The sequence below is a fragment of the Prinia subflava genome, chromosome 14 (genome assembly GCF_021018805.1).
Source record: "Prinia subflava isolate CZ2003 ecotype Zambia chromosome 14, Cam_Psub_1.2, whole genome shotgun sequence".
NCBI classification, from domain to species: domain Eukaryota; kingdom Metazoa; phylum Chordata; class Aves; order Passeriformes; family Cisticolidae; genus Prinia; species Prinia subflava.
Genome location: NC_086260.1, coordinates 6,426,192 through 6,531,886, shown reverse-complemented (window position 1 = coordinate 6,531,886; position 105,695 = coordinate 6,426,192). Strand labels below are relative to the sequence as shown.

Sequence of the window (105,695 nt, the reverse complement as noted above, 5' to 3'; positions counted from 1 at the left end):
GGGTTTGTTGCGTTTGTTTGTTTGTACAAACATTGGAACAAACAAACAAAAGAAACCTCCCCAGGAAATCTAGTATAAAAGGCATTTGGGTGAGGTCAAAATACTATTTTTTTTCTCCCTTGAAATCTGTGCCTGATATTTGCTAATATTAAATAGCTGAAAAATTAAACCAACTTTGAAGGGGAAACTCAGACTCTTTTGTGAAGGCTGAAAATAACCTCTTAGCATTCTTCATCTCACTGTTGCAAAGAGAGGTCAGAAACTTGTCAACTAAATCTGCTTCTGGAAGGCTACAATTCCAATTGCCTGGATCACTTCAAGGCGAAAATACTTGGAAAATATTGGAGTGAGACTGACAGGCTCCACTTTCAGTCATCAGCTTCTTCCTCCTGCTCAACGTAAGTTGGAGAGCTGCCTCCAGGAATTTGTACCACAGAGGGACTCATCCCCTCCCTCTACGTGACCAGCACTACAAGGGTTGTGACTTCTGGATGAACTCAAACACGTCTCTTACAAGGACTGATTGAAAGAGTTCTCCATTTGAAGAGTTCAAGTGATGGGAGAACATGGGCTGAGCCACTTCAGCTGTTAATGACTCCTGGGTTGGGTTGAATTCCTGTGCCTTTGCCTGGTCATGGGAGGTGTCTCACCTCAGTGCTCTTCCCCTGACAGAAGGCTTTCTTCTGAGTCAGCCCTCAATCATCTCTTTGAAGAGTTGTGTTGGAAAGACACAGTAGAACAGGCCTCTCTGCAGTCTTCAATTTGATTTTCAAAGTGTGGCTATGAGGAAAGGAAGGAAAAGAATCAAATGTCCTGATTTAGGACTAATTCCTTGAGACATGCCTTTCCAACTGCCTTCAACAAAATGGTGGGGTTTTTTCTGTAGAAGAAAAATGCCCATCATTGGGGCAGAAGGCCAAAGTGATCAAGCAATCACCTCTGTCTCTGAAGCTGCACAAAGAGACCGAAGTAGAGTGCTGCAATTGTCATAGAACCTCAGCACTAAGCACTGAAAGTGTTAAAATCACCTTTCATTATATAGGGCTGGAAGGTTTAATACAGTTCAGGGTCTATGTATTAATTCCACAGCAGTTCACATTTAAAGTCTTTGTAATAATTTATTAAGGATAAATGATAGAAAAGACACTTTTATGAGATTGGTAATTTAAGAATTGAGCTTTTGGAACACTGCATGTGCTGTTTTCTGCATCTGACAGTGTTTCAGACAGCACAAGGGAGGAATCCTCTCTCCTTTGAAAACACAGAAGCTGGAAAAGGCTGGACCTGCCAGCACTAAGAGATCTGTAGCATTTTCTGAGACGAAGCATGAGGAAGATATAAGGAAAGACAGAAATGGCAACTTCACTCTTACCTGCAGTATCTGGGGCAGTGGTGATGTAAGACTGGTTGCACTTCAACACTTGATTGCCATCCTGAGAGGCAGTCCCTATATTTGCTTCCTTTTAAACCAAATTTCTCCTGCCTGCATTTTTCTTGTATATCTGATACTATCTTTTCCATTTTAGAAAAGTTGATTTTTTTTCACATTTCTTTCCATAACACTGTAAGTGGTGTGGACCAGGCCCATTATCCCAGCTCATCCTTCAAAGACATTTGCAAAATGAACTGCTTGTCTCCCTTATATGCCATGTCAAAGGATGTCTCTGGTCATTGAAGGCAGCACCAGCCAGTCACCAGACATGTCTGAACAACAATTGGGACATTTCTGAGATGTGCTTGTGTATATTATGCCCCTTGGAGCTGTCCTCTCTGGACAGAAATTTGGGAGCTTCAGTCTCTCCAACCAGCAGGACATGAGTGGGTGGTCATGGCCATTCTCCAAGGTGGTCCCTGGTCCACAGACTCCCACACAGGTTTGGGGCAGGGCTCCATATAAACAACATTCTTCCCATTCCTCACTCCTTTTGCATGGGACAATCAAACCCAAACCTTGGAAATAAACACCAGCACAGAAAGGAATGTTTACCATTCAATGTATTACTCCCTTGTGTACAAAGTATTTTGCCTCTATAGTAGCACACAGATATTGAAATACGATGGCAAATGCAGCAAGACCATACAGACATGTCATACAGGTATTCTCATTGCCTTCTGAGTATAAGCAGAAAGAAAAGAAACATTGTACAGGAAAGTGCTTGCAAAAAAATACCTCAGTTTGTAGAAAAATAATGGCATTGATATACAAAACCCAGAGTTCTTTCCTGAACAAGAAATGTCTATTGTCTCTGATCCTCAAAATCTGCTCTATTTAATGATGACCATTGAGGAGTCAGGATCAGTGCTCTGTAATTTTTTCCCTTATAGTTTATTTTCTATTTTTTTAGGTTCTGCTAGCTCTGTTAATAGCTGCTCTGAAACTATATGGTAGAAATGAATGTGTACAGGTCAAAATAGTATTTCTTTTTATAAATAGCCATTCATTTCACTTCCAGTGGTAAAGCACCACTATTTCATTCTAAAGTTCATAGTGCAATTTTCCCTTTTCCCCTACAGAATTTATACATAAGCAATTATCATTATAAAATCACTATTCCATTACTACTCCTTTCCCCTTTCCCTTTTTTCTCCTTCTCTTTCCCTTTTTCCTCTTTCCTTCACCATTCTCCAGCTGCCGGGCTGTACACAGCCCTGCTCGCCTGTGAGATGTCTCCCAGCAGACAGGAATGTGTCAATCCCTGATTGTCAGGCTGACAGGTTTCACTCCAAAGGCTGAACACAGCCCGGCACACACAGGTTATGAATCCAGGGATCAGATCATTTATCACCATTGGCTCTTTTGTAACACACTGATTACACATCCTTTGGGGAGCTCTGTAAAGACTCACGTAAGATCCTGAGGTTGCGTTTGGTAACTGCTTGCATCCAAAATGGAAAGAGTTATCTGGAGTAGCAGATAAGCCTCTTTGGTTTTCCAAACTGCTGGTAATTTTGTGCTGAAAAGCTTCCTTTCCTTGTACTTTGCGCTCCTGGCTGCCTCGACATGTAAGGTGAAAGGGCAGCATCTTCCTATCACTAAATAAAGTTGTGGAGGAAGAGATAAGGGACATAGTCATAGACTACAACAATAACCTGGTCACATCACCCCCATTCAATGTGCTACAAAGCTCTGTGAAAGCGTGGTGTGCCACAGGCAGAGGGCTATGTACAGGCAGGAGCCACCACTCCTAAGGGACACGGCTCCTCAGTTTGATTAAAAAAAGCCAACAGTGGATGTCTGGCTGTACATGGGAACGAGGAGAGGCAAGGAGCACAGATGCCTTACCAGGAAGATCTGAAGCAGCACAGGAGTAGGCGTAAAGCAGCTTGCTTTTGAAGGGGGGGCAGAATCATCTGTAGGTACAGAGTGATCTTGTTGAAAGGAGGCAGTGAAGCCTCCCTTTGCAGATGGTCTGGGAGTGAGTAGGAAGCTGGGGAAATGCTTCAAGTGCCTGCAGGGGAGTACCCTGGCCAAGAGAAGGGGTGGCTTGGCTGGGCGTGCTGTCCCCATCCCTGGGTGTGCTGTCCCCATCCCTGGGTGTGCTGTCCCCATCCCTGGGTGTGCTGTCCCCACGGTCCTCACCAGCCCCATGGGGAGGGAACATTACAGGGATGCTTTTGGATTCACGCTAGGATTTTGTAACAAAGTCTGTAAGAAACTACATCTCTTCTGAGCACACAGCCCAGGGAAACATATGGCCTGATCAGCCTGTCTGGGATGAGTTAATACCCTGCTTCCAGATGGAGTCAGGAAGCACAGTGGCACATGCAATTAGGAGACAAAGATACGTTTTTTTAAAAAGTGAGTTCACTTCAGAACCCTAAAAAAAAAGGGGCTTGAGCTGAAGATCCATCTGCAGGAATTTTCCTAAGCCTGGGGTAGACCTTGATTGATTTGAATTGCCTGACAATTCTTCTGCTTTATTCCCTTCTTCAATGATAAAGGCACTGGATTAACTGAAACTATACAGCATTAATAAATATCATGTTAGCACCAAACCAGTGCTTTCAGCACTGGCCACAGAGGTCATGTGAAATTCAAAACGTACCTAAAAGATAAAGATTGCTAATGCAACTAGCACAGTATTCATTGTCATGTTTTCCTTGAGTGCTGTCAGCCTAATCCCTAAAAATAAAAATTTAAGCACATCTTGTCTAATTTCCTTGCTTAAAGACAGATTGAAATGCCAAAAATACCCCTATGCAGATTGTGTAGCACCGTGGAGGGCCAAAGCAGCCCATAACTGAAGGAAAATTACTGACTGAAAGTAAACAACTGAATACAGTGACAATAAAGTATCACTTGTCATAATGCTACATATAATGTAGAGTATGCAAAATGCAGTGGTTTGACTGCAAGATTTAACAATAAAAAATAAAAATAGTAAAAGCAGCCTTAATATAATGATTTTACGTACAAAAATATTAAATCAAAATAAATAATCCCAGACTTAAATATTATACTTTACATTATACATACAGTACATTAGGAATATGCAATCTATACACACATATACACAGATATAAAAGTGGAAGGCAGAGGTATTGCATCACTATCCTTCATCCATCTCTCATCACCACTGGCTGCTCCCAGAGAACCTGGAAAACACAGGAAAGGTGCACATTTAGAGTCATCCTGACCTCTGGAACATGTCACCAGAGAAACTGGCACAAGAGCAGAGCAAAAGTGGTGCCAGTAAGGTGTGGAGATGTTTCCAGGTGACAATGCTGTATCCCCATGGGTTGCTGGGGGAGCAGGGGATCCCACCCGGATGCTCTGTGGGGTGGGGGGCTGTCACCAATGCCCTCGATGTCTTTTTGCAAGCATGGCCTGATCTGCTCCTTCAGGGCATTTTGGGGAAGGTTTTCCTTCATGCAGAGGCAGCTGAGCACTCACCACTGCTATAACACCTGAATGTCCAGGCCTGTTCCAGATGATGGAGTGCACTTCCCACAGTAACCACCACATCTTCCTACTACTTTGGTACCATCCTGCAGGCAAAATCAGAAATAACAGCTCAGTAAGAGCTCGGGAATTCCATGCTGTAGAAGGGCCAGATCTGGTTACTCAAGCCATGGTTTTTAGGGTGTATAAGAAAACAAATGTTGCTGAAATCAATCTTTGACATCATCGCTGTATTCAAATATACACAAATGTAATTCTCTTTAGTGCTAGCAGATCAGATGGTGGACACAAATAGCAAAGGGTAGTTTTGATTTATTAAATTGAAAGCTGCCCAAGGAGAAGGCCATTTGGAGGGTATCTCAAGGATATCTGCTTTCTCCAGTTTGCCCCACAGTGAATAACAGTAATAGGTAGAAAACTTGGCTTGTGCAAGACCAAAACCTCTCTGGGTCAGTAACAACTGCTCAGCTCTGCCTGAGCATGGGAAGGGCATGGAAAGGGTATTTGCAGGCAATACCAGGAAACATCCACTTGGAAGAGAAAGTCCTGGAGTGGCTCCAGAGACCAGAGAGGAGGGAAAGTGATGGGGTGAGGTGAGGTGCCGACCCTCCTCCCCTTCCCACGGGCAGAAGGGGTAAGTATGGAGTGGTCCTGAGGTTGACCTGGTCACCAGATGTGCCCAGCAAGCAGGGTGCAACTCTAGGCTCGAATCAGGAGATTAATACCTCCATCTGGCCCTCCTTATCTCACCTCTGCAGTCTTTCTCCTCTTGGTCATTACAGTGGACAGACAGTCCTTGAGGGGAATTCAACCCTCAATTACCAGAAAATTGGACTTAAGCACACAACAAGCTTGCACAAAGCATTTATTTTTAAACGAGCTCCACCCTGCCCTTGACATTATTGATCTGTGAATGCAGCAGGCTGCTATCATCTCTTCTCACTACACCGTTCTTTCTTCTGCTCTTGCAGGCAATTACACCCTTGGAACAGCACTTGACAGATGCCACCAGGTGATGGAGAATTTTTGAGAAGCCCTGTTCTTTAAAGTTTGTTTTAATTCTGCCAGCCATGATGTTTTCTGCAACTCCAAAATTGAGTTTTCTCCTTTTAGAAGGGGAGAATAGAAAAGCACCTGCTGGAACTGACATACAGGGCCTGTGCTGATCCTCTTCCACCTGTAGCATGGTCAGACCTGTAGCATTAATTTTACTCTAAGAGCACCAGCACAGAGGAGACTCTTGCTCCCCAGAGCCAGGGGGAAGACTAAAAGTAGTAGAGGAGAGGATATTTTGCAAATTGCTGTTTGTTAAATGATGGTGACCTCCTTTGAAGAGTTTTAACAGGGGCAATTGGGATGACTCACATGAAGTAACAGCCAAAAAAACAGTCCTGGGTTTCTACCAGTTCAGAATATGACACAGAAGCAACACAGTGAAGGCACACAGTGACTGCAGGAGGTGTTAACAGGCAGGCAAATTCAGCAGTACAAGTACAAATTTGGCTGTGAGCGATTGTGAAGAGCTGCCTGGCTCACCCTGAGACTCCAGCCAGCAGAGCCACAGGCAGTGACAGGGGATGGTGCCTCTGCAACACTCTGGTGACTCGAGACTTTCCCAAGGAGATAAACCCAGACCAGACCAGCAGGAATGTCCACATCCTCCACGCTTGATCAGCGATGTGTTGGGAACAATTCTTATTTAGGGCACTTGCCTGGCACCAGATCTTACCTGCAGGTCCAGCTCTGCAGCCCTGACCCTGTCTTGCTGCCCTGCCCTCTGATGCACACTCCATGCTGGACATCTCAGGATTAAGGATATGTCTGCCCCACAGCACTCAGCGCTTTCAGCTTCACAGTTAATCAGGCTCACTAATTAATTGCAATAACTCTGATCAAGTTAAAGCTGCGAGGCCCTCGCCCCACTATAATTACATGCAACACTTTAATGTTCATTTTTTGTTAGTCTCTATTGGAAGATGTTGCCATGAATGACAATGTGGTGATTAAAAACTTCTGATGAGTGGGTATAGCCATAATTGAAGTTACAACTTACTGGGGATTTCTGAATTTCCGACACGGCGTAATTCCCTTGTGAGAGCCACTTGGCTGTCCCCATTAGGGACAGGCCTGTCCCATACAGGTCAATGCTGAAGCGACCCTAAGAAACAAGAAGAGCCTGGTTATCCCTAAATGCCGTGCTCCACACTCCACAGTGTAGCTTTTCTAACAGGATCTTGACAGCAATGCTTTCCTTGTTTGCTCTGACCATGATCATTGTACAAATCACAGCATGGCTCACATTAGGAATTTCTTCTCCCTGGTGGCTGCAGAGGAGGAGGGGCTTCAGATTGCTTTTGAACTGCCTTTCCTCCCCAGGTTTTCGCTGCTTTACCCCGGTTTTGCACTGTTTTTCCCTGGTTTTGCACTGCTTCTTCTCTGCCGGCTGAGGGCATTGTTGGCTTTCCCATCACAAACTGCAGAGCCTGACGTGCTCCAGCAGCTGATGGGAAGGAACCTCAGGGATGTGCTGCAGCTGCTGTCACTGCTCCCTCCTCAACTGGAGAGGGCACACTTGTCCTTGTTTTCCTTAGTTTCCACTGTTTTGTTTTTTTTCCCCCAGTGAAAACAGTAGTGAAACAAAAACTCTCGAATTTGCTTATTTTTTTAAAACACTTAATTCCCTTTCTCAAAATGTAAAGGATGGATGGAGAATTAAGGACTATGCCAGCATCCAATGCTCAGCCGCCCAGCCCTCCCCTCACCCCCATGGCAGATTCCAGTCCTGCTGATTTCTGGACCCATGGAGGGATCCTTTGGACCCATCCCCAGGCTGCCCCACAGCCCAGCACGGCCGTGCAGGACCAGATGGTTGTTAGCTTTGCTCCTTGCACTTGCTGCCTTGGGAATGCTGATTTTCTGTGAGGAGCAAACTGTCTGGGTCAGGTGGATGGACATTAACATTTATGAGCATTCCTGAGGTAAGGAGTCAATCCCTAAGCTGCTGAGCTGTGCAGGAAAGTGTCAGCTCTGAAGGCAGGGAGGGAAGGAGATGGAGAGGTTTGCCCTCTGCCTTCTGCTGCTGTGACTCCCTGTTAATGTCCTTTATAATGCCCACCCAATACCCTGGGCTATCCAAACAGATCACTTACCATCCCCAGCCCCACAAAAAGTAGGTGTGCTGGGAACATGCAGCAAGGCATCCCTAACACATTGTTATTTGTCTCCTACAGACTTTCAAAAAGCATCTGTTCCCTACTGCTCTCTCTGCCCAGCATTTCCACCAAGTCCTGTCATGGACTGACCCCCCCATGTTCAGCTATGCAGGCAAAACTCAGTCCTCCCCCCACAGCCTCTTTCTTCTTCCTTTTCTCCTTTACTGGGGCCCTAGGGAAGGTCTCTTAGCCAGCCACTGGCCTGATAACATGGAAAATGGAAACTACTTTCTTCACGTTCACAAAGGGAACTTTCTCCATCACTTTCTCCATCTTCACAAAGGGAGAGTTTCAGATCACTGAGATAAGAATGTGCCACTCACTGAAGTTGGGCTGCTGTGATCAGCAGTAATTAATAGAGGGCCTGAACATAACAAATGGCACCAATTCCTGTTAAATGCTCTTGTCAAATACCTGCGGGCATTTGGCAGCACTGTAGCAGTCCCCAGCAGTGGCATAAGGAACAGGTCGTCCATCATGTGTCTGTGCAAACTGTAAATCAGTTGCTGTGGAGAAGAGTTGGTGAATAACATGGAAAGAAAGATGCAGGGACAGAGACAAAATAAATGTAAACGTACTCTTTGCTAATGTTTAAATTTACCAAAGCTGGCTTCCCACATTAATGTATGAAGTCAAGACTATTATATTTTGATGAAATCAAGAATACTATATTGTTAAATATTAAATCCCCCGATTCACCCCATATGTGATTCTCAGCACAAGAGCACTGAATTTAGCAGGACACTTACACTCACTATTTATAGCTCAGTTTAAATCTGTTGGTGATTTAGGAACAAGGTATAAATAACAACAAAACTCGAACTGGGTTTTTTTTGCTAATAAAAAACTCCCAGCTTTTAAGAACACTACAGCACCTTCTAAATCTCTCCTTTAAACAAAAGCAAACAACATCTCTGCTCTCCTGGCTGCCCCAGTGAAGGGGTCGGGTTTTCAAAGGGAATTGGAGTATTTTGCTCTGGAGGGATCTGAAGTAACTGAGACTCATTTAGATGGGGATGTGAGATAGCTCCTGCCTGACAGAGGTAGGTGCCCAGCTCCTTTTGAAATTCAAAGGGAGCTGGTATCAAATTCCCAGAGGGTGGTTCTTTTGAGATCTTTACCTAGGAGCTTTTACAGATTATTAGTTGCTTTTTACAGATTGATAGACTGGGAGGTCTTGAAAATTAAGTGATAAAACACACTTATCAGATAAAGAGTCATTTAACAGGGAAGGATTTTGATTTGCTAAAAAACCACTTAGCTATTTACTGAATGAACTCCCAACAAAATGTTGTATTTTTAAAACATTTGCTGGAAACTGATAGCAGTGGAGTCAGGGGGACTGAAACCATAACCCCATGGAATGCTACAGGGTCTCTGGTGGTGGGATGGGGCTCCCAGATCTCAGGAATGACAAAAGAGACAGTGTATTACTCATAGTGCACAGCTACACTCTCTTTCTCCACTGTAAATGTCCCCAGCCCTCAACACAAGTTATTTCCCTGTGGTCTGGCTCTGTCAAGAGACTTCTCTGCCCTGGCCACTGGGAATAGCATCCCCACCCCGGTGGAGACTCCTGCACTGGGATCTCCTGACATTTCTCTGAGTAAAGTGAGAGGGGTGGGGCAGCTCCTCCCTGGTTAGGCTTTGTGTCCGAGTCCAGTCTGAAAAGAGGGACTCTGAAATAAAATTAAATCCTTCTCAAAATACATTGGGCTGCTGGGAGCATGCACATACTCATTCTGCAGAGCAGATACACCAGCAATTGCATTTGTATTTTCCTGTTTTACAGAGAAATAACACGAGTATCTCTGATGTACTCAAGTTGCAGTCTCCAAGTGTAAAGTAGCAAACAAGTGACCAAATCTAAAAGCAGCTTTTAACAGTAATTCTCAAGAATATTGCTCACTAAAGTACTACTGCTTGCTTGTAGTTACAGCTATGTTTGTGTAAAATAAACATTGTTTTTTAATGGCAAGGCCCTGTTTTTACTCACTTATTATTTGCATAGTGTTCAGGTCCAGCCTTACTTTGCTGAAGGTGGAAAACCCAGCTGCTGTGTAATCTTTCCTACACTGGCAGTCTTCTCGTCTGCTCCCGTTATATGGACACTCGGTCGGGTTATGCAATCTAAATCAAAAGAAAACCCTTTCTACTCATGACCAGGAAATATTGCCATGGAAAACAAAAACACTGTGAGGTTCATGATTACAGGATTTCTTACCTGTATCCATACACCTCTGAAAAATTCTCTGCATCCCCGTTTACAAGGGTCACATACTCCTTTGGGCTGTCAGTCTGCATCCCAGAGCAATACACCTGAGAGAGAGAAGCCAGAATTGTGTCATGAGCAAAGGCATCACTGAGACAACCAAAGGCAGAAAATCCAAGAGTGGAAGTGAAAACCACATGCAAGGTCCTCTTGAATATTTAGAAAACCCATTAACTACCATTCTGTTGCTGAAATGCACCTTTAATGTCTTTCCTTTGACTTGCAGGAAATATTCACCATCTTCAGTGACACCTTCAAGATTTTTAACATCTTTGCAACTCCTTGGTAATTCACCTGAAACAAAACAGAAATACTTGTAGTCACTGAACAAGTATACATCAAAATTTCTTTTGGAACACTCTGAGGCTTCCAAAACATCAAACCATCTTTATTTTTAACAGGTTTCCCTGAAGTGTCTTAGTGTTTACTTGGATAGTTCCCAATGCTTGGAAACACTGCAGATCTCTAGTAGTTTGATGGGAAAAGATGCTGAAGGCATGAGAGAGGCAAAAGAAGGTGTAACTCTGCAGACTTACAGTCGTGGACATTGTGGCATGTCCTCCTCTCTTCAGGTTTCAGGTCCACATGGCACAAGCTGCTGACCTGGTCGTCGTTGGTCAAACACTGCACTGAGCGGTGCATGACCCCAACTCCACAGGTGACAGAGCACTGCGGGACACAAGACAGAGATCCCTGGTTTAGCTCAAGGCTTTATGGGCTCCAGGAGAAAGAACACAGACAGATGGTTTCCCTTGTATCAAGAGACAGCAGCAAAGACTCCAATCCTGTGAAGCGTTCAAACACAGACTTAATTTTAATCAAACGAGCAGTCCCTTTGGTAATTAATCCCTTCCTTATTATCATTGATTACTTCAAGACTACCATACTTTGCTCAGTGTTTGCACACTTTGCTGGATGAGGCAGCTGGTTAAAGCGAACCATGTGTTCAAGTGAAATTGCTTATTTCTCACATTAGGAAGATTGTTGTTTTCTATGCCAATTGCACAAAAACGCCCCCCCAAAACCTCAGAATCTTCTCTCCCCTCACCTGCTGGAAAAATGGCTACATCTGTGCAAACACCAAATCATTCTCAAACTACCCAGATCAAGGGCAATCTTAAGGCTGAAATTGCACAGGTTACTGGACCTACAAAGCAGCAGAGCATCCAGCTACTGAGTGTGGGCTAGAGGAGGTGGGAGCATCTTGGTCCCCATCCACAACTTGTTCTTTCAAGTACTTGAGAAATGAAAATCAGCTCTTTCTACAGCTACCAGATTAGGCTGGTAGAAAGAAAATTAAGCTGCTCATCCATTTAGAAATTATTATTCTAAAGGAATACACCATGAAGACAGTGGTCTTCAATAGCTCATGGTATTCACAGCTTGGGCATTTACTCTTTATCAAGTCCAGTTCCATAAAACTTAGCTAAAGCGCTGAGTAGGACTCTCTCTGTCCATCAAAGGTGATGGCATTTTACATTAAATCCCTTTCAAAATCACAGCTGAAAAGGGTCATGGCCCTTGGTGGTCACTGGGACACTCAGCAGCCCAAAGCGAGGAGAAAGGTCTTGCTCTCTGAAATGAGTGTTCTGCAGTGAAGCTGGATTAATGAGTTGGGTATTTTGCACTTAAATTCTGAGGGAAAATACCAATTAATTGAGGCTGAGCTCTTTGCTGTAACTCTTCTGTGCTGACTCACAGGGAGGATCTGAAGCTTCCTATGGGGCAGGAGGAACTTAGGTTTCCAATGGCTTTGCCAGTTACCATGACAATGTCTACCACGTTTTACTTGGCTTGACACTCATCGCCTTGTAAAGGTTTGACAAATTCCTACAAATGCCCGAGCTGGGTTAATAAATCAAGTTTATGGGAGAAACATCACATTTCAAAGAATGTCAGAAGCCCTAAGAAGTGAAATGTTATCACCTTAACTAAAATTTGATCTTGTAGTTCAAGTCCCAGAAGAGGCTCAACACAAATAACTTTAGCAGAAAGGCCAAGTTCTTTCCCCTGACCTGTCCCAGCATTTATGAGAAGGAGGAGAAGGAAAAAAGAAAAAAATCCTTTTAAGGCTCAAATGACCAGTGTTTCAGCCTCCCAATTCTGGCTCCCAAGTCTTTCTCATACACGAGGCCAAGTGGGATCAACTGCAGTTGCCAGTGACCCACCAATCCTTCTAGCACAAGGTTTTCAAACCCTTGTTTTCTGCAATGATTCCATTCTCTGACTAAGCATTCAGCATGGCCATCAACACGGCCATAAACGTTGGCCACATCCCAATTTTCATGAATGACTCTACTTGTAGCTGCTGGGACACCCCCATACGAAGGGGTTCAGTCTGAAGTATGGAGCCCTACACTCACCAGGGCTGCTGCTGCACCAGAGTATTCATTGCATTAATTTAAACAGCTCTAAAACATTCCCCTGCCAAACCCCAGCCTGTTCCTATCTTTTTTGGCCAAAAAGGAAGCTTGCCCAACTTACGCTCCCCCAGTTGCCGACGCGCCAGGAGGCGGAGATGGGGCACTCTCCGAGGTAGCAGGGCTGGATGTTGGGGGGCTGTGTGCCAGGACAGTTGACCATGTTCTGGTACCCGTACTCGTAGTGGTCCTTCCCGGTGTAGATCTCACTGCAGGACACGAGGCGCTGCCTGTAGCCCTTCCCACACGTGACGGAGCACTGCGGGCAGAGGAAAGACTGGTGAGCTCTGCGTGCTTCAGGAAGGCTGCCCAAAATGGGAGGGCAGGAAACCAGACCTGTCAGCTTTTAACACAGGGAACTGCTTCAAGGGGTCACTGGAATCTATTTAAGTCAGTCATGGATACTGTAAGTGGCTACTACAAATGGGCTGGTGCCTGACACTGTCTTTGAGCACCCAGTTCCTCTCTGGGCTGGATCTGCAGCTGCTTCAGGACTCCCTACTCCAGGCTGGCTCCTGGGCAAATATTATTTCTTCCCAAGCACAAAGAAAGGAGAAGAAGATCCTCAGGAATTTGAAAATGCCTCTATTAGTTGTTTTGGTTTGGTGGTGTTTTTCTGCCATGGGATACACAGAGATAGAAAATAGTCAAGGTTGACTAAATTGCAGGTACTTGTCACCAACTAGAAGAAGGAGAATTTTTTCATTGTAATTAGAGGATAAACAGCACTTCTGCCTTCCTCATCAAAGGGCTAAGTGGGACCTGGGGAGAGCCAAACTCTGGCTCTGTAAGCCCTCTTCACCTCTCTGTCTTCACAGGCCTGAGTGCTCCTGGGTGGTCTCCCAGGCATTGGGAGTGGGTAGAGGGTGACTGGGCAAGGAGCAGCAAGAGCTCCAGCCTGACAGGCACTTCAATATTTCTCTTAAGAAACCACTCAGGAGACCAGGCTGCTCTGAGATATTCCCACATCTCCACGTTTCTCCCTTTCTGCACTATCTCAGGTGGCTTGTCTCTCCTCCCCCTCAGTCCTGGCATGTTTTCTTTCTTTTCCCTTTTCTTGTTCTTTCTTTTTAATCAATGCTGTGTCAGCAGCTGCCTTCTCATTTCCCTCTGTTGTTTCTCCAACTGGAAAGTAATCCTTCACTGGCTGCAGGAGGAAACAGGCTGAGATTAGCCTGGGTCCTCCCGCATGCAGAGCCTGCTGCAAGGAAAACTCATCTATTTTCCTTGCCTCCCAGCTGTGAGGGTGAATGTCCTGCCTTCCCTCACTCTGGGTCCTTGCCCCTGCAAAGACAGCACTGAGGAAGGATGTGCCCCCATGGTCACCTCCAGGCTTGCCTCTCCCCCATGATGCACACCTGGACCCCTAACACAACTCACAGGGCCCCAGAGCCCCCAGAGAGTAGATGGGAATAAAACCAATTAATTAAATAAATGAAACAAACCAGCAGAAAACCAAAGAGGGGCTGGATGCACTGTGCTTTGGAAGAAAATTGCCTCCAGACAATATTAGCTAGGACCCTGAGCATGCTGCCTTTAGTCTTTAATATCCTGGTTGTCTCCCACAGCACTGCTCCCTTCTATCCAACAGGGAGACTGCACACTGAAATAAACCAAAAAATAATAATTAAACCCCACAGCGCTGCCTTGCCACTGCTGGATTGGGTTGCAATACCTCAGCAAGGGCAGCGTTGAGAGGAGGAGGGCATGGCCTGGTGCAGGGGACTCACCTCTGACCACTCTCCCGTGATCCAGATGTACTCGCAGGGGGGCAGCCCGCAGCTCTCTGCCTCGGGGGGCCGCTGGCTGGCGTCGCAGTGGCCGCTGCTCTGCAGCTGCTCGTCCTCGTCCACGCAGAACACCTTGCGGAACCGCGACGCCTCCCCGCACGTCTTGGTGCACTGGGCGCAAGAAACAACAGCTCATGCAGCCCCCGAGGGACTCCAGGGAGTGAATCCACACCCAGAGAGAGCCCCCCTGCTCCCAGCAACCCCTGAACGCTGTCACTGGAGTCACCTGGGGGAAAATTCCTGACCAGGAGCCTGCTGTGCCACGTGCTGCTGCCTGTGACAAACTCCTCCTGGCCTCTGCAGGTACTAACCCAAACCCACAGGAGAGAGGAGAAACCAAGGTAGCAGGAATTGGGATGGGGCAGAGGGGGGGTCCAGCTGTGATAGCATCAAAAGATGCAGGACTGGGCATGCTGGGCCAGGAGATAGGGCAACAGGAGAAGAAAGGGGCCAACGCCCATTATTCCAGCCTCTAGTAAATACAGGTCTTTGGAGAATGACAGCTCAACCATCCCCCTTGCAAAAATCACACTGCTGCACCTCTGCCTGTGGCTGGTGGAGGGAGCCCCTTCCCCAGCTCTCTGCCTTGGCATGGGGGCACACAGAATCACTGAATCATCATCAAATAGTTTGGGTGAAAAAGACCTTAGAGATCATCTCATTCCAACCCCTTGCCATGGGCAGGGACACCTTCCATTAGAGCAGGCTGCTCAGTGCTTCACCCAGCCTGGCCTCAAGCACAGTTCTGCTACCACTGCAGTGGAGCCAGCCCTACAGGTTTATTCTCTTTTAAACACTGCCCTGCCTGATATTAAGAGCAACCCATGCCAGCCAAGTACAGCTGCTCCCCAGGGCCTTCTGGGGACTTCAAGGACTCAGTTCTTTTTCTGCTTGTCTTGGAAAAACGAGCCTGACTGTGAGGCTGCGTTCCTGGGAGTGAAGCTGTCCTTGGAGAGCATCTTAGGAAAACACATAAAACAAAATAAATCAGTGTAAGAGCAGCTGTCTAGATAAAACCCTATTTTCTTTTAGTTATTGCCTGTAATGGACTTCTAACACTTTTAACTAACTGGATTAACAAGGAGAAAAATGCATGAAAATAATCATTTTATAGAACATGTTGGAAATGTCTTCCCCTTAAGGAAAAGGATAAAACATCCATCCAATCAGACCATCCCTATCTTTACAGAAAGACTGTTTGAAGTCACCTAGGCTTGGAACTCTGTGCCAGTTTAATCTAGCTAGAGTCTTACCCTGCAAACATGATTTCCAGCCTCCCTGAAGCAGCTCCTGCTCTCCTGGCTGGCCAACAATTAGGAGGATCTTAGTGGGTTCAGCTAATTGTTGCAAAATGCAGGCACTGTCATGGCCCTGTTTCTGTAATTAGCTGTCAGAAACAGGATTGTATATTATTTGAGAATATTGAAAAATCAGATCAGTCGTGGCGGCAGCAGCAAATCAGGAGAGCAGCAGTGAGCACACCATCATGTTGGGTGTAAATATTTAAAACTGGGGCAAAGTGGAAAGGGATAGGGAAGGAGAGGCAGCTCCACAAAGTAGCATTTATTCCAAAGAAATAACTTAGGAGCTCTTAGGCAACAGTCAACATTGCAAAATCTGCAGTCTGCCAGAAGACCCCAAGGGCTTTGTGTGCTTTCAACCTTATTTACTCTCTTGCTTTGAGTCCTTGGAGTGGAAGCTCCTTCTAGGTCTGTGCTGAAACATGGCAATCCTACAGGGGCTGGAGGAATTTGCTCGAGTGTGATTTCCCCAGAAAGCAAACAAAGTGAGCTATATTTGCCCATCTCTGATTATCTCCCTATTACATAAGTGAAAACTGAAAGGAGGTCATTGTGTATGAATATGGCATCACTACAGCTCCATCATTAGGGAGCTCCCCTGACAGCTCTCCAGGCACCTTTTGGGGCAGCCTGAACCCTGGCCTTCCTGCTCCTCCCTAAGGAGGGACTCTCCAGCACAGTGGAGTGGGGTCACAGGATGCTCAAAGCTTCCCTCCTCTCTGGTTTGGCATTTTCCAGCCCAGCAAGGGGTCAGCAATACAGGGTGAATTGTTCCATGGTCCCTCACAGCCAAAGGAAGCACCTTGAAACAAATGAGAAGAACCAAGCCTGATTTTGCCTCATCTCCCTGATGTGTATTTCAGACTAAATTTGCAAAGTACATTGGCTCATGCTTCACTTTAAGAGGGTGAACCATTTCTATGCCATCAAGGCATCTTCTAACATTGGCAGTGAAGAACTATCACATAAAAAGCTTGTCCTTGTTTAAAATCATTACTTGCTGATGAGAGACTGACACTCCCAAGCACAGGCCAGCCTGATCTGGGTTTGTCTGCAAGTAACAGTTGTGTGGCCAAATAATCCCAAGCCAGCTCTGTGCATTTTGTCATCATCAGAAACTGGAAGTTTGGTTATTTGTATTTTTAAGGTTAATTGGCAATTAAAATAATCCCACTGAAATATTAAATGAGGCTCAAAGACAGTGAGACCATCATCATAAACTAAGTCAAAGAGAAACACTGCAGAGGTTCCAATCAGCCACTCCAAAGTTATAAAACCTTATTCATGTAGAAAGCAGACAATTCAGTTAGCATGGAACTGCTATTTTTCCTCTTAATGCAGTGACAGATTTTGCATGAAATCTCACGTGCAAGATTGATTCAAATCTCACACAAAACAGTGGGGCCAGGCTATAATAGCTATTGATAGCAAAATCTGAAAAATAGGTCAGACATTTGACAATATTTGTCTCTTTTGCCTCATTTCTCAAATTCTGAACTATTTCCTGGCAGTTCAAATTAAGGATCATTTCAAGCACTTCTGTAACTGTTTCAGAAGAGCAATAACAATAATTAAAATAACCCCAAAGGCATTGCTTTGCGAAAGCATTGATTGTTTTCTTCTGTTTTTTTAAATAACAATCTCACACAAAGTTGAAAAGTACCACCCCATGCACAAATGCTTGAAACATGCCTTGGGTAATTCTGCAATTCAAATCAGGCAAGGATGGCACAATTTCCCCCCAAAAGGCAAATGTCAAGGATTCAGGAGTTGCATGGCAGCTTCCAGAGCCATGCATTGTCCTTCCACTGAGACTCGTATTAAAGAAAAACCGCCTTCTTTCTCTCAATTTTCCCTTTTTCTTTGTGACTCTAGTCCGAGTTTTTATTTGACATTAGCAAGGCTCTTTCTATTGACTTTCTTCTCCCTGGTAAGGGCACTGAGAACAGGTGATTAATGGTGATACACCAACAGAGCAGTAAATGGTTTCCAGTAAGTTTCATATTCCTTCTCATTGTCAAGACCAACACTTTTTTCTAAACAACAACAAAAAGGAACAATTTAAAAACCCCAAACCCTTTTGACAGATTCCCTTTAAAGATAGAAAATCAAGAACAAGACAGCACTGAGATGTTATTTATATCCTGCCTTCCATGTCAATTAGGGTTCATTGCTGCTCTCTGCTCAGAGAGTACCAATGCAATCTGTGCCTCCTCATGGACAGTGCCTTTGGCTGGGGAGGTGATGCTATTCCTTTTTTTTTTTACTGTGTACATCAGAACAAAATAAGAAGTGCTTGGAAGAAATGCTTGGAATCAGCCAAAGGGGCAAGTTCACACTGGGCAGCTCCTGCATTTTCCCGTTTGTGGTTACTTATGAGTATTTATGAGGATGAGGAAATCTCCAGTCCATCCTCCTAGTAAAGCTTCCTTGGACAAAAAAAAATTCTCTGTAATATGTTAAAATTTCCCCAGTGGAATGGGGAGTCCTGGAAAACTTCAGAAAACATCAGTATTTGTATCCCATCAAGGGCTCGGAAGGGTGGAGGCAGGCATCCCTCCAAACTGTTTTGAGAAGTTGCAAAAATAGGGGAGAGAGGGCAAAATTTGGTTGAAAGTTTGACTTGATGATTTTGGAGGTCTTTTCCACCTTAATGATTCTAAGATTCTACAAAAGGATGAGGCAGGAGCTCTTTCTTTTCAGGGCTGATTACACCACTAGGTACAGACTGGCACTACATGCTGTTTGGTGACCTCTTTGCTGCCTTTAAATTTATTAGCTGAAGAAGTTAATGGGCTCTGTAAAACCAAAAGTTTGTTACAAGAAAGCTGCTGGAGCCCCCTCAGCTGTTCCTACATTTCCTTTTGTGGCTGGGATGTTTCCATTGGGTACCACTGTGTGACCAGCCTGGCTTTGCCTCCTGCTGCTTCCCATCACATTCCCTGTGTACTGGGAAGCAGCTGGGAAAGGGCACAGCCCCCTCTGGCCTCCTGCACTCGTGGCCGGGTTACAAAGGATTATAAACCCAATTTCCCAGCACTGCTGAGATTGGGGAAATGAAGCTAAACTTGTGTGTCCTGTTCCCGTCAGGCTGAGGTACCACATGCAGGGGCTAAAAATGGAAAAAAAGCCAGAAAAAACCCCCATTTGGGTGTCTGGTCTGAACTGCCTCTGCCAGAATCTGCTGTGCATTTGAAGGCTGACACAGCACCCTCTTGGCAGTGCATGGGAGGGCTCCTCCTGCTCAGAATCCCCTCATCCTCCTGCCACCCACCAGCCCTGAGGTCACTCATTGCCCATACTGCAGGAGAGTTGGAGTCACTCCCTAAACCACTGGAGCAGCAGCTTTATCCCCAGTTCCAGTCTCAGGAGCTGTTTTTGATGGGAACTGCTCCTGGTCACACAGAAAAGCATCATCTCCCACAGAAGACTTGATCTCAGCACTGCTCGTGGCTTGATAGAAGAGCAAAGAGCAGGAGCTCAGTGAAAGGATAGGGATGTCAGATGGAGCTGGGCTAATGGGGCAGGAAAGAGGGAATTACCATTGCTCCCTAATTCCTCCAGGCACAGGGCTCAGGCTGGAGCAGCGCGGCAGGGCTCTGTCTCCTGGAAGAGACCCAAATCCGCCCTACCCAAAACCTTCTCGGTATTTGCATAGGTCCCAGCCAAACACAGGGCAGCACGAAGCAATAAATTAACCCTACAGAGGCATTTCTCCGCTCCCCCTTTCAGCCAGCATGCATCAGCCTTCCCTCTGCCTCTTTTTTTTCCCTTTGGCAACCCCGGGCTGCAACCCGAACACCCCGACCCTCGGCATCCAGCATCCCGCCACGCCTGAGAGCACAGGGCTGCCTGGAGGGGTCCCTGCTTACCGCCTGCCATTCCCCGGCTGCCCAGCGGTGCGTGGGGCACGCGGGGAGGTGACAGTCCCGCTGCGGGGGTGGCCGGCTGGCCGGGTCACACTCGGCATCCTCGGCTGCCTTGGGGGTGCCGCTGTGGCACTGCACGGAGCGGCGCTGGACTCCCCGGCCACAGGACACGGAGCACTGCAGGAAGGGACAGCAGGTGAGTGGAGATCCCCGTGCACCCACCACGGTAATTTCAGGGGGTTCCAGAAAGGGACAGCAGGTGAGTGGAACTCCCTGTGCACCCATCATGGTAATTTCAGAGGGTTCTAGGAAGGGACAGCAGGTGAGTGGAGCTCCCTGTGCACCCATCATGGTAATTTCAGGGGGTTCTAGGAAGGGACAGCAGGTGAGTGGAACTCCCCGTGCACCCCACCACGGTAATTTCAGGGGGTTCAGTCTCTGCTCTGAGCTCCACAGCATAGATAGTGATGCTCTATCAAACTTCCAAGTAAGGTTTTTCATTGAGCAAAGGAAAAAATGTCAATCTGAAGCCAGTGGGAATATTTGCTGTTGGCTTCAGAGGGGTCAGGACTTCTTGGACAGGGTTTTTATTGAAAAATCTGTTTTTATTGCAAAATAGCGGCACTGCTAAACCACCCTGACATGCCAGAGGCGGCCAGGCTCTGAGTATTGCTCTGAGTATTGCTTCTCAGGCACCGGTTCAAAAAAGTAATGGTTCAAAATACATCAAATGCCACAAACAGAATGGGCTTTAATGAAAAGCAAACTTGGATTGTATAGAAGAAGGGTGTAGCTGTAGAGAGGGAAAGGTGTGATAGAGCTGGGATTTCTTCCAGCATACATCTAAACATGCACATGCACCAAGGCAGGGAATACAGTGAGTTTTTGAAAACAAATGTCTTTTTGAAATTAACTGCATTTCACATTTCCTTCATTACACTGGGGGCACATTTCTCCCAACTTCAAGGCACAGCAACAAAAGCCTGAGTTTTTCTGTTTCTCAGACATCTTTAAATTATTATCTATAATGCAATACTGTTAACAGCTTATTTTTTCTTTCACGCAACATTTCTTAATGTTGTGACTGCACACCAATATGTTTAGCAGTACTTAATATTCATCTGGAACAGATTCCTCTTGGCTAGACCTAAAAGTATTCTATGCAGATTTGGAGTAAAGAGAATTTGCATTTATAGAAGAAAGTGCATGAAAGTTAAAGGTATGTATTAAAAACACTGTTGAATTAACAACTAATATTAGTTATTTATAACAACTAATATTACTTATTAATATATCAGGAACTAAGATAGTAAGTTCACAGCCTGTTATTGCAATGCCCACTAAAGCCTCCTTAAGGCAGGGAATTAAGTGGTGCCCAATGGGGAAGCAATTCCCTCTTCTGTATTCCTCCATAAAGCTCTTTGCTTTATTATCCAAAAGACCCATAAAGCCAAGAGAACCAGAGAAAAGCTGACTGTGACTATTTGCCTGGCTTCAGATATTCGTAAGAGGGTGGGAGTATTTTTGTGTAGCTTTTGAAAGCAGCAGTGAGATTTCTGTCACTAGTGATGCAAATGCTTCCCATATGCTGCTGCTTCCCTGGGATTAACAGTGCTCTTTGTCCTGCACATTCCATAGGGGACTCTTGAACTGAATAAAGGCACAAACTTGGAGAAACATATACACCAGGATGCCTACCATGCTGTAGGATATCTTTTGAATTGCATTTATCACCAGCATAAAAAAGGCCAGGTATGGATAAAAGAGCACAAGTGACACTGTGGCTTTTTCATGGGTGGCTGCACTGTGTGTGACCTGGGTTTGGGGAGAGGATGGTCCCTGGGCTGTGCCAGAAGCTCTACCTGATGCTCTGCCTGTGTTTTTAGATAGGGCTGGATTTCAGCCTGTAGCTGAAGTATGCAAATACCAGACAGCAGAATAAATATTGGTATTTTTGTTAAATGAAAGGTAAATGGCCAAAATTGACACCACTTAGGAGAAACAAACACATTAAATCCAACATTTTAGTGCAGACATAAACACACTTAAAACTTGGAGAAAAAAAGTCTTTTTAGAGATATATCAAAAATACTTTGCTCCAGGGAAGTGAGTTCTTAACAATCTAGAAAAGAACTAACCACCCTCTGAATACAAAACATCTAAAGAGAAAAAAACCTAGCATTGGAGCACTAGCACAGCCAGTGTCCAGCTGAGACTGATTTTTAACCATTCCTGTATTTTTTCATCTTCATTTTCTCAGTAATTCCTTTTCCAGAAGGCAAAACCCTCCAACACCTAAAGGTATATGCAATGGGTCATATGTGTATATAGTGACACAAGGATGCACTTTTATGGGAAAACCTTGCCTTATTCCTCATGCAGACTTTTGCTGGTTTATTCAGGAGAAAAAGCACAACAGCTCAGCTTTGGGATTAACTTTCTGAGACAATTAGACCTTCAGAAAGTTAGAGGTTTTTTGGATAATATCTAAGTGGAAACTTATCATGGTTCCTATTTGCAGCAGTGGCATTGGTGATGGGGAAAGTCACGTGGAGTTTTCACACCCAATTTATACCCTGATTTACTGTATATTCAGAGCACTAAACTTGTGTCTGTTTCATGCTCTTAATGAGAAGTTCTGCATATAAATCCAGCTTGGCTCCAAGGCATTAAATCTCTGGCAAAGCCCTGAACACCCCTTACGAGGGGCCCAGGGCGAGCAATCCCAACCTGTGACAGCTCCAACTCTTCATCTGTTACAGGCAAAAAAAAAATGCTGCCAGCACCAGTGAGGCTCAGAGATCCATGTCACAGCATTTCACAGGCCTTTAAAAAGCCCAATTTGACATTGTAGTATAAGTGTTTCTACCCCTTTACTTTTCCCCTAAGATGCTGCCTGGCTGAGCATATCCTGCATCAGGAACCTGGGCTGAGGAGCTACTCCTGGAAAAAACTGTTCTTAGCCTTATCATTAGCATACAAATATTCCTTAATTACCCAGTCATAAGAGATTCCCTCAGACCATAAATCACCTCATCCTCTTATTAACTTGGGTTCCTTTCTCTAGTTGCATAAAATTAACATCCATGATCCAGTAGAAAGTTGGGAATTTTAAACCACTTTTATCAATTAGTATGAGTGGATTTTAATGCAATTGACAGGCAGTTACATTATTATGTTTACAATTATTAGCTGTAAAAAACTGCTTTCAGGAGCAGTCACTTTAAATAAGGTGCAAATTGGATACCGAGACTGTCTAATGGCCTTGCATTTCATTTCAGCCTGGCTCCTGTATAAAATTGAGGTTTCAGTCCTGAAGGTAATAAAGGTAATAATATTGACTTAATTTCCAGTATGGGAGCAGCACTGTGGATTTCACAGGCTGGATGCTGCTATCCTCAGGTAAAGAACCCAGACCTGAACCTCCATGGTGAATGAGCACTAAGTCCCTCACCCACTAATGGCAAATACTCCTATCCTGCTAATCCAAAGGTAAGGATTAAAAAAAACCTTAATACAAGTCTGAAAACAATCATAGTTGATTAATGGGTGTATTGTTCATTTTATTAGTGAACATTAATCAACAGCATGCTGCCCTAGTCCTAACATTTATTTGCACGTGTGCCTGTAGCACTGTTAGTGGTTTGTCTTTCAGGGAACTGAATACAGGCAGAATGGGTGTTTTGTACCTAAATTTGGAAGACAGAACGAAAGGGAACATGATGTTTTACAAGTTAACAGTTCATTTAGTCTGGGATTTTCAATAATTCCTCTGATTAGCATGCTAATGAGGCAGGGGGAAAAGCAAGGTTCAGAGTTAAAAATGTGATGCAGCAGATTCAAGGTGATGACAAACACATTATTTTCAGGAAAACAAGGATTCAAGGTATGCTTTCAGCAAGCAAGATGTTTAATAACTCAAAATACTTTTTCACTTCTATGAAGTGCTCTATGCATCACTGTCTGACTTTTTAATGAGGGAAAATCAAGCAATGAGTTTATTTCTCAAAACTAAGGAAGATTTTACTTGAGATATGATATTTAAATGATATTTAAAACATGATTAAATAGTAGATTCTCTTTAATATTATGTACTAATGATGTTTCCAGCAAAACCATAAAATATACAACCATTTGCTCTCAGATGGACACTAAAAGCAAGCTGAATAGTTTTCAGCTGGTACAAATCTGTGCTGCTCCATGAAGCTACACTGTTTTACAGCAGGATCTGGCCCAGAACCTTTACCCTGAATAATTCATGAGGACAGAAATGATTGGAAAACCAGGCTCTAACCAATTTGATGGAGGAAGAATACCAAAAGGTGGAAAAGGGTACACAACATGTCTCACCTGGCCCCAATCTCCTGTTTTCCACTTCGGACATCTGCCCCCTCTGCATTTCTTTTGCACGTTGGGCTTAGCAAGGTGTTTACAATGCTCTTCTTCTACATGCCTCCCTTCCTTTGACAAACAGTACACACTGCGGTGCTTTTGGCCCCTTCCACAGGAGACAGAACACTGTGAATATAAAGTAACAACAGATCAGCTTTCACACTCATACAGGGGCCATGGCTACCCAGGGCATTTTCTTTTAGCTGGACCAAAAAGCACCTCCCCAGGTCCCTGGCAAGCTGCACAAAGCTTGAAGTGAGTGTAGACGCTTAGTATCGTGTGATATTCTTGGTCAAAGCCCCAAAAATGCCAGTATCAAAATAGAGAAAACAGCTGATATTCAGCAGGGATAACAGGCTGGATTCCTGGCATTGCTCCAGTCGTTTCAAAGGAGCAGAGTCATCTTACAGGGATCAAGGCAAGAGCCCTCAGTATCTACTTAGAAGAACTTGAAAAGAACCATTTCCATTTACCTTGGTACAAAGGGATGTCAAATATTGGTAAATCAAGAGGGTAAAGTGTGCTCTGCACCTTCACAGAGGGAAATAACTGCACAAAGGACAAGGCAGAAGAGTGCAGCATTTCCCTGTCCTTTGTACAAAAGCTCGTGTTTGTTTTATCAGCGTAGTCTGACTTCTCTTTTTTTCTTCACTAAACAGACTGAAACCAGGACATGTTCATCCTTAAGATTTATGCATTTTGAAAACAACTCAGAAGGTGGCAAGAAGGCAAAGCCTGGAGAATCAAAGCAAAAAGCAAACCAGCAGGTATGTTAGCTGCAAGCTTTGTAGTGAAGCAACTAATTTCAACCTCCCTCTGCAGGTTCACTGAACTTTTTCAAATGTGACCACTTCTGGCATGCAAACCCCAAGCAACTTCACTTTGATTTCAGATTAGTCTCCTCCAAAGATTTAGGAATCAAAGGGGTCTGGAATCACGACACGAATTTAATATGACAGTTTCATGTAGAACAAGCCTCTTACTCAGCATGATGCACCCAGAGACTCAGCTTCCATTTCTTCATTACATGCTACGTCATAAGCATACTGGTTTAATCCTTGAGGGCAAACACACTGTTTTAACCATCTCTCCATATAAAATGTTCTGCTTTCTTTTCAGAATGGAAGAAATATGCAGAAATGAGGCTTTGACCTTCATTTTGGAGTCACTCCATCAGTATATTTCCCAAGAAATATATTAGAGCTCAAGCTCTTCCCAGTCTATAAATATATTTAAAACCTAAAAACCTTTTACATACAGCAGCTCTGGAAGATCCACTAGAATAGAAATTGGCATATGCATTGACACCTGTGAATATTTTATATTACAGGCCTACCTACAGCTCATTCAGCCCACAAAGAAGCAGCATGAGAGCAGTTTCTAAATGGAAAAGTTCAGACCAGTGTGGAAAGAAATAGATGGAGCTCCTAAAACCAGATACTGATGCATAAAAGCTTGTATAAACGATGCCCTGAAAAAGGTTGTTTTCCTGCTGAAATAGTGTTACAGACTGACAAAAAATCCCTGAGGTCCCATTGAGGAACAGGTTTAAGAGCTGTTAATGATAGCCAAAACCTCTGAGAGGCTGAGCAGGGATAGCTGTCTCTGAGTTTTCCTGAGCCCAGATCCAATTTGAAGACAGGCCAAAAAACCCAACAAGCAACATCCAAACTTGCACTGAAAAACAGAAGAAATGCTGTCCCTTGCAATAAAATAAAACTTCCACAAGTTACGCGGATCCATCAACTTCACTTTTTTCTTTAGCATCAACAGAAGAAAGATCAAGCTAATATTACCCTATTTTTATAAGCCTTCAAATTTCATCAGAAGTTAATTTTTTCATTCTCTCTACTTCTCTCCCCAGGCAACAAAAGTCACCAGCAAGACAGAAATGTCACATCCTACAAAACTCAGTTCCAAACTTCTAATATTTTCATCCATTTACTGTCTTTGGACTAAACACCAACATTGATGCTTGAACAAAAATTCAAGTGCTCCTTGGTAAACAGTCTTCATGCAGGTTATGCCACTTTACTGTGACAGCCAAAGTTAAAGAGTAAATTTACAGTATTGATCAGGACTGTCTCCTGTCCCACATCCTGAACTGGAACAGCCCAGAGCATCCCTAATTTAAAAAATACACGGGATCCCACTAATTATCCTAAAGTAAGACTAACCACACTGTGCAACAATGCAAGCACCTCTCTGGGGATCTGAAGCTCGTTGATAAATACTTGATCTCACAAACAATTTGGTACTAGTTATTTCCAAAATTATTACTCCCCTTCTGCAAAATGCTTAACTTTGGCATGGAGCCTGATTCTGACATCTATCTCCTGATCCCATGATCAAACAAGCCTGCGTGCAAACCTTGGTGCACTCAGAGGTTGAGGCATAATTTGCTTAATTTTGTTAATACTTAAATGTAATTCCCAAGATGCTGGAATTAATCATTTCCATGTCTGCCTTTAATATAAATCAAATTTAGGCAGCTGTGCATTTTTAGATCTAAACCATCCGTTTGCTTTCATGCACATTTGAGTTATGATCTCATTTGCACTGACAGAAAAGAAAGGTTGAATAATCTAATTTAACCAAGTATCAGAGACTGAAAATTCCTTTAAAAAGAGTCTACTTAATAACTGCCATCTAATTCATCTCAGGTATTCAACTTTTATCTGGCACATAGATTTTAAGCATATGTGAGCCACATGCAAAGCATAATTTAATAGTGGGCTGCATCCCAACACCATGTGAGTCTGGGAACTGCTACACCCAAATAGAACTGCTACCACCACCAGCCTCATCAATTATTTTGGATCCTGGAGAAACTTTGCATTTCATTAACAGGATTCTTCATGGCTGCAAATGCTGCCTGCTTATGGTACCTACCAATAACAGTATCACCATGAGGTAAGTTTTGACCTTGCCTTCCTCAAAACATTTGGCAAAATCACTGTCTTCATATTCCTCTTTTTCTTGACTTCTTTCCCACACCCCTCACAGAAAATGCTTCCAAGTACTGGGGGCAGACGGTGGCTCTGGGATAACAGCCTCACCTTATCCAAGGCTCTCTGAGTCAACAGAAAAGCCTCTACCGATTTTAAGCATCTCTGAGCCAGTCCTGAAGGTGCAGCCAGGTATTGTATGGAATTTTTTCACTAACCAGCCTCCTAGAGTCAAGGATCACATGCACTTGGACATGCCTGTGCTCAGCTTGCCTCTGCCTCCATTTAAGTGTGGGAAAGCGTTGCTCTGAAAGGCTGTTTACAGCCTGTGATTGAGGCACAACAGCAAATAGCACCCCTGGATGAACCTGGGAGGACAGCCAGGCGTGGAAGAGGGTGTGAAAACAACAAATTGTGATGTTTCTGTAAAAAAAACCACCAAAAAGTTTGCAGCACATTTAGTAATAGAGAAACAGTAGTTTGAAAAATCAGCTATAGCCATCACTCTAAAACTCTAGCAAACCTTCCCCTTGTTATTATCTTTATTATCTCCTACACCCACCACAGTTGCACCTGGCATTCTACAAGGAGAACAAAAACAAAAGGACTTTCCTAAGAGCATTAGGATCAAAGCACTTAGCATAGATTTAAGGGCTTTATGTTTATTGATGATTAGTGTTGTTAACATGCCAAGAAATGGAGATTGGCATGCTGCTGATATTTTCAAATAAATATACTGCCTAGTTTAAATAAATGCAAGGAAAAAAGTTTAAATAAGTACGGCAGAAATATTTCCATATCAACTGTTTCCATAAAGGTCAGAATATGATGCTAAACATCTCCTGCAATGCCTTGCTCTGCTCTGCTTATGTTTTTGTTTCCACAAAAAAATTGTTTTCTGTTTCAGAGTTTAGGAGATGATAATTTTGTTTTACGAAGTGTGTGGAAACTGCTTTAAAATAACCCTTTCTGTATTTCCTGATCTTATGGTTTGGAAAATGAGGGTACATCTTGTTCATTAAGACCTCCCTAAAACAGAAAGGCTGGTACTTAATGCACAGGGCTGGCAGCAGGAAAAAAACCAAAATATGTTCAAAATCTCTTGGAAATTTGTATGTAATTTCTGGTGAATTTCTGGGAGTGGGCTCAGTCCAGCATCAAGAGGACTCAAGAGCCCTGGGCACAAATGAACAAATCTCGGCAAGAAGAAAAAGGCAGCACAGAGCAGTTAAGAAGAAATGGAATGACTGCTCCTTGTAAACTTTGTGCATTGAAGGGGCAGTTCCACAAAGGGCAGAAGGGTATATCCCAAGCAAGACCCTGGGAACACTTTCCCCTAGAAGTGAAAAGTTGCAGAAAATGCTGTCAGACCACTTCTCAGACCCACCGTGCATCAGCCAACGATTTGGGAGGTATTTAAGACAATGAATGCAAGCTGTGGTGATCACCAAATGAATTCTCAAAGATAGGTATGCTCAGATAGCTCAGCAAGGGCAGGGCTGGGAAGGATTACACTAAAAATGGCTTTATCAGATTCTGCCAGGAGCAACTTCTTGGAGGAAATTAAAATCAATCCTTGTAGATTTAGACTTCCCCACATTAAGGATTTTATGGAAAGTCAGCAGCTGTAAGTAAGCCCTGGTTCATCCTTTCCAACAATCTGAGACAAAATGTGTTGGATGAAATAAAGCAGAAAAGCAACAGAGCCCTCCAATGCCTTACACGATTTTCCAAGAGGGCTGTGTTCCTGGATGCCAGCAAACTTCTCCAACTACAAGCAAACCCATCAATGTACCCTCATAGGTACATTTCAGCAGCCTATTAGTCTGTATCACCTTTTTTACTACCACTAACACTGTTGCTGTCAGATACTGAAACCATATCCCAGTGACTTCTGTACCTCTGAAATCTCTTGAGCACAAAGGACTTCAACAGACCCATCACCAAGGAAAGCCTGGATCCTTCCTCACCAGCTGAACCTTCACCAGGAATCTTAAAATGCTGGAACCTTCATGTGCTGTCCAGCAACAGGGGCTCTGTGGCATTCAAACCAAATTAGCTTTACAACAGCAAGGTATTTCAGCAGGTAATTCCTTTGGCTTCAGTAAGACAGGCTGAAAGCAAGGCTCCAGCACTTTAGGAGATGTTTAGGAAATATTTACTGCTGCTCTGAAGCCATTTCTCCCACCAATGTGTTTTAGCATGGTCTTGTGCCCATCTGCATTGGCATGGTGAGAAATCCATAAAACTGGGTGGGGATACACACAGGGCAGGAGTCACCCTGCTTGGCCTTCCCTTCCTGACAAACTAACGAGCCATGACTTAAGGCACATGGGTGCTGAGTGTGGGTCTTGGTGATTTTAGCTGGTGCATGGCCAGAAAATACATGTGATTTTTGTACATTTAAAAGGGAAGAGGGGTCTCTACATTCAAGGGAGGGCAAATGGACCAGAGACCTGAACAAAACATACCAAAGCACTGCACTGCAGTTTTGAAAGAGGCTTTAGAAATGTTTCATCCAAACTGACCCCTCAGAGAAATGGGGTGATTAAAAAAAGGCACGAACATTAGGGATTTTGGAATGTATAGTCTGAATGCGTTTGTGAGCATTGTCCAGAGCCCCTGTGGAAGTATTCTGAGGAGCCCTTGTAGAGCTGGAGGACAGAACCCACTTTGAACAAGAGCAGGCTTTGGCCCAAGGAGCCCTCACTGCCCTGGGCATGGGCAAGAAGGAACTTCCCTGCTGGCCTGCCCTCTCTGCAGTGCCCACAGGGTCTCCATTCTCCTGAGGCTTGGGTCTCGGCTTGGAGCAGAGGCACAGAGCTTCCCAAGTCATTATTGCAAAAGGGAGAAATCCACTCAATCTTCACCTTCCCACCACCAAACTCAGCTGCAGGGACTGGTGAGTGGCCTCAGACAATGCCTTATAACACGTTAAAAAAATAGAAAAAAGAGGAAAAATTTCTCAGAGAAAAGGGTCCAATTTGATGTGTTGCTGCAGGGGAAGAAAGAGCTGGTATGTCTGGAGCCCATTGCTCCAGCACAAATCGCCCAGAGGAAAGGATGCTCTTGGGTTCTCTAACTCCTGCAAGATTTAAGGCTCTGAGTGCCAAAGTCAATACAATAATTTCCCCAAGCTGGGAAACCTCACAAGATATATGGGAGGAAAGAGGTAACTGCAGCATTCACCCAGTAAGCAGCACCTTCTCCCTGTCTTTTCCCTGCCCTGCTGTTACATCGCTAAAGACTTCACCAGGCACAGACATTAGCAGGGATGTGAGCACACAAAGCTCTCCTAAAAGCTGTGTCCCTGCCCTGCTCCACTCTACCTTGAACAACAACCAAACAAAAGCCCCATAGAGCCACTGCTCTATGGGCTAGGTCTCTTCAGGGAGGGAGGCATTAGATGGCATTTCCTCAAATTAGGAGGAGATGTATGAGCGACTGAAGGACACCAATACAGTGGGATGTGGAAGGTACTGATGAAGCCTATTTTCCATGCTGTGGCACTTCTAGGAGAATACCAATTGAAGCAGCAAGGTGCCTCAGCTAACTGACACTTCATATTTTTAGTGAACAGTGGTACTACAATGCCATTTAGATATTCTGTTCCAGAATAGGATTTCTCTGTGTTGGAAGGAGTAAAACACAAAGTAAAGATCTCTCCAAGAAATTTCACAGGTGTGCATCACACTGGGGGGTTTTAAGAGCACTGGGCTGCTGCTTGCTCCTCCATTTTATAAAGAAGAATCTTGGCTTAATGCACTAGGGATAAATATTGTCAACCTGCACATGGTCTTGGTCTTGGGCATCAGACAGATTTTCATCCATGCTGCTGGCTCACACACCTGCCCTGTGAGCTAGTAAAATTAAAATATGAATAGAGCTTTAAGTGCCTTTGGAACAGGACTGACTACACCATTTTTTCTTAATAAGAGCACAAATCAATCACTGGGAAAGTTATAAGCATAGTAAATCTCTTTGTGCTTAGTGTCCCTTGTTGTTATACATCCTTGTTTCTAAATCCCTAGGATCTGAGCAACAGCAATGATTGCAGTGTGGAGTATACAGTGTGACTCTGAAAAATGGGCAAAACCGCAGGCAGACCTCCCAAAACGCAGCTCAGGGATCTGCCTGGAGATGCTGCATTTCACAGCTCATCCCTGAAAGTGTGTTCCTGCTTCAATGGGTCCCTTGCAGCCGAATGCATTCCTGTACTCAGAGTCAGTGCTTTGGGAGACAAATATTCCCAGCAATTGCCCTGCTATTTATTGCTTTATTTCTCCTGTGTGGGCCTGTGCAGATGTGCAGATCTGCAGCCAGGGATGGGCCACCCATAACACAAGGACTGAAGCCAGTCATTGCTGAACAGCAGTCTCATCACATCTTGTTTGAGTTTAGGCCTAGAAAATGACTGTTTCATTGAGAAGAAGTGTAAGAGAGGAGGTGTAAAAAGGCAACCACAGAGGCATGCCAAATGCAGCCAAACAGCCACTGCACTGTGGGAGGAAAGAGCCTGCTCTGAGTGGGAAAGTGCACTGAGGAACTTGGGGAGAAGATGCACTGTCTGGGGGCAAAGGGATGAGAAGAGTTTAAAGATACCTCAAAATAACCTTTGTAAGTCTAACCACTGGTCCAGCTCCTGTCTGTCCTGGCAGTGGCAACAGGAGAGGTTGCTGAAGGACAGCAGATGAGATTCTCTGCAGCTCCTTTCCCTGGCACTTCTCCTGCATTTAGTCACTGGATCAGGGAGGTCAGAAGGGACATTGCTGACCAGTCCTTTTACTTCTCTATCAGACTAAAAGGTCATGAGGGGTGTGAAGACCAGTGGAGGCCTGCAACAGGGAGAGTGGATTGTAACAGCTGCCCTTGAAGTTGCAGGGAATCAGTCCTGTGAGGAGTTGATCCAGGAATCACTGCGGTGCTGGCTCAGTGTTAAGCACACAGCACCCCAGGGTGGTCCCTCACCTGCAGGGTGCAGCTGATGGGCTCCCATGGTTGTTTTTCCTGCTGATGGAGCATCAACACCAGCAAAGAGGAGACAGAGAACTGATAACAAAAGTACACCTATATAGTTCTTTAAGCAGAAACAGAAGGAGCAATGAAAGATGGTGATAATAGCAAAAAAAAAATGGAAAGGAAAACAAAAATTGGAGATTTAGGGTAAAGAGATTTAAAAAATGATGTTCCTCTACTGGACAGCTGGGTACCAATGGCTTAGCCCACCTGTGATTGCCTTGGAGCCACCAGCTGTGGGCACTGAGGTGAGGAGAGAGATGCATGTGCACCCATCACCACTGCCTCAGAGGAGCAACAGGCTGAAACCCTTCAAACAAAACCCCAACAGCAGTTCAGCAATGCTGCTGTCACAGCAAATTCACTTTCTGCAGAGGAGAAGAAGGGAACAGCAGCATTATATACACTTGCAACCAAATCTGTCCCCGGTTATCACTTCTGCCCTAGCCAGACCTGACATCCTGCCTGCTATGAACATTATCAGAACAACGACACAGAGAATATTGCTGTTGAGCAGCCTATTTTCAGCCAGCTGCATGAGGAAGGCATTTTGCAAACAACATGTTGGGGATTTGACAGAATTAAATACAAATAACCCAAAGTTTCCACTGACACCAACTTTAAGATTAAAATTCTGGAGCACCAGCTGCCTGACACAGATGTTGGCTAGGCAGTTCTTCCACTCCCCACCCAGTTCAGAGCCCCTTTGCTGCTCTGTCCCTGTGTGCAGCCAAAGAGTCCTGCAAAGCCATCAATGCCACCAGCTTCCTGCCAAGGGAAACCAATGCTGTCCTAGCCCAAACTTGAACTCAGATCCACAATAACAGAGTTTGGAACTTAGCCAGTTAATGTTCTAATTACTCATCAGTAAGCTTCTGATTCTTCATTAGAGCAAAGGGCCATTAAGGACTCTGATACCAGCACCTCTGCCTACAGGATACAGAGCTGGGAAGCACTGAGAGCTACACAACCACTGCACCAGCAGCTTGAACTTCAAATATCCAAGACTGACAAGTACTTGCCAAAGCAGACTAATTTTAAAGTTGTAATACTTTTTTGTAAAAACCCAAACAAACCCCAAATAAATCTAAACCTCACCCACCCATTTTCCAGAGTTCCAAGTCAAATGAGCACTGCCCTGTGCAGTGAAGCCCAAATGACTCGCCCAACTGACCAGGGTGCTGTGAGATATAATTGTTTTATCTTATCTGTGACCATTTCCTAACTTGGAAAGAATGAGAAGCCCACAACAAGTTAATTCAGCATTCTCCATAAATTGTATCAGGATACAGTTGGATATTAAGGCAAACGCAAAATATCAGAGATAACTGCATGGAGCAAATCTGCTCCAAGACAGGTGCTTTAAGGGAGGTTATGCATATTTTTTATATATGTGGTATATATATGGGTATATTTATTAAAACCAAACCTCGGGTTTTAAGTGAAGCAATGGGTAATTCTTGTTGTGAACATCTCCCTCATTCTGGAGAACAGGGCAAGATTTCCTCTCAGGATTCAAGAGTGTGTATGGAGATCTGCAGTCACACCATAAAGCATTCAGGGTAGAAAAAACACTCTCCATAGTCTGGTGACAGTCAGTGCACGTTTTCTAAAGCATGGTTTTAATAAGAAAGTCAGGTCTATCACATGGTGTACAATTCTGCAATGGGTAAATACATATTCTTAAATAAGCAGGGGAATAAAAGTATCACCTCCTCTTAGTCCTCTTTGAACATACATTATAACGACAAAACACCTCACCAGTCTTCTGTTGTAAAATTATCATTTACACATACAATCTGTTTATCCATTTAATTATCTCTTCCAAACCTGGATTTAACCAGCCAGATAAAGGTCACTTGTTTACTGTATAAAATCCCAGTGGAATTTTGCCAGAGGACTGTGGGTTGGATGCTTCGGACTGTCTCTGCTTTAATTTGTAGGTATTTTATAGTACTAATTTCACTGAAACTTGAGTAATGCTAAACCAGTCAGATGAAAGAAATTACTTATCCAAACTTTGTAATTCATACACTTTTAACTGTGTTTGTTTAATCATTGAGAACGACAATTTCTGTTGGAGAACAAAGCAAGTAAAAGAAAAGCCAGATAAAAGATGGAACATTGCAGAACCGTTTCAGAAAATTTAGTAAAAGTTACCAAAACTAAGTATATGATCTGAATTTAGCAAAAGACTCAAGAAATTATTATACAAATTCATTTATGATTACATTCTACTTGTCTTTAATTTTCACTGTTCAACATTAACATTAAACATTGTAAATGTATGCAATATTTATATAAAATTAAATAACAGTATTGGAAAAATAAATACACTTTTACATAAATACATAAATCCATACTGCTGAAAAGTTTCAGCTAATACTATACTCTTGTTTCAAAAGTGACCAAAAAAATATGGTAGTGACACTCCATCCCAACAGATGAAGTATGTACAGCTACAGAATGATGTTTGCAACCGATGACAGAGCTAAAGCAAATCCAGGTGATACCACACGAAAGGAGAAAAATTTGGCCGTTACTACCTACAGTAGTAGCACGAGGTAGACATACACGTGGAGTGTTCTGCTGGAGGGACACGAAGCCCTGGGGACCCCAGAGATACTTCTCAGTCTTCAAACAGCTCTGGGTCCCCTACGTCAGAGCCCAAGGACAGCTTGGCAAATGAGACTGAAAAATCCAATCAGTTCCTGGTAATGACGGGGGCTCAGCCCTGCAGCCCCTTCCCCAGGGCTGTGACCCTGCGCCAGCTGGGAGGAGACACTGCAGGCAGGACAGGGTGTCCCTGCCCTCCATCTGTCTGCCAAATGTCCCACCTGCTCCCAGGAGAGCAAGGACAACCCACTGAGACTAATACAACAGAGTGGAGCCAAGGGATCTTTTCCTGGGTGAAAAGAAAACAATCAGACTAAAGGACTGCACCCTGTGTTTCCAACACTGAGAAGCAGGTGCAGCCCTGGAGCCTGTTCCTGAACAGCCATGGAAAGGCTGAGTGACACCAGAATGAAACACAACTCTGTCCACACCTTTGGCTCTTACAAATGGTCCAGCACAAGTAAACCAAGGTTGGCAGCACCTCCCAGCTGGCAATCCTGCTGGGCAGCCAGCACACGCATCGCTACCTCTGTTTACCTCAATTCGCTCGTCCTTAACACCAGCCAGGTTGATGGACAAGGGGTACATTAGCACCTCAAATGAAATATTTCATAGCACTGTCCCTTGTACTGGTGAAGCACCGGATACATACCAGTTCAGCAGTTTTATGGCTATTGCAGAACTCACTGAGGTATGATAAAAATATTGAAGAGTGTTACTGAAGGCATCCATGTTACTGAAAGCACCCACGGAAGGAGAGCAGGTTTTGGCAAGATGACTTTCCAAACTATGACAATTAAGGAAGTCCAATACATTAAAAAACAGGCCTCTTTTTTCTTCTCCTATAAAGTGCTTTTGAATCAGGTTTTTTTTTTTTTTTTAAGTCTTCAAATGCTTTTACAACAAAACATACAATAAAGGCTGGCATCTGTTTGAAGGCCACTCCAAAATGGACAGGTCCGTGGTTTTCCAGGGCTCCAGAAGCACCTCAGGTGGCACTTGCTTTGGTGCAGGATCAGAGCAGAGGTTGCTGCTCTGGGCAGGGAGAATTGCAAAGGTGTGGCACCCAAAATAGCACCCCAACCGTGTGGTTCAGGGCTGCTCTGTCCTCACAAGAGCATCTCTGTAGCAGACTCCTCCAGCAGCAAAGGAGCAATGTAAGACACCTCTGCTCTAAATACTATTTTGTTATTGGGAAACTCCCAGGGTTTTATGTCTTTGAGCACCTTGCTGATCATTTGCTGGCTTAGTGATAGAGCAGCAGCTGGAGATCAAGCCAGACAATCACTCTCCAGAACCAGAGAGATGCATGAGAATAGCTTACAGGTGCCTTTGAACTGTACATCACAGTCTTATTATATACACAGGAACAGAAATAGAGCACAGGTGTGAATGCACACGTTTCTATGTAGGTCTGTGTGTGGGCAGGTAGGGACATGCACACACATCTGTACACACTTATACATGCCTGGGAACTGATGCCATTTAGCACGTTCTCCCCACTTATCTTGCTTTTGGCAGGGAACACGTGACTGCTAGACCAGTAGGTGCCCAGTGCAGCATTACCATTAAAGAGCAGAACAATTTAACTTCAATGGAAATGTACTGCAAAATTCCACATTTAAATCCATATGCAAAAACTTAGAACCAAGATTCATAATGCACAGCACTTGCACAGTGTAATAAAATGGACAAAGGTGGCTACTTAGCAGAAAGTGCCTTTTAAATTAAAGGACTCGAACTCCCCTAATGTAAGCCCTTCCTGAACAGGTGTTATTCTGAATACATTGTAAATAATCCTCTGTAAGTGCAGTTTTAAGACATGAAGCATTAGCACCTTGGTTTGAAGCAAATTAAATGTTGTTAGGGGATATCTACAAAACGGTTCACAAAGAGAAAGAGTTTATGGTCGTACCGAGCTCCAAGGACCAGCACTCCAGGCAGCATCTCTAGGACAGTCCTGCACATTGCACTGCTCTCTGTCTGGTGGCTTGTCAAGGATTTCACAGCTCAGATCCGTAAACCTTTCTCCATTAGGGCGCTGACACACCACCAGCCGTGTCCTTGTCCCTGCTCCACATGGCTTCGTGCACTGCAAGTCAGCAGAGGACAGAGCAATCACCGTTGGGACAGCAGAAATACAACTCACTCCCTGCTCAAAACACTAGCACCTCAGAAAACCAATGGTAGTTTTTGTTCCCAACTAACCCACTCCAGCCAAATCCCCCTCATGAGCCTCAGATTGACCTTCAGCTGCTTCAGCTTCTCTCCCCCTAAAGCTGTTCATGCTGCTCCACCATGATATTGCCCAACTCAGTGTGATAGTGGAGGTTTACATCTCCAATTGCTCATCTCAGATTAATTTTCAAAAGGGAGCAGTGCTTTTATTAAAAAATAAAAAAGGGGCCTTCAGTTAACTAGGCTTCTCTTAAAAAAAACAAAAGACTTCATTTTTGTAAAACTTACTTTTGCCTGGGAAGAAAGTTTTCCCATGACAAATGGAAATGGAAACACCACCCAGCAATCGCTCGGGTTCACTCATTTGTCAGAGACTGCCCTTCAAGTTCCAATCTTTCTAATAAATGTCACCACAATACCCCTCTCTTCTCCCATTTTTCAGCCACCTGCTAATGAAAGTCTTACCCTGGGCAGGGAGCCCAGATGGATGGTGCACTCACCTCTCCCCAGTTGCCATAGGCCCACTGAGGGCAGGGGCCGGATTCGCAGGATCTCTGCTCCATGGGTTTGCTTTTCTCATCGCAGTTATTTGCAGTGTATCCGTTTTCATCCTGGCACACCACGACCCGCCGCTGGAACCCCCCTGCACACGTGCTAGAGCACTGCAAGACACAATTGCCCACAGCTTCATTGACTCCAGGAATAAGTTTGCATTCCCAGCTCCTTCCCAGTGCTCTGCAGTGGGAATGCACCGCTAGAAGGTTAATACACATAACAGGCATTATTAAACTTCAAAACCCAGCTATTGCTAATAGCAGTGCAATGACTTAGGTGCTGACTAAGCAAAGAAAGTAAACACCAGCCTAGTTTTAAGCGGGTGAGTAATCCCTGCTGCAATGTTTAACATCCCATTTGTGCTTAATTCCCTTTAGAGACTTCCATGATAAAGCGTTGCATACTGCTTGCAATGAGAGGAGCAGGCATCGAGGCTCTGTTGTGCTTTGGCAACAACTCTGCACAGCTGTAAATGTCCCAGCAGACAGCCAAGAAAGAGAGGCTGGCCTTTGCCTCATGGAAAATGATGCTGTCAGCTTTCTGCCTAGACTGTCTTGAAGATACGAGATATGAAAGGCTGACAAGCGATGCCTGAGCCCTTCTGCAACACTTGCCTGTGTGAGCAGAGAGCAGACAGCAGAGAGAAAGGTACCTCTCTCTGTTCCCTTTGTGCTGACTTTAAGAAAAGACTGGATTAGCTTGGGAAAGAAACAAAACCCAACAAAACCCAGGAATAAGAGAATCAGGGCACTTACAGCACCCCAGGGGCCAATCCTCCACTGATTGCCTCCTGGTATATGCGCACGGTTTCGGTTCGGGCTGCCCCCAGGGTGCGGTTTGAGGCGATGATCCGGATAGAGGAAAGGGGGGATGGGCTTGCCGTAGTCATGGCTGTTTGGATGACAAGGAGACATGGAGCAGTCTTGCTCGGTGGCAGGGAGGTCGTCTGGGTCACACTCGCTCCTATCCACCAGCTGGTCACTGTAATTGATGCAGATCACTTGTCGCGTTGCCTTACCTTGACCACAAGTCACCGAGCACTGCATTACAGTGGGAAAAGGAGACACAGTCACATTTCCAGTTTTGAAAACCAGCTCTTGCTAACAATGAACAGCAGAAACCCAAATAATCTCACTTATAAAAGGGCAAGTGTGACAGATTAATGAAGCATATTTCCAGCAATAAGGCCTCTTGCAAGAGACAGCGTGATGCTTACAGAGCTCCACTCCAAGGCTTTCCACTGCCCGCATGGTGTTACGGTGCACATTTCTGTGGCTGATGGCTTTGGAAGGTGGAAACAAGCTGACTCATCGGCCACGGAGCCCTGGTCATCCCGGCAGCTGACGTATCTCATCCGGGTTCCCTTCCCACACGTTGCAGAGCACTAGGGAAGAGCAAAGAGCACTCCATTAGGAAGTTGCCTGACACACATTTCAAAGACTTTGTAATGAAAAGCTGGGCATATGCACCTAAAAATATCACATTGTCTACTATAAAGTAATCCTGAAAGTATGATGATGAGTGCTTACCGGTGTCCAGGATCCAAATCTCCACTGTGTCCTGTGAGTGCCTGATATGGCTCTCTTGGCTTCAGGACTATTTGGATGGGAAGGACATACAGCTACTTCACAGTCCTGTACAGGAAATACATGGGAGAAAAGTAGGAAATAAAGCATTTGCAGATGTTTTGATTAAACCATCTCCTCTTCAATGTAATTATGAAGAACATGCAACATCTTGAAACTCTGTGACCTGCATGTGTTATGCAGGCAGGCTTCCTCCCTGCATCCTCTTGGTGAATCAGCAAAACTCAGTATCAGTATCCTGGGGCCTTCATATCCAGTACCCTATGTGGACTTTTGACTTACTAGGAACTCTGCAATAGGGATCCCCATAACCATGTGCCATCTCCATACATTAAAACCAGATGTTTTTGAGGCAAAAGATGAAAGTTCATTAAGGGTTCTGGCATGAACACACATCTGCAAAACAGCAACTTTATCTCCCTTCAAAGCTCCCTTCCTTCAGTGTGAGACCTGCAGCCCACACAATAAAGGTTATGCTGCTGATTGCAGCCCTTTGATTCCCTGCAGCCCACCAGACCACCTATATCCATGTGCTGATCTCCACCACACACCAAGCAACGTGAGGCTCTGGGGACAGACATGTCATTCTGCTCAGACCTCGTACAGTGCCTCACAGGAGGGCTCTGGTCCTGCCTGGGCCTCCCGGGAGGTCTGGTGCCAGAAACTATGAACATCCATGACTTTACTCCATTGAGTAGTCCTTGCCAAAAAGGAAATTAATAGTGATTGTCCCTATGAGGGGGAGAGCAGCTTCTGACAAATGGCAAACCTGATTTCCATTCTGCTGTAATTTCACTTATGCTGGAGACATGCACGCCAAACGATGGCTGATGACAGGTGGGTTTGTTACCCCTTGACTGTAGTGCAACTGGTCTCCATACATGGGGAAAACAGCTCTTTCCCAAATGTTGTGGCCTTAGTTAAACTCTGTCAGTTCATGCAAGACTGAAGCTGCACAGTGCATGAGCACTAAAACTCTCCTAGATGACAGATAGATGGTAATGTCCTATTTTATTCAGCTCCTCCAGACACCTTGGACATATTCTCTGCTTGAAATGGGAATTTACATGTTTGCTTCCAAGTACACAGCATGGAAATGTCTTCAGCAAATTTGCAACATTTCTTAATTTATCTGGCTAGGAAGGACGTGTCTGGAACTGTAGCTGTCACAAACATTACATTGTCAAATCCAGCAGAAAAGAAATCACAGCTTCTCACCCTCATTTGTGGTGAGGGGCAACAGCAACAGTCCTGCTGCCACATACGCCCATACGCCCAGACTGCAGCCAGGCATTCTCGACTCCATGCAAGACAAAGGAAGTGTCTGCTGTGTCAGGACCTGAACCTTTGAGGCCAGTAAATACTGTCTCAACCTTGTGGTCTCTTGTTGTTATCCCATATTCATCCACTGCTGCTTCTTTACCTCATGTAGAGTCCAGCTTTAGTATTTGAACATACCCTCACATTCCATTGTATGACTAGAGCTCCATGAATATAAACCATAAGCAAAGGTAATTCATCTTCACCCACGAAGTCCTGATACACTGATAGGTTGTCTGTTGCCTTTCTGGCAATCTGGTGTTTCAGAGCATCAGGTGAGGAGAGGATCTGAATGGGAACTCCCTGAACACAGTTTATCTGTCTCATTTCTACCAAAGCAGGGTGCTTTGCTGCATCTTTCCAACAACCATGAGCAGCCCAAGGTACTGCTCTGCAGGGCTGGCATTCAGGGCAAGGCTTTGCTGCAGCAAGATGCCCCTGAACCTGTAGCCTGGACACTTTTATACACACACTGGGAAAAGATGGAGACAAGACAGCAGGATTTACCTGGGTATCTGTGGGCCTGGTTGCAGCATTACACTCATTATCATCCACCACTGACACATAGGTGCCCACAACACACTTCACTGCTCTCATCTGGTAGCCTTGGCCACAAGTCACAGTGCACTGGGAGAAGACACATGGGAGAAAAGAACACTAGGTCTGAGTAAGTGCTTTGGTTAGAAAGTATTAATCAGCCCAGCCTCTGTTTAGGCACGTAGCAAGAGCAGCAAAAACAAAAGACAGTTTCCCTTCTGGTTTGGTTTCTCTCCACTTCATGCATTTCAGCTTTAAATTAGGTCAAAGTTTTAACTTGCTGCAGCCACCAGTGCCTTGCACGCTTCACTGGCTTCTTTGGGAAGGAAGGTGCGAGCACTGAAATGATTTACTTTGCTGCACACATTAGAGTCAGAGTCTGGGAGAACCTGCATGATATCCTTCTTTAAAACTGGTTGTTCAGCCCCATGGTAGCACAAGCAGCTAATGAATAATTTTACTGATGGGAAATATGTCTGACTGGGACAACTGGTCTGGGTTTGTTGCTGTTTTTTTAAGTCAAGAGCTAACAGCTTTATGAAAAAGCAGATGCCAGAACACTCTGGGAGGAATGAGTAACTTGTATTTTAACAGAAAAAAACCCCTCACTAACTCAGAAACTGGAAAACATTAAAAGCAACAAAAGTTACTCAATGCGAACAGCTTTTCTGTGAAAATTAGGCCATGTATTTATGTGCCTAAATATGGATTTAGGAGTGTAACCTTGGAAACCCCTTTTTTTGAAAATCACGGCCAATTTAGTATGACAGAGATTAAATTTAGCACAAAGGGCAGGTACTGTTATTGCTGCCTATCCGCTGAACCCAAGCAAACAGAGGGCTGCTTTGGTGTGCAAATCAATTAACACAGTTACGCTGCTGAATTTGGATGAAAGGGCAGCGCCCAGCCCCAGCCACCCTTATCCAGGTCCCCCCAGCCAGGAGCCCTGTGGGGCTGTGTGGTACCTGTCCCCAGGGCCCCACTTGCCACGAGGCACACTCCTGCTGCTGGCACATCTGCACTGACTCTGGCTTTGTCTTGGGGTCGCAGAACCTGTCGTTCAATCGATCTTCTCCAAACTGGCACCACGTCTGGCGGTGCTTGTGCCCTTTTCCACAGGTGACCAAGCACTGCGAGGAGAGAAGTGCAAGCTCAGGTGGTGCCAGGGATGCACTGCCAGCTCAGCACCTGCCCTGGCACTGGAAAATAAACCTGGAGACCTACTGCAACTATTGCTTAAAAAACTCTGGTGCTGAAGGGCAGCTGTTTAGCTAACGTCAGCATGTCCTGGAAGACAGGGGAGTGTCTTGTCAACAAGAAGATTGTGCTCAGGAGCTGGTCTAGAGCAGAGGCTGGAGCATGGAGAGCACAGCTGGGCTAGAATCCTTCAGCATGGGCAAAGTGAGACCACAAAGGCTCTTGACTTCCAGCAGCTGTGAGACACAAGGCAAAGGCACAGCACTACCCTGTGGGGTTTTAGCTGTGCACAACAGGGTGCTGCTAAAAAACTTGTTCTTTCTGAGTGTGCATTTTAAGGGTCTTGCTTTCTGTAGGCTGTGAGTGCCTCTCCCACTGCCCTGGTGTGGCTTGGACTGCCACCAGCTCGAATCAGAAGACACGTTTGTACAGAACAGTCCCTGTTCCCATTTAATTGCATTCATTATGACCTAAAAGAACATGACTCATAGAAACAAGAGAAATTTGACCACAATGATGATGAGCACCCTTTGAAGACTGTTCTCCAGCACCCCCATTCCTGCTGCGGAGACAAACCTATCAAGACAGCTTTGTTGCACTGAAAAAACCACCAGGAGCAGTGGAAGAGGTAATAAACAGCAGAGAAGCTGAGCAAAACATCAGCAGGGTGCAATCCTACCCTCCAGTGACAGCCAGAGCTGCCAGGGCTCTTGAGGACAATCTTAAGGGAAAATGAGGGCAGAAGGTATTTTTCTTCCCAAATGTACAGCAGAAATACAGGAAAGCTGGGGAGAAATTATTGCAGGATTGGAGAGACATTAACCCCCTGTGGCTTTGCAGGGAGGAGAGTGGCCACTTGACCAGTGGTAACAAAGCCAATGACTCTGCTGCCTGTCTGAAGCCTCAACAAACAAATCATGACAGACAAGCAGGGGTGGACACACCTCTCTGCAGATGCCAGCCCCTCAGGGTGGAGAACCAGCAGGGTGAGCCTACCCTGGTGACCTGCACCTACCTCGGACCAGTCGCCGGTTTTCCACTGCGGGCACGAGAAGTCGCTGCAGCGCTGCACCGTCAGCTTCTCCTGCTGGCTGCACTTGCTGTCGTCCAGGATGTCGTTGTAGGTGTTCACACACATGGCTCGCCGCCGCCGCGTGCCCCCGCCGCAGCTCTTGGAGCACTGCGAGGGACACACACCCAGTCAATATTTCCTGCCACTCTACTGCTATTGCCTCCTTCATCTTTGCAGTCACTGTGGACTGACTGCAGGAAACCTCCGGAACAACAATTTATACTTTAAGGAACAGGCTTAAACTTTCTGTATGCCTTTAAAAAGCTAATCCTGCTAAGCTTAATAAAATGTCGTGGCAATGTGTTTCACAAATTCATTTCAGTTTATAAACCCATTATTACTTTTGTAAGTGTTGCCTTTCAGTTCTCCTAAATGGCTACTGCTCGTTCTCATTTTAGGAGAGATTAACTCTCTCAGACCAGCCAGCCCCCCCTTCACTGTGCCCTCCCCGGAAATCCCCTGGCTCGTCAATCTCTCAGTGCCTGCATTCAGGAATTTTCTTCTTCATGCAAAACCTAAGATGTGTATAGGAAACAAATTTCAGAAGTCCTCTGATGACAGCAACATGTCCTCCCCAGCTCCTGGCAGGGATGACAGCTTTGATAGCAGAAGACATCTAGCAGAGCTCCATGTAATGAAGACAGATACTTAAAGTGTAGATTAATTGCAGTGGAAGGTAAGGAGTACCAGGCTGACTCAGGTTAGAGTGTCCTCCAGAGGAAGCAATGAAAGCAGAACCACTGTGGCCATATTTTACATATATTCTGTTAGCAACCTAAACAGTACTCCTGTGCAAGGAGCAGCATTCGCTGTGCCACAGAGCATCCCTCACCTCAGTCCAGGCCGAGTACCGCCACCCTCCCACGTTACAGTCTCCAGTGCACTTCTCCCTCGTGCTGGGCTTGGCCTGGCTGTTGCAGAAGCGGTCGTCCACCTTCTCTATCTTGCCCTCAGGCCGGCTGTACTTGGAGCAGTAGATCTCCAGGGTGCGGTAGCCCAGCCCGCACTGCGCCGTGCACTCGCTCTTCCTCGCGATGTGCCACCTGCGCCAAGGACAGCAAACATCAGCCCTGGGCTCTGCAGGGAGCGTGCTCAAGGGTGTTACACAGAAATAAGGAATATATGCTCTTCAATAGAAAGTTTTGGCTCTGTGTCACACTTCCCGATGATTTGGGACTTTCAATTACCCTGGCATTGCTGCTTGAAAGGAAGGAACTGTCAGCAGGTCTCTCTTAAGCAAGAGAAAGACAGCAAAGCCACACTGTAACCCTGTGAGACCAGCCTAGGTAGCAAGATGAGCTCATGGCCAATCAAGGAACAGTGCTCTGAAAGCTTCTGAAAGCTTTTCACCCCATGTTCCTTTGCACCTGCCAGCTCAGCATCTGAAAACTAAAAGCTGGAAAATACAGCATCAGAAAATGATCTGCACAGGCTTGACAGGTGTTCCACATTGCAGGACACCCACAAAGCAGTTTCAGCTCTCCAATGGACGGGCAAATGACTTGCTACAAGACACTCAAGCCCTAGCTGTGTCAGCAGGGATTAGAAGTGTTCCCTCTTGACAGACAGATTTCCAGCTTGCTCCTCCTCTGTGAGATGGACAATAAGGGTGATGCTGGAGGCCCCCACGGACCCACCTGGGGATACACCCCTGCCTCATATCAGCCCAGCTCTGCAAAGAGATGCTGGACATGAGGCCTGACCCAGGGAGGTGCTGGAGACCCTGAACCAACAGGAGCCCATTGCCCTTCACACCTGGCAGAGGTGGCTTCTCAGGGAGGAGGCAGTGACATCCTCTGGGGGCCCTGGAGACCCTTGGGCTGCTGCCTGTGCCTGGGCAGCCAGGGAGCTCCCAAGCCAAGAGAGCAAACTCTCAAAGCCCAGAGAAGAATAAGATTCAAGAGGATTTGGAATCAATAGCCCCTGACTGGTGGGAGCCTCACATCCCTGCATGCTTTTCAGCCTCCTGCGTTTGCCCTTCTCAAGTTTCCAACCTGTTGCAATGGCAACAGCTGTTACCGCGACAACCCGGCCCTGCACAGCTTTAGCAGGGCTGGAGAAACCCCTCGGGAAACTTGGCCACCTCAATTGCTTCACCAGCAGCTGCTTAATGCCACCATATTTAAGCCCTAGAAAGGAAAACAGATTGCTTTCTAAACGAAAATGGGTTGTGATGATTTAGGCTGTGCTCCACCAATTCCAGCTTGCCTGGAATTGTCTGGGGAAAGCCCCAAAGCCATTGTACACTTAAGCCTATTCTTTGCTTTAAATAAACAATGATAAATGCAAGTCTTAGCTATAAGGCTATAACTTTTGCTTTAAGTATATGTTTTCCCATCTTTGAATGGTGCTGAGCACCTCTTATCCAGGCAGATGCAAATTTCAGGCCCTCTATTGCACAGGGAGATTTTTCAACATTAGAGAATTTTTGTTATAGTTAACCCTAACTGAATCCAGCAAGAGAAATGTAAAAGCATTGAAAAGTGCTTTTCAAAAACACCACTGGTGGATGACAACCCCTCTTGGTTGACAAAGAAGCAACTACCAATCCTTTTCATTTTCAAACTCTAATATAGGCTGGTGAGAAAGGGAATTATGGTGAGAAGTGAAAGGAAAGAAGAGCAAATAATAAGTACACAATGTTATTTATATACATGGCTGAGCACAGTGCACCTTAATTCACATTCTGTGTTACAAGGCTCAGTGGTGGGGTCAGGCTGGGGAATTCGATCGCATCGCTGGTCTGACACCGTGAGCTGATCTGACTCTCTCTTACACACAGGCTTCCTTTTTCGTTCTCCTGCACAGAGAAAACCATGGTCTGAGTCACACAGCAAAGTGATCAGTTCAGTTATTTCTCTTACACCTTTCATAGCAGTATTTAAGAGATGTTTAGGTGTGCTTTTCTACCTCAGAAACAGGGAGGGTGTTTAAGACTAAGCTGAGCAGAAGGGGTTTATTGCAGATAGGACGGACACAGGCAAAGTGCTGCAGTACCCCCACAAGGATGGATTCTGAGTGAGTATTTAGCAGGGTGGGCACTGCTAATGATTGGATGTCAGACCCAAAACCAGACACTGGTGCATTTTGCAGCCTTAGGAAATGCCTCATGACCTTTTCTGTGCTTCAGCTTCCTCACCTGCAAACCAGGTTGTGAAGCTCATCTGGCTGGGAGGGGCTGTAAGGTGCCCTGCTCTGAAACCCAGAAGCACCTTGTAGGATGTTACCCTCCACTGCAGACCAGGGAACCAATCGTACCCACAGGGTGAGAATCTCGAAGAAATCAAACAGAGAAGGATCTGACAGCAATGCCCAGACCTCAAATGAATCCAGGACAAAACTAAGCCTTCCCAAGCACCCACCTTGGCAGAGCTTACTGCAGGGCTGCCACGGGCCATGCTCATTCCAGTAAAACTGCTGAGGTTTGTCCTCAATAGGGATATTGAATGTGTAACGAACGTCAGGATTGTACAAATTGCCCACTGATAAAACCTGAGAGGAAGAAAAATGAGGCAGAGTAAACCAACAGACATCACTGCCCACTGTTTTCAGCCCAACAATTCTGGGCAGATTTGTTCATACACACAACATATACTTCACCTGAAGTGTTATTTCTTGCTCAATCCGATCTGTAGAATTAATCCTTTCAACAGTGTTATCAGAGCCGCTGTATTCGATCACAGCATTCCCAACTTTGATCTCCCTTTTAAACATACTGACGACAAAGTCTCCATTTAATATAAAGTCTCCTTGACTGTTAGATAAGGCTGCATAGGTGCAAAAAACAAGAACTAAAGAGGCAGAATTAACTCATACGTACATAACAACGTGGGTTGTGCTCTCAGTGCTCCTTTCCCTTGGGGTGGGGGGAAAAGCCCACTGGGACTCTCAAACACAAAGGATGTAAAGTGAGCAGCAGAGCTCTTGCAGACATTGTGCTTTCTTTTTTCCACTGGAAAGCCTCCTAAAAATGAAGGCTGAATTCCTGAAGTTGTTGCTAAATGGTTCAGACAAAACCCAATGCAGAGATATCCAAAAGGAATCCTGGGCTTGCTGCTGCACAGAGCACACATAGGATGTATCCCCACACATACCACAGAAATAATCCTGCCCAAACATTTTCATTAGCTGTGTAGATAGGCTGGCTTCCCTGGTGTTTCCAGGTGTGTTCTTAGGGTAAATGTACACACTCTAATTACCTAAACATAATTTTCTAGTATATAATTACAGGGCGTTTGGTCAGTATCTCCCCCTTTTTGTCTCCCTCTCCCTCTTTCCCCCATACTTTTTATTATTCCAAATCTTAAGGTATGCGAGAGCACTGGAGGCTTAAAGCCTAAATACTTTATAAAAGGAACAGTTTCCTGAAAACAGCAGTCTGCTGCACAACTTCACACTAATGCGATTATGTAGCTAATTTCCTAAGTTAGTTTCCCCACCATTTCACCCATCACAGCTACGTTACTAAAAAGCCCCTGTACTGAAAAATTTAAACACCAAAACACCAAAGGGAAGGTTTTTCCAACAAATGAGGAGAGATAATGAAGCAAAACACTGCTCAGTAGCAAACAGACATAGATGGAGAAAACCTCACAAAACAGAGGCTATACTCAACCAGGTTTCACATTTTGGAGGTTTCAAAGTTAGTAGGCAGTAGTGAAACTCATTAAAGGATTCCTTCTCTTTTACTGTATCTCCCATAACAGTAAGTACATCTCAGACTTGATGACAACATCAAATTCCTCCTAAATTGTTAAGCCACTACAAGGTTCACAGTAACTGAGGGCCCAAGATTTCACACTCAGTGAGCTGCAAAGTAAGTGGACACATGCACACTTCTCATTTGCTTCCAGTCAGGCCTAATGTGAAGAGATGCTTTCCCAGCAATATTAAAGCAACATTAAAGAAGATTTGACTTCATTGTTTCCCAAGAAGATTAAAGGCCCTCCAAGAAGAGCTGAGAAGTTTGGGGCTCCCTCTGGGTTGAACCAGTTTGAATAGGCATAACATAGGGAGGATTGTTTTTTCCAGGAAAGAGGAAGAATAAAGTTTGGCTCCCTCCTCCAAGACAGAAAACTCTGAGACCTCAGTAACATTTTTTTGGTTCTGATGTGCATTCATGCTGCACTACCTAAACTTTTTGCCTCAATGAAGGGTCCAGCCACATAAATGGCATTTCAGAGCAACAGCCAAGGCTGTCAGCATTGCCTCCCTTTGGTGCATGGCAGTCTCTGGTACGTGTTCTTAAATTAGTCCTTTTACCTTTGACAGGCGAGGGGCCACCAGCCAACTCCCCTTTGTAGCCTACCCAATTACAGAAAATTGGTGAGACAGAACAAGATGAAGTGTCCTGTTCAAAGATGTAAGTCCAGGACTCTGTGCTACAGGAACACATCTGGTGGTGCAAGGTAGAGTGTACAAAAGAGGAGGACCAGAGATTCTGAGAGACCCCCAACAGAACTTAGTGGCAAAACCAGCCTTCAACTGGCAAGTATAACATCAGTCATGATGTTCATTTATATTATCTCTGTTACTGAACCCAAAGAGAACTATCAATGGGCTGAGTTAGTGATCACGGTGTAAAAGACACTCAGGGCCATGCTAACAGCATATATGTGCATATAGCAGAGTGGTCTAACACAGCACCACAAGCATTTTCATCTGCCTCTAAGGATAGAGCCACAGATTAGAGAAAACAGTGACTATGAAAGTCCAACAGCACAGGCCAAGTTACTGTTACGTTTAAATCAAATCAACAACTTCGGTGCAGGGTATTTCTTTACAGTTACATGTCACTATCAGGCAGGGACAAGAAGGCCTCACTCTAAGTGAAATAAGAATTATTATTCTCAGAAGAATATAAAATAATTTTTCTTTGTATGTTTGCACAAACATCTTTCAGGACATGGCACCAGCCAAAGCATGGTGACAGCAGAGATAAAGTTGCAGTGAGGAGACTCCAGCAGAGCTCAGAATCCTGTTTGATTCCCAGTTTTATCCCTCAGCTCCCACCCAGGCTCAACAGTCCCTCACAGCCCTAGACACACCCTAAGGGAATATTTCTTATAACTGGTGAACCTGCCAAACTTTGCATCTAGGATGGCATGAACGGAAAAAAAAAAGAAAGAAGATAAGGCTGAATGTTTGGCAGACATAGAAAAATTCTCACCAAGAAAACATCTCCCTTAAATGAATTCTTCAACCTCCCTAGCAGAGAGCTGCCAATAGATATATCACCACAATCAGACAACCAAGCAGATTTCTGGAGTGAAATAAGGAGTACAACTCACCCAGGTAGTTGTCATCCTCTGGTTTCCCTGAGTAACTGTGCTGACGCACATCGATATTGGTGGCACCAGCTGGGATGCGAACCACAATGTTATAACCTAGGAAAGATTCAACAGAAAGTCAAGGCTATTACACAGGCACTTGATTTGTTTTCTACAGGGGAAGGGAAATGAGCTAAGTTACCTCACATTACACAAACTGATACTTTTCATTTAGGGATAGCATAAATAGTTATAAAATGGAATATACTATAGCTAGAAGGATATTGTGTTTTACATCAGTGTTTTTGTAGATTAAGTGTCGTAATGGCTTTTATAGACACACATTTTTCACTATAAAGTTTTTAGCAACAGATTCTTACCATAATGCACCGTGTTAAATGTGCCTGCAACAGTTTTGCATGAAGAATTATCCCCACCACAAACACCACATTTATCTCTTCTTGCTTTTGAATTCAGCACATGATCACATCCAGCTTGCTTTAAGAGAAAAATTGAAAAAAATAGATTGAGCAAACACAGACTAGAACAGCATTGACAAATCTCCTAATTAAGGCACACAAAAGCTGTGTATGCAAAAGGCTGCTGTGAGATAAACTGGTTTGCTTCCCCACATTTTTCCACTGATTTACAGTGTGGCCATCCCACAAGGTTTTACAACAAAAGGCTTTTTTACAAAGCAAGAATCAGAACAACTGTTAGCACCAGGTAATGCCTTTACTAGAAAAAAATTCTTGCATCAGTTGTTCCCATAATGAAAAGTGCAAAGAACAATTGTGAATGGAAATGTAGGGCTCTGGGGTGTGATCAGGAAGAACTGGTGCAAAGCACAGAAGGAAGCAACATTGGGATTTAGGCTGGGACTCCACAGCCCTCAGTAACTTAGGGCAGGTGTGCAAAGATCTTCCACTTGACTGTGTCCCAAGAAGAGCTCTAGAGTAAGATGAGGAGTGGCTGAGGGGGCTGGGGAGCCCAGCCTGGAGAAAAAGAGGCTCAGGAAAGACTTTCTCACTCTCTACAACTACCTGAAAGGAAGTTGTAGCCAGGGGGGATCAGGCTCTTTTCACAGGTAACAAGCAACAGGACAAGAGAAAACAGCCTCAACATTCAACAGGGGATGTTTAGATTTGATATTAGGAAATAACTCTTCACCAGAAAGGTTGTCAAACAGTGCCACAGGCTGCTCTGGGCAGTGGTGGGAGTCATCCTCCCTGGTGGTATAAGAAGACATCTAGATATGGCACTTGGGGGCATGGTTTAGTGGTGGACTTGGCAGTGCTGGGTTAATGGCTGGACTTGACCTCAAAGGTCTTTTCCAGCCTAAATGATCCTATGATTCCATGTGTGGCTCCTTGGCAAATCTGGAGACTGGCACAGGTTTCAGACCCTTTGGTGCTTACAGAGTCTGCACACACTGCTGGCATCCTCTGAGCGAAGAGGACACGCCGACAGCTGCCTGGAGCACGGCGCAGGAGCGCCAGCCTGCCCTACAAAGCTTTGGTGAGGAGGAGGGACAAGGATTACCCGGCAGAGGCCCTGCACGCAGATGTCGTTGGTGTCGGGGCCGCAGGGCGTCCCGTCGATGACGCGGTCCCGCAGCTGGTAATAGGCCGTGTTCCCCGCCACCCGGCAGAAGAGCTTGCACCGATCCTTCATCAGGACTGCGGGGGGAGGGAGGGACACCAGGAGCACGTTATCTGAATGCCCTCACCTCACCCGCAGGCAGCAATCCAGGAGGCAGGATCTGCATCCCCCCAGCCACTTACTGCCGCTGTATTTGGGAACCCAGCGCACGTTCGTGGGCAGCCCGTTGATGTTGAAGTGCTTCCCGTCAAAGTCGGCGCACTGCTCATCCCGGAAATCCTTCTTCAGCTTTGAGCACGGCTCTGTGTTGCAGGATTTAAACTTCATGCGGCGGCCCACGCAGTATTTCCCACCGTTTTTGGGTCTGCAGAGACAACATCAGGCTGAAAATGAGGTGGAATTGCAATTCTGCAGCCTGTTCAGTACAGTCAGGATTTGCAACAGCATTTTGTGGGCTCTGTCTTTGTGGCTATCTCTAATTAATATCCCATGTTGACAAGCAGGAAATGCTATGCCGGTGTCTAACAAAAAAATCTGTGTAAAAACCCCCATATATGCAATAAAAAGGCACGGAAAAGAGAATATTTGCTTTCTGATGGATGCCATGGTAGTAAGAGAAACCAGGAAGGAAGAGCAACATCTTCCTCCCTACCTGAGGATTTATTTTCACACTGAGAGATCCCACTCAGGCCCATGTCTCCTTACAACCCCATCAGTCCTATGGATTTCACGGCTGACAATTTGCCTTTGATTTAGTGGGTTGCAAATAACTAAACATTACAGGTGAAAAGGCTTCCTTCCCTGCAGAGGCTGAAAGGTCAGGAGCACTTAGTTCCTCATGATTTCTAGCCCCAAACGTTAGAAACGGTATTGTTGAGCACTTTGAAACAACTTTACCTCCATATGTTCCAGAAAGCACCAAAAATGGCCAATAAATAACTTACACCATTTTACAGCAGGATGACATTGGTATAAACTGAGAAGAGAGACTCCATCCAAGCCACATAAAACCCAGTGGATAAGACTAGGAGAAACTATCATTTTAAATTTCCTGACTCACAGATTCAGGGCTGTAGTCATACAACTATTTTTCTCATGTGTAGAAGAAGCCTTTGTCAGAGAACATCACTCTGAGGACTGAAAGAGCCTCTTCCATTCCATTTGCTGCCAGCAGTGGTGCAAGAATGAGCTGCACATCAAAATAACCACCAAACTTACATCTTCTACCTACTCCCTGAAAAATGAGCACCTGCACTTGCAAGAAGTTCAATCAGAAGAGCAACTTGCCAGGCTCCAACATCCTGGTACACACAACTCCAGCCTTCCAGGGCTGTTCTTCAGGATCAGCTCTGCCTTGCCTGGGGACCAGGAACCCATCTGTGCCCCAGGGATACTGGCAGAATGCTCCTTGCCTTGGAGCTCAGTTGGGAAGGAACACACACAAGATTTGCACACTTGGAGAATCCTTCAAGATGCAAATGAATGAGTGATAAATGGGAACCACCCCTTCCTGCAGAATAGAGATGCTCACCATGAGATCTCCATGTTTCATGCACCTCTACCAAAAGGAACAGCATCCCCCTGCACAGGCACAATAGTCTCTACTCAGAGTCAACAAGTTCTTGCAGCTGAACAGAATTTTTTAGCATCTCTGCACCTCCACCACCCAGGAAGCCCAGCAGTGCCTTTTCTCCCACAAATAACAAATTTCCACTCTTACACTCAAAAATTCCTTGTGACTCAAGTAGCAGAGTTCCTGTGAAAGAAATAAGAGACAGAAGCACAGAACAGCTTGCCCTTGCCAAAAGACTGCCTGCAAAACCAGGACAGGCAGGCAGACTTCTCACCACCCCATCAGCACCACACTAGGGATAGTCACAGGTTTGGCAGAGGGAGTTGCCTCCTTGAGCAGCTGCAAGTGAGATGCTGAGCACCACCAGTTACACACACGGGATTTTTCCTGTCAGCATCCTCCAGTCACTGAGATCCTCACTGCTGTGGTGCAGACTCCTCTAGTCCTATCCTAAATGCCACGGGAGCATTTGTCCTCAGGCACAGCCCTGAGCAAGAGCTACAAACATCAGCTCTACCTGCTCTGAGGGCAGTTCTCACAGGCCGTCTGGAAGTGAAATGTCTGTCACTTACAAAGGTTTCTGGTGTTTGCAATTAAGCAAGTACAAGTGATAAAAAGCCCAAACAACTGCAGATTCCTGATCACAGATTGATTTACAGTTCCTATTGGAGGAGTAAGTCTAAACCTGGTTTTTACTGATTTAATTTGTTGTCCACCTTGTTGTGACAAAGAACTTCAAAGAACTTACTTGATTGCACTTGGTACAGCTCCAGGGCTATCCCAGCACAGCAGTGAGTGCAGACACAGCCCAAACTCCTCCTTGCCTTGCAGGCACAATGGCAATTGCTGGGGGTTTCCCAATACCAGAGCCCATCCCATGGACTATTCCCATGCAGGCACACGAGCTACCTCTAGCCACTAAGGGACAGCTCAACCATCTTACTACACAGTACACAGGGAAAGCTCTTAATCATGGCAACAGCACAGTCCAGACCTGGGTGAGCCTGAGTCATTCATGAGGGCATTAAGAGGATCCAGCATTTTCACTTCAAAAGCATTTGTACCTCTGCAGGACTGTTGCAGTTTGATAAAGTCCCTGAGTTATTGAAACCTTTAAGCGGACATTTTTTTTTTAAATTGCAATTGTAACATTTTTATGGCAACCACATTGCTTCCAATATAAATCAATTTCACTAAAATGAAATTCTTAACTATTTACTTAAGGAGAACATGGAGAACATGCAGGAACCTATTTTTTTTTTTAAGGTATGTCTGATAAAATCCAAAAATCCCAAGCTACTCTTTCTCTTCTCTAGACATGACCCCTGAGATTGATATAACATTGACACATGGACACACCACAAACTGAAGGATGCTAAAGCTTGCCACCATGTTGCAAACTGTCAGCTGTGTAACCATGGCAGTAAATTTCCTTGCAGGCAGTGTTGGGGGCTGAAGCACACTCACACTTCTGACATTTAAAAACAGCTCCAAAGTCCCCTGACAGTTCCAGAGTGTTTTTAACCAGCATTGCTTCTCACAGAGTCTGGGGGACAGAAAGAGCTGACCCTGAAAAATAAGTCACCCTCATATAACATCGATTTTCAGTATCATGAAGAAATACAGCATACTTCATTCTGTGTAATATTTTTATGGATCATCAACTATGTACCACAGAGACAGAAGGGAAAGCAGTACATGCATAGAAACCTCCTTGTTTTGCTTCCATTTCCCTTCTCTCTGAATCATCTATTTGACCACTTAATAGCCAGCGTGGACCCACTTTCAATCCAGTATCATTTTCCTGACAAGCTCCTGCACACACCCCAGACCCACTGCTCTCCTCCCAGCAGCCCAGAAACTCTCAGGGAGTTTCTGGGAATGAGAAGGTCTCAGGGAATGATGGGGTCTCATCCCCATTCCCACCCAAACACTTCTGAAATAAATGATGCTTAATCCATCACCTTGAGCATTCTCACTTGCAGATTTTGAGGCAGCACCCAGCAGTCCTGGAGCACCAGGTACAAACACTCTGCCAAGAAGTGCTGTTTTGGGGGTGCTTTGTACCTGCCCCATGAGCAGCAGCTCTGCCTGGGAGCACCGAGGTTGTCACAAGGCAAAGCCCCAGCAGAATTAACTCCAGGGCACATGTGTTCATTTGCACATTTGCCCATGTACCTGTGCTCATGCATGACTGCAGAAAAATCTGTGAAGCTCCAGTGTGCACAGATCAGTTTGAAATATCCTTCCCTGCATTCCAGGAAGCCCTAGGACTGGGAATTGGTTGGTGGCTAGCACAGTTTTCTATACGTGTGTTTACACGTCAGGCTCAGCCAGTTTTCAGCACAGGTGGATACTTCTGTGATGGACTAAAATGCAAATGTCATCTGACTCATATACAGAGATAACACTCCCCCATCCAAAAAGCCATTCCTGAAAACAGAGCTTCTGGTACTGACATTTTATCAAATATGCCATTTCCCATAATACTGCAACATGTCTTTCAAAGAAAGCCAGGGCTTGCACCACCGAGCCTCTGAGGATGAGTGCAGCCATGGGCTTTGTCCACCAGCCAGGCTCAAATTCCCATGTGGGCAATCTCAGTGGAGAGGGTCTGGTCTGGTTAGCAAACACATTCCTTCAGGGTATGTCAAAACAGTCTGTTGCCATTCCAGAGGCTTACAGCTCTCTTCCTGCATCCCTGCAGGATACACATCCCTGTAGGTGTCAGAGCACTCTACAAAGAGACGCAGGAACTGCAGCCTTACTTTCTGTACCATGGAGGAAAAGGATGTAATTTTCAGTACCAGATTTAACACAATTTTTTACTGGATGCAAGATCCCACCCTAGATCCTCATGCACAGAAAAAACTTGAAACAGCTAAATAATTTTTGAATATAAAAGTTATACTGAGAATTATTTTGGACCTTACTCCAGGTATCTGGGTTGGGTTTGCTGCCTTCTGTAACAAAGGAGAAACTGTCTGTTTTTGAAGTACTTTGAAAAGGGGAAAAGGCAAGAGAGTATCCAGTGGGGTCTCATCTATTTGCATCGTTTTAGCAGCCCCACGATAATGGGGACACAGGTGGTGGGAGCTCACACTATGGTGTCAGATTACAGGCAGAATCCAACAATCAGTGAAAAGCTCGGTGGATGGTGCCAGGACAGACTGCTCCTCACACAGACCTTGTGAGGGGCTGGAAAAGAGAGGTCAGTGCCAGCACAAGGCTCTGGAAAGGGGACCTGGAAAATAACCACTATCAATCATAAGGATTTCTTGGCCAGCTTGGTGGCAAGTGTGTTTAGGTGCTTTTGCAAATCCCAGCCACAGCAATACACCTACCGAAGCAGCAGGATACAAGCCACAAGCTATCAGGGAACATAGAATTTCAAATCCCTTGGTTAGCCTTTAGGATAAAGGAGATTTTCTATCACAAAAAGCTATCAGTTGAATAGATGCCTCTCAGAAAACAGGAACACCTCTTGCTGACAGCATCCAAAGTTTCAGCAGCAGAGCTGGAAAGATGCTTTGTTTTTGTCTTTCCATGGCTACTGAAGACCATATGGAGTGTGCTGACTCAGCACAGCCAGATGAGATCCCTTCCCACGTGTGTTTTTCTTAGCATTGTTTTAATTAACGTGCTGGTGTCCTACTCTCTCAGCCTCAACTTTTGACACTTGCCCAGCTGTGCTGAGCAGCTTCTCCTGTTACTACACCACCAGTGTCATAGGTATAAGCTCTCCCTATTCCCATTAGCAGTGATGAAACTATCACTAACACATCCCTAATGGCAATTTCCTTGGCAATAAACCATCCAACACTAGTGATGAAAAATAGGAATCTTTTTAAGACCCCACAGACCTTCTCCTCTTTGTATCTCAGTCCCAAATAAAAACCCAGAAAGCCTCCTGCCCTCTCTTCTTCTGCAAGAAGGCAGTTAAACAGACCAGCACAATTCACAATTTACATAAACAGACTGCTTTCATACCAGTTGCTCAAGCTATTACTATTGCACCAGTGACATATTTGTCTCCTTGAAGCCCACAGCAAAATTCCTCACCATTTCAAAGAGTGCAGGATTTTACATTCCAGGCTGATAGCAAACATTTTTGAGTGCCACTTTTTAATAGGGCACAGATTTCTGCTGAGGTTTGGCTAGTCTGCACCAGCTGAAATGTAACTGTATAAAGGATCAGCTGCAAAAGCAGCCAAAAACTGCAAAACCAGACAAAGCAGGAATAAAACAGTAGAAAATTTTATTATAAAGGCCTGTAGGAACAGCTGCAAAAGCAACTGAAGCAGGGGTAAAATGGTGAAGAAGGAAGGCTCCTTACTTTCTCACTCCTTTCAGAATTACAGCATTGAGAAAGAAAAACACCTCTGGAAGTGGGACCCCAGCTGTGCCTCCACAGGAAAACAGAAGGTAATAAACCCATGGAGCTATCAGCTTTTTATCCCTCATTGCTGAAGCAATCCCTTTTTAGAGCACTTCACCCACACACCAATGACCGGACCCTGCCTCCCCCACGCCGGCCAAAGCCACCCATCCCCAGGGGAGAGCCACCTGTCCTTGGTGCCCACAAGGACTGGGGACAGCCAAGGTTGATTTCAGCCCATCTGGGCAACCCAAACTGCTTTTCCCCCTCTGTGCACTCACTCGGGCCTGTTGCACTCACGAATCGCCGTCTTTATGCCGCCGCCGCAGGTCCTCGAGCACGTCCCGAAGGGGCTCCAGGTGCCCCAGGCTCCGTCGATCACCGGCGGCGCCTCCCGCTCCTTGGGCACGCACACCCCAAACCTGCAGTGCTGCACATGAAGGAGAGACATGGCAAAGGTGGGATTGTGCTGCTTTACTGACATTGACCAGCCTGGGCAACAAGACTCAGCCTCGCACAGTGATTTTGCGATCAAATAAAACTGAACCGTTTTATATTTTGTCTGTCCCCCCCATATTTTTCTTTCTCCATATCCTTAAATGGCAAAGTGAAGGCAAGGTGCTGAGTCTGTGGAATGATTTATGGGGTGAAGAATGAGGACAACAGCAACCACTGAATATTCCCTGTTAACTGGGGCTAAGCAGCACAGCAAGCTCACAGCACTGGCTTTTCAAAACGCTGCTATATCTGAATATCTGATTTCCTGGAGAGCTGCAGAAACTGTGCCATGTCAGAGAGGCAACAGGCAATGAGGAAAAACATCAGGGAAAACTCAAACCTCCCCACAGCTACCTAAAGCAGAAAACTTCCAAATCCAAAAGGCAAATAAAATAGAAAAATTAATTCCTCAACTTCAAGTGGCTTTTTTTCTTTTACACTCAGACATAACATGGGACTTGCCAAGACCTGGTCTACACTTCTGTTTTCCAGCTATGGCTCTTGCTTTCTTTTGTTTGGAAGACTGGATTAAGTTACCTTGGCAAGCCTGCATCCCTATTTTCATGGTATAAATTATGTGCTTTGGGGTATGTTTACTAGATGGATTACACAGACTTCTGCAGAAGTGAGGGTCTAGGGAAGAGTCACTTTCTGGCCTCACCAGAGCAGATGAAAAAATCCCCTCTCAGCGAACAGTGCTTGCTACAGTTGATTTAAACCCAGAGACATGCAGATGCCTAAATCTTTTGTCTCTTTGTATCTTTGTAATTATGGGAAACCCAAACATTGCTGATTGCTCAGATTAGAAAAGGCTACAGACTACAGAATACAGGCAGAGAGCATCACTGAAATATTCCCTTGCAGTATTTCTGTGCACCAGGTGCTGTTCAGATCTGATGATCTTTATGGGAACAGGGTCAAATTTGCTGATGCACCATGTTTTTCCAGCCCTTTCACTAATAGCACAACAAGGTTGTGTCAAGACACGCTACAAGCTCATCCTGCTTTTTTAGACACCCTTATGAACCATCTCAGATAAAGCTACCTAGGAAAACAGAGCAGAATCAAGCTGCCATGGGGCTGTGCATCCCACAGGATGCGAGCTCTGCAGCACATGGGACACCTTTTGCCCACGAAGGCTGACTTGTTACATGGCTTTGCTGATGAAGAAAGCTGATCTCAAGTGCAGCTACCCATGGACATGGCCTGCAGGACAGCTGAAGAACTCATAATTTGAGTCCTGCATGTGGTGTTTGCTCAGAGACAAGTATGGTCTCTAGACTGCAAAATGCCCTAGATTTGCTTTTATCTAAAGATCTGATTCCCCAGATAAAGCTGGCTAAAATCCATCTGTGACAGTAAAGGACAGCAATAAAATCAGCTGAAAGGCCTGTTTCTTTGCTGCCAGACAAACCCTTACAATGCACAACTCCTCCTGGCATTTATAGGTTGAAAACCTGAAGGTTGGGGTCCCTGTACAGTTACAAAGAGGTCTGACAGCTATCATTAAACAACAGAAATACATGACACCAATCCAACAGTGCTGTCCCAGTGGAGAACTTCTCACAGTAATGTTGATGCTCACAGCTAAAAATCTAACCAGAGTCATGCCTGGCACCACTGACCCAGAGAAGATGACTGAATAGCTAACTAGTGAATGAACACAGCTAACAGACCGTGACATGACCTATATGTCTCCCATCCCATGGTTGAGTATTAACCAGGAAGTCATCTACATCCATTGATTTTATTAAAAATTTGGGGGTTGCAGTTGATGGTAAAGCAAAGCAGGAAAAGAGAAGCTGTTTTAAATAAATGGCAAGGTTATCTGATGAAAATGCAATGGTGCTTCTTGAAACCACACTGTGAACAGTCTGGCTGTGCAACCTTTGTGCCTTTTGTATTTTAAAAATGATTTCTATGTTGAGATACAGCAGAAAGACTAAAAAGCCTGCCAGGGTCCTCTTTCCTAGATGCTTACAGGTCACAGAATGAAGAGAATAAAAGGCAGATTGTCTGGAGCAAATTCAAAATATCTTAGACACACAGTGGAGCTGGAGAGCACTAGCAAGGATGGAAGACATTACAGCAGAATTTCCTTTCCTTTGTCTTGCCACTGGGATTCCAGATAATTCCACAAATCCAGCTCCCATCACTGGGCAGGCTGGCTGAATGGAGTAGCAGGGGGCAGAAGGGGCTGTGCAGCTCCATGCATGCATAACAGACACACTACCTGCTGCCACAGGGCAGCAGACACAAATCATGACTGTTCTTCTGCTCTTCTGTTACCATTCTTTAAATAGCCCTGAAAACCACAACGAGAGTGGCCAAATTTACAACTCCCTTTATCTTCTTTCAGAGATTTATGTCCACCCAACAATGAATTGGTTCTGTGGAACATGGTAAAACCATCATCCAGCAAAGACAGACTCTGGGCTGGGCTTATGGCTTGATTTAGCAGTATCAGATTCAGTGTCCTCACATGCAAAATATGCTTAAGTTAATACTCCCATGTTTTATAATACCCTTGATTTAAGAGTAAATTTAGAGCCCAGTTAAATCTACATCGCAGTTGTTTTAGCTACATCTTTTTTTAGCTATTCAGGCTCTCTTATTTCCAAAGATATCTCCATAAAAATGGTATGGTATTTTCTCCATCTGCCAACCCATACAGCATGGGCTTTAAACATGCAGACTTGAGGCATTAGTCAGCAAGCAGCCATTTGACTATGGCTCCTGGCCACAGCAGAGTACCAAAATACCAATTTATTCCAGGGAAAAGCACTTCAGACTTGCACCTTGGCACTTTACAAGCCCAAGTAAATACCAAGCAGGACAGAGTTTACAATGATCAAAACTTGAATTAGATGAACATACAGACAGAAAAATTACTCTATAAAGCCTTTTTGTTTAATTGCCCAAACACCAGTGGGCTGCATTAGCTTTTCTTAAGAGCCCATCTGCTCTCAGCTGAGACGTTCAGATCACACTTGTCTAGTTTGTCTAAACTTGTCAGATTGTCTGAATTTGTGGCCTGCAATGATTTTTCTCACATGGTCTTTATTAAGAGCCATGCAGCTGGACACTGCATGACACGGGGTGGCTCTGAGGGGGTGCTGCTGTTTGCACATCACTCTGGTCATATCCAAGGGTAAGTGCAGGTTTGCTGCAGCCTAGATTTTTGGAATTTTAAGAAAATTTCCAAGATATTGCTGATCTTTCAGCAGTGAGCAGATCCCAAGCTCACCAACAGAGAAGTTGAGGGCACAAGGTCTCAAGTTACAGGGACTCTGCAGATACCTACACTCAAAATGGAGATTTTACACAAAAACATTCCAGTTACATCTCTACTGCACATTCTCAACTATTAAAAAAAATCTGCAATTGCACTTTTCCCTAAGAAAGGAAGGCAAATTGATACATGATACTCATTGTCCTGAAGGAAATCAGTCAAGTGTCATTGAACAATTGAGTTTTCAGACACATGCATCGAAAGATATTCCAAAGAGTTCCACAGCCTTTATGGAAAACTATATTTAAATTAGCATCCAGAATTTTTATTAAAGTACATTTGAGAGACTATGATTTAAAACTTTGACTCTTTCTAAAGAAAGTGTTATTAACGTTGATCTTAAGAGCCAGAAAAGCAAAATTTTAAGCTACACCACATAGAATAACATCACACTATTTTTGCTAGACACAGATGGAGAATACTTTTGTTCAGACACAAATGCTAAGAACCAGTTAGCATTTTTATGCAAAAGCTTCAGTATCTCAATAAAAGAAAAATCCTCTCAACTATTTTTCTACAGATATGAACAACTGAAAATTAAACACTTATCCTAGAAACCACAATGCTAGCTGGAAATTAACATTGCACATGGAAATGGAAAGTTTCTATGAATTACTGCCAAAAATGTTCCATACAGAAAATGTCAACCAATTCTATATTTTACTCAAAAGTTGTCAAGATGAAAAGCCAGCTGACAAATTTATGTTACACAGAATTACTGATTGCTTACATCACATAGGCAATTTCTAACAAAAGCTTAGGGAAGTTTGCAAAAGTTTTGCTCAAGAGTTCACTCAAGGGCATTAATTTCAAAAGATCAGCTCTCCAGAAGGAATACCTGCTTTAAACAATGTTATGCCAAGCAGTTGACTTTAATCATGTTACCTGGGCTGGAGATGTCCCAGGCACCACCAGGCTTAACACACATCGAGCTGCTTTGGGCTTCCACCACTACAGTCAGAGCTGTGCCCCACACCACTGGCATTAGGGTAAGATGATTTTGACTGATATGCTCAGCCTGAGCCCAAGGAAATAGAGCCTTGAGGCACAAAGCATCAGGTATTACAGACCTTTCCAGGCTCACATTCTGTCCCATCAGCCCAAGGTGTGTGTTGGGTTCGACATCCCTTGTGAGCACCATCAACGTTGATACACCAAAGTCGCCGACACTGCATCTGCTTAAGGGATTGCAGAGATCAAAACATTAAATATGTGCCACATGCCTTACCAGATGATCCTCTATAAAATTATCCCCCTAGGATTTATCATTAACTCACAAGCTTGACAGTAAGTTGATGGATTGTGAGTCTGCCATTCATTCAACCCCAGGAGACCTTTTTTTTGCTCTGGCAAAACCAGGAAAAATAAGGTGTGAAATTTCACTTACCATATAGGGGCACACTTGGGATCCGGGTCCAAAAATTAACTCACATTGTTTGTTGACGTCATAAATCAGCCCTGGGAGCTGCTGAGGCAATGTGTAAGTTCTTGATGAAGGCTCATCAAGCAAACACTCCCCATAACCAGTGCTACAACACAAATCAGAATAATGGTGTTAAACAGGAGGTGGTGAGATCAGAATCCACTTGTGCTTGCCTGAATTAGCCTAGGGCAGTTGCACACCACATTTGCCATATTTAACAAGTACTACAAGAGCTATTTCAAACTCAAGCACAGGAGGGTGTGTTACCCATACACCACCACCCCTGTGCTGTGACAGCAACCATCCACCACAGCACAGCTACCATGGCAAAAGCATTTCTGGGCGTGCATTTAGTTACTGAGCAAGCACTGGCACATTTTTATAAAGAATTCAGAAGGAAAAATCACTGATTAGCAGAACTGCCCAAGGGACTGAGCTCCTGGATGTGCCAGAGCACCATCATGGCTCTCATTCTGCTGCACACCACAACACACAGGGAGGCATCACAGCAAAATGGGCAAATCACTATGCATCAAACTGACCCGTGGGCTCCTGGAACGGTGTTCCCACCAAGGATTAGTGCCAGGGCTTTATCTTGACCTGTGGAGCAGAAAGGCAGATTCAATCTGCCTTCTAAAACACAGCTCCGTATCTGGGCCACAAGGCTTTGTGAGTCATTCCTCAGCTTTGAGGAGAACATGCATTCCTTAAAAGCAATATCCATGGGGGAAGACTTATTCTTCCCCATTGAGAGCCTGGTCCTTGCCAGCTTATCATGAGGCTGAACTGGCAGGGACTGGATGCCAGGGTTGCATTCCTGCTCTATGTAAAGGATGCATGCACACACAAATCCCCCTGATTTCCTGCAAACGCTGCACACTAGGACTCCAAATTAACCAAAGAACTCCATGGGACACATGGACATGTGAAAACAGCCCAACACATGCATATGCAAGGCCTTACTCCAGAAATTCAGTGATGTATTTTCTACTGCATTTTGACCACATCCAGGGATTGGTGTAGAAGTTCAGTGTGGGTGCCATGACATGCTGTTGATTTTTACCTCCATCTTCCTTGCACTTGTTATTGTCATCATGTGGCATGTTAAATCTAAGAGGAAAAGAGCAGCAAAAAGTAGTCAGTCAAGAGGCAAACGTCAAGTATTTAGCATAGCAAAGGCAACAGTGAACTAAATGTGCGAACTAAATGCAAGCAAACCCAAGAATTTTTCCTAAATACACTGCTGACAGATATTACAGAATAAAAGTATTAATACACACATATTCATAATAAATTCAGAAGTGTTTGAACAGGGTTCCTAGCACTCATCTGGAAAAAGCTGTGCAGCACCCTGCTAAGCTCTCCAGTCCATGACTGCATATATTTAGCCAGAGAAGTCCTCCAGGGAGCCTGGAGCAAGATGCAAATCCAGCTGCAGTTTCCTTTTCAGCTGACAGTTGCTACCCTGCAAACAGGCTGGAGTCTGGTCCCTCCTTTATAAAAATGGCAAATACTCTGAAACTGACCACAGATCCAGGAGCTGATCTAAGGGAATTCTGAAGGAGATGGATTGACTTGAGCCCACTGACTGCAGACCCTCATGTACACAGGCAATACTGTGTAGGATGCAAAATATTTTCTAATGCTGTTGAATACTCTGGGCCACACTAAATGGAGCTGCACCAGGGATAGACTTGGCTCCCATACTTTAAGTGGCAGGTTTACAAAATGCCAGCAAGCATTGGTATCAGCAGAAACCAACGTGAAGTTTGCAGCACATGACACCTTGAAGAATGTGGTAAATTCACTAATGGAGACAGAGCGGCTTAAAGCGCTGCGCTGTTTGAAGTGGGGAAGGGGAAGTGACCTGGTGTGATCCTGTGTTCCAAGGCTGAGGAGATTGTATTCCATTAAGATTACCTCCAACAAACCATCTTTCCACTCTGTTCTCTGAAAAAAAAGAGCACAGAGGCATTTCCTGCTCGGGAGCACTGCTAACCCCCCCACCAGCTCTGGGGCAGCATCAGCAAAGGAATTAGCCACAGGTTAGGTGTGGGGAACACCAAAACTTTGGGGACTTTCTGTCAGGAAGTCTAATTTAAACAAATACTACTGTGGTTAAAAATAGACTGTCTCAGCCAGTGCTCCATGAAGAAAAACAGAGTTTAGAACAATGAGAGATCTGTTCCCAAGTACTCATCCATCCCACACCTACAAACCTCCACTGCAAAGCAGGCGTGTGGTGCTTTGGGACTGAGTCAGCTGCCTAAGGTTGTAACCAGGGGTAAACGACAATGGGATCTAAGATGATTTTTCTCACAACTGCTGAGTAGTGAGAAAATGTCTCAGTAGTGGGAAAAAGCAAAAATCGTTTGAAAGAAATTTCTGCTGAAGGAGGTGAATGGCAGTGTCTCTTCTGGGAATGTCCAGCAGCACAAGACTTTCCATGGTGAAACAGTTCAAGAGCTGAATCAAGCTCACCTATACAACCTCACCACCTCCAAGATGCCCTCTCTAAGTTCCTCCTTCACACACAGCTGCTGCACTGCCTTCACCAGCACCACACAGAGCTGTGGGACAAGCTGTGGCAGGCTGAGCACCTGCTCTCAGAGAAGACTTCAGTTCCAAAAGATAGTTGAGATGTGCCAGCATCCCTTGCCCTGGTCCTCCCCAAGGCATCCAGCACCTTCCATCTCTGCCCAAAATCCTGGCTAGTTCCAATGGCTTGGTCAAGATATCATTGCTTAGGTGCTGCTTATGGTACTTTGTCATTCATCATCCCCAAAACATGGCCCTGTTGATTTTGCTGCTCTCAGGTAGGGTCCAGAGCACCCCACAGTTTCATCTACCTCACTGGTGCATCTTCTAGCCAAGTATATTGCGCTCCCCTGAAATAATTAGGCTCAGCAGTACCAGTTCCCAGCCTGGCTGGCAAGCCAAAGTTAGCATAAATATTGTGCTATTTAAATGTAAATGTATTTACATAAAACATACACATGGCCAAGTTCATGTGCTATTGTGAAAGCAGTGCTCAGTCCGTTATCTTCACTAATTGAACAGCTCCTGTATGGGTCACAGACTGTGCCCAGCTCTGCCAGACCTAGGAGAGAACAGAGAGGTTTATGATAGAAAAAGAAATGTTACTCACAGTTCAGCACAGGCAACTAACATTGTCACTACAAAAAAAATTATTAAAAGACAAAGAAAAGGTTTTCCTTACCCAGAGTATCACATTTTTCGTGCGCTCTACAAATATCCTGTCTGAAAGCAGAACAGACCTGACACATTAATTCTCAATGCAGCAGTGAGTTAAGGTACAAGCACAGTAACAACAGCAGAAACAACTCTTGGTCCTCCAATGGACCTTCTCATGCTGGTTTGCCACATCATCCTTAGTCCAGACTAACTCCCCACCATGGTCAGAGTTTTTCATCTTATGCTGAACCCATGGGCAGACCTTAGACAGTCTTGAACCTCTCAAAATAATCCCTTGTTATGCTCCCACATGCTCCCACAACTGCAAACATCATTACATTCTCACCAAAACCTGAACATTTCCCATATATTACATGCTCACAGCCCCTGACACACAACTGGCTACAGTTTTTATGAGAATATTCACCACACCTGGTAACAAGCACGGCTGTATCATGTCGAAGGTGACTTCCCTCTGGGTGGTTTTGGGACTGCTGCCATTGGCAGAAGTTTTTTAATGTTGTCTGGGCATTGTAAGATATTGCAGGGCCATCCTGATAAGCAACACACAGAAAGCAGGTATTTTAATTATTAATGACAATGTTCACTGCAAATGCCATTGTCAAGCAGAAGGTGAAGAAAATAATTTCCATTACCTGCTCATTATGAATCACGACCAATTTCACAATAACAATATTAATTAAATTTCCAATGCTTGGGTCTTTGTAGATAGAAGCCACCTGTTTCAAAAAGCAATATTTGGAATTACTGTTAACATTCAAGGAAACAAACAAGTAAGACAACATACACATTTTCCATTTTGCAACTGTTTTTCTCCTGGGCTGCTCTTCTGCCTTGCCCAGTGCCCTGATGCTACTTGGAGAGACCTCCTGGCAGAAGCACAACTTTAGAATTAAAAAAACCTGCTAGTATCACAGAAACCCAACATTTCCTTTTGCTTTAGCACACATTTCACCAAATTAAAGGATCATTCTGCTCTGAGACACAAAGACCACCAACCAAGACTGTCAAAAGCAACTTATTTTTCCAAGTGCCTGATTTTGACATGGGCAGTTTCAGACCACATATTCACTGCATTTCTACCCTCAAACAGGATGAGCATCCCTCCAGAGACACAAATATGTTGGATACTCTGTGCCAGTCTGCATCTACAGAACTGCCTTTCTGGAAACTGCACTACTGCATCCTAGTATCTACTAAGGAAGTTATTCTCAGCCTGGAAAGCCAACTTGAGAACTATGCTAAGGATCAAGGTGAGCACAGGCTCCTTCTCCTTGTGGCAGCAAGGGAAGCCAAGCAAATGCATAACCTACCAGCATCATTCCCCTGGATGGCACAGTGGCCAAAATACCTTTTAAATTCAGCTGTTGTTTGACATAGGCTTAAATAAAAAGAAGTGTGGACTAAACAACCAGTGATATTGCTCATGGTGTCTGCTATTCAGAAAGCTGGAAGAGAGAGGTGTAAGAGAGATCAGGTAGTGTGATGGATCTGGGAAAAAAGACTCCAACCAGTGTTTTCCAGCTACAATTTACCATTTTTAATGTAACCCCAGCACTATCTCCATGCCTAGGGAAGGCAAACTGATGGCGTTGCATATGAACACAGCAGAGAGGGGCTCTGTGACCACTAGAAAATGATCTGTGGGTGAATCTACTTGCCCTGGTTGAACACTCACTATTGACATCAGGGTTAAGACATAGTGCTGTAGGTTGGCTCCGTGGTAGGCGACCATCCTGCTGTCAGCCACCACCATCACCTCCACAAAACGTGGGTAGGACAAGAACCGCTTCGTTCGCTTGTGGCTCTTCTTTTCACCAATGGTCCCCGTCTTGTTGCTGTCCCCAGAAAAAGAATTCACTTCCAGGCTGTGCTTCAACATCTCCACGTCAGATAACAAGCTGCTCTCTGCCCACTGCCTTCTCCAGTGTTTCCGCTTGTTCTTTTTGTGACTGTGGTCATGATCTATGGTCAAAAGGCAAAAAAACCATACAGTACATTCTGGAGTGAATAAAATTAATACCATGTGTATGTTAAGTCAAAATACCTATTACCTCAACCAAGCTGTGTGGGCTTGCTCCAAACAAGCAGGGAACAGTAACAGAAGCACTCTGTGGATGCCCACCATGTAACTCAACATCTAAGGCTTCATTTTTAAAGCCATCTTGGGGAAGCCAGTAGCACTTAGAGGTGGACATTCCCTGCAGCAGAGCCAGCTCCTGGCCCATACAGGAGGGATGAAGCCTTGCAATGGTAATTAGCCACTGCAGGAGCAGCGTGAGGATTCTGGGCACGTCCAAGGTGGCCAGGAAACCACAGGAAACAAAGGTCCAAATCCTGTATTTCTAACTCAGGCATGAAGGACGGCAGGATTTGGTCTTCACAGCAAAGCAATTATATATGATTTATTTCTGTCTCTAACAATAACACGGCTGGGCTTCAGTTCCACCTCCCCCCCTTTATTATTCTGTGCTACAGGAATGGTAAAGGTCATCTAATAGCACAGCTGCCACTGGTGAAAGAATAGATTTCAGGAAGTTTCACATATACTGCTTTTGATATTCAATTAGGCTAAACATAAAAGCAGCCTGAAAATATACTCCATGCTGATACAAAGACGACAAAGTGAAGAGGGAGAACAGGCATATAAAACATATGGAACATGTACAATTAAGATTTACCATCTGATTAGTATGTAATTATAGCATTATTTAAATGTAAGAGCAAAATCAGGCTTATTTGATGCCACTTAATTTTTAATCAGTTCATCATAGGAAGTAGCTAATTGAATGTGATTCATCCACGAAAGACTGTTCACTTCTGCATTTAATATAAAGCCAGATCTGAACTACTCATCTACGACTCCAGGCTACAACCCTCACGCTCTTTGTAGCTTTAGTTTAATTTCGTCATGGTGGTGAAAAATATCACATTTCCTTATCTGACCCATTAAATAGGTTAGAGGAAGCATAATATTAGGGAACAAAGGAATATTCAATGCTCAAACAAGATTGAAATGATAGGAAATGTCTTAGTTATTTTTCTTGGATAGTTTCCTTTTAGGAATATTTGTAATAATTTCCAAAAAAAGAAATACATTCTGCAGTATCACGGCAGGCAAAGGAGATCAGTCAGCTTCTACCTATCTGAAAAATACTATCCTTTTGCCCCATGTGTAAATAGGCAACAGAGTAGTTAAGAATTAAATCCTGTCTACTCTGCACTACCTAAGTCCTCTAAATTCCCCTTTCTTGATATAGTTCAGACCACCTTAATACAGCAGAGAGTCTGCAGTTATTTGAGTAAGAATTTGAGAAAGCCAATGGCATTTTTGGTTATAATTGGATTGCCCTAGTTCCTCTGCTCTAATCAATGCCCTTGTGTTGGCAAGGTTGTGCTCTCATGCTGGCACTGCTTCGTGGGCAACCATGACATTATCCCAACTCATTCAGTGCCAATCAGCTTGGGGAGCCAACTATGCATACAAATAATTTAAAGGTGAGGAGAGGACCAGACTGAGGAGAAAGTGCTAACTCCAGCCCTTCTGCCAGCTCCTCTCCTCTCTGCATCCTCAGCCTGCCACTCAAACTTCCCTTTTAAATAACTAACTTCCAAAAGCAGTAGGTACCCGAGGAAAAATGTGTTAAGGATGGGGAGATGCTCAACAGGGCTCGAGCGAGGCTAAGGACAAGGCTGTGGAGTGAAGGCAGAGCTCTGCAGGGCCCCACATGGCACCATGAGGCTCACGTGCCTTCTCCTCCAACCATCCAGGCAGAGGGAAGTTAGATGGCAAAAAGAGAGGGAGTTGTAAAGACACCTGTCTTTGAAGACACCTATCACACAGAAGGTGTATAAAAGAAATTAATTGATATTCACTGGGCTTGCACTGAAATCCTGCAGCTGGTGTCATGTTACAAAAACCCCACAAACCCACCCAAAACCCAGAGAGTACCCCATGAAATTTCACATCTTGTTCTGAGAGCCCTGTCCTGCCCCGATCATGCAAGGGAATCAGAGCCCAACATTGCCAAGTATACCCAGCACAGAGGAAAAATTACTTTCCTTTTCGTGCAAAGATCTGGCAGAGTCACAGAATCATTTAGGTTGGAAAAGATACGTAAGATCATCAAGTCCAATCATTAACCTAATGCTGCCAAGTGTTGGTACAGTATCAGTGTTCTTTCCCCATCCAGCACACAAATGAAGTCAGACACATCATAATTTCCAAAACAACTGAATTATTTCCACTCACAAAGTCGCTCCAACACCTGCAGTGTCCTATTTGGACAGGTCACATGCTGGGTGACCTGTATTTGTCACCCTGGTTATTGGAAAACCAGGCACCAGTGATGGGGATGCACTGCATGGAAAGCCACTCCCAGACTTTGGTAGTAGTAAACTATTATCTTCACCCATCTTTCTTGCATGTAGACAGTGTGCACTCACCTGTAAAAAATTAAATGCTAATGGCTGTGCACTACTTTCAACTCATCTGTAAAACCCTGACCACATTAATGGGAACTGCATAGAGGCACTGCCAGGAACTCTGTGTGCCTGATTCTGTTGATATCCTGCTCCATTACAATGGCCACAACAGCAGTGCTCTCACTGAATGGTGCAATGTGCTGCCCTTCCATCAGGCAAAGGGAAAAAATCTCACACATTACACAAAACTGTGATTTTGCAGCACCAGCTTCCTGCTGCCACACATAACACCAGAAAAGGGTGTGATATTTCCTCACCTTATTTTGCCTATTTTTTCCATTGTGTTAACATAGTAACAGAAATTTGAAAGAAAAATGGTGTGCTTGGCAAGCCCTCAATCTTTGCAATGACCTGAAACACATCTACTTACACATGGTTGTAATAGGATGGGTCTAAGAAACAAAACTTTTTTTTTTACTTTGTAGAAAAACCAATCTCCAGTGAGTAGACAAACCCTTTAAAATCATACAAACTACAGTTCAATAATTCAAGTATCAGGCAAGCCCATGCACTGATTCAACAGCTCCTATTCATTTGAGAGGCAGGTAAAGGCTAGAATAATGTCCATTTTACTGCATATTTTACTAAGATAAGCTGTACTGTTTTCACTATCAGACCTGGTAATTTATCTTTTTTTTGTTTGGTTTCTTCTTTGTAATGTGGGATTTACAAAGAAGACCCAATCCTGTGAAAGGATATCGCTTCCTGATGGCATCTTCCAACTAATACCATTTATTTTTGCTTGGGCAAGAAGCCTCAGCCCAGAACCCATTCAGCTGATTTATGGATGTTTCCTGCTGGTTAATGTACTTTGGATCTATCACAAGAAAGAGGGCAGGGAAGACTCAGACCCTGTGTGAGTACTTTGCCTGCATGAAAGGGTGACAGGGCAGAGTCAGGATCTGCTTTTGACATAGTGGCTATTGTTATACTAAACTCAAATACTAAAAGATGGAATGCTCACTTATCCCAACAGTCCTAATCCTTTCCATTTCTGCATTAACTAGTCCTTGGAATAGAAAGCAATTTGCACAATTAAGTAAGACATGTAACAATTCAAGCAATTCCAGTTCAGCTCCAAGTTCATAAGGGCTGCACATAGCAGTGAAAAAAAAATATAAAACACAGAGAAAGAGAGAGCAAGAGAAGGGGGGAAAATTCTTGAGCTAAAAACATCTCCCTGCTAGGAAAAAAGTGTGATCCTTTCAAACCAACTTATAATAATAACTTTTCTGAATGTGCAACCTAGGATTTTTAACGAAGTTTGCCACTCAGTGGTTGGCCCACATCACTTCTAGCCCTGCTTTAATCCAGTTGCACAGATAATAAAACTATCGTTTGGAAGTTAATTATTTATTGCACACCTCCATAAAACAGACCACAATTCAGCTGAGCTCCCCTCAGGCAGTCAGTGAGTATGTGACCTGTCTCCTCAACTCCACAGGAGCAAGCCCTGGAAAAAAGCTTCAGTACAAGCTCCAGCTCCAGCTGCCTGGCTGAATTTGCTGCCTGTAGCTGGTACAACAGCAGACACCCAAGGGCGTGCCATCACCCAGGAAACAGAAGAGAGAGGCAAAATGGATCTGCCTTCATGCAGAGATCACACTGGCTGAAATCAAACCACATTTTTAGGCTCCTCTTGCCAAGAAATGGAATGGAAACTGGCTCCTCTTTAGGACACAAGGTCCTAAGCTGGACCAAAGAATTCTTCTAGCCCCGGATCTGTATTAATTCTACATCAAGACGTTTTATATCTCTATCTATCTTTCTATACATCTTCAAATGTATCTCGGATGGATTTGCATGAGGCCAAATTCTCACCTCTGTTACTGTGGGGTGCTGTTGTGATCAGCATAACCCAGGGCTGAACACACCTTCTCTGCCAGCAGCTTCATGTCCTGCTCGGACAAGAGCCAGGGATGGAAACATAATGGGGGACCAGCCACTGCCCTGCCTGTACCACACTGAGATGATCAGTCCTGTGAGCAGGACTAATCCTGCCTTCCCTCTGGATAGCTCCTTGACTGTGCAACCAGAGCTGCTGCTAGAGCTGGGAAGGGAAAAGAGGTTTTATTAGTAGAGATGAGATCAATTAGCTACATTGGAAGGGAAATGAAGGATCTGGGATCCAAAGAGAAAGATATTCTGCACTAAGAGTGGAAATGAAAGTTTGCTTGATTTTTCCAAACCTGCAAATGAGAAAGCGTTCAACTGCAAATGAGTCTGCTGAGCCTACTCAACTGGGGTTTCAACCTTCAGCAGCAAGAGCTGGACACACTTGCATAGATCAAACTTTCATGGTTGGAACTATTGAAAATGCAGTAAAATACCAGCACTTTCACAAATAAATGCCACTCTTAGAGCAATACAAAGGAAGGAAGCTTTGATTTACTCATGTTGCTCACACTTCACTCTGAAGTAAGAAACAGTCTGGGGTCAGGATAGTTCCCTCCCAAACTGTTACAGGAGAATCAAAATCTTGTGTTTCTACAAAGAACTCTTCTTTGCTACTAAGAAAAATACTTGCACGGATGGATCATAAGCCATCAGGACCAAGGCACAACTGCTTGTTAATTTTCTCACCTTTCTCTGCTTTGAACTCTGCACACACACTTTACTAAAGTGGTTTTCTAAATGCCCAGCTGGAGCAATGTTCAGATCCACAGACAGGTCCATGTCTAGGAACTCCTGCTGCTGAAGTCAGTCCCACATGTCAAGCCCAGAGCCTGGAATCAATCTGTGCTTGCAATATGTGAAAATAATAAGGCCAGAAAGCAAAGCTATAAAGCCATGAGCAGTTCAGACTGGCATGAAGCATCACTGATGCAAAACCCAACAGTTCCCCCAGTTCACTCACTCCATCCTGCATCTGTTACTATAGAGACCTGGAGGTGCCAAAGCTCAAGGGGATGCTGAATCCTGATGTCTGTCAGGGTGACCCTGCCTTTCTTCTCACTGCTTGAACCAGAATGCTGAGAACCATGGACTTGCAGTAAGCAGCAATCAACTTCCCTTAGTAATAAAACATTCTCTGGTTTATATCATGCCAACACTAAAGACCACACATACTCTAGATGTTTTCTTTCCTGGTGATGAATATCAGAATGCATTCCAGCCTAAAAAATTATTTTTCTGCCTAAGGTAAAAAGTTGTAAGTGAAAGCTATCAATTTTGCACAGTAGACATAAAGTAGATTAATGAACAAAACAATAATTTGCCTCTTTAACAAAGGAGATACTAACACATGAGCTGAACATGTGGCAGAAAATAATTCAAGATCATCTTACAGAACTCCCACATGTGTTCTTCAGGCAACTTCCAATGCACAACAGTCACAAGTACACCAAACTGTGCTCCACACTTGTGTCTAGTGACACCTATGAGGTACCATGCCAACAAGAACAACACTGAGGCCACCACAACTTTGTACTGGCAGTCAGTAAAAGATAAGACAAAATATCCCATTAGAAAAAAAGAAATTGTCCAGCAATTGGCCACAGGGATGTTGATAATGACATTTCAGGCATATGGGAAAAGAAGTCACAGAAGAGTTAGCCTGTTTATTTTCAGTAGTATATGTCACAGGGAACAGACAGAAAGCACCAAAGTGATTCCTCCCTGCTTCTCCCACCTGTCCTCCTTCAGCGGATGTCCACATAGATGAGGTAAAAGTACATCCATTTTGATTCCAGGAGAATATTTTAACTCTGTCCACTTACCATTTTTAAATTACAAAACAATAACCCATCAACAATAATTTGTTTAGTCACTGTCTTAAGTTTTACACCTCTAGGGTGCCAGATGGATGCTTGATACATTTTCAACACTAAGAGTAACAACAAAATGCATGCACCTTACTTATAACTCACACTGACGAATCTTAAATCAAAACTAATTATGAGATCTGTATCATTGACTGCGATCAATGTTTTTTAACTGAAGTCAGTCTATTACCTTATTTCACTTATCAACATCACAAGATACCTCAAACATTACAGACTGATCCCTTCCCCAGCTTAGCATGGCAAAAGCTTGTGCTTGACCTCCCAGGCCCATCTGACCAAATACCAGTTAGCTCTTTGCTGTTACCTCAACAGGGAGGCAGAAATAGAATTAATTACATTAGCATATGGGAGTTGGGATGTAATTATCTTCTGTACTCTGTGAGGGAAGGAAACCTGAATTAACTACTATCTGACTAAAAATTACAATACACTTCTTTAAGATAAGAAACCTTTCCGAGGAAAAGAACAAAGTCAGTGTTTTACCCTGAGGTCAAAAGCAAAGCTGACAGCTTAAACAGACTCTTGAAAGAGCTCAAGGATTGCTCAACCTGGAAGTAAAGGCTTAAGAAAACCTCCCTGCAGATCTCCTGCAACCCTGAGTTTACGTGACACTCAGCAGTACAGAATTTGCCTGAAGACCTGCTGGAAACCAGACACCTAGAATGCAAAATTCTGCTGGATGAATGAGTTGAAAACAGAAAAAAAAGGGACACAGTTGGAAGCAAGACAGAGTCCAAAAGTAACAGCACAAATATGAAAGGGCTGTAGACCAACAATCCAAGTGCAAAGGATCTGGGATTTCACCACAGACCACTCACAAGACTACAAACATTGGGTCCTGTGGAAAAGGAATTCAAAGTTTCTGCTTCAAAACTGCTATGAAGTAAGAATGTAACACATACAAAGGGTCTGTAGAAGGAGCAGGAAATTTTCTGTCACTGGCTCCATTCTACTCCATTGCCAATTATAACATCGTGGACACACCTTGAACCACAGCTGGAGCAGGAACAAAAGCTCATTCCCCCCCTGCACCAATGAAAGAGCACACTACAGAGTCAGGCTTTAGCCACGGTACCAAATCCCTAACACATCCTTCCCCAGGTCTCCTCCGTGGTCATGGCACTGATAACACACTAACACATCCCCACTCTGGGAACATGGGAACACGGTGACAGGACCATCTCCTGCTCCTGCCATGGGTTCACCAGTGACTTCCCATGCAGCTGGCTGGCATTAGCAGAGCAGGCTGGTGCTAATTATCATGCAGAAACAAGATCACAATCATTAAGCTGGCAGCACAGGGCTGCTTGCTCAAGGCACACAAGGGCAGCTCACCTCTGCTCTGGTGGTTCCCCAGTGTCATGTTCAGTGGGAAAGGTTGTTACAGTGACTACAAAAAGGTAATCTATTACAAATTACTCATCAATGCAACTGAAAAATCAGTGACATATTACTGACTATGCCTGTGCAATGTTAGCTCAGCAGCAAGACTTGGCTCTGTTGCTGGTTTCTCCTGTGCTTTTCATAGGACCCTTCTCAGCACAGCTTAAACAGAGCTCTCCTCACCTGGAGCACAGGGGGCTTCCCCTTGTGGAGCTGCTGTGCCTGGCCACACATGTACTCTCCAGTAGTCAAACTGCTCTAACACCCAATGAATTATCAGCAAATTTGAGACCTTTTGGATCCATTTCCAGCAGGTCCTGGGATGTGCTAAGCCTGCAGGTTGTGTCCCCCAGTCATCTGTGCTGATAATACTTGGTGGATTTTGGAAAGCAGCTTTCCCACCTCTGCCAGCAGTGGGTGGAGGCACAGTCAGCATGGTGCAGGTAAGACCTGCTCTGTCCTGCACACATCTGAGCCTGCTTCCAAAACCTCACCACCTCAGCATGAACTGCTGGAAGGCCTCTTGGCTGGCTTCAGCCCCTTGGCTCCCCTCCAGAAACAGGAACAGCTCTAATCGTCTTCCTACTAGTTTGGCACCATCAGAGTGTTATTGCTGCTTCTGCATGAGGAGTTTTGCCCGTGGTGGATATTCCTGCTTTAAATGCTCTCATTAAGGAGCGAGGACTTTGTGCAAGATCCTCACATGCAGCCCCAGAGCCCAGGTCCAACACCAGCCTCGGGATGGGCACAGCTGACCAGCAGCAAGTGAGGGAGCAGCTTGTACTCACTGTACATTCAGTTGTTGGTTTATGCATCTCAGCCCCAGACAGGTCTTGAATATAAAGGAATTATGAGAAATGAGGCAAGAACAGAGAGGTATTTAACTAATGAAGCTGGGATGGAAACTGGAAGTGCAGATCAGCCAGATGAAGGCAGTGGGTACAGAGAAGGAGCTGCCCCAAGAAGTTTAGTCAGGAGTCCTGCAGCAGGGTCACAGTAAAAGCTGCACAGAATTTGCTAAGTTTGCGGCAAGAGCTGGGCAGGCAACAGAAGTGGGGTGATGAAAGGGCACAATACTTGCAATTATACTCACACACAGGGAATTGTGGCTCAGTGCAACCAGGCAGGTGGAGGCCACATCTGTCTGAGAACAAGGGGTGGCCAACAGGCAGAATGATTGCAAAGATTCAGTAAAAGGCTAAAGCTATCACAGACCCCAACAAAACTGGAAGAGAAGAGCTCCAGAGAACTCAACAACCAAAACATACATACAAATACATATATATACACATCAGTGACAAAATACATGGGAAATATGATAGAAAGGAGAAGCAGCAGAAATGGACATAAGACCCAGAGCAAGAGGTGGCCTGAAGTGGTTTATTTAAGTGATGACCAAAGGCAGTGTCCTGTTGGCCTCTTGAACTGGACATCTCTCTGCAAGACCAAACCTTGAGGATTTCACATAGAAAGGGCTCACAGGTTTGCTCCTGGCAGAAAGTCTCACTGGATGGGGGCTTGGGGAGGTGCTGCTGGCCTCACGAAGGTGGCTGCACACAGATGCAGGATGCAGCTCCATGCCTTTATCACTGGAGTCAGGTTGTTCCTCTGTGGGGCGCAGGAAAGCTGCGCTCTCCAGCTTTGCAATGAGCTACTTCCTTTTTTTCTTTTTTTAGGATCACAATTTCTTTTCTCTTCCTCCTCCACCTCAAAAAAGCGGATATTTAATAATTGGGTCGGAAGAGCTTGCTATCCTGAAGCAATGGGTGGTAGCAGTGCTGCACCTATAGTGACATCACGCTGTCAGCCTGGCTAAGTCCTCATCCCGTCAGGGCTATTCAGTAAAACACAACTAATTATTCTGCCAGACCCCCAGCCAGATGACAAATTGATTCACATTACTAACCAGAAGAAAGGAAGGAGAGGAAAATGCACCATTTACTATAACTGAAATGACATTAACCCGTTACCCCAAGGAAAACTCTGTCCAAAGTTTTTCGTGCAGCAGCTGAGCTGTATGCCAGACACCTGAAATGCGTTGCCAGAGACCCCAGTGCTGTGCTATGAAAGTTCATCTGCAGAGCACAGCTTCTATTTGATAGCCATCAGCATTCAGAGGAAAAAGACCTTTTTCCAGAACACCTGCAGAGTATCCTTTATGTCAGAGGACCTAAAACTGTTATCAGAAACTGCTAATTGAAACTTAACAGAAGCAAATACCTGGTTTTCTAAGCTGACCTCAGAATGCTGAAAACTAAAAGTAAGACCAGAGAGACTGCTGCAAATGAAAGCTTTTACTCAATCTGTTAGTCAATTCACAAGGGAAACTTTCCTGAATACCTCAAGAAGTCTAAAATTACATTCATTATGGCAAGGGCACACCAGTGTGTTGCTTATTAATCATTTCCAGGAAGATGACTATCAGAAAGTCATTCTTAATAGCACCACTGCCTGGCAACATGGGGTCCCTTGCTCACTTCAGGGTGGTACCTTGGATTTCCCTCACATGAATTTTCTCTTCGAGCAAATTTCCACCCCTGCCAGAAGCCTGCAAAGCAAATGCACCGTTTCACACGTTCTTCTGACAAAAGACTGGATTCACAAAACACCCTACAACTATGACTCCCAAACTCTCATGAAACCATTCTTCTCTGGCAGGAGTGAGAGATACACCTTGTCTAAACCAGTGAGTGCTGCTAGATTTTGCACATTCACCTCTGCTGCAAAGACATGCCAGACACCTTCTCTCACCAGATGTAACCTCAGGTAGGATGCAAAGGTTCAGCATTGCCCAAACTGCTCTGAACTTGCTCCTTAAATGAAATAACCAAGACTTGTTCACCACAGACAAATGGCCATAACACCATTCCCGTTCAAAAGCCTGGATGATGACAAAAAGCTTGTGCTTGAGATGTGAGAACTCCTCTCTCCACTACATGAAGCAACTGAGAAGAGCAAGAAAACAATGACAAGCAAGACAAAGCATATTGGAACAAAGGAGAAAGATATATACACCACATTGGTAAAATCACAGATGGAGTATTGTTCTTGCAAATTACAATACACAAGAATAATAGCCTAAATGGGAACTATGATACAATGGGGTGAAATACAGCAGTCTGTTACAGCAGCACAGAGACAAGTCCACAAGGAAAATTCAGAGCCCTCCCAGCTACCTTTGATTCAATGAGTCCTGTGATCTGCTGCTCCATTCCTCCAAGGGTTACTGATGCAATGTGCCAGATTCCGAGTTTCTTTCCAACTGTTCTGAGTCTCCTGCATCTGATCTCAAAGAAGGGAGCAGAAACAGCTGGAAGAGAGAAACCAGAATGGCATATTCCAGCAGCAACCCTTGGAAGAACAAACAATGACAGCCTCGTGAGACGTGCCACTGTACCCCTGGCACATAGGTTTGCATGTGGACATGGATTCACATGTCCTCTAGAAGAAACACATGTTGCTCTGGCTAGTCACAGAGTATCAGAGCATCTCTGGACTTAGCATGATCAGTGCAAGCTGAACATACTGAGCTCAACAGCACAGCCACGATCCAGTCATGGGTGCCAAATGTGTGCTAAGTGCAGCCTGATTTGGGCACCATACTTCTCCTCCAGTGGTACCTTTACTTCCTGAGCAACTCCACCTACTTTGCAGCATATGAGCAGCTTGCAGCCCACAAGGAAACCCAGTCAAGGTCTACTCTGTTTAGGCTTTAAAGTTCCTGTAGATCTAGCTGCAGGCCAAAGGAGGAGTGCAGAACACCAGGTGAAACAGGAGACCGAAGGAATAAGCTTCCTCAGAGAAAATTTAGGTATTTGCTGCCAAAGGGGAGGATTAGTTGTGAACGTCAGGAAGTCAAGGAAGCAGAGAGCAGCAGGAGGCCACTGCAGATAATGGGGACAGTAGGAGCAAGGCTATTGCTCATCGGGGCACCTGAAGGGGGAGAGAAAAAGGCTTGTGCTCTTTCATATGTGCAAGGACTAGAAAGAGGGAGTGAGGAGGTCAGGGAGATGGTGCTAGTGGAGGAAGGGCCAGGAGGAAAAAAAAAAGCCTTTGAAAATGAACCATGGAAAAGTGATTACAAAGGGAAGAACCATCAGGGTTGGTGTTAGGACCTCCTCCTTTCCACTAGAAAGAAGTAAGATGTGGCAACTCACAGTCAGATTTGGGGAGGGAAGACCAGGACCACAGCAAGACCAAGACAGAAGGATGTAATTTAAAGGACAGAGTATATCAGATTAGGATGGTTGGGAATTACATATAGGAGGGAACAGAAAACAAGTTTAAGGGCTCACAGAATACTTAAGGCAAGTCAGACCAAAAGCTCTCTTGCCAACTTTACATCAGGAATCAAAGGGAAACTGCAACATTTTTTCTGACCGCAACTTCCTCATAACCAATTCCTAGAAAGCATGGGTGCACCACAACTCTCCAGGACAGAGTTACCACCACAAGCCCAGTCGTAGCACTCACAGCACCATTTCTAGAGGGGTCTCTCAACTCCACATCCCTTCTTTCCCACACAAACCTACTGCCTTTTAACTGCAAATAGCACTTCCAAGTATCAAGTCATCCAAGGCAGTAACAAAATGAGTACCTGGAGTATCGCAAGTCTGCCTGTCCCCTGAAGAGTTGGTTGGAGGTGTCCGGTGTCGGTAGACAAGATGTGGTTTATTGTGCTCTTCTTCATACTCCTGTTCCTCAAACGATAGGAGTGGTTCTACAAAATAGTCCCCATCATCAGACTTGAATGTGCCTAGCTGAGAGGGACCAGAGAGAGGAACAGGAGGTCAGCTTTGCACAATGACAAGCCACCTAGCAGCACTACCCCACAAAGCCAGCAGTTCAGGAGGGAGCTGTGCCCAGTTCTGTAGTAACTCCGGAGAAGGCACCAGCTGGAGCTCCAGCTTTGGTCACAGTGCTTGCACCCACCCTGGGCTGCACAGCCATTCTACTGGTGGTTACAGAGGGCTAATTACTAACCCACGGGCTGGGGGAATGAGAGGGGCTTGTCTGCCAGACCCTGTCCTTATGCCAGGGACGTTTACTAAGCCAGTCCTGCCCAAAGGGTGATGGTGCTGCTGTGTGCTGGAGGCCCCAGTGCAGCTTCACCATGTGCTGGTTTCACACAGCACATCTCCCTGAGACAGACTTTCAACCCACATATAAGGACCAGAGGCAGGTGTACAGCTGGTGAAATCCCTGCTTATGAGAAAACATCAACTCTCCTAGTTGCATACAACTACAAATGCAGGTATTTGGTAGATAAATAAAAAAAGAAAAATCCAAGAAAAAAAAAATCCAATGTTTTGACATTCTGCAGCCATCGCATACTGAGATCCATGGCCAGTACCTGGGAGGGAAGCCACACACACGTGCTCAAGCCTAGGTGAACACATGCACCCAGAGGAGCTCCTGGACTGGATGAAGCCAGCAGAAACCGCCGGGGAGCCCCTGAGATTGGCAGCCCGTGGGACTGAAAGGCACCAGGACAGACGGAAGGGACAGCCCTTTTAATAGCTCCTGCTCATCCCAGTGCCAACATCCCTGCGCCGAAGGGCACCCAGCTGGGGTACCAGGGACAGGGACATGCTCCTGGTCCGGGGTGCTGTGTGGCTCCAGCGTTGGCAGTAAGCACGCAGCCACCCCCACAGGCATCCCCGGGGGCAGGCGGGGGTCTGTGCCCGGGTCTGGCTCATGGACCGCCCGCTCGGGTATCGGAAGGTGGCATTTTCCCCCCCAAACCCGCGGAGCAGCAGCGGCGCACCCCGCAACCCGACCGACTTAACAGCAGCGTGCACGAAAGCCCGGCCGGGGTGGGCGGGCCGGCAGAGCGATGGGGCCCGCCCCTTCCCCTCAGCGCGGCGGGCGGCTCCGGCCCGCCCTCCCTCGGCCCGCTCCTCCTCCTTTCCGCGCTTCCGCCCCCGGCCCTCAGCGGGGCGGGGCGGGGCCGGGCCGGCGGCCGGGGCGCGGGTCTCACCATCCCGGAGCAGAGGCTGATAACGGCGGTGAGCCGAGGGCGGGCGTTGACGTGCCCCCGGTAGAAGCAGTGCTTCACGTCGGCGTCGGCCGCCTCGGCGTAGAGGCGCCGCTGGTCTGCGGCGGGCTCTCCCAGGAGGCTGACGGTGAAGAGCGGGGCGATGAAGGCCGAGCTGGCCGTCAGGTTGAAGAGGAACTGCTGCCCGAAGGCGGACAGTCTGTAGTGTGCCTTCGGGGAGGCGGCGGCGGCCGCCGTCCAGGCGTCGGGGGCAGCACTGGTGCTCCGCCGGCGCCGCCTGAAGTGGACATCGGTGGGGAAGGGCTCACCGAACTCATTCACTCGGGTAGGAGTCACGATCTCGTACTCGCTGAGCTTCTCCAGCAGCTGGGCTGCGAGGGGACAGATGCATATGCCGCTGAGTGAGGTGGCCGAGCCCCGCGGCCCCGGGGGGCGGCAGCGCAGCACTCCCCGCGCCCCTCCCCGAGCACCCCTTTACCTTGCCTGGGGTGCAGCTTCTGTCTCCTCGCTCCCGTCCTCAAGCCGTCGATGAAGAGCGTGGTGAGTGCCAGCGCCAGCGGCGCCAGCTGCATGGTGCTGCGCGCTGTCCTCGGAGGAGCAGCCTTCCCCGCCTCCGCTTCTTCTCCTCCTTTATTCCTCCTTTTCTCTCTTCCAATATTTTTTCCCCCTTCTCCTTTCTGGTGGCCCCCCTCCCGGCCCCCGGAGCGCTGCCGCGGGAAGCCGCAGGAGCCGGGCGGCGTTAGGGGCGGGCGGGCCGGCGGCGCGCGGGGCGCCGGGGGCCGCGCATGGTGCGCGGGGGCGGACGGGCCGGGGTCGGGACCGACGGGCCGGGACGGGGGAGCCGCCCGCCCGCCCGCCTGCCTGCCTGCTCTCCCTCGCTTTCCGCCTCTCCCCCCGTCGGGCTGGTGGACGAGAGCTGCCGGGACTCAGTTTAAAAAGGGGCGTGCTCCATAGATCCAGCAGGAGAAAGCCCGCCCTCCTCCGCTCCCCCCCACTCCACTCCTCCAATATGTCACTTTCTTTTCTCATTGCCGGCGAACGCCGAAGTCGCAGGTTTTGGTCAAGAAAAGCCAACGCTGGCGCTGGACGGAGCGAACGGGGGGCGGTCCGAGCCACAGCTCCTCACTCTCGGGTCCGGAGCCCACTCCCCGCCGGCTCCTTCCAAAAGTCTTTAAAATCCCAAAGTAGTCGGGGCAGAGCTCTGCTTTGCCAGCTCCTGGTGGGAATAAGTCACTTTGTCACCCACTGGGAGGAGAGCTGAGTATCCTTACATAATTAACGCTTTCCGTTTTTTCTTTTTTCAAGGCAGCTTGAAGAAGTGGACCAGCAATCAAAGAATCCCGTGTGGCACTTCTTCTAGGAGTTGTTTTATTCTGCATTTCTCAGATAAGAAGCAATTCAAGCAACTTTTGTTCAGGATTAGGTTTGTGTTGTACACTTTTCAGGCACCCTGAGGAAGAAGGAAGATTATATTCTTATCTGAATTTATTTTATTTTATTTTACAGTTTGAAAGGTCTCTGTAAAAATTCAAGACATCCTTTAGATGTAAGTGTAATTAAGCATTGTCTGCTATGTCTTCGTCAAATCCAGACCCCCATCTTTGGTTTAAAAGGCTTTTAAACCTTTAAGGCCTGTAAGCAAGGCAGAAGAGAACTTTGGAAGTTCAATTTGCACTTCCATAGAAAATGTCAAAGTTCTTTGCATTCTTCACTGAACTTTAGAACAAGACACAGAAATGTTGGTATTTGCTGCAGAAAGGGAAAGTTTTAAAAATCAATTCAGAATCCACTTCTGGGCAAAATGGCACCTCATGACTCTTCAAAACAACTGGTGAAGTCCTACAAACCTCAACTATTAGGAGTCAATTATTAATTTTGTATGATGAATATAAAAGTCAGAGTAAGTAAAGCATCACCTGCAAAGCCTTGCATCTTCAGCCCTGTGACTGGCTGAGCAGGGCTGCAGGGCTGGGAGGCAGAGCCTCAGCAGTGCAGGAATCTCCAGGACTGTGGAGACCCAAGTCAGCACACCCTTAGGGCAAGGTGTAATGGCACATAACCTCCCTGCTTGGCGTTGTGCCCACGCTAATAAACCAGGTTTAATTAAAATCTTGGATACTCACCGTGAGATAACTCACCCATATCTCTCTGAGCTGCAGTGCTCACAGAGCACCCAGAGCCCTCATCACCTTCCTACAATGTCCACATGTACCCCAAAGCTTTCACTCTTCACAGAGGGAGATACACACAGGGTGCTTGAGCTTGGTATAATGCTCCAGAAATCAAGGTGGGAGAGGGAAGGCTGTATCCCAAGCTCAGGTGGGTGTGGACACATTTCCCAGGAGTGCCAAGGGGAGCCTGAGCTGCCAGTTGGGCGTGTGGAGCAATATTAAGCAGCTGTTCAGCAAAGGGGGAGCGAGGAAAAGTGAACCAAGTTGCCTGAGGAAGGAGAGGTGAAAAGCTGAGCATAGCATTAGGGCTGAGTCAGAGGGGAGGGGAGGAGGCTTACGTGGAGCTAGTCCTGCCAGTGTCCTGGGAAAGGGGTGCAGCCTTCAGTCCTCAGATCAGCATAATGTTGGGAAACAGGTCTGGTTTATCTGGGCTGCAGAGTGCCCTGAGGCATCTCCATCTCACAAACATCCCACATCAGCCACTCTCAGCCTCAGCATCCTCCATGCCGTGTCAGGTGCTGGTGAGAGCTGCCTTGCTTCTGTTCAGCTCACTGTCACAGGAAAACCTAGCAAAGCTTTGAAGTTTGTTTTCTCCTTAGTTTTCCTACAAAGTGACCAGTTAATTTGGCTCTGGGGTGAGGTTTGACAGATCTCAGGAGCTTGCACAGGGTGAGAAGTAGCAGCACATAACAGTGCCTTGGTTGGGTAGGACCCTTTCTTTTTTGGCACTGAGCTGAATGCAGCAAGGTGGTTTTGTGGAATCCTCACAGTCCCACCACTGATCTGAAACCACCAACCTGAGGGAAGGCAAGAAACACAACTCCATCATTCAGAAGAGGGGATCCAACTCATGGGACTCCATTACAGGGCAGAGTTGGGAGCAGTCTGAAGCCTCCCAGGACCAAATCCTGGCTTTGCAATGTCACTAAACCTACATTTCTGCGTCATGCAGCATGGCATGACTTCCAGAGCTATTTCCATCAATATGCACAAGCTGTATGTTGTGTGGCATTCCGAATCTTTACAGCTGGAGACTAGGAAGTGCAGAATGAAAGCTGTACTGTAAGTAAATAGATTATGTGGAGTTTAGAGAAACTAAGCTGCAATCTTAAATTCAAATAACTTTCCTATTAGGAAGGATCTATTAATACTTACGGTATGGTAATTGTGCAGACTCCAAGTCCTCACCCAGTCAAAAGTAAGCCTTAAGAGCCCATACCTACCAATGGAAAAATCCCCTTAAAACACTGGGAATTTTGCCTGTGTAAATACTGCAGAACTTGAGCTGCAAATGCCTCTTCTATAAACTATGAAATCAGAACTTGATCACAACAGCAAAACTTCAGTAAGAAATTTAAGGCAGTGCACACGGCTGCAAGAATTGAGGAACCCATTTTTTTGCACTGCTTTCCCCCCTTGTTACCATTTCCTTTTCCCTATAGTGCAGGCCATCCCCAGTGCTAATCTTTGTTCTTTGTGGCTCAGCCTCTCCAGGTAAGTGTCATCTGCCTTTATCTGCTGCATCCTCTTGCTTGCCCGAAGATTATCCCACAAGGCAGACAGTTTCCCTTTGATGGTTGTTCTTCAATGCTACAAGATATCTGACAACAGCCAACTTTTCTCCCTCTGTCTAATCTGTGTGGTCAGAAAGTGAAAGATTTCATTCCCTTCAAACAGCTGACTGCCCTCTCCTGCCTCTCTCATTCATCTGCTGATGCTAGTAACAAGGATACCACTCTGGGCTGTGTTTCTCTTTGTTTTGGAAGCTCTCATAAAGGCTTCTCCTTAAAAGACATTCTCAGCAGTTGTGTCAAAGACATTTTTTTTTTTAGTTGTAAGCCTTTCACATTTGCTTGGAGGGACTGAAACTTGCAAGTTCTTAGTGTATATTTAATTTTCAAACTTGCTATCTGTGCCAAGCCAACTCTTTTTGGTCCTCATTAAAAGGATTTAAGTACACTCATCTACTGTAGTCGCTTAAGCTCCTGCTTCCTCCCTGGGGTTCTCTTCTTACCCCACGTAGTGTGCTGCTGCCATCAGGCTCTGAATTGCTGGGTTGTTTGGGAGTTTGCTCCTCTGATCCATAGGAGGCTGGGAAATGCTCTCTGCCTTTCCCAGCAATACCAGCACAGCACTGCTATCACTGCTGTCCCAACTTGCTCTCTGTGGGCCCATATTGTGGTCCCCATTTTAGGGCCAGTGGCTGAGGGAGATGTGAAATGATGTGCCAGGATGCTGCAGAGCCATCGGTGCCATCCTGCTCCCCTGAATACTGAGATGTGCACACTGAGGTGATTAACTCAAGGTTACCCAGGGAAATAATTCCCAAACATCCTTCATCTCGGTCCTGGGTCAAACTCTCCAACTCAAACACCTTCCCATTGCAGCAGGAGCTGTGTCCTGTGGGAGCCATCCGTTGCTCTGCACAGAGGTGCAAGGTGGGGCACAGTGGAAATGCAGTGCCGCCTTGTCCTTGCAGATACCATCCCTGCTCTTTGCCCGGGTAGGGAACCACCATTTGGGAACAGAAGGTGAAGGAGGGAAAGCAAACAAGTCTGTCCCACTGCTCCACTCACATGCAAGGAAAGTGGCGCTCAGTTTGCCTCAGAAACAACTTTGACCCTGGAAAACATAAACATGAATAGGAACTAGGGACTGGTGGGAGGAACGGAAAGCCCACGTAGACCCTGCAAATGTGTGGGATTTTCATCTTCAGGTCAGCATGGATGGACATAATGATCCCTTGAGGCTCTCCACTTGAAACTGCTGATTCCAACTCGCCCCTCCCCTGCTCCCAGCATTGCTGCTGACTGCTCACACACTGCTCCTTTTCCTGACACCTCTTATCTGCCATGTGGAAAGTGGTCAGGGTAGCTCAGCTTCTGGGTCTCGCTGCAGCCTGGCAGTTCCTTTGGCCTAATAAGCAGTTATAGATCCCACCTCCTTTTTTACTACAGGTAAACCTGGGACAGGTCCTAAAGTAGCTAAGAAACACTGAATTCTGATCTTCCCATTTTTGTGCAAATTAAGCCACACCAAGCTAAACATATTGGTTCATCTTTTGTGTTTGATATGCTATAAATCAAACAGAACCTAAATACACTCCTCATGACTTTTGATATTATGTACGTGTGCATCTATACTGTGTTCCAGGTGCCTTTGCCAAAACATTAACAGTAATACTAGGAGGACTAAATAGAGCAGATGTTCTGTAATCCCACACCAAAAGGCAACCTGGGAATGTCAGAAATTATGCAGGTACAAAAAGCTTTATCCCTCGAGCCATGTACTTTTATTATATAAACAAATTATCATAACAGCTCTGTGAGGTGTCACCATCACCTTTTGAAGAGGAGACTGGGAGGATTGATTTGGCAAAAAACATGGGGTCATTGAGCTCTGACCTCATGGTTGTTCCATCCTCCCTCTCCATCTTGTATGCAGCCTAAGTGTATAATGTAATATTTCAGTGCAGGGATCATTAAACTGTAAAACTCTGTTTTAGGAAGGTTGTTTTCATTCTTTTCCCAAATAGTAGATTGTCTCCAGAGATAACAAAATACATATATCCAGTAGAGCGGGAAAAAGCTAAGCAACTTTACAGATACAGTTCTTTTTCCCTACACTGTTTGATTTCCCTTGGGGTGTAACAAGGTTCCCAGCTAAAAGCAAAGACATCTCTCTGGGGGAAGTCTTTACAATGTTGTCGTATTTGTATTGTGGTAGGAAGTCTCTACTGGTTATAAAACTGTCAAAAAAATTGTCAATGGCCAAAAAATTGGAAATGTTTTAGCCTAATCCAGTGCCTGTCAAAACTCATCATCAAAACTTCCACTCTCTTGGAGAAGTGCAGAATCTCTGTCATTTCCAGGAGCTATCTTACAGCATCACATCTTGCTCATTAATATCCACCTGACAAGCATATATAACATCCAGTATTTCTTTACCAAGATGCAATATTTTGAAAAAAACTCAATTTCTTTTTAACTTAGAAAAATGTCTGTACTCGCTAAGTCGCAGTACCCAAAACTAGGATGTTTTAAAATTCTTCTCAGGTAGCTGAGGGTTCCCAGAACAGATGGGCACAGGGAGGGAGAAAATAATCTAATGGCATCCCATCACTTTGTAGCACTGCTGGTACCACATCATTACCGCAGCCAGAATGTGCAACAGACCAGAGCCATTGCCCTCCCTTGCTAAATGATTAAGAGGTGCTGCTTAAATGGGATGCTTCAGATTTGTCAGCAGTCTCCAACTTGCAGGATATGTTGAGGAAACAGCTGTCTTCTTATAGGTGCTCCTCCACTCTTGCATCCAGTTTCCTCCTTCCCTCTGAAAGCAGCATCAAGAAGGAACAGACCAGAAATGCTTGGTGTAGAGGATTCAGCATATAAACACCGGACAAAAATCCAAAAAGGGATTTGGTCTCTCCCCAACTATGCTGTGTTTGCCCTGGATGGAGGAGTGGTGAACAAGTTCTATTTTGAGCTGCACACCCTGTGCTGTTTCTCACGATGGCTGTCACTGCTTGAGCAGCTGGGCACACCTAACACAGGCTTTGTGCCTGAACCACTGCTTTGCTGTCAGGTGCCTGCAGCCTTGGCTTTGCTACTTAACTTCACTGTCAGGCTCTGCTTCTGCAACCAAAATAGGGGACTTAACAGTAAGAATTCAGTTTCTTAGAAGATAAGAGTTTAGGTGAGATGTTAAAAAGCAGGCACAAAAGTAGCAGGATATAACCAAGGGACAGAAAACTCTGGATGATCTGCAAAGCTGAAACAAAATTGTCTTTTTCTTCCCAGCTGTTTCCAACAGCCACCTCTGCTCTATGCCTTCATGCCTTCTCACAAACTAAATACCCTTTTTTGATGGCAAAGGCTGCCTAGGAGCAAACCTGGAATCCATACGTTCCCCTTGCAGGTGTGGGGAGAGCTACAAGAATGATGTGAATTGGCTGCAGCCTTCCTAACCACATTCATGTCATGCCACTCTGGCTGGGATGCCGGAGAGAGAATTAATGGAGTGTAAATCCCTGTTTGGAAATCTTCAGCTTCTCCCTGTAACTCCTTCATTCCCTTTGCAAACCACAGGAAGAGGGGATCTCCCCAGAGACCCACAGCTGCACATTTTGGGTCTTGATTAAAAGTAGTGAAGAATTCACACAGCCAGAGCTGCCTGTCTAATGGATTCAGAGTGAACTGGGATACTTCCAAGGGAATCTGTAGTCCTGAGACTAAACCCTGCAAGCAAAAATCCTCTTTTAAAGTTATTGTATGGCTTGGCTACAAAGATAAGACACCAGATGGCTTAGGAGGAATTTTTAGAAGACAGTCTGCTGGTATGCCTGGAAGGATCTTGAGAGTTTACATTTACAATAGACCATTTCTTTGGAGGCGAGTGTTTGTCAGGAACATCAGTTTTAATTACTTAAAATGTAGGCTGTTTCCAAATGCAGACAGTGTTAAGAGGAGGTGTTTTTTTTTTTACTGAAGAGAGGACGGCCACCAGAAATATCTTGCTTTATAGGTAGCAAGTTGCATTGTGAGACTACTGTTATGCAGTTTTCATCCCAAATACTATTTTGCAGCACCTTCTTTCACTGATGAATTATTCACAGCACAAGTAGGTATTTCTTTTCATCTGTTTTCAGCCAATGAAGTAAGCAGCTAATTTTTTCAACTCTAAGCCCACAAGAACATGGGTCAGCCCTCAAAATTCCCAAGACTTTTCAACTGAGCCTTACCTTGTCTTTTGCATGCAAGGAGGGCTGAGCTGGGACAGGAGCCATAAGGATGCCAGTTGGAATAAGCAGCCTGTCAGTAATCTCAATGTTGCTTTCACACTCACAACTTACTTCTAAATCCAGGTGTGATCAATTTGCCATAAGGATTATTACTCTATTACCCACAATATCAGGCTGAATTCAATTACTCCAGGAACTGAGCTCCCATATACCCAGTGCGAGGCCATGACATTTCTTTCCCAGCCAGAAGCATTACCCAAAATTATCTAAAGGATTTGGACTATTTGGACCATCCTGAGAACCATGGCCCTGCTGGAGCTCCTCATCACCTGCAGGTGCATGGCAGACCCGAGGAGATATGCACGTGGGCAGCATACCTTGTATGTCTGGAGGTGTTGCAGCTCTGCTAAGGGAGTAATTTCCTGCCCTACAACACATGGATGTTAAGATATACATGTCATGTTTTTCAGACCTTTCAACTTTCTCATATGCATTACAACACAAATAATATTAACAAATGCTGGTGATGGGAATCAGGCTTATGTTTGTAAGCCAGCTGTTTCCATGTTGTCTCCCCATATTTTATCATCTTAATTCTTAAATATCCCTAACCTTTCCATTCAAAATTTTTAAAGGGACAAAGCACGATTTGGAAATGACTGTAACACAAGGATATTTGTTGACTTAACTGACATTGTTTTGACATGTCAGGGCCTCCTAGGGGACCAAGACCCCATTGTCTAATGGCAGAGCAAACACAGGCCTGAAAATGGGGCCAGTATCGGCATTTCCCTGCCTTATCACACTCAGTTAATGCGTTACTCCACACCAGCCAGCCAGCTAAGAATAGCATTTGTTGCAGGGAAGAGAAATCTCATACACACCAGCAGCATTCTTTCTCTCTGCTGTTTTCATAGGAGGTTCCAGCACACGTTTCTTTGTAACACAAAGCCCGTAGTCAAAACAGAGAATTGTCCACATCTGAGCCATTGCATCTACCAACAAAGTGGATGTTTGTGTTCCTCCAACAGCAGGAGAGGAGATGCTCACCCATGGCTGAGACTGCTAGACCTGTCATAGCTTGTGAAACACATGGAGAGCCAAAGGAGCAACCTTCCCCAAACATAAGTGGAACTGGGCACATTAAAACAAACACGTTATCCTGCTTGATTCTGTGCATCAATTAACTCCTCTGAACAGTGAGAATGGAACTTTGTAGTCCTGGTTACATATACAAAACCATGTGGTTTGAGGCAGCAGTATCTAATTGCATGAATTTTTTTTTAATATATCATTATGTATTGAAAATAGGCCTCTGGGCCAGGAGCTGGCACTTTTCAGAAGCTGACATGCTTCTGCTCAAAGCATTTTGAGGGGATCCAGTGTCACCACTTCTCTGCAGTATCATTAACAGCAGTGACTAAGAACCATCCCTGTGGCCCTTCTCTCTTGCAGATATCCCTGAGTCATTCTCCTGCAACCCACTGCATAGTACAAGGAAGAAAAGCAGACTTTCTGCATTGCCTAAACACACAAGAACTACTGACCTGGCCCTCTTAGAGCCATTTCACACTCTCTCCAGGGCACACTAATGGTGAGAATTCAGTGGTGATGTTGCAAGGAAAGCTTACAGGGCCATGCCTGAGCACCAGTCCATCTTCCAGGGATCTGCAGTTGGGTGACCCATGACAGAGATGATGTCCTTGTGCTCCTCTGCTGAGCTGCTCCAGGAGGAGAGGGACACAAGTTCAGCCTGGGGACACACAAACATCACTCTAAGTCTCGTCCTTGTGCAAATGCAGTGTTGGTGTTCAAAAGCTCAACCCTGCACTGCCCTACGGTCTGATGTCGGTACCAAACATGATGGTTTAGTTTTCACTTACACCACCCAGAACAGACATGGCTGTGGAAATCCCAGATTAACAATTCTGATTAGGAATACTCACCATAGTCTCAATGACGTGTATGTGTGACTGCCAGTGGCTGTGAGATCTCTCAGGGCATGGAGATACAGCTGTCAAGAACAGAAGTTACCTTTTACTTTTCTGCCCCACTCCCTAAGATTTTTCTTATGCCTCAGCCCTCTTCTTGTGTTGTTCCCTCAGGTCATGTGTCATCTGTCCTGGTCACCAAGGAATTTGGTTCCCGTGCCTAGAACAGCTTTTGTGTCATTGGCAGCTTTTCTTTCTGCACCCATTGAAATCTATAAAAACAAAACAATGCGTGAGTAGCTTTTAAATCTAATTATTCTTGTGTTTACTTGGCATAATCTTGGATATTTTGCAACCAATTTATTTGACCCAGCATAGAACTTCCAGGAGAAGACTTGAGTGTGAGATACAGTGACACGGATGTTTCCTGTCAGTCTAAAATGTGATACAAGCGTGCCCTTCTCTATCCAAGCCCTTCAGCAAAAGTGCTTGTAGCTTGCTCCTTGGTTTCAGGAAATGGGTGCAAATTCACCCAGGCCCACCCTGCAGCTGGAGGTGTCTGGGGCACCCTCCAAGTGTAGGTCCAGATGCATCTGTCCCTCATGTCACAGGCACGAGCCCCTGGCCCTGAGTAGTGTGTGACTAGCACAGCAGGCAGAAAAATTCACACAGAAGATTTTGTAAGCACATTTGCTGGTTTAAACTTTGCCCTAGAGACTGGAGACTCCTGCAACTGTGAGAAAGAAGGGTCCTTGTCATTTATAGCTGAGGTCAGCGGAGGGCCAGAGAAAGGAAGTTTGTATTGCAGCAATTTGTACCTTATCTTGTTTATAGATGTAAACAGAAGGTTTACACTTCCGTTACTGAACTCTCCTATACCAAAAATGTTGAGTGCAAAGAGGAGGAGAGGGATAGGCAACGTGTGTTCACTCGTTTATTGAACTTATTTCAAAAAGTACAGTTAAAGAGTCTGGTGTTTCTTGAGTGCTTGGAAATTTGGATTCTCTTGCAGGGTTTAAAAACCCATCTCTGAAGACTGCAGGGATCATTCCAGGATCTCCATAAGGTCTGGATGTAACTTGTAAGTCTGATGGACCTGAGTCAACATCACCGAAGTCAAGAATCCTTTATGAGCTTTAGGTCACTCTCAGTTGCTTCTGAAGTCATTGCCCAGGCTTTTCTCATTTTAGTTACAGTACCAGGGTTTTGTATCATCTGAAAAGCTCCAAGGCAAGGGACATATGGAGCTTACAAAAGCATAGTTATTGTGCTAGCTAGCTCCAGTCCCATGCCAAGCAAATTATTCATGCACATTCTGTGGATAGGAGGCACAATTTTCATGTGGTTACATGGATAAAGGGAGAAGAATTTGGGCCACTGACTCAGCCTGTCAGCAATGCTTCTCCCTAAATTCAGCCATGGAGCTGTGAAGCAGATTTCTCACAGCACTGATGGTGGGGCAGTGCTCTCTTTTGAAAATGTGACCCCTTATTGACATGCCGCTTGGAAACCAGTATCATACAAGGGAGCCAAATTATTCCTGAAGTCTGGGCTTTTGATTATAACCTTTCAGTAAAGTAAGCAATTGAACAAAAGCAGCTTAGAGATAGCATTTCAAATGAGAATCAGTCAGCTTGGCTGGATCAGGAGCAGTAGCAAAGTGCCCAGCCTTGGAGACATGGCCATGCCATGCGATGCTGCTCTCCTGCATCTGGAAGGAAACCTGACATTCTACAGGTGTTCTGCTTTTTGAGTAGTCTCATGGAAGGAGAAGGAGTTTGAGGAGACAGACTACAAAAGGTTCCTTTTAACGGCTGCTGCTTTTCCATTTCAGCTCTGTGACCAAAGTGCTTTTTGTTTTTTTCTTTTTTTGTCTCAGCAGATTTTATTCAATTACCATTGCAGTGGGCACTGCAGAGTGCAGGGTACATTCCTGCTTCAGTTGTCTTTCTATGTGCTTGGCAGCAATTCTGGACACCCAGAAATGCAGATCGTTGCTTTTTTCCTCCATTTCCACTTTCCCTTTAGAAATATTTCTTAAACAGCCTTCCCACATTGAAAAAAATTAATTAAAATTAAATGAATAATTAAAGTTATTAAATTTGCTCTATTATTCTAGTTAGTGGAAATAGAAAAGCTAATCAGCTGACTGTTATTGTACAATAAAGTCAAGAGTAGTTCATTTCAATCCTTGTTCCATAATACCTATATAATTCAGACCTGGATACAAAAGCACTAAGGTCATGGATTAGTAGTGGCTTAAAGTTGAAAACAGCCTGAGGAAGTAAGGATGACAAAAGAAGTACGAGTGGGCAAATCATGTGTTAATGGGTATGGGAATTACTTAGTGTATGATATTTTATCAATATAAATGGAAGAAATACAAAAGCAAATTCAATTTTTAAGGTATCAGTAACTATAACTATAGCTATAACTAACTGTAACTATAACTATAACTATAACTATAACTATAACTATAACTATAACTATAACTATAACTATAACTATAACTATAACTATAACTATAACTATAACTATAACTATAACTATAAAACTATAACTATAACTATAACTATAACTATAACTATAACTATAACTATAACTATAACTATAACTAACTATAACTAGTCTCTATACTTGAAACAGAGCTACAAAAATTAAATTTGAAATGACAATATAGTAAAACAAATAATTTGGTAATAATTAAAACAGTTGTTGAAATGCAGAGCTAGTTCTCATTAAGTGTTTTATAAGTTTACTTTTTTCAGTGATGTACAAAATTAAAACCTGTCATTCAAATGAGGTGCCAAGCAGTTCAAAGAACACACTGAATAGAAGTTCATCCCAAAACACCAGCCACAAACCACACATTTCTAGATAAAAAGACATGGTTCATAGGTAAATAATTATGGCAATTCACTTGGATATAGCATTGAGGTAACTGACATCAGAGCCTTCAGTGCATACCAAAATATATTAGCAAAATCTATAATAAAAGCTCTGGTGGGGTCCATACTCATCAGAGCTGGAATTTTACAAGATGCCTACCAAGGTTTCATTATGATCACCTTTTACAAGCATTACAGCTGGTACAATAATAATTGCTGTGCCAAAGAGAATTGTGAAAGTGCAAAACAGAGGAAAAGTAGAAAAGGAACTTTGTGACAAGAATGGCATGCAATTTCTCACATACCAGCAGAGAAAATTAGATTTCTAAACAGTGGGTGAATGCTTGCCAGAGTAACAGCTACTGCCTGCACAGAAACCACTCCTCAGAGCCCATGGGATTTTCACAAGAAGCTGCTGAACATGTCCAAGGAAAATGGTGGTAATTAATTAATTATGTAGTGTTTCTGTGCTAAATTATACCTGCATGTGTTATTGGTGGGTAAAAACTCACACACCTGTAAAAATGCATATGGAGTAGCTCTATTCTTGATCAGAACACTTCTAGCCATTTTGAGCAGGACATCTCCGTAAGAGGAACATCTTTACCCAGAGATTGGACTTACTGAGAGAAATTCATTGTGTCGATTTGGCACCGCCTGATTTTTTAGCGGGAGAGGGCCACAGGGGTAGCTTCTGTGAGAAGCTTCTGGCAGCTTCCACCATGTGTGACAGAGCCACTCTCTGATGGCTCTGAAGATGGACATACTGTTGCCCAGTTAGGTTGGTAACGCCTCTGTGGTGACATTTATGAAGAAAATCAAAACGCGGCACATGCGGTTTTCTCCAGCCGCTGCCGGGGCCATCTCGGTGTGGCCACAGCGAGCCTTGCCCGCCCGGCCGGCCCTGGGCAGCCACGCCAGGGCAGAGGGGCCGGGGCGGCGGCGGCTGCCCCTCGGCAGGCCCCGCGTGAGGAGCGGCGCCAACAGCGCCAGCGCCGCGGCCAACACGGCCCAGCGGGGACGGGACCAGCGATTCCCGACACGAACCTGCACAAGAGCAACTGCTGGGCACTGCAGGATCCGCAGGAGGCTCTGGGTTAGGGGAACTTGCTGGCAATGGTGCCTACAAACAGCAGTTTTATTCCAGTCAGAGAGAGGAGGAAGTGAGGACGTGAGGGGAAACAACATGGTGGCACCGAGGCCAGTGGGAAGGGAGGAAGGGGAGGAGGTGCCCCAAGTGTGGGAGATTCCTCTGCAGGCCGTGGGGAGGACTGGGGGAAAACAAACTGTCCCCTTGGAAGGTGGGAACTCCACGGGGGATGCAGAGATCCACTCGCAGCCCGTGGGAAAAGCGCTCACGCCGGAGCGGGTGGATGCCACAGAAAGCTGTGATCCAGTGGGAGACCCAAATAGAGAGAGAGGGCCCCTGCTTCCAAACTAGAGCAGCCCATCCTTCAAGGACTGCACCCTGTGCACGAGTGACCCACGTCACAGCAGTTTTCAGAGGACATTTTGCCCATGGGAGGGACCCACGGCATAGCAGAAAAAACACTCCTCTCCCTGAGCAAACAGAAAGAGATCTCGAGTGACAAACTGACCAAAACCCCCATGCCCTGTCTCCCTGTGCTGTCAGTGGGAAGGAGGGAGTGGCTGTAAGGGGAAAGAAAGGTGTTCTAAGGACTTAGTTTACTTCTCTAGTCCTCCCCCAACTCTGTTAAAAGTAAATTTACTTTATACCTTTCAATTTAAATTTGTTTTACCCCTAGAGTATTTTTCTCCCAGTCCTTATCTCAACTCATGAACTCTTCATTAATTCTTTTTTTTTAACCTCTCTGCCCAACTGTAGCAGAAGAAGGTAAGCAAATGAGTCTTGTGGGTGCCTGGCATTTGGCCAGTGTCAAACTATGACATTCACCTTGGCCTCAATTCACAGCTCAGTCAGAAAGTTTACAGAGACCTCTTGGGTGTTTGTAACATTGTGTTAACTAATAGAACAAATAAAACCACTGTCTTGGGATAATGCACCTTCTTTTATACAAACTTTTAATTTCAAAGTCTTAAATAGGCAATAAAGCAATATTTACTCTTGTAAGTCTTCTTTGGTTGGGTTCATAATGTACCTGCCTACCAATTACATTCCCTGCATTCAGAACACCTAGAAACCTCTATTTATGAGCAATCAATCCCAAAATAAATGTACCACTTGAGTCAAAGATAATCTATTCTGAAGGAGACTGCTAAGACGTCTCCTGAGGATAAAGGAGGGTAAGGTACTCTTGGATATTTAACATGAAAAAAAGTAAAAATGTGTTTTCCATTTCAGAAATGAATTTTTTCATACCCTCATTCACGTTTTCTTCATTCAGACATAGGCTGTGACCCCCACTGTGGTCCTCACTCAAGTAAATATCCACTGACATCCTTCTTACTGCAGCCTTTGGATAGGAACATCTGGAAGATGACGAGACCTTGCATCCTTTGCCCATACACACAACACAGCATCTCAGGCTGTTTCAGTATTTTACCTGCCATTCAAGGGCCCCATACATAAGCAAAATGGTTATTACATGTATGTAATACAACTTAAAGGCTGCTTAACTGGCTGTTTCTCATTCTCCTGCCTTATGAGCCACGTAATCCTATTTAGTGTTTTAGCTGTGTCACACATGAATTGGCTCTGTGCAGTTTCTTGTCCAGTGATGGCAGATAATAATGCCTTTGGTGTGCAACACTCAGCCGAGGCAAGCTTGGAAAGTGTTAACTCTGAGGCAGGATAATATCTTACTTGGTTGAAGTAAAAACTAAACCAATCCAGGACTTACAGCAATTTAAGGCTTAAGATGAGATCAGATGCCTGTCACCTCCAAACACCTCTTAATCAGCAAAAAAAAAAAAAAAAAATCCTTCATGAAGTAGATTGTTGGGTTTTGGTGCACACTTTTTGGGGGAAAATGGACCCATATGTTGTTGTTCTGTAGAGTGGAGGGAGGTGAAGCATAAACTCAGCTGAAAACTTATCCAGGGCTTGTAGCAAGTGCGGGCCAGAAGGGTGTGATTTGTGCTGCTTACCAGATCTCTGCATTTCATGAATCCCAGATGATGATTTGCAGGGGGATCTCTTTAAAAGGATGCAGGAAGTTAGAACTATCATCAGCTAATGAAGAGGGCAGAGAAATGAAAATGGAGCCAAAAGGGAGAGGAAGATGTACTCATTTTCCTGAGAATTACTGCATTAGAGCCACCTGCTTACAGGGTTAACATTCTTCCTCTCTGTTTCAAATGAGGGGAGTCAACCTGACCTTTACTTTTAGATCTGAGAGAAGCCTTGAAAATGAGAACAGTGAGGCTGTCCAAATGCAAACACTGGCTGCAGCAGACCTATTTATAAATAGTTTAGAAGAACACCATGAACTACAGAAGGAGGCGAATTTCCCCCTGCAAGTTTGCTGCCTCACTGAACACAGCGACAAGCTTGAATTTGCTTTCTTACATACCAGGAGGGCTGTAGCAGAAAATGAAGTTAAATCCACAAACACAGGATCCAGAGCAGTCAAGTGGCACCAGCCCCAGTTTTGCTGCAGTGCATGAAGGGGCCATTCTGCAGAGAATGCCCAAGGTCCAACATGCTTAGGCTTTAGTTAATGGTTCTGCTTCATGGGAACAGACCCTGGACAGAGCTGCCAAGGGGAAAAATCCCAAAACAGCTAAGTGGTTCAGAGGACATCTGTCTCTGAGAAGGGAGGAGTTGGGTTCAGCCTCCCGGGCTGCAGTCATCATTCTCTTCCACCTCCCTCCAACCTAAAAATGTGGGTTTCATAAAATAAAAAATAAACTACTAACCATTCAACTGCAATAGTAAGGAATATTAAAAATTCATAAAGTGAGAAACTAACCCAAAACAGCAGCACCCCAGCCCTTGTATATTCTCATAAGAATTCAGATTTATCATAGCCCCTAACTTGCAACACAGTTCCCAGTCACCTCTGCTGCTACACACTTCTGCTGGGCTGCTACTTTCAGTTTTGAACCTTAGCCCTACAAGGAGTTCTCTGAACAGAAGGTTAACCTTTGTTTTAAAAGATGTCATAAGTAAAAACAAACTCTGGCCTTGCAAAATTTCCCTGTTTGTATGTTTTTCCCAATTACTCAGAAGAAGTAATCCAATAGATTAAATTTCCCTTTCTGAGAAGTGTTATCTAACTGCAGACCAGTAGTAATGTCACCGGGCAGGTGATATAGTCACTAAAGTGCAGTTACTTGGTCAGCAGAGATGACACTGCAAAAGCAGCATTTCATCCCTTTTCTGTCTGCCCTTGCACACAAACCCTGAGGATCAGGCAGATTTCTGGGGCCTGACAGAGTAGATGACAGAGAGAGTTCACTGGTCAAATTCTGTGTGATTCCAGAATAATACCTATCTCTCTGCAATTATTACCATGTTTTGGTTTCTCCTATCTGCAGACATCAAAGGCTTTCTCTCACCCCTCTATGAATCACATCAGATGCCACTGGAGCATACCAGGACTGGGAATAGAAGTCAGTTAAGGGTGAGATGCAGAGAAGAGGAATGCACACCTTTGACACGTCTATAAACAAAGGTTAACCCACTGTCCCCTCTTTTGAGATTACTCCAGAAGCGGGTGAATTTTACCAACTCAGACATTTCCAGCTACCTGTATCTTCTGTTTCCCATCTCATGTCTCCTGAAGCCTCTCTAACAACTTCAACTCTAAACTTCATGGGTGATTTCTGGGGTCAGGGTGATATCTGTTTGTATTTCATAGCTCTCAGTAGAAGAGTTTTCCACAGACTCATCTGGTTACTCCTGAGCTCGGGAGGTTTACAGAGAGTCAGCTGTAGAAAAGACGGAAAATGAGTTTGTTTTTTCTTTTGCTACGAATAACATGCTCCTCTCTCCAACCCACCGCCTGAAATATCCCACTCAATTTCATAGAAAATGATCTTGTATGTGGGTTAGCTTGAAGGGTCATTGAGCAAGTTGCTGGCTACATGAATGGCAGACTTGCTCTGTCAGGATAGCTGTGTCCAGGTTACTTTAATTTCTCACAGGTCCACTCTTGGATTCAAGGAAAATAAGAAAAATTAATAAAGACAAGGGGTGAACTCACTCTGTTGGTCAGGCATGTAAGTCCACGTTTTAGACAATCTGATCATGTAGAGTCAGAGTTCCCAGAAGCTCAAAGATGTCTCAGGACTGCTAAAAATCAGTTCCAACAGGGCCCAGTCACACCTGGAGTGGTGAGGAAAGGAACCCTGACCCTCCTTGTGCCTGCACCAAAGTCCCTGACAGAACTGGCAAAGCACTGAATTTATTTGCTTTAGATTGAGCTAATTAGAACAACAGCTGGAAAGGTGAGTGTCTTTAATTAAGTGGACAATAATTTATGACTTATGTTGGATGCCTCACAGCAAAAAATAAACTGTTTATTAATAATGGTTTTAAATCTCAGTTCCTGTTTTAAGCAAAATAAATTTAAGTAAGCAGTCCCAGCTGAACTTTTGGTAGGAGGGAGTTTACTGGGAAAATTAAGCTTAGAAAGAAAAAAACTATTCAGAATTTACCAGTGTTCATTCACCATCCTTAAGTTTTGTGAGGAATGTAGTGCAGTGTAGCACTCACACTTCAAAGGTTTTCATAAGCCACTGGTAACTGGCGTTATTCTCCCCTGGATGAGAATTTGGAATCTTGGAACCTCTCACATTTCTTATTTTCTTAGTGCTGTAAATGTATTTTGTACACACACATATGCATACACACACTATGTGTATTTATATAGATACACTTCTATATACTAATATAGAGGTATACATATAAATTATCCCTGATGCAAAGCAGTTTGAGAGTTTCCCTCCATAAATAAAGTGTTCAGTTCAAGCTGGCAAGCTCTCCAGAATGCAGCATGTGAGATGGAAAAGCAACTACACACTGGTTTTGTTATTGGAAAAGGATCAGTTTCCTGTGATATGTCAAATTCCTTCTGTAACCATGGGTAGATGAGTTAGTGCCAGACATTCAGAGGGATTTAGGTTAGCAAAGATGTAAATAGAAAACTTATTGGAATTTCTTTTATACCTGATGCTTAGGGGAGCTGGACATCTTGGGGGAATTTTGAGAATTTTTCTGCGTGCCTCTCTCTCCTGATTGGCTTCAACAGATGAAGTCTTCTCTTTCTTGGATCTTACTATTTAGAAGATGTCAAAGCCAGTGATTTCTTTCCTCACCAAGAAAGATCCAAGAGAGTGAGGCACTCCAGCAAATAAGTCATTGGGAAAAGGAGATAGATGAAGGAATATGAAAAGTTTAATGTATTGCTGCTCACCTTTATCAAACATGAATGACCTATGAAATATTTATCATCAGAACCACTGTCCTCACATGGGCAGTGCTACCCACAGCCTATACAGCATCTCTGTTTTCCTTCTTCTCCACTGAGCAGGAAATGCTGCTGCAGATTTGGAGGAGAGGAAAGCTTCACACATGAAAGCAGGGCTCAGCTTCAACACCTTTCCTCAGCAGTGACAAGGTGTGCAGTTGGTCATGAGCGTCTACTAAACACACAGAGCTGAAAACCAGTCCCTACCACACAACAGACCTGAGACCTGTCAGGAACTCACTGTTCTATCAGCATTCATTGCAGGGCCACTATGGCCCAAATGTAAATATCCCAGGCAGAGTTCTGGGATCGTGGGGTCATTGCACCACCTGGCACGTTTATATTTTGATTTTCTACAAGCTGTGGTCCCACACAGAGATGTTCTCAGGTTGCCATCCTCTCTAATACAATAAAGCTTTCTGTGCTCCTTGCCCTCAGGTTCAGTTTCCCATCCACGCTCAAGAATTATTACTAAACTAAGTACTGGAAATGCACCTCCCAGCACGGTTGCACAATATTTAATGGAAAAAACACCTTTGTGTATTTAAAACAAAAGCCCAAAAGCTGACACGCATCTCTGACAGTGAAATTAGGAAAGAGTTTAACAAGAAGACAATCCATGAGCAACAGAAGCTGCAAAGCCTTGTTTCCTTTGGCTCCCTGGTTCAGGGCTGGGCCAGTCTCTGGGTAGTAACACACAAACCCCAAGTCAGAACACCTCCTGTAGCAGGAATACTTTTCCTGTGAGTAGTGTGAGGGATTTAAAGATTTACTTGAGATTACAGGTCCACTTTTGTTCCTGATTGAGTGGCATGGATTTAGTCTCTCCTCAGTGGCTTATCTTGCTATTGCTGACATAGCTAGCTATCTGTAAATTTTGGATGGAACTTAGCAACGTATTCAGGTGTAGAGACTTACAGTGTGATGTGGAAATCTTCTTAGGAAACCAGGCTTCCAAATCCCCCAACAAAACTAAGTAATTGTAGTTTGACTTGTCTGCTTCAGCTGTGTTAACTCATGGGAAGTTACTGAAGCAAGTTCACGAACCGTCACTGATGCACAGCATGGGAACCCTGCTGATGGTAATTGCTGGGAGGATTGGTTGGAGCATTAAGTGACTGCCATTTATTGGACTAATAAACACAGAGCTTAGTGTTCCTATAGGAAACACTTTTGAATCAAGGCAAGGGAAGATGGAGGATCTTTCCTTGTGGATGTAGTATCTGCAAAGGAGCAGCTGAATTTGTTTCATTGCAGTCATAATATCTTTCTGAGTAACATTTCCAAATGAGGGACTACTGAGAAATCCAGGCATTGTCCATTTTATCCCTAGGATATATCCTGCTGGGGCTTTGTACAGGTCATTAATACATTATCTGCTGAGCCATAAGACAACAAGCAAAGCCAGAGAAATGCAGTCTAGTGAAATTTGACAAGAGTAGAGGATGCATGGGTTTGCTAGTTAAATAAATAAATGTTTAAATATTTAAACAAAAAATTTTGGTTTGAAAGGAAAAGCTCCTTGCGAGGGAGAGGTCAGATGAAAGCTGATGTTTTCTGGACCAATAACAGATGTAACTACTGATCCAAATAAACTTGAATACAGGAAGCTCTGCCAGGTTCCATTTGAATGGATAATAAATGGTTGGAGTAGTTAAGTAAAAAGAGATGTTATATGATGCTAATATATAAAGCTCTGAAAAAAGAGTAATTGAATTGCTTTGATCAAGTAAAGAAAGAGATCTCCACCTTGGCTCTTCCCAGCAGAGATGGTTATCTTGGCAAAGCTGAGGAGGAAAAGTGGCCAGGCTTGCTCTGAGTCAGTCTCCTGATGGCTCCCCATGTGACCTTGCTGCACAGGAAGGCCATGAGACAGAGGGGAGCAGTAGCCTGAGTAGAAATAATTCCATGTTATTGCCCAGACAGTGTTATTCCCCTGCACCCTTGGGGGCAAATCACAGTGTTTCACATGGCAATGGCAATGGGAGCTCCTATTCACCACATACAGTATGGAGTGTTTCATAGCACCCCAGGTATCCCCTCTGAACATGACTGTCAAATGCAACCATTCTGTTCCTAGGCTTCAGTAGAACAGCTTCATCTGCTAGCAAAACACTTGGAATCAGGATGTAACTCTGCTCTGAACATTAGCAACCAAATGACCAAAATATGCATTGTTTCCCAATCCTCTCACAGGGAGGGTGATGCCCAGAGCTCTGGGAACTCAGTGTCTTTCCTTCCTTCATATTCTCACCAGTTGAACCTCTCACCTACCTCAGTTATATTTTTACCTCCCACACCCCTTTGACTCCAGCTGCTTACCAAACTCCAGCCACTTTGCTGGGCAGAAATGGAAGAATAAGAGATTGTGAGAATATCTTGAGGGAGTGTAATCAGTGACTGAATCCAAATACAGTTATTCAGCTATTGTTCATTCAGCACCATGCCCGAGAGAAAATGAAATTCTGACCTTTGGCTATTTTGTAACATAAAAACTGCTGATAATATAAAGACAAACATTTTCTTGCATACTTGTGGGAGACATCTGCTGAAATCAAAGGAAAGTTTCCCACTATTTGAGAGTTTAGTGTGTCAGAGCAACCGAACTTTTCAGAACTCCTTGCAGGTGTCCAGCACATCACCATTAAAAGGTGTGCACCCATTTCATGGAGTTGCATGTACAGTGCTTGTCAAAAAGCAGGCATCTTTGGCTACACAAATTCAGAAAGCTGCTTAAACCTGGCAGTGTTCCTGAACCAAACACTTCTCAGGTCTTTGTTCCTTTGCAACAATATGTGCTTTATTAAATTGCATAAGGCTCAAAATCACAGTATATATAAAATATATATATATAATGTTTCATATGTCAAATTAGAAGTTACACAGAAAACTTCATGTGGACCATCTGTGTTTGACTGCTGAGATAATATTAATTTCTGGAGTTCTGGGTCACAAAATTATATTCATTTCAAAAGCTGGCTAAAAGATCACTTGGATTTTATCCTGTTGGCTTGAATCTTGTGTATCTTGTACAACTTCCTGGCTGTGTAGATGACATGTTGCAGCAGCAAGCACAGAACACTTAGAGGAATAAAACTGAGCTGTATTTGAACACTGGGACAGTTTTCAAAGGGCATTGCAAATACACTCAATCTATCATTTGTTTTGCATTACTCTAAACCACATATATTCCCTGGGAAATAGAAGTAAATTTTGATGGGAAGAGGAATGGAAGAGGGCAACGGAGGGAAAGCAAGAAAATGTAAATACTTGAAGTGGAAATAATTATTGAAGAAATAGTTATTTGTGCTAAATAACTATTCCCAGGCTGAATATTAAACATTTCCTATTAAAATATAAACCAAACTATCTGTGTAACATAAGCATAGTTGAGAAACAGGAGTTTATTTCAAGTAAATATGTATTTTTCAATTAAAATAATCAATCAACCAATTTTACAATTTAATCAAGGCTCTGCATGACTGCTGGGATTTTGTGTATTTACCAAGCCTTTGGGTACACACTGGAGCATCAGAGGGTAGGGACTGTCCCAGTGCTCAGGGTGTTCCTAGAAATTTTAAATTGCCTTCTGAAGTCCTGCCCATGCTTCCTCTGTCACATACTGACAGTGACTCTGTCTCACTGATGTTGGGCCAGGAAACTGGAGCATTCAGTTCACCTGTCTTGGCCTGGAAGAACCCCCTGCCTCCTTTCTGCTTCCCATTCCCCTATTCACACACACTGTAGTTTATTTTGTGTAGCTGCCTTCTTCCTTCCCCTGTTGGGAAAGCTTTTAAGGTTTTGTCTGGCAGTAAAATGAAACCTAATAGAAGAAGTAGAAAGTATCCAACTTTGGGAAATAACATGGGCAAGAGGACAAGCGTGGCTGTTCTTCCTGTTGTCCTCCCTATTGCTAGAAATCTTGGTGTTGATGTGTCTGAGACATGATTCAAAAGCAATTCATGAGCCACCAACCATGAGCTTGTGCAGTTCCTTCTGATCCCATTCATGCTTTGGCTTCCGCAGCTTCCAGCAGCCAGAGGTGCCATGAACAAATTGTGCTTTTTCTGGACAAGAGCACAACAAACCAAACAATGCCCACACAGATGGTGTTTTGGCTTTCCTCCCCACTCACCTCAGTCCACTCCCCAGCTGCAGACAGCCAAGGAAGAGGTGCAGAACAACCTGTGCAGGCACAGACACCTCAAGCTGAGCATGGGCACAGAAGACATGCCAAGAGCTTTAATCCAGCCAGCCACTCTGTGCTGGTCTGCTCACAGCTCCTCCTCTTGTATTGCAACCATAAATCAGAGAAGGGGGAAGGAAGGTTTCCATGCTTGTGCTGTGCAGTGGAACCACTGCACTTACAGAGCTTACCCCAATGCCAGTTCTGAGTCTCCTTCAACCCCAACCCTTCCTGCAGTGTTTTCTGTAACAATTTCCATTTTCCTTCCCTTCTTCTGGGACAGAGAAGGGTGAAAGGAGAACATACAATATTCTTGGGCAGGGAAGAAATTCTCCCTGGTGGGCTTTCAGAGCAGGCTGCTTGTCTTTGGAACTATGGTTGTGTTCAAACCTCACTGTGCCTCTCCATATCCACAAACTCCTCATATCTCTATTAGTCCTTCAAGGGTGGATGGGGAGCAGAGATGAGCTCACTCAGTTCTTTTCAGGTGGTGATCAGGGGCAGCAGGATATTTCACAAAGCTGTTGCTAGTGAAGGTGCAAGGTTTCATTCCTTAGTCCTTCTCCAACACATACACATAACACATTCAGCTCACTTGTCCTGCAAAGCATCCCATGGACCTAATGATGTTATACAAACACGATGTAGAAACAGATTTTTGCAAGACAAAACAGCAACAGGGGATGAAAATCAAGTGCTGGCAAGAAAAGCCTTCCTAGAACAAAATAATTTCCAGACTGGAGAGCTGAGGGAACATTATCTTCAGAGAAGTGGGTTTCTGTGTTGCTTTGATCAAATGAGCTTCAAAGGTGATTGCAGCCCCATAAGTGTTTTCCTAAGCAGTATCCTGTGGGATGGGGAAGGACAGAATTCAGGCAGGAGCTTTCCCCTGTACAAAAGCCTTGCCACTGACATTGTCAAGGGATCTGTTGCACTCCATTGTGTCCATAATCTTCAAATTAAAGCTCCCTAAATCCACAATAGTCTAATAAACCACAAGCCTGTAACAGCCCCTTCAATTTTCCACGTTAATAATCCATGGATTAAGAGTCCCTCTGCTGCTACAATAGCCAGAACTGATCTTCTCTACTGTGTCAATGACCCATGAATTATAGGGCTGTGTCTCAGATGGTTAGATAATACTTCACTCAAGTCGCAGTGATAGATTTTTCTAACAGGGCAGATTCAGGACTCTGTTTTGAAGTAAAAGCACATCGTGGCATTCTCATTTTTGGGAGTGCTCTTCCTATTCCTCTTGACAGTGTCCCCACACAAAAGCACAGCCCCCTTTTTAT

At 44.7% G+C, this 105,695-nt stretch overlaps 1 protein-coding gene and 1 long non-coding RNA gene across 6 annotated transcripts; one reads left to right on the top strand and one right to left on the bottom strand.

Annotated features, from left to right (window-relative positions):
- Positions 1–1,980: 1,980 nt before the first annotated feature.
- On the bottom strand, positions 1,981–82,382 carry ADAMTS9 (ADAM metallopeptidase with thrombospondin type 1 motif 9). Of its 5 annotated transcripts, none has more exons than XM_063411806.1 (40): positions 81,565–82,382; positions 81,069–81,457; positions 79,686–79,848; positions 67,114–67,400; positions 66,071–66,154; positions 65,847–65,968; positions 65,440–65,480; positions 65,214–65,319; positions 63,183–63,329; positions 62,184–62,325; positions 61,867–61,974; positions 57,288–57,436; positions 51,238–51,419; positions 50,996–51,132; positions 49,834–49,951; positions 49,475–49,570; positions 46,785–46,951; positions 46,547–46,676; positions 45,858–45,984; positions 44,017–44,227; positions 43,128–43,292; positions 41,881–42,045; positions 40,886–41,005; positions 39,002–39,106; positions 38,689–38,856; positions 38,228–38,512; positions 37,418–37,579; positions 36,655–36,831; positions 24,118–24,285; positions 19,771–19,944; positions 14,538–14,708; positions 12,872–13,066; positions 10,924–11,056; positions 10,587–10,681; positions 10,340–10,434; positions 10,112–10,245; positions 8,530–8,621; positions 6,957–7,061; positions 4,895–4,989; positions 1,981–4,596 (listed from the first exon to the last, which is right to left on the bottom strand). In XM_063411806.1, exons 1-39 carry the CDS (start codon positions 81,656–81,658, stop codon positions 4,900–4,902), a joined length of 5,799 nt encoding a protein of 1,932 aa, XP_063267876.1. In that variant the 5' UTR covers positions 81,659–82,382; the 3' UTR covers positions 1,981–4,596; positions 4,895–4,899. The 5 variants fall into 5 exon arrangements, 4 of the variants coding, with proteins under 4 accessions (XP_063267876.1, XP_063267878.1, XP_063267880.1 ...); XM_063411808.1 differs by having other exon boundaries at positions 61,867–61,971; XR_010082295.1 differs by lacking the exon at positions 1,981–4,596 and having other exon boundaries at positions 10,146–10,245.
- On the top strand, positions 81,273–83,195 carry LOC134558180 (uncharacterized). Its single transcript, XR_010082296.1, has 2 exons — positions 81,273–81,411; positions 82,392–83,195. It is a non-coding gene; the product is annotated as an uncharacterized LOC134558180 (long non-coding RNA).
- The last annotated feature ends 22,500 nt before the right edge of the window (positions 83,196–105,695 follow it).

Excerpts from the sequence above, each read along its gene's own strand:
- ADAMTS9 (XM_063411806.1), bottom strand. The coding sequence starts at position 81,658 with ATGCAGCTGGCGCCGCTGGCGCTGGCACTCACCACGCTCTTCATCGAC. Across the intron at positions 45,985-46,546 it reads CTGCAGTAAGCTCTGCCAAG|GAGAACGAAAAAGGAAGCCT; the intron begins GTGGGTGCTTGG and ends TTCTCTGTGCAG. Across the intron at positions 38,857-39,001 it reads GATTTGGATCCTGGACACCG|TGCTCTGCAACGTGTGGGAA; the intron begins GTAAGCACTCAT and ends GCTCTTCCCTAG.